The sequence below is a fragment of the Oryx dammah genome, unplaced genomic scaffold, assembly GCF_014754425.2.
Source record: "Oryx dammah isolate SB20612 unplaced genomic scaffold, SCBI_Odam_1.1 HiC_scaffold_5, whole genome shotgun sequence".
Classification (NCBI taxonomy): Eukaryota; Metazoa; Chordata; class Mammalia; order Artiodactyla; family Bovidae; genus Oryx; species Oryx dammah.
In genome coordinates, this window is record NW_024070189.1 from 79,069,405 (window position 1) to 79,213,583 (window position 144,179).

At 41.8% G+C, this 144,179-nt stretch overlaps 1 protein-coding gene across 1 annotated transcript; it reads left to right on the forward strand.

The window, feature by feature from the left end:
- The first annotated feature begins 3,105 nt into the window (after positions 1–3,105).
- PRDM6 (PR/SET domain 6) lies at positions 3,106–109,250 on the forward strand. Its single transcript, XM_040241716.1, has 8 exons — positions 3,106–3,317; positions 3,828–4,422; positions 13,449–13,756; positions 76,199–76,326; positions 79,848–79,972; positions 91,715–92,057; positions 101,041–101,217; positions 108,238–109,250. Exons 2-8 carry the CDS (start codon positions 3,843–3,845, stop codon positions 108,350–108,352), a joined length of 1,776 nt encoding a protein of 591 aa, XP_040097650.1. The 5' UTR covers positions 3,106–3,317; positions 3,828–3,842; the 3' UTR covers positions 108,353–109,250.
- Positions 109,251–144,179: the final 34,929 nt, after the last annotated feature.

A 144,179-nucleotide genomic window follows, 5' to 3' on the forward strand; every position in this document is an offset into this window, starting at 1 on the left:
GGTCCAATGGCTTCCCAAGGATAATTTTCTGGGGGAAAAAAGAATGCTCGAGAAAATGATGAATTTGGGTAGTTAATTTATCGATCCTGGCTTCTCTTCCCACTTGTTTTATTTTAGAGGTCATTAATCAATGAAGAAAAACACCACCGTGTCCCCCGTTTGCATTTAATACACTCACGCTCCTTATTTATTCCTCTGGAACAAATTCCCAGCAAATATTCACTCATCGATTTGGGAGCGATGGATTTTTATAAAGGTTTGATCGCTTCCTAAGTGATTTGTTTCATTGGTCTTCTAAATAATGAAGACCAGGGGCGCGGATTTGTGGAGGTGCAGGCCGGTGGGCTCACTTTTGGAAAACTTCCGAGACGTGACAAGGTGGCTTGTGACAAAGAAGTCCGGATCAGCTGGGTGAGCGGAAAACGGCCCGGGGCGTCTGCTGTCCCGAGCAGGCAGCGACGGTGCGCCCCGGGGTGGGACTGCGCTGACCCTCTGCCCCAGCTAAGCCCCTGCCGACCTCGCGCTGATCACGGTGGGAGCTAGGGCCCCGCCCCGCCTCACGGGCCTGCTGGGGAGGCTCGGATCCCTGCGACCCTCCCTGCGAGAGCTTTTCGTGCTCACCTGGACTTCCCGGCCTTCTGAGCGCCCCCCTTCAACGTTAACCCACTCCTTTAGCTAACCCTTGGTTCCCTAAGATCTCTGGGCCCTGGGTCCCGTTGCCTCAAGACCCGAGCACGCTGGGGCCGCTGGGAGGGGAGGGTGGTCCTCAAATCTGGCAGGTCAGGAATACCGCAGGGGAGCAGAGAAGGAGAAATGGGCTCGGCTAGTTTCTACTTCTCCCCGTGCCCCCCACGCCCCCGCAGCAAGAGGAGCCAAATCTTCCCTCGTGGTGCCCCGGTACACATCTGGCGTCAGTGCTTCCGGGCTAGCGTGGTCAGGAAGATGCACCTTGTGTCTCACTGACCCGGGTTTGAATCTGCCCCCATCACTCATTAATGTGACCTCAGACAATCTACCAAACCTTACTAAGCCTGTGTCCCCATCTGTAAGATGGGGTGAATGATAAAGCTTTCTCCGCGTGGTTGCAGGGCGGACTTGAAGCTTCTTCCCGCACCTGTCCTGTCGAAAGCTCTCGCAGACGGTCAGCTAGTCTCATTAGGAAGGGAACTCTCGGGCTTCCCAGAGTGTGGGCGGCAAGAGGCCTTGGCAGTAGTTGCCAGTTCCCAAATCCTGAGATTTTGAAGTGTGTTTGGAAGGCAGTTTTAGGAGGAGTTCTTCGGGACGGCCAGTGCTGGGGACCGAGCACTTGTTAAGTAGCGGGTTTGCACAGAGACAAGGAGGCGGCGGGACCGCTGCTGCAGTGTCCGGGCGCGGAGTCTCGGTGCTGTCTTTGTTCCAGAGAACAGAGGAAAAGAATATGAGAAAGACAGTATGACTTTCTCATATGACAGAAGTCCCGTGGCCCAAAGGAGGCTGCTCTTCGGCAGTCCGCGAGCAGATGAATTAAAGGGGTCTGCCCCTTCCCCCTCTCCTCCCGATGGAGTCGTTCAAAGTCGGTGGAGACTGAGTGACTCGCCTCGGGGGTCCACAGCACCGTGGGTTTTCCCTAGCGGTGTTTGCCTTAAACTTGGGTACTATCAATCTATTCAGGGATGACTGATGACCTTGTCACGGCGACGCCAGTCAAAATATTTTCGGTCCAACTCCGTACCAACCAGCACCGAGGCATCCTGCGTGAGACCGGACAGAGTCTAAACAGCGCGTTTCCCAGGCTCAGAAGAAATGAGTGGTGGGAAGACAAAAAGAAACAAGCGGAAATCAGGAAAGAATGGCTATTAATTGTTCAGAGTGGCAGGTGCTAAATAAATCGGTTTGTTTTTGCGGGATGGGGGAGATGAATGTTACTTCTCTGTGAGGTATGGACAGAACTCCGGTGATGGGAAAGCGCCCGAGCCGGTCCGGTGCCCTCTGCCTACCTGACTTCTGTGAATGCCTTGAAGAGCTGGGGGCGGCGGGTGTCTAATCCTTGGATGTGAAACCACGCCTGGAAGGGCTGCCACGGTCCGAGGCGCGGGGAGGAGGTAAGATGGGGGTGGGGTTGCGCTCCCACCCCGCACCTCGAACACCAGGTTTTGGGGGGCGAGAGACCCCTCCGGGGGCAGCCAAAGGCAAATAAGCCTAGCCTGTGTCCGGAGCACTTGTACCACCAGACGTAGCTCGGGATACTTGCCTTGCATGCCAAAAGGGAGAAGGAGCCAGCCTCCCAGGAAGAGCACTCGAAAGCGGGTGGGCTGAGGGCTGGGCGCTGTGAGACTCCGCTTCAGCCTCCTTTCAGCCCCGCGGCCTGAGTCCCGCCAGGACCGGTGCCCTTTAGAGACCCTCTCGGTCTCACGCCTTCCCCCTCTCAAAGACAGCCTTCTCGATTGCCGACTGAATTTCATTCCAGCTTGCAACCCACCCCACCCTGGACTCCCCCTTCACTCCCACCTCCACCAAGATTTATGTTAGAGATTGCGTGGCGGGCTAGTAGGCTCTGGCACCCAGCAGTATTCCTGAGAAAAACTGAGCCCGGCAAAAGCGCAAACCCACTGCCGGGGCTTGGTCCCACTCGCCCGGGCGCGCGCGCTCGCCCGGATGCCGACACCCGAGCGAGCGCCGAGATGCGTTCCGGTTTCCGCGTTTCCACTGCTTCCAGGACCAGGGCAGTGAGCCGGCACCTAGAAAAGATATATCATGGGCAGAAAGAGACAACAGGCGAACCGGAGACGTCACGCCAAAAAAAAAAAAAAGTGGGGAGTGGGAGGGCAGAGGGGGTATTTGTGCGAGAGAGGCGCAAGAGCTGAGTGTGGGTACACCCGAGTTAGGACTTCCTTCTTCCCTCTCCCCTCCCCTTGGCTCTTCTGGCCTGCCTCCCGCCTCCCCCCACCCCCATCTCTCCTCTCTCTCTTTCTCTCTCACACACACATGCACACACACTTGTATTTTGTGCTGTCGTAAAACCCACGTGTCCAGCCGGGAGGCTGCCAGAGCGTGGAGCGGAGGAGCCGGGACGCGGCAGCGGCCAAGAGCCCGCCGCCGCTGCTCGGTCCGGCGCCTTGGTCCGCCCCGCACTCCCGCGCTCGGAGTAACTGCTCTCACGCCTTCCGCAGGCCTCCACCACATCCCGGGCTGTGGCCCCGGAGGGTCCCGGGGAGCCGGATCTCTAGCGCTCTGTTCCCGCGCTGCACAGGGGCATGTAGCGTACCGGGGGCGCACACTCTCCTGCACGCTCGCCAAGACAGCACGCACAAACCCGCCGGGCAGCTCCGAGTTTTCCGGTAAGCGTGGCTCGTCTAGGGCTGAGGGTCTTGGGCCGCGGAAATAGGAGGCTGGAGGTCCCGCGCTGGGGGCTGGGGGCGGGGGGCGGGGGGGCGGCGAGACTGTCCCGCCTCCTGGCGCCGGAGGCCAGCGCGGCTCAGGCGCTGCGCCACTCGGGCTCGGGTCGGCTTCGAGGGCCGGCAGAGGGCGGGGGCTGAGTCCTGCCGCGGAGTTCCGCGGGGAAGCGCCCTCTCGCCGGGCTTCGACAGTGCAGGGTGGGCGCTGGGCGCCTCGGGCCGGGAGGCAAGGCAGGGTGCACACAGCTACCCTCGCGCGACGCCGCGGCTTCGGAGTAAACTTTGCGCCCCAACCGAGTTGGGAAGAGGGAGCCGCCAAACCCGGCTGCCGCCGGCGGAGGCAAGGACTCAAACTCTTAGCTCCTGGGTCTTGGCTGCGGTCCTCCCCGCCCCTCTCGCACCAGGCCCTGAGTCCGGCTCACGCGCACCCATCTCTTTGCCCTCTGTCCCCAGCTTGAATCGTTGGACATGCTGAAGCCCGGAGACCCCGGCGGCTCGGCCTTCCTCAAAGTGGACCCAGCTTATCTGCAACACTGGCAGCAACTCTTCCCGCACGGGGGCGGAGGCCCGCTCAAGGGCGGCGGTGCCGCGGGTCCCCTGGGCGCACCACAGCCTCTCCAGCCGCCGCCACCCCCGGAGCGCGCTGAGCCCCAGCCAGACAGCCTGCGCCCGCGGCCGGCCTCGCTCTCCTCCGCCTCGTCCACCCCGGCTTCCTCCTCCACCTCGGCCTCCTCTGCCTCCTCCTGCGCTGCTGCTGCCGCCGCCGCCGCCGCCGCCGCCGCGCTGGCCGGTCTCTCGGCCCTGCCGGTGGCGCAGCTGCCGGTGTTCGCGCCTCTGGCCACCGTCGCCGCGGAGCCTCTGCCCCCCAAGGACCTGTGCCTCGGCGCCACCTCGGGCCCGGGGCCCTCCAAGTGCGGAGGCAGTGGCGGGGACGGCCGGGGCGCCCCGCGCTTCCGCTGCAGCGCGCAGGAGCTGGACTATTACCTGTACGGCCAGCAGCGCATGGAGATCATCCCACTCAACCAGCACACCAGCGACCCCAACAACCGTACGTAGCAGCAGCCCGCACGCTCTCTTTCGGGGAGCTGGCTCGGTCGAGCGCGGGCGCCCGTCCAGGAGGCGCATCAGATGAAGGGGACCCCGGGTGGTTGACTGACCGGGCCGCGGGCCTGTACCTCCCTGACCACTGTGACCAAAGTTTTCTGGATTACAGAAGGAAGGAGAACGGCTAGGATGGCGCGGTGGCCCCCATGGGTTTCCTCTTCCCCCTTCTCTCATTCCCTGCTTCCCAGTCCCGAGTCTTTAAACCCAGTTTTCTTGCGGACCGAGCAGTACAGATCGCCGCCCTGCCGCGGCATATTGCGCCCGGCGCCGGGCGGGTTCTAGCAGCGCGCGATGGGAGTGTCCTGGGATGGTCTGGCCTTCGGAGGGACAAGACAGGAACTCTCAGCGGTTCTGGGGAGCGTGGATTCCAGGGCTGATTTCTCCTTCTCTCTATCTTACCCCTGGGGTTAACTGTGTCAGTTCATTTTCCGACCGTGGGGTTGTCGGGGGACCAGCAGGGAGCTGCTGGCTGGCCGGACCTCCAGTAGGAGTTTTGGATGGCACTGGGTCAGTCTCTCCCTGTAGGCAGGCATTATTCTTAAGTTTACTATTTATTTTAGGAAAGAAGGAAAAGAAAAAGAAATGCCAGTTACTTAGTGAGAAAACATTTCTGATTTCAGGCCAGGGTCGTTTCCTGTGGATCCCGCATTCTCCGTGCACCCTTGATCCTGCAAACGTTTACAGTCCGTAGCCACGCTTGTGGGCTCACACATTTTTTTTTTTTAATGAGGGTAATAGTAATTTAGTATAAGAAGCCTATTCTTCTTGTCCCCACGTAAACGGAAAATGCCTAAATTAGCATCAGTTTTCTTCTAGCGTCCCTTCCTGTATTCACAATTTCAAACCCTTATCACAAGTGTAGTTCCATTTTGAGGCTTTGAAGTAAAACTCTAAATGAACACCAAAAATGTATTATTTATGTTTTATATCCGATTCTTTTTGGTCATTTCAGAAGTTATGCTATGTTTACACTTTTTGTGTTGTGATAAGTTGCAAATACATTTCCAGAGACCCCAGGAGAGAACATTAAAGCAGGTTAAGAAAGTTAGGTTGAAAGCAGTTCAGGATTTGAAAGAGCAACACTCAGCTACTTTCATCATCTCATTCCTTCATCTAGCTTCTCTATCAGCAAAGTTGATTACAAATGTGTATGATCATTCTATTTTGATCATGTCCCTTTTTACAGAATGTCTACCATCCTGCAAGCTTCTTAATTCGTTGTAAAAACAAAATAACTACAGGTTTTAGTTAGTGAAAGGACTCCCAAATTTACTACTTTGATTTAAAACACTGGGAATGACCCTAGTGATTGAGATGCATTAACCTTTTCATAATAGTTGGAAATAATTGTTTCTATGGAGATAATTATTGTTAATAAGAAGAGCAGTTGTATTTACTTTTTTCCTTTCTAGAGTCTGAGGCTAAAGTATTGGGTTTACAATGAGGGTTTTCATTCAAATTTGTTCTGCAGTTAAGGAAATTCTTGTATTTCAGAGTTCCAGAAAATGCTACAAAGCTATGTTGTCTGAATGGACTTTTAAAAAAAAGTACTTATCGCCTACTGAATTCCTTGATGGTGTTGTTTTCAAAGCATTTCTATTAAAAAATATTAAAGGCTAATACTTTAGTAAAAAGGTATTTCTTTCAGTGAAGTATAGTCACTGTGGGCTGCAGTGACTTTCTTCTGAATTAAGTCAGTGCTGGAAAAGACACCAGCAGTGCAGCCCCAAATTCCTGTCTGTATGCTGAGCTCCCCATAGTGTTTACAATAATCTTGAGGTTTAATGCATTTTCATCAGAGAAAAACCTGGACTAATCAGAGAAAGAACTGGGACAGAGTCCTAATTAATAATATGACTGTTAAACCAGTTTATTGTTTAGGTACCATTTTTCCTGGTTGGAGGAAATGAATTGTGATTTATTTAAATTACTCCTATTGTGTTAATATTCTGATATCTCCTTTTGAGTTGACTGGACTGCTTCAGTGGGCAAAGTGCAGAGGCAAAGACAGGAAAGAAAGGAAGTCAGATTCCCCTATTAGAATTACACTTCATGTTGCTCTCTAATTAAAAGACAATTGAGAAAGAAAATAGAAAGGTGAGCTGGGTGGCTGTGTAATGCCAAGAGACCAGGTGTGCCATGCTTCCAGGAACCTCTCTGGGCAAGAGTAGGCACTCATTTGAAACCGGGAGATGTGTTTTACAAAGACAAAGTGAGAAGCAATTGAGTTCAACCTAACTAGAGGATCAAAACACATCAGAAAGGCATAGAGTGGGAAACTTTTTTTCCTTGGCAGGGGAAGTTGATATATCACTTGAAAGATGGTGAAAAACAGTTTCACCCCATTCCCAGGTTGTGGTGGGGTGAGAGATGGACAGAAGGGAATCACCTATTAATTTATCATGCACAGATCTTTTTAGTTTTCCTTTTAGTCTATTACCCTTTCCCTCTAAAAGAATTCTGTGAAGTGACCACTCAGCATTGGTTCGTTTTTATTACTTTGTATGTAAAAGGGTATTGAGTCGTTTTGTCTGTTCTTTTTACAAGGCAAAGGCACCTCCAAACTTGTCTTTTCCCTTTAGAAGAGTAACTGGCCTGGGATCACCAACGCAGTAACACCTGTGAATCAATCAGTAGCACTCCTTTCACTTGAAACTGTACTGGCGTCTATGGGAACTGCCATAGGGAAGGTATAGTGAAGGGTGTTGCAGCTCTGTTTCACACATAAAAAGACTGAAAAACAGCAGAAACTATACAGCCTAGCCCGGTGAGCTCTTCTAGTATATATCTAACTCTGTGTATGAAGTTATTCTATAATTGAAGTACACTTTCCACCGAACCTCTCAACGCTTAGTTGCCTCTGCTTGCATCTGTTTAAAGTCAGGTGGGACTTGTGTAAGGTAAATGGGAGATGGGGGACCTTCCGTCCTCTTCCTGTATTACTGCCCTCATTTGCTGACAATTTGCTTGACGCCATTGATTTCGTCAGGCTCTGTTGCAGCGGCAGCCTCTTCTTGGATTCTGGGAGCTCAGTGCGTTGTTTGAGACCCTGTCACTTTTCTTGGAAGGTATTGAGCAGCAGCCAAGCGGCGCGCTGAACGCTTATGTTTGTTCAGAAACGGCAGGCCTAGCCACTTTGCTCTTCATATCTTTTTAATTTTTGATTAAGATCATCCTCCCTTCTACCTGGGAGAGAGGAGGGGGCTAAGCCTGTCCCGGGTCTCTCTGCGGAGGATTGAGTCGGGGCATTCCGCAGCTTCCCCAGCAGGAGGTCTCTATTTCTTCAGATATTTCGGGGAGCCCTGCTGTGCAAGGAACGGCGCGGGGAACAGCACTGGCTGGCGCACAGGCGTAGGAGTTGGGGCCCCGGTTGAGCTGAGGCTCCTCTGTTGGTAGCGCCATCCTTTCCGAGGGTTTGGGGAGAGATACTGGAGAAAGAAAGCTGGGGTTTGTTTAGTTGAGAGGTCAGGGCGAAGAGATAAAAGGAGAGTGAGTGTTTTCTGACCTTCCCTAATCTCTTCCCACCCAGTTGGAAAACGCAGGTCCTGTTTGGGAAGCTCCCGAGCCCAGTAACCCAACCAGCGGGATCTTCTGACACCAAGACACACTCGCTGCGCTGCTCCTCACTGTCAATGGCCCTCGAGCGACTTAGATTTCAGACCCGGTCCTCGGTGGGAGGGGGGCGGCTCGGCGTCAGCGTGTGGGCTTTTGTGTCGTTCTCTTTTTCTTTTTCTGCTTTTTGTGTGCAGGCCCAAGCCCCATCCCGGAACACACATGATTTAGCTATTTTACATCATCCGTTATCTAGTGCTCTGAAACTGAACATAGAGCCATATATTAGATTGAGGTTAGGAGAGGTGGCGACTGTTTATTTAAGGTGATAAAATGGTCCATCAGCAGTAATCTCCATCGATATGTGCCACCAGGAGATGAAGGATGAGGGGACAAGCCACAATTAATTGCCCTATAGTTTTGTAGGAGAGAGTGGAGCCGGCCCAGACCCGCTTCGATCTCCTCTCGCGCCTCCTATTCATCATCTGCGCGTTGTATATGGCGGCCTCGCAGGGGCAGGGGCCGGTGAGGTTTATCTCTGCGCAATATTCTCTCGCCCTCACACACTGGCGCTCCCATTTAATTTATTAATACAGTCATCGGGAGACCAAAAAAAAAAAAATCACATTTCCTCTTTCTTTCCCTCCCCCTTTTGTCTCTCCCTCTTGGTCCCAGGGCCAAGCCGGCAGCCAGGCCGAGCAGCGGAAGCCTGACGCGGCTGTGATTCGCGGGCAAAGCTTTAAACCCGCCTAGAAAGAGTCCCGCAGAAGGCTCCCCGCGAGCTGGGCCACCCCGCGGAGGCCGAGACCACGCTTGGCGGCTCCCCTTCCTGGCCTGCCTCGCCTCTGGATCCGCTCGCTCCTAGTCCCAGTTCCGGGAAGCCTAGAAGACCCCTTCCCAGGGGAGGAAGGGGGCCGGGCCGGTGGTGGGAGCGCCGGAGTGCGGGTGGTGGCGATCACGTCTGGTCTTGTAAGAAAGCCGTTCCCTGGCAGCCAGGGGGGGCGAGGACTTCCACATTCCGGTTAAGTGCTGAGGGGCCCGGCGTCCACCCCGCGCAAGGTCCATCACCATCCGAGCCAGCCGGCGTGATGAGAGGAGAGTGCGCGCTGGAATCGGGCGTCGAACCCACGTGCGGGAGACTGCCGGCCATTGCACTCCACCGGCCCCAGGCCCGTGTCGGCTGACCCCCTCGGCGACCCTGAGGGTCCGCGCCACCCCCCGCCCCACCCCTGCTACGAAGCAGGCGGAGCTGCCAGCAGGCGGCACTCCCGGGGCCGCGTCGCCGTCGCCCGGCAGGGATCGATGGGCGCCAGCCCCACGGGGCTTGGCCTCAGGACAGAGGGCGGCGACCTCGGCAGTGGTCGCAGAGAATTTATAGCTCTGCAGTTACCACGGTCCGGGCGGGGAGGCAGGCTTTTCAGCTGCTCCCCAGTTCCCTGTCCCGAGCACGCGTGAGGGCAGGAGAAAGTGGCGGGGAGGCTCTCGGGAGCGAAGGCCCAGCGTGACGGCAGCGTCCCCAGGGGTCCCCGCTCCGCCTGCGCCCACACGCGCCTGTCGAAGGGCCCTGGAACGCTGTATATTTCACCTTTCCTAGAATGAGAAATGAGATACCAGAGGACTCTGGCCTCCTTTGCCCCTTTTGCCTTAAAAGAGATCCATTTTCAATTACAGGAGCCCCACGTGCTCTTGTAAAAACATCCAAACAGTACAGAAGGATAAGGAGCGAAGAGTGAAAGTCGGTTCTTCACTCCACTTGGTCTGGCCTTTTGAAGTCAGTGCCTGAACAAGTCTTTAACTTAGTGATACCTCCTCCTCATTCAGAGACCAATAAACAGGAGCTTTAAAAGATCTGTTCAAGATAGAGACCATGATCTCATATTCCCCAGTGCTATAATGGCATTTCCAAATATCTTGCTCGGAGAGTATAATATCTCTCACGATCCTAAGAGACAGTAGGAACATTTGTTTGCCTCTTCTTTATGAAATCAAATAGACATGTATTGTTTGGCCTAGAATGCTGTAACGTGTATTTTATATATATATATATATATATAATACCTATATATTTTTTTATGTGTAGTTTAGGTATCTAGCCCACTTCTCCCTCAAATCTTTTCATGTAGGTGTTGGTGGCTTGCTATCTAGAAGACACTAGAAGGTGTTGCTGGCTTGCTATCTAGAATGTTTGTCCACTTGGGCCACATTTGTCAACCCCAGGTAATCAGTTACTTGTTTTAGCCATTCTTAGGCTCCTTTGGGACTCTTGAGACATACGTCAGAAGTCACATATTTTCAGGGACAGAAGCTGTTTCTATTAAGAAACAGTAATGTTAGGATAACCTGTATTTTGACATAATTGGTCAGCTTTTGGGGTGGAATATTTTGAAATAGCATGAAGTCATTTATAAATGATGATAACTTCTATAGGATGGACTAACGACAGTGGATTGGCATTGCCTATCCTGCAAGTATTCTTCTACATATTGGGAGAGCCTCTGCTTGTCACTCTTCGGAGTGCTACTATTGTTTTAACACTTCACGGAGACAAATGAAAGTTCCTAAATTGAAGAAGTGCTTTAGAGGACATCTTTGAGAAAGGACTAGACATACTCTATCACGCATAACAAAAAACAGGAATATGCTTGTCTGTGTGGGTGGCGGCTGGAGTTGGCACCTTTGCTCCTTATTTTATTGCTGATGTAGTTGGTATGGTGTTACAGGTTGTGGTAATCTTGTAGGTTGACAGAATCTCTGGTATGGACTATTGGGGAGTGAATACCAAATGCTCTTTCTTCTCACACTTTGTTTCATTGAGCCAACTAGAAAGGAAAGGTCTGTTAATCAAATCCCTGGGGTGATTTATTTTTACTTTTACGGGCATATTGCCTTTGCTTATTGTCATTTGTTTTAAGCTATTTTTTCTAAGGTGCTGAAAGGCCACTTCTGAAGTTAGGCACTAAAATTCAAAATTATGGACATTATCATCTTATTTTTCAAATCATCTTCCTAAGTTAAACTCCCCAAACCCCAGAGTGTGGAAAAGAGAGAAATCTCTTTAATTCTATCATGCTACAACACTTTTGTAGCGCCCCCGCCCCCCCCCTCCGCCAAATAGTGACTTCAGTGAAATATTTCAATTCTATTGATTGAGTTATAAGTTTGGATATAAAATTCTCCTGACTTTCATTAATCTTAGCTCTCTAGATTTGGAGGCTTTTAGAGTCAGGTGGACCTGCTGGTGAATCTTTGCCCCTTTCTAAGTTTCTGGTCCTTGGTTAAGTTATATTGCTCATAAAGCCTCACTTGCCTCATCTGTAAAATGGGAATCGTGATATTACAATAATATAGTGGCTGTTTGGTTGAAGATGGGTGCCTGGCAGATAGTAGGTAATTGGTAATTGTGAGTTTTTATTGTCTTTCTTTCCATGCCCCCTTCCTCTTAAAGTTTTTCTTTTCACAATCAGGAACTTGAGAAGGTGTGAGAAATGAGTACATTCTGGAGGAGTTGAGAGTACCTCCCTCCATCTAGGCCCCAGGGTCAAAAGCATAGCCTGGCACAGTTTTGATGGTTAGTTTGTGTTGCTGAAAGAGAGGTCCTTTGTGTGATGGCAGTCCAAGGGGCATGGTCACTTCACGACCTGCATAAAGAGGTTGCTACTTTCCACTTGAGAGGCCTGGGGACACCCTCAAGAAGCTCCAGATAAAGGTCTCCTCATTCTCTGGGCTCTTTGGGGAGAAGTGTAGGAGGAGCCGGCTGAGGGGGAGTCACAGAGGGCTGGAGTCCTTCTTCACTGAGATAGGATGCTTACCTTCAGTTCACTGTGAAGCAATTGAGGAAAATAGGGGATCCCTCACCGAGCTGGGTTGCCATCAGATGTTCCTCGAAGGTTGCTCCATGACTCACTTGTCACGAATTCTTTGGGCATTTCAGTTGTTCTAGCACGGATAGAGTACACCCAGGGCCATCCACCAGGACCGGCTGTGACAAAGGCTGGGCACAAGTATCCAGAGGGTGATCCGTCGCCCAGTGCTGGCGCATCCGCTGGTGCCCAGATCTTGCCATCTCTGCCAGTCGGGGCTCGCCCTACATCAGGCCCAGTGCCACGAGGCTCTGCTGCGCAGGGGCGCCGCGGCTCCCCAGGGAGGCTGGGCCAGAGAGGCCGGTGTCGTCGGCGGGCGCCGAGACCGCGTCCCAGAGGCAGGTCCGCCGAGCCGGGGGCGCAGACACGGCGGCTCCGCCAGGCCCATTAATAACCCGGAGGGCGCTGCGATCCGACAGCATGGTCGCCGCAGGCCTGCTTCCCGCGGCTGCCGGGCCTGTTCCTGCCGGTTTGAGTCGAGGGATACCAGGCGTTCTCGGCAGGCCGCCCCAGAGGGTGTGGTGTGTGTGTGAGGCTGCGGGTGTTGGCGGTGGGGGGCGGTGGGCTGGGAGAGGGGTGATCCCCTCATGCGCTGGCTGCTCTGAAGGCTTCACTAAAGCTCTCACTTAGTTTGTAATGTAAAAAAAAAAAAAAATCGCATTTAGCCTCGGTATTAACCATCTGGGAGGGATTTGGGGCCCTCTCCAAGGAAACTTTATCTTCATCATTAAAGACCCATTATTTTGATCATTACATTTGCTGTTTGTTTTTTTCTCGAGGGTGGAGGGCTTCGGGGAAGAGCTTGCACGCAAGCACAGGGCACCCCAAACCCGCCAGAACATCCCCCTGTCTCCCACCGGCTCGGCCAGAGCCGGGACCACCGCAGCGCTCCAGAGACCCTAGCGCCAGGGCGCCCTCTGTGGCTGGGGTGTGGGACTGCCCTCCACCGGGCCACGGCCGGCTCCGCCCCCTCGCATGGACGGGCTCGCGGGAGCAGAGCGCGTATCCAGGACCCGGGGGTGGCGGGTAGGGTCGCCCGCCTGCTCTGGTGATTTTGAAAATCTCTTCGTAAAGGAAGGAAAGCCAAACGTAGCCAAGATTCCACCAAGGTAGAATCTCTCCGAGGTTCCAGATGGGTCGAGAGACACTTCCCTCCTGGTACAACGATAAAGACACCTCGAAACACCACGCAGAGCGAGAATAGGGGAGAGGGTGAGAAGGAGAATAGGGAGGGAAGCCGGGCAGAGGCCGGGAGAAGCCGCCAGCTGTCCCGTCGGTTCCTTGGAGACGACGACGCCATCCGCAGGCTGGAGGACGGCTCCGGGGGCTTGTGGAGGGCGCGCGGGGTCTCGACCCGGTACCAGACAGATTTGGGCACGGTGAATTCCAAGGGAGAGCGTCGAGTCCACCTCTCCGCCTGCTCCCAGTGGCCTCGGCGCCCTCGCGGCGTCACCTCCCTCGCAGGTGGCTCACCCGGGCGGGGAGGCTTGTTGTCTCGGGGTTTACCAGGGGTTAACCCTCTCCCTTTCCTCCCCTCCCTCTCGCGTGTCTCCGGCAGGTTGCGACATGTGCGCGGACAACCGCAACGGCGAGTGCCCCATGCACGGGCCGCTGCACTCGCTGCGCCGGCTCGTGGGCACCAGCAGCGCCGCGGCCGCCGCGCCCCCGCCGGAGCTGCCCGAGTGGCTGCGGGACCTGCCCAGGGAGGTGTGCCTGTGCACCAGCACCGTGCCCGGCCTGGCCTACGGCATCTGCGCGGCACAGAGGATCCAGCAGGGCACCTGGATCGGGCCCTTCCAGGGCGTGCTCCTGCCCCCGGAGAAGGTGCAGGCCGGCGCCGTGAGGAACACGCAGCACCTCTGGGAGGTAAGTCGCCTGGCCACCCAGGACCTGGCCACCCGGCAGAATCTAGGCCCATATAGAGCCTCCTTTGTTCCCCAGAGGGCAGTGGAGACAAGATTTCTCTGGTCATGCAAATATCTGGTATTTGCAGCACCTGCAGAAAAAGAGGTGCCCATAGCAGCCCAGCCAGGAAGCAGCCCAGGCTTACAGGTTTCTGAAGATGGAATCACCTTAACAAGCTTCCAGTCCAGCTGCGATAGATTTGACCCTTGGTCTCCCTTGATCTTGAGAAAAAGAGAAAACACCTGAGGAAATAAAACAGAGGCGACTGGGCATTGGGATGTGAGCTAGGTGAATTTTGTGTCCTATTTTTAAACTCTTCCAACATGTTTTTGTGTCTGTCCACTGGGCAAGAAGGAACATAAGCATAAACAGGAGGAAGGAGAGTCAGGCTTCTTTTCTCCAATACAGACAATTCGGTAAACGCAGAATGTAAGAGACTCTAACACATTCCACAGCTTTCAAAGTGCCCAAAGTAAATGAAGACTATATTGTGAATCAGAAATCACAAATTCTGCTTCTTCTCTGACAAAGTACAGTTGTTCAGATAGAAAATCATACTGTACGAAAACTCTGAAGTGGTTTGGTGTAACCCAATTGATAGTACTTCAACAGTACAATGTTACGTGATGCTGTTACTTAAAAATCAACAATGTATTTGAAAAATATTAACCTGAGAGTTGTCTCAGAGCTTCATGGTTGATTACCAAGGTCCATTCTGAAAGAGACAAGACTGTTAATATAGGTCCTCCCCCCACCAATTTTGGATACTCCTACCCTGGAGAGTTGTTTGTGAAGATAAGGTGCCATAAGTCTTACCCTTAAGCAATATGTAAATCTGACCGAGACCAGGGAATATAGTGGAATGGGATTAGCCAGAAAATAAACATTTTTAAACAACAGGGACCAAGTTGGCATGGACCTTAGGGCTCCATTAATGGGTCATTTCTGCAACAGCTTGCACCCCACACTTGGCTCAGTATCCTCCCAGATGACCATTTTCATTGCAAGCTGCCCTGTAATCACTAAATGAACTTCATGGGATTCAACAGTCTGCTCAGATTTTTGCTGAGCACCTTCTCTGGCCAGCACTATGACTTGGTCTCCAGAACACTTATATGACTGTTGGCAATGGGCTACTATGGCTTGTGTCTTCAAAGCCACCTTTGATGGAGGAGGAGCTAAATCTATAAGCTCATAGAGAAACAGCCCAAGATGACTTCATGGTGGCTGTTGGGCTATGTACCATACAGTTACCCACTGGTGCACTGTGCCCAGGCTCTCAGGTTCCAATTCACACCTAAACAGTTATTGGAAAACAGTTACATTTTCAGTCTTTCAGATTAGGCTTCTTGAATGAGGGGAACATAGAGATATATTTATGTTACCAAATAGTGCTTTTTTAAAAAACAATTTTATATAGGGAAATGGGGCAGGAGAAAATGGTTGCTACATTGAGGCAAGTTAGACATTAGCATTTTGGGTAGGAAAAACTGAGAAGTGGGAAATAAAGCATCTGGTTCCGAAGTGTTTCCTAGTTGGTTTTTGTTTCCAACTAATTAGTTGTAACCTCCAGTGTGGTTTAAAGTTTGTAAAACAGTTCCGGGCACTTTTCATGTTCTAGTGGTGTTATTAGGAACTCTGTACCATACAGCTGAAGGTCTGCCAGTACTTTTCTGAGGAAATTGAAAAGCAATTGTTTAGTGTACAGATTTATTCTATCTGAAAGTGTTAAAACTGAGCGCTATTACATTGCCCTCTGATGCCTTGAGGTCAGTGCCTATTTTTAGAGTGCCAGGGACAACGCCACAATCATGTAAAAAATCCCATAGTTTATTGTCGTTGTTAGTTTTCGTTTTCCTCAAAGGCTTTAAATGATTGGGATGTTGGCAGGAAACCACTGTATAGGCAGAATGTGATTATTTTTATCAATAATGAAAACTATGGAGTCTTTTTTCTGTACCTTTACTTGTACTTGATGAAGTTAAAATTCTGTTGCAGTAAAGAGACCAGGGAATTTCATTTGTTGTTGGTGGTGATGCTTTGGTAGATAGAGTGAGTTTTATCTGTTGCTTGAGGTATGTGAGTTGAGTGTGTTGGGGATTGGTGCATAGACTTGGTTCTGTGTTTAAAAATAATACTTGTTGGGTTTATGCTTGAATGGTCTACTTCTAAACAGGACATAATCTGTTTATCGTCTGTAAGAATAGTTATAATGACATGCCTTTAGAGGAGTGAAGAAATATTAAAACTGTGACCATGTAAAATGTATCAGACTTCTGGAAGATCACATAAAATGTGACTGAGGTCATGTAACTTAGTGCCAGTGTCCATTTGTAAGATGAAATACTTTAACAGGTTTCAGATTTTTACTAGTAATTACTTTTAAAAATATGAAGTATAAGTTTATTTTTAAGTTTTAAGCATTATGATTTATTACTTTTATGAAATGTGACTATTTGGATTAAGTTACATTTATAACAAAATTCTAAATGTTGAATTGTTCCTTCGACTTTAGTCTTTCCTTTCAAATCTAAATTTTATTGTGAAAAAAATTTTAATTACTATATTTTTTATATTAGAATCAGTAATTGGAATACACTGTTGGTCTATAGGAAACTCTTGGCAATAATTGTTTAATGACTCATGTAGTAATTATCCATTTTGAAAACATACTTTTAAAGATATCTTCTAGAATACAGATCGACATAAAGCAGATCTTGAAAAAATTAAAAGAATTGAATCATGACTATTGCATTGTAAATGTTAACTGGAATCGTTTCTCTTTCTCACATTTTTTCGTCACTTGCTGATGAAGAAATGTCTTTATATTTAGAGTTCAATACTCAGGACCTGATGGATTTTACTAAGGTTACTTATCTTTATTTCAGTACAATAAATGGATTGCTAATCTTTTCCCATCACTGTTTCCAAGTAGATGATGGATTTTCGTTTCAGTTTACAGTTCATTGTTTTTAGTGTGGTTGTACTTTATTATACACATGAAGCCTTATTACAGAAACAGATTCACCTTAGTTACTCCTTTTGTTTAATTTTTTAAAGCTCTATTTTTTGTAGAAAAATGACTTTTTTTTTAATATTTAAAGTATATCAGCTATGAAGAGCTTGATTGGTTTGTAAGTGTGATGTCATCTTTTAGTTAATATTTTCTTTGTGTATAATCCTGGTTCATAAAAATATAATGTTATGAAAGTGAAATATCATACCACTACCTTCATTATGTTTTGACTCTTTGGGGTACCATGGGAAATTCTAAGAATTTTTCTTTTTTAGCAATAATCCGAGGTAAAATTTTTTTGTGTGCCTTAAAGAGGTTAACAGGCTAAAAGTCAAATTTATCATTTTGGGGGGCCAGTTTCTTTTAGAATCAGAATTTTAATGTATTTTACAAAAATAGTAAATTTAGATCTCTTAAAATAGAAATATAACTGGATAGATTAAATAATCACTTGCCTTGCTTGTACACATTTATTCCAGCAAGACTTGGATGCATGATATATTTCTAGCTATTTGGCCATAATGGGAAAAATCTTTCTAAATGTTTTGCAAAGAAAACATAGTCTTTCTCAGCGACTAGGTCTTATTGATGAGAGTGAGATAATTTTGTCCTAATGTGTTTTCTAATAAAGAAGTGAAAAGGCACATTTGATTCCAACATTTATGAAAACATTATCTCCATTATTAATGTGCCCCTTTTCCCTTGAGATAAATTAATCTAGTCTGCACATGGTTTCCCCTTTCTGCTTAACATCAGAATTTAATATGACTGGACCTAAGGAATGTACACAGTGTATACTTCAGATTCTACTGGAAGAAAATACGGAAGTTTAAAATAAAGTTACAGTTTAAGATAGGTTAGAATTACTCAGGCCTTTCAACTCAAAGTCTGATCTGACAAGAAGTTTTAACAACATTGACAAAATAAATTGCACTTATTTTCACCCTAGAAAAGTTACTCTGTTAATTGAAATAATGTAGTAACTTGTTAGGATTACAGTCAAGGTATTAGAAATTACACTAACTTGGAGTACTTTGCAATACTTTGGAGTTAATTTTATAGAATTTCTCTTTGCCTAGGTTAATTTGAGTGTCTCGTTTTCATTTTTACTATGTAGAGACTTTCATTATTTTTCTTCAGAAAATCAAGGGGGATAATATACAGTGGTCCTTTTTGTGGTTTGATTTTGTGCCATAATAGTTTAGATTTAATAAGAGGTTTACTTTGAAGCAAATAGTCTATTTTTCATCATTACTATTTAGCTTAAGTCAAAAGACATTAATGAAAACCAATATTAAAAATATATTGCATGCTACTAAATGTTTATATTTCAAAGCCATCACAGGTAATTGGTACTAGAAAGAAATGAATTGATCTCATATTTTAAATGTATTATGTATGTTTTCATAAGTGACCCAGTTCCATATGTAGTACTGTACACATTTGTATATATTTAGATAGTAAAAAAGTCACTTGAAAAGAATAATTTTAAATTGAATAAAAGTAATTTAAAAATTCAATTAAAATTATTTAAAATTTTTCCAGTGATTGTACTGTAACTGTATATTCCATATTTTGCTCTATAGACCCGGGTTCATTTTGGCCTGATTCACCAAAGTACCAGGGGACAGGATTATATAGCTATCACAGCTGTATTGAAGTAAAAGTTATGTTTCTCAGCAATTTATCATTTAATATAGCAGACTGTCATTTCAGTTTTGAACGTATTGACTTCATGAAATCCAAATATTCTCCTTCAAAACAAATCATAGTAATGTTACTATTATGTTTTTAATTATGCAGAGGAACAGCTGGTGTATCTCGTTGACTTTGCCTCATTTGATTTGAAGATGTCTTTTATAGTGGTGCCCATTTGATCGAGTGTGAGCATTTTGTAGTTTTACATAAACTGTAAAACCATCTGCCGCCTCTTGGAATGGTTTCCAGCATTGTGTTAAAAATAAAAACTTAGTACTTAAAGCTGGCTTTGAGAAGGTCATTTAAAGTCCCGGCTCTTGGTTTATGTACCAAATGCCACCCTTGGTTTTCTAAGTCCAAAAATGACTCTGTTAAAAAACAATTATAACAGCCATTTGGAAATTCTCATGTCAGTGAAGTTTAATCCAAATATACATGTGACTCTATAGTGTTTTACTTTTTTAGTTGCAAATGCTTTATAAAGAATGATGTATTCTATATCTGAAGGACTGTCTTTCTGATCAGTCAGTTCAGTTTATCTATTGTTTATAGATTCCTTCTTTTGATAGCATTTTGTCCACATGAAGAAAATAATTCCTAAGTTTTTTGTGGTCCACTCCATATTTTCTTACATTGTATGGTTTTTTTTCCCCACACTGGGAAAAATAAGGAATGGAGATTAAAATAGAGAATGGAAATTAAAATCAGAATTGCGGAGGTTACTGGACAAATGAAACCTGCTCTCCCCAGTCACTCTGTGGCAGCAAGTGATTTGATGAAAATGTGGTTTAGGTAACACTGCATCAGAGAAATCTGCAGGGGAGCCTTTTAATTTTATGTGTCAATTAAGGCAGTTTTACTTATTCAAGGAAATCTATCGTGTTACCCAGAAACCATTTATAGTTGTTGTAATGTTGTGACTTTTAAAAAATTTTGGTTGAATATAAAAATCTTACCTTTTACTCAGCTGAGAGATCATGTCCACAGTATCAAAATTCTCTTTTCTCAGAGGGTAGATGTGATACTTTGGTGTTTGGCCATTCTAAAAAAAATGCAGTGCATGAAACCACTATGAGACCGCCTTGCTCCCCCTTCTTTCTTTCTTTCTTTTTTAGACTCATATATACTCCCAGATTTCGTGAGTTCAGACATTCCTTGTGTATTTACACAAGAAATACAGACTCTGGTATAACTACTTAGCATAAAAGCCAGAGCAGCCAGAGCAGCATATACTTTTCCTTGTAAGCGTTTGCCACCTCACTCAGATAAGTTACAGAATTCCATTATCCAAATTGTTACACATGTGTGACAGAGGTTGACCTTTCGTCATGTCGATCCTTTTTGTGTAGGCCCCAGGCTCCAGCCTAATGGCTCAAACCCTGATTTACTCACTGTAATAAGGGCAGGAGGTCGAGCAATTGTCAGGCTGCCTGTTCGTGCTCTTCTTGGAGCCTGGTTGAAGGCTGTTAACACAAAGCTTTTCAAAGTGAATTTACAGCCAGCGCCCCTGACAGAGGCCAATCAGTGCACCATAAATGTCAGGTTAGTGAGATTGAGCAGTAAGTAAAGTACTGACAGCACACTATTGGCTGGAATCAATTGACCAAGGTTTAACTGAGAAGAGCAATCTCCTTGTGGTGGTCTTAGGGAAACAGCTAAGTGTGCAGCCAGGGTTTCCAGGTAGGATCCGTAGGTTTACCTGTAAGGGTTGGAATGTCATCCATTTGCGGCAGAGCATCCAACATCCTGGTGTTGATATGCTTCACAGTCTGGGAGTTCAGAGTGGTGGAGCCTGCTGACTCTGAGTTGTGTGGTTAAAAAAAAAAAAAAAAAAAGCCCCAGCTTTAGAAAGGAGAGAGAGAAAAAAACTATTAAAATATGGGGCTGTCAGAATTGGGAGACACATCCAGTGCGTTACAATTCAGTGAAAGGTAATTTGTTCAAATTGCAAACTGTACTAGGGAATTTCCACCAAGGCACAGACATAAATAAGCCCACTCTTCCTGGGGCTCAGCAGGGTGAGACTTTCATGGAAGTCACTAATGAGTGATTATGGGTTGAGGGTCTGAATATCCATGAGATGTGGTTTCTCTGCCAGACGAATGTTTTTATCATTTTGTGTAATGACAGCCTGGACAACAATTCATTGAGCTCAGAAGGCATCAGCATTAAAATGGAGGAATCCATTAAAATGCTGTATGCAAGGATTTATAAATTAGGCAATTTCCTTGATTATTGCAATCATTTACAAAATTGATTGTTCCAGTGTGGTATAGACAGATTTCAGCACTGATCATTGACAACAAGCACATTCTCTGATATCTGTAGCTACTGGTCACTAAACCAGGTCACTATTCCTCATCCCTCTGCTGTTCTTGGTCTCAAGGTCAGGCAGACTGATTTCAAAGAAGTTATAATTATGAAGTTTCACTTGTCTTCAGAGGAGACTCACCTAAGATGTGAGAGTAGGTAGGTCCAGGTTGCTCTAAAGGTTGTTACATTGTTTTTATATTTTAATTCTAAGTTGGGGGGAATATATGGATAATCCTGATATGCTTCAGATCAGCAGGACAGATTTTGAGATGTTGCCAACTTAAATGGAAATAATTTTTGCAAATTGCAGCTGTAAATATTTGTTTGATTGAAGATCTAAAAGTCAATAGTGTGTTTTATGTGTTGGTCCTTAGAGTTCTAATTATCCAATAGATATATTGTAGAGTCACTGGATTTTAGGTCAGTTAATTCTGGAAGGCATAATAAAGACATTGTTACAAGTGTGAAACACTCAAAATGCTGCAGATTTCCCTATATATGAACACACACAAGTTCACTTAGTGCTTAATCACTAACCACAAACCACAGAGTTGTCTTTATTCCTGAAATATTAGAGATGGGCATGCCAAATGTGTCTGCAGAGCTCTGTTCAATGAAAGCTAGCCGTGCAGTTTATTCTTAGTACAAAATAACTTTAGCCATTTGTTTTCAATCATTTTGTTTTTAATCATAATTTTCCCCTTTTGGAACTCTAGCACAAACTGGGGTTTGTAAAAGAATAACACTTTATACAATTGTTTAACACTGTGGGGAAGGCAAAAAATTGTTCAGTTTGTCCTGATTTGAATATATTATAATTTGATCTTGAGGTAGTTCCTTGTTTTAAAGTGAAGATGTTACATTGTGGGAAGGCCTGTGGCTTGGGGACACTTTGCACTTACTTGGCTACTGTCACTTAATACTGTAAATAAGAAGTTCATTTTCACTTTTAATTAGTTGTAAAATTCACTGCTTAAAAATTCAGTACAAAAGGCAGTGTTTTCAGTACTGTGTCTTGATATGATCTCTTCATTTTTATTTAACTATTTCTCTACACAGTATTCTGGTTTCTGTTAAGAATTAGAGGCTGTGTCACTAGATCTGTCTTGGGAGATCTTAGAATGAGGCACTCAGTTTTATAGATGTTTTTGCTTGTCCCTTTGTACATTTATTTAATAAGCCAACACCTCACGCACATGTTTGTCAAATAATGATATGGGATTAAGTCCATTTTATTAAAATGAACAGTATTTTTCCCTCTCTGTGATCGTTTTAAATTAAAGCTGCCTCAGATAATGAAGTGTCGTCTATAGAAACATTCAGTGTAACCTAATTCACTAGAAAGTTCTTAAGTGCTTTTTAATTGGAATCAAATTAAATGTAATCAAGTCATGTTTTCAGTATCTTGTAAAGCACTGGGGCCTTAAGTGTTGTTAGCACACTTGGGAATATTAATGTTTAGTGCCAAAGCAGCAGTACTAAATTCTGAGATATCCTTGCAAATTCTAAAATGGTAGATAACCCATAAATAAATTATATGTTAGAGTGTAATGTTTTTAGAACCTGTTGTGTTTATCCCAAACTAATATTCAAATTCATTTTTGATGTGCGAAATGCACATGGGGCGGAGAATCCTGAAAAGTATTGGTCTATTGAGGAAAGCAGTTAATTTCAGTTTATTAAGATTAATTGCAATTTAGAATTTGGCCTGGTTAATCTACAAAGAAAATTTAATTATGAACTTTAAAATCGTAGAAATGAGCTTTTCTATTAAAAATAATTCTTATCAAGAAATTTAAACTATATAAAAGTATAAACCAAAGGTAGCCATTAATGATGATTTTTATAATAGCCTTTTGAGAGATAACTATGTAATATGATATAATATACATTTGTTTGTATATGCATTGTATAAACATTGAATCACAGTTTGAGTAAAGATACTTGTGTTATTTCCTTAATACCACAAAACACATTTTTAAAGCAGCAACTAATGGCACTATTTTCATGGAAGTTCCTGCAGATGTTTAAATTTGGCTCACCCATGAATAGATTTTGTGTCTAGTTCCATCCTCTGATCTCTGTATCTTTCCTGGTGGGAAATTTCAATCTGTAGACCCCACTGATACTGTAAACGCATTTCTACTGGTATATTCATATGTTTGATAGCCCATCTTAATAAGACCAGAGCTTTTCTGGGATCTAAAGGAAGATTTTAATGGGCCTCAGGGAAGAAGGAAAAAAATTTGTTTCTTTTACTAGATCAAGGTGTTAACAAAAAAGAATCAGATCTCTTTGAAATGCTTTTCTAAGTAAGAATACTCTATTTATGTAGCTGTATATGAGACTTCAGGGAACATACTTAATTTCTTTGTATCTCTTATTTCTCCATATGGAAAAAAGAGCCATATTTGACTACTATACAAATTAGAGGGGCAATATTTGTGATGTTTGTGTAATAAAAGAGATCTTTCTCTTTTCAGTTAGGGTTTTAACAATACTTTTTAAGACTAGTGGACTCTGCATAGAGTTATAAAGAATCTCGTTATTTGTTAAACCAAAAGATTGTACCTGGTAGACCATGATACATAGCTTGGATTTAATTACTATAAAATCAGGCTTAAAAAATATTTAAATACAAATTTACTTAGCACTGCTCTCAGGTAACAAAGGATTATGTATTAAAGGGATACCATACAGTGTGGAGGACTTCCCTGGTAATGCGGTGGTAAAGAATCCTCTTGCCAGTGCAGGAGACACAAGAGCCGTGGTTTTGATCCCTGGGTGGGGAAGATCCCCTGGAGAAGGAAATGGCGACCCACTCCAGTGGCAACCCACTCCCACTTCTTGCCTGGAGAATTGCATGGACAGAGGAGCCTGGCGGGCTGCAGTCCGCGTGGTTGCACAGAGTTGGATGCGACTGAGCGTGTGTGATACACTTCTCACAACTGAGAATTGACTCCCAATGTGGAAGGGGACGGACTCAGTAAAATCACAAAGGGCCCTAAACCTGAAGGTCTTTTGACTCTGATCAGGAGCAAGTCGTTAGGTAGGTGTGCCTCCACATACTGAATTCTGAATAGAAAAACCTCTCCATGCCCAGTGTATTGTGATTTGTCAATAAATATTAAATAGCAACAAGTCAGCATAATGGCACCTTTGCCACTGTCCATAAAAATGTGTGTGTAGCTGCATGTGTACTGTGAATACTGACGTAATAGTGCATTATACAACCCCTGAATATGCGTCAGCATTAACCATGAAATGTATGTAAAGCAAGAATTCCAAGTGACAGAGCACGTTTTAATGAAAAAAGTAAGTGTAAATACTGAAACATGTCATAGAGAACAAAAATTAATCTGAGATTTGTATTTTTTCTAATATATGTTTGCTGAATACTAACCAGGTCTCTTATGGTATATGGAGTTTTCCCTTTGGTAATCCAATGAAGGTGATAGTCAAACTATTTGACAAGCACCAGCTTAGACCTTGCCCATAAACCTGAATGCCTGTGGTTGTATCTATGCTCCATGGGCTGATATCAGCTCCAAAGCTAGACTAGCTAGCAGAGCTTTAGCAAAACCACTAAACAGATAATCCATCATGGGTGTAAAGTTTCAGTTTTGTAAGATGAAAAAGTTCTGGAAATTGATTGTATGACATTGTGGATATTCTTCACACTATTAAACTATGGTAACTTTTATAACATGTGCATTTTACCATAATAAGAAAGGAAAAATAACTCTATTTTCAGTGATTTTTCTTCTAGCTCACTGATTATTAAACTCTAACATCCATAACAATCTCCAGGTACAGGCAGCTCAGCAAAATTCAGTCTGGGGACCTGCTCCCCAAAGATTCTGATTCAGTCCTGTAGAAGGACTTAGGAACCTATTTTCTGAACCAGTGTCTCATGTGGTGCTGGGACTACACCTGAAGAAATGAAATGCCAGGCTCTACCTTGCTCTGCCTTACTCCTTTGTTGTCTACTTCCCTTTCCGCTTCCTTCTTTGTCTTGGCTGCTCTTGAGCAAATCCAGTATCTCTTCTGCTTCCCTTCTATACCTGGTCTCATCTGTTCCTATGTGAATTCTAGTCTTACAGTTGGTTTCATTTCTGCTACACCTTGGCTAATCTATGGGCATTTCCAGTCTTCTCCCTTACCACCCACCCTCAAAATAGATAGATAAGCAGATAGATTTTAAAAAAAGATATAAATATTACAGAGCTACTAACAGACAGCCCTGGTAGCTCAGCTGGTAAAGAATCTGCCTGCAGTGCAGGAGACCCTGTTTCGATCCCTGGTTTGGAAGATCCTCTGGAGAAGGGAACGTTACCCAGTCCAGTGTTCTGGCCTGGAGAATTATGGACTGTATAGTCGATGGGGTCGCAAAGAGTCAGACATGACTGAGCGACTTTCGCTTCACTTCAACTCGCTTCACTTCAACAGACAGGAAAATGGACTTCCCTGATTTTCATCTTTTTTGTTTTTCTGAAGTCCACCTGACCAGGTATAAGGAAGCACCCAAAAAGGAGAAGGCTCTCCACAGCATGTCGACTGCAGTGTGTAATTAGCACCTTAGCAGTCAGGGTGTGCTTCAGGAGGAGGTGGCCTCCTGAAAGGTGTTCAGTAGGTTCACAGGTCCTGAGTTCCAGCTCTCACCAGGTCTGAGCTCTGTGACTGCAAGCAGATACCTTCCCTCCCTTGGCTCTTACCAGTGCTACATCTGATGGCACTGTCCTTTCTGTTTCTCCTGCCAGCCCCTTCTGTGCATCCCAAGATCATAGAGAGAGGCCATATGCTTGCATGATATTTGCAGTTTGCAGCCAACTTTATCTGCACATGCACTGGTTGTTTTCAGTCGTCCTCCTCAGGTTCGCATTTCTGCCGGTTGAGGGAGCGTGCAGCCTGTATTCTGATCAGAGCTTACCTGATCCTGTTTCTATTGGTGCCACTTCCCACACTCATCTCTCTTGGATTGTCTATCCTCACTTGTCTGTGGGAAGTTTCCATTTAGATATCCAGACATTGTTTCAAATTGAGTTCACTAATCATCCTCACCTCTGCTGCTGCTGCTAAGTCGCTTCAGTCATGTCCGACTCTGTGCGACCCCATAGACGGCAGCCCACCAGGCTTCCCCGTCCCTGGGCTTCTCCAGGCAAGAACACTGGAGTGGGTTGCCATTTCCTTTTCCAATGCATGAAAGTAAAAAGTGAAAGTGAAGTCGCTCAGTCATGTCCGACTCTTAAGTGACCCCATGGACTACAGCCTACCAGGCTCCTCCGTTCATGGATTTTTCAGGCAAGAGTACTGGAGTCGGGTGCCATTGCCTTCTCCGCACCTCACATCTCCTCAAATAAGCATCTCCTTATTCCTAGCTTATGCTCTGGTTGTCCTTTTTGACCTATGAGCCCAACATTTTGGAGTTACTATAATGGCGCTTTTTTAAAGATTTTTTTTTGATGTGGACTATTTTTAAAATCTTTACTGACTTTTTTTTTTTTTTTTTTTTTTTACAATATTGCTTCTGTTTTTATGTTTTGGTTTCTTGGCTGTGAGGCATGTGAGATGTTATCTCCCCTACCAGGGATCGAACCTTCACCCTCTGCCTTTGAAGGGAAAGTCTTGACCACTGGACTGCCAGGGAAGTCCCTGTAATAGCTTTTTAAAATATTTTTATTCCTGGCAACTAACAGAGTATCTGGCACATAAAAGGCACTTAATAAACACTGTTGATCTTTTTCTATTTTTTAGAGCTGGAGGTTTTATAGGAACAAACTGGAGGATCACTCAAGTAAAAGTTAATGGTGCATACAAATTATTTTGTACCAAAAAAAATCAGTCTAAATATGAATCCTAAATTGTATCCTAGCTTCTGGCCAGAAATATCCATTACTGAAAGCCAAATATCCTCTGTTGCTAATAACAAATAAAAGAAGATTTCTTTTTATTCTTGAACTTTGTGACTCATTTGACAGTACTAAAATGTCTAAACAAATCTTATCTGCGACACTTTTATAAACAAGGTATTAAAAATTGCAGTGGGACATCTTAGACACAAGCTGTAGTTGGTGCTAAGATCTACTTTTAGAGTCTACTTCTGTAAAAAGGAAGGTGGTAATGATCTGACACTGGAAACACTGTGGATCTGACCAAGTAGTAAGAGCTAATACATTTAAGCTGAGACTTTGTGCGAGGCGTTCTGCTAGGAGCTTTATAGGAACTATCTTAATTAACCCTCAGAATCAGCCAATAAGGTAAAGACTATTACAGTATTTTTCAGATGAAGCTGCTCTTCAGATGCAGGAGAAGTAACTGGCCCAAGGTTTAGGTAGTCAAGGTAGGGTTTCCAGAGGGTGTGGACTGCAGAGTTTTTGTGGCACCCCACTCCAGGACTCTTGCCTGGAAAAGCCCATGGCTGGAGGAGCCTGGTGGGCTGCAGTCCATGGGGTCGCTAAGAGTCGGACACGACTGAGCGACTTCACTTTGACTTTTCACTTTTCACTTTCATGCGTTGGAGAAGGAAATGGCAACCCACTCCAGTGTTCTTGCCTGGAGAATCCCAGGGACGGGGGAGCCTGGTGGGCTGCCGTCTATGGGGTCGCACAGAGTCGGACATGACTGAAGCAACTTAGCAGCAGCAGTAGTCTGTAGCTGTGTCTCCTGCCCCCTCCCACTCTTAGACCTGAACTCCCATCCTATCACATAGGGCTCCAGTCTCTACCCCAGACTTTGCCTCTGGATCTGGCTGGGAACACTCCCTCCCTGGTGGTCACTGCTTTGGTTTGTCAAATGCAGCCCAGCTATCTTCCCGGAGACCCCATAGCTCAGACCCTTGGCATACTTAGTCCACCTTGTGTTCCAGGACCATGGATTTCACATTCATCATCCCCAGAAAATTTAACCTCCCCGGCATTCAGAGAAGTGCATTTATGGAGAAACTGCTGTGCCTGAGTTGTGCATGGCACAGATATCATGAGTAATTCCAGTTGAGAACAGTGTCCAAAAAGTGTTGTTTGAAAGGAGAAGTTCCTGCTGGGAAGACCAGGGAAAGGAGGAGGAATTTGACCCTGGGACATAGATAGTTAACACTCAAGAGTTAGAGGTTGGGAGAAAGGATGCTCCAAGGGGAGCATCAGCCAGCCCAGATAGTACTTGCAAGCCCAGCTTTCCTCCCTCTGTCTGCTTCTTCTTTTTAAGTGGACTGCTTTCTATTCTGTGTCCTTGTGTTGCTAATTTCCACTGCTGTGATTTTGCCTAAGCTGTTATTTCACCCAGAAGGCTTTTGCTTCTTATTCTGGTCAACCTGTACCTTTTACTTTTTTCCAGTTGTATCATCATTGGGTGTGAATCCCACGTCTGCACCACCCTTTCCACGTTCTTTTTCCTCAGTCCTCTCCTTGACAGTTAAAGCTTTGCTCTTTGCCTGATATTGCCTGCAACCTCAGTTTGGTAAGCTTACACTTGGGACATACTTGGACTAAACCATTGCTTGTTGTTCATCTGTGATTCAGCTTTGACTGGGTGTCCTGTATTTTTATTTGTGAAGGTTCAGTTCAGTTGTCACTCAGTCATGTCTGACTCTTTGCAACCCCGTAGACTGCAGCATGCCAGGCTTCCCTGTCCATCACCAACTCCTGGAGATTACTCAAACTCATGTCCATCGAGTCAGTGATGTCATCCAACCATCTCATCCTCTGTCATCCCCTTCTTCTCCTGCCTTCAATCTTTGCCAGCATCAGGGTCTTTTCCAATGAGTCAGTTCTTCACATCAGGTGGCCAAAATATTGGAGTTTCAGCTTCAGCATCAATCCTTCCAATGAATATTCAGGACTGATTTCCTTTAGGATGGACTGGTTGGATCTCCTTGCAGTCCAAGGGACTCTCAAGAGTCTTCTCCAACACCACAGTTCAAAAGCATCAATTCTTTGGCACTCAGCTTTCTTTGGCACCCAACTCTCACATCCATACCTGACTACTGGAAAAACCATAGCTTTGATTAGATGGACCTTGGTTGGCAAAGTAATGTTTCTGTTTTTTATTATGCTGTCGAGGTTGGTCACAGCTTTTCTTCCAAGGAACAACTGTCTTTTAATTTCATGTCTGCAGTCACCATCTGCAGTGATTTTGGAGCCCAAGAAAATAAAGTCTCTCACTGTTTCCACTGTTTCCCCATCTATTTCCCATGAAGTGATGGGACCGGATGCCATGATCTTAGTTTTCTGAATGTTGACTTTTAAGCCAACTTTTTCGCTCTCCTCTTTCACTTTCATCAAGAGGCTCTTTCATTCTTCATTTTCTGCCATAAGGGTGGTGTCATCTACATATCTGAGGTTATTGATATTTCTCCTGGCAATCTTGATTCCAGTTTGTGCTTCATCCAACCTGGCATTTCTCATGATGTACTCTGCATATAAGTTAAATAAGCAGGGTGACAATATACAGCCTTGGTATACTCCTTTCCCGATTTGGAACCAGTCTGTTGTTCCATGTCAAGTTCTAACTGTTGCTTCCTGACCTGCATACAGATTTCTCAGGAGGCAGGTCAAGTGGTCTAGTATTCCCATCTCTTTCAGAATTTTCCACAGTTTATTGTGATCCACATAGTCAAAGGCTTTGGCATAGTCAATAAAGCAGAAGTAGATGTTTTTCTGGAACTCTCTTTTTTTAAATTTGTGAAATGTGGGATCCTATTAAGATGACAATTGAGGAGACACCTGATGGAAAAAGGAATGAACTGCCAGGGGGACCGGTGTGCCAGTAGCACAGTGAGTTCAGAGGAGTGTGGTGGAGAGAAAGTCAGAGGTACCTGGGTTCAGGTAAATGAGACCATGGGAGAGACTTTGCGTTTAACCCTGAGTGAGGAGTAGCGCAGGTTGCTGTGTTTTAAAAGAATCACGCTGGGTACTGTGTGGAGAACAGTCTGTGTGGGATAAGGGTGTACGCTGGCAGGAGAAACTCAGAGGACAGGATTTTGCTGGAGAAATAAATTAGGAGTTTTGAGCATATGGCTGTTTAAATCCATAGGACCACTTGAGTTCAGCTGGGCAGTGTGGGAAGGCAGAGCTCTGCCTAGAGGAGAGCTATGACATCTCTAGCTCTAGAAACCTCTGTGGATTGGATCTGCAGGTTGGCTGTGGATGAGGAACGAAGTGGTTGGGCACAACTGTGGATGTGTCGTCTTGTGTCCTTCCTGTGTCATTAATGACTGTCCTTACTTTGCCTCTGTGACTGAGTGGCAGTGAGACAGTAACATAGTGACTTAGAATGATGCTGCTGCTCTTAAATGTATTGGAGTCTGTGAACCAGGAGACCACTATATAATACGTCCTAAGTGCAGTCTCTACCCGGATCCTTCCTCAAGGAGATGCTTAACCTGACTCACCTATGCATTCTGTGGAAAATGTCGTGTATGTCCTCCTCATTGGGAGGCATCCCCGTTCTCTCTTGTAATTTTAACCACATGGTTTAGTTGCTAGGTCATGTCCAACTCTTTTGAGATCCCATGGACTGTAGCTCTCCAGGCTCTTCTGTCCATGGGATTTCCCAAGCAAGAATTGTGGAGTGGGTTGCCATTTCCTTCTCCAAGGGATCTTCCCGACCCAGGGATATAACCTACATCTCCATTGCAGGTGGGTTCTTTACCAACTGAGCCACCAGGGAAGCCCAATTTTAACTATGCTTCTTGTGAAATCTTTATATTTTTTTTGTGATTATAAGGGCTAAACATTTATGAAAAGTAATTTGGAAAAGTGCAGAAAAATATTTTTAACAGGAAAGAAAAATGAGCTGAAATTAATTTGGTTTCATTTTTTCTTATTGCAGTTAGTTTTTTCTTTTATTATACAGAAGAAAGCATGCTGTTTGCCTTTTATCATCAAATCAATAAGCATTTTCCCCATATTGAAAATTCTTTGAGTATATAGCCAGTAATGTTGATTGGTTATATACTCTTTAATATGGTTGTATCCAGTTGTTGAACTTTCCCTTTCTCCTTCTCACTCTCCTTTTCTCCTTCCCTCCCTTCCTTCTACCTTCTCTTTTTACTTTGAAAATATTACTAATCATTTGATATCCCGAGTGTGTTGGATCATGTTTGCCAAAATACCTGCAGGAAAAACACACACACAGAGAAAAATTCCCTTTGTATACTCACAAAAATTTTATTAAGAACAATAGGAAACGCTTGTCCTGCACTTTCTAGTTTATAGGAGGTTTAGCCACCCCACCGGCTCACTGATTTTGTTGCTGCTGCCTCATGGAGGAGGCAGAGAGCTCTCTGTCCTGCCCGATGGGAGTGAGGTGGGGAAGCTGGGGCCTGCGGGCTGCCTGCTCTGCTCCTCAGAAGGCCGGGCTGGTGGGGCTGGCTCTTTTGACCCGAATGCTCCAGGGGAGCTTTCCATCTGTCCAAATGTTAGCTTGGAACTAGACGCCTCCACACAGTGATGAAATCCTTAACAAATGTAGTGAGAACACCAAACATAAGGGCTTCATTTTTTTTTTCAAATTGCTTGCATTTACAGTTAATTCAATTTGAATTATAAGTCACCTCCACGCGAATGACTCATGCACTCATAATTATGAGCTTTGTTTTCGAAAGTGTACAAAACAGAGAGAAGTTGGTTTGCATGGTCTGCCTTGCCAAGGTAGGATGGAACCAGTTTCCAACTGAGAAAAGGGTTCCGCATCTTTGTACATCTTGTATTCCAGGCCTAGAGTTCTACAGGAAAACAGAAATATCTTTTTAAAGCACACTTGGATCACTGTCCACACTGGCTCTTGGAAGGAATCAATATGCAAATCAAACTTAACTGTGTAGCAAAGTGAAAATTTTTTTTTCTATTTCAGGACGTTTCACTTCAGGCCAGTTGAAACCCTTTTTCCAAGTTCTGACCTCTGGGATCCACAGAGGCAAATAGGTTAGGCCTTGTAGGTTATGATGAAAGTGAGGAAATGATTTCAGAAGTGAATCACTTTCATTCTGTTTAAAGGACTGGAGAGAGACAGTAAGGATATATTCAGAAAACAACCATATAAATAGATAATTGCTAAAATATTTGGATAATTTTGAGAATAAATGCAGGCTAACATTTTTGGGCAGTTACATCAGCTTTTCATAATAACTCTGTCTCCCGGCCAGTAATTTCCTTGTTCTCCCTAATTTACTTCACTTTTCTGTAGCTGACAAATTCCTTGTTCCGTACCTCAAATAAACCGACTTTTCCAGCCACCAAGTTCTGTTTGGAGACTCTTGTGTAAGTTACCTCCTGTTTTTATGCACAAGCTGGTTCCCACCACTCTGCCAGGGTGCTCCTGAGCCCTGAACTGGCTTTGGGCTTTCTGACGACTTTCCCCGTGGGGCATCCAAGGATGCCTGATATCCCAACAGTTCGGTTAATTTTGGATCCAGGTCCAGAGTAATTCTAGAGTTATGCAACTTTTAACAGTCTTAAGGTTTCTAATAAGGGGTGTGGGTCCTGGGAGAGGGCAGTAAACACACCCAGCAGTCTTTGCTAGGGGGCTGATGGCTGAGTGGTCACAGCCAAGGTTGGACTACCCTAGAAGGCATGGGTCATTTGAGGTACCGTGGGTTTTTGACTTTTTTTTTCCTGGCCGAGGGAGAGGAACGTCAGTGACTTCTACTTCTGAAAACTATTTAGTAGCCTGGCATGATGGAACTGTTCACGCTCTTAACTGGATCACAGCAAGTTTGTGTCTGGAAAGTGTGAAATGGGTGTTTTACAAATACATTCTAAAGGACTAGATAACCAGCAGGAAATGAGGTGGTTTCTATTTGGTGTCTCATCATCTCTCCTGTTTGGCTAGAGTCACCAATGGATTTTGCTTAGATTTACCCTGCTGGCATAAGACATCTAATGGTGGAAGTTCTATTTAAATCTTGCCTGAGTTTCCAGAGCAGAGAGCTTCTCTCAAAGCAGCTGAAGAGAGTGTCATGTAGGAATGAGTGTAAAGTCCAAGCAACATTTGCTTTGCACGCATGATGATTAACCTACTGAGAACTGGAGTGGGAGTTGTGGAGGTGCGGAAAGTGTTAACAGAGGGAAACTTGGAAGAGTTCGAAGTGTGACAGAGGAGAGCCACTTAGTCAGTTAGTTTATGTATTTGAAAGGCACCTGCCGTGTACCAGGTACTCACTATTCAGTGTTGTTGGAGGGTAGTGTTGTCTTAGGAAGACATAAGTCTGTGCCTATGAAGTCATCAAATAACCTAGAAAGATACCTAAATGAAGCAATGCACAGTGAGAATAGCAGACTGTGAACTGAGTGTGAAAATCCAGAGTGCTGACTCAAGAGGTGAATGAAGGGCAGCTGGGAGGAGAGTCATCTAAAGCCTCTGAAGCTGAAGCTGCTGTCAAGGCTTTCAGGGACAGGTGTAAGTGGAATAGTAACCAAGAGGAGAGATGGCACTTCAGGTAGGGAGAAAAAGGGGTGCAAAAGGCTTGAGGAGGAATAAGCTACTTAAACAATTTTTTTTCAATTGCAGTATAGTTGATTAACAATGTTGTGTTAATTTCTGTTGTACAGCAAAGTGGTTCAGTTATACATATATATTATTTTTCCATTGTGGTTTATCACAGGGTATTAAATTTAGTCCCCTGTGCTATACAGTAGGATCTTGCTGTTTATCCATCCTATATATAATTGCCTGTGCTAATTCCAAATTCCCACGATTCCCTCCTCCACCAGTCCCCTGGCAACCAGATGTCTGTTCTCTGTGTCCGTGAGCCTGTGCAAGTTGCTTTTGTGAGAAAGGATCCCTTGGTCTGTTAGTGTCTCTCAGTGCTAGTAAGAAACAAAGCTGAACAAAGCTAGTAAGAAACAAAAAGGCCTATCAGTGGGATCCTTGAAAATGGGTTGGAGAGTTGAGATTGAGGTGCAAATAGGAAACTCTAGCATTATCTTTAGAAGGTTCACTTGAGGAGGGCCAGTTGCAGATGAAGTGGATATGAGTTGGACTCTGCAGATAGTATTTTTACTTCTGTGACTATAGGTGATGGAAGTTTCACCAGCATTTGAGATCTTGCCTTCAGTCAGACTGATAAAGATTTTAAGAAAGCTAGGCACATCTCTGAATCCCAGAGAATTTCAAAGACTAAAGCACAGTTCATCATACACACGAGCTGTGGGTCAAGGTGCATAGCTCTCTCAGGGCAGTTGAATGTTGTAGTATCTTAAATTTGGTATTTATTATGACCCAGCAATCCCACTGCTGGGCATACACACGGAGGAAACCAGAATTGAAAGAGACACATGTATGCCAATGTTCATCGCAGCACTGTTTATAATAGCCAGGACATGGAAACAACCTAGATGTCCATCAGCAGATGAATGGATAAGAAAGCTGTGGTACATATACACAATGGAGTATTACTCAGCCGTTAAAAAGAATACATTTGAATCAGTTCTGATGAGATGGATGAAACTGGAGCCGATTATACAGAGTGAAGTAAGCCAGAAAGAAAAACACCAATACAGTATACTAACACATATATATGGAATTTAGAAAGATGGCAATGATGACCCTGTATGCAGGACAGCAAAAAAGACACAGATGTGTATAACGGACTTTTGGAGTCAGTGGGAGAGGGAGAGGGTGAGATGATTTGGGAGAATGGCATTGAAACATGTATAATATCATGTAAGAATCGAATTGCCAGTCTATGTCCGATGCAGGATATGGCACGCTTGGGGCTGGTACGCGGGGATGACCCAGAGAGATGTTGTGGGGAGGGGGGTGGGAGGGGGGTTCATGTTTGGGAACACATGTACACCCGTGGTGGATTCATGTCAGTGTATGGCAAAACCAATACAGAATTGTAAAGTAAAATAAAAAATAAATTAAAAAAAATTTGGTATTTAACTCCAAGTAACATCAAATTAGATGGACAAAGGAGTAGTTCAGTTCAGTCACTCAGTCATGTCCCACTCTTGGCAACCCCATGGACTGTAGCACACCAGGCTTCCCTGTCCATCACCAACTCACGGAGCTTGCTCTAACTCATGTCCATAGAGTCAGTGATGCCATCCAACCATCTCATCCTCTGTCGTCCCCTTCTCCTCCTCCTCCAAGAGTGGGCAGTAAATAGAAGAATGCTTGAAAAGGGGATTAGAAGCTTCTCTAAAACAGCAATTTTCTGTGTTAGAACCTTTTCCCCCCCTTGCTGATAGTGTTCATGGTTGGGCCGCACACAGCTGGGGTGTGTTCTTCTGTTGAAACAAGGAGGTGTATCTTATGCTTTGTGACAAATGAATGCATCTTGTTAGACTCAGGATCTAATTGTTTCTACCTTTATGAAGTTCTTCAACAGACAGCACTGAGCTGTCCAAATAGAAACAACAACAACAATAACAACTAGAAACCCAGCTGTTTAGGAACACTGGGTTCAAAGAGGGAGGGGCTATTCACAGGACACTTGAAAAAAAAAATCTGTGTGATGTTTTAAGTGACTGATGTGTAGCAGGTAGCATTAACTGTTACTGCTTTCTACTTACCAAGAAACAAAAAGGAGAAAGAAACTAACCTAAACCATCCTCCAAACTAGTAAGAGTACTAAGGAATGCAGTTTTTAAAAATTAATTGATTTTAATTGGAGGATAATTACTTTACAATATTGTGATGCTTTTTGCCATACATCGACATGAATCAGCCAGGGGTACACATGTGTCCCCCCATCAAGATTAGGGTAGGGAAAAGCAAGATGAGAGATTTTTAAAAATGAAGGGATGAGAATGAAATTGGTGATAAAGAATGAGTCGGAAAAAAAAGGACCTGGGCAACAAGATGATAGTCTGTGAGAAATAAAGAAGGAATCGAGAGAGGGGGAAAGAAGCCCAGAAAACCCTGCCGTGCACTTTCCAGGCTGGGCCAGGCTTACAGGCTTGTCACCTTCAGGGCCACGACCAGCAGCTTCTGCTCTAATGCCGAGCCCTGCCCCCTCTTGGAATTAGAGGAATGCATCTGTTTGTGGCTGGAGATTAGAGTTCTGAGTGGGCGACTACCAAGGAAAGCTGTCTTTTTGGGTGGCCTCACAAGACATGCTTCAGACCCGAAGCTGATACTTCTAAACTTCCTTCCCTGATGATCTATAATTTTCTGTTTTTTAAGACCACGTTGTTGGCGATGTCAGGGAGACTCCTCTCAGATGATCCATCCATTTAAGACTAGCAGTAATATCTCTTATCTGAAAATTAAGCAACAGAAAGGAATTCAAGGGGGCAAGCTAAACAAAGACATTTTAAATTAAAATACGTCTCAGCTTCTACAACGAAGTTAAGTCAGGTCTGTTTTATTCCAGAGCTTTAAACAAGGTGGAAAGATTATGTTTTAATTCATATTTTAACATTTTTTTAAATCTGAAAATATTAAGTTAAAAATTATTTTTACAGGTTTTTCCCTCATCACGTCTTCTACAATGCCCGACACACCTTAGCTATCTTGTGAAGAGTTATTGCTCAGTTTTTAGCATCTTTCATTTTATTCAAGGCATTTTTTTTTGTTCTCAGTTTACCTTGTTCCAAAAAGATCTAAAATGACTCAGAGAGTCTACGTTTAGAGACAAATACATTAGGGAGATGAAGATGGAAAATAGCAACAAATGTGAGTAATTTAAAAATATTCAAGGTACTATTTTGGTGCTGGCATATCCAAATCGTGTTGTCATGACATGATTAGCTGGTTTACCATCCCTGCCTCAGGTACTCTGTTGTTTATTTGTTTGTAGGATGGATATGATGTTACCAGGATGTGATGTTTTACTCCATCATCTGGAGGCAATGTCTTACACAGGACAGAGAGACACTTGCAGAGCTGGGCAGCTGGAAATCTGTCTGTGGGGTGTGGTTGACTGTACCTGTGCAATACTGTTTCTTTATTAAACTGTTTTTGGGTTTTTTTTTCTTATAGAAGAAGTAATTGATGTTAATTATCAAAAAAATTTTAAAAAACAGGGAAAAAATTCAATTCTCATAGCCCATCACCTGATAACAAACTCTGAATTTTTTTTATAAACTCTAAATTTTAAATGTATTTTAAAGAAAATTATATATGTTTGTGTATTTTATGTAAAAAATGTTTTGCTTAAAATTATTACGTAAACATGTCTGAGTATAATTAATGTTCTTTATCACTTTATTCAATATATTGTCCAGCAAATGGAGTCAGGATTAGTTTAACTGTTTCCTCATTATTAGGCATTTAGCTGTGTTATTTACAGGTTTTCATTACTTTTGTAAACATATCAATATTTGTTACCATGGTTTGGACTTTGGTGTATTGGGAAATGACTTCTCTCCTATAGGGTTATTGATAATAATGAAAAAGGTAATATAGGACAAATAGGTTCTTATTAAATATGGACCACATTTCCTTTACTTTTGACCAAAATAGGGCTGTCTTAAGATCTGTGAGTTGATGTTTATAAGCATTAACTTACTGATGTTTTGAAAATGATAATTACAAAAATGTAATTTTCTTAACTTTGTATTCTACAAGAGAGAGAGTTCTGAAAAGTTCTGAAAATTAGGTTCAATTTTGCAGACTTAGTCATTTTTAAATCACAAGGCCAGTGGGTTTCCAACCCATGGGGAAACTTTTACCCTAACTTTTTATAGAAGTTTAAAATCTACCCAAAGGAAGAGAGAACTAGTGTAAGTCCTCTTGTACACAGCATCTGTTTTGAATAATTTTTCTTTCCATCCTTTTCCATTTGTTCTGTGCCGCTTTTTTGTTTGGCTTTGTTTTAATTTTGCTTTGTATTTTTTGTTATTGTTCAGATATTTTAATGCAAATCCCAGACACCATAGCATCTGACTTACAGATATTTTCTCTAAAAGATACAGATTTTAGAAACCCACATAACCATAGTACAGTCATCACACTCAGCAATATTAACAATAATTTCTTAATATTATCTAATTTCCATTTTCCCTCATTTCTTCCCAGTTTTTTGTTTTTTTTTTTTTTAAACTGTTTTTTTGAGTAACAGTGAAACCAAGATCTTCACATTGCACTTTGTTGAAATTTCTCTTAGGTCTCTCTTGATTGTAACTGTTGAATAGTTGTGGGTTTTTGTTTTTTAATGAGAATTCTTGAATCTTCCCCTCTAGAAGACCCTAGAGTCTTTCCCTCCTGAATCGTGATCATCAGGGAGGTGGTTTAATGGTCTGCATTTTGTAGAAGCTCTAGCAGTGGTTCTGATGGAGAAACAACTTTGAGACTCTTGTACAAAAGAGTATCCTTAAGATACCTTTGGAGTGAATTTTTAGTAAAGGAGCAAACTTTTTGAAATATTAAAATAATCAGCCCTGATTCTGTACTTTATTATATAAATGTTGACTCTTTATCTATTGGATTTTCCCCAAATGAAAATTACTTTTTGTATGGATGATGATTGCGGTGGTTTATGATTCTTTTCATAATAAATTCTTTTTCTCTTGATTATTCCTCCTGATGGGTGTTTTTACTGTTTCCTGATTTTAAATCAATACTAAAAATTTCTCAGTCAGTTTGCATTATATCTTGGTTATGTATCTTTGTGAAAAGTTTTTAAATGCAGATATATAGGGCAGTAAGAAGAAAATAAAAATTACCTATACTTTATTTGGAGGTAATCAGTGGTAGTGTTTTCACTGTATTTCATTCCAGTCTTTTCCTATGGCAGTAGACTTTTTAAAAAACAAAGTCTTAAGTTCTATTATGAACATTTTGGAAACTTTCTAACATATGTTGTAATTTTCTTTCAGTAACTAAACATTCTATACTATAAATTTAATGACTGGTATTTAAGCATATGAGTATGGTCTAATATATTTGTCATGTTAATTTTTTCACTGGTATAGGTAATATTCTGTTAGAATTGTTATAGTTTTTTTTTTTTTTTTTTTACTTATATATGATTGTTTTACTGGTTTAACTTTTTATTCTTCTAAGCTAAAATGTTTTTACCTTTTAAAGGCTTTTAATTTTGCCTAATTTGCCTTCAGGAGGGTTGTGTTAGTTTACATTCTTCTTTGTGGATGAGACAATATTTGTTTCCCTGACCCTTTATCTACATTGTCTTTATAAGACAATGCTATTTGTCTATTATATCAGTTATTTGTTCTTCCCTCATTGTATCAGTGGTTTTTAATACAGTACCTCATTTGCACTCAGTTATGCTTTCTGAAGCACATCATACCTAAGGATTCAATATTAGGTCCTTTTGACCCTTGGAGTGTTAGGAAAATATATTTTGGAGGTCAAGGATGCCACCTGTGGTCAGTTCAAAGCCCTCTGCTCTCATTACAGGAATGAAGGGTGATAGAACCATGTAGCTGGCTGTTGAAATTGGTTTTTTTGGTCTAGTTTGATCGTTTTAAATATTGCGTTGTGACAGAGATAATGGAGTACCCTGCTTCTAGAGGTGGGCTTCCCTGGTGGCTCTGCAGTTAAGAAAATGTAGGAGACTCAGGTTTGATCCCTGGGTTGGGAAGATCCCCTGGAGGAGGGCATGACAGCCCACTCCCATTATTCTTGCCTGGGAAATCCCATGAACAGAGGAGCCTGGCAGGCTGCAGTCCACGGGGTCTCAAAGAATCGGATACGATCTAACAACCAAACAACAGCTTCTAGAAGTAGCTGTGTTTTGTGGATAAGCAAAATGAATCCAAAATAAATGAACTTTGTCAGATATCTTTAGGATACTTAGAGTCCAAGTTTACAGGAATCAATTTTTACAATTGTTAGTATAGTTTTCATTTTTATTGCCTTTCATTCTCCTTCCACATTTGTACTGATGCTATGATAGACATATGCTCTCTCTCTCCTCCCATGCAAACTCTCATACCACACTGATGTAGTTTGAAATATCAGCCCTGGGTGACATGGACTCTTAATATACCTTATCTAGCTTTTTTGGCTGCCATCAGTTCAATCTCTTGTGTCAGATGGGAGCTCTGTGGGCTGTCATTACAGGGTGACTGAAAAAGGAATAACATGGAGAGACTGCTGAGGTTTAGATAGGGAAAGAGAGATCTGGGGTCTTTGAATATTTAAAAATACTGGAGAAATCTATGGTTTGGAGTAGATGACAGTCTTTAAATGAAGCTCGTCAGAGTGGAAAGAGCCAAGCCAGGGAAGACAGGCTCCCCTGCAAATTTCACCCTGGCTCAGGGCAGGCCAGTCTTGGAGACTGACCCGCCAGGCGGGGCTGCTGCTCCTTCTGTGTTGCAGGCGAGTTGGGTTGTGCAACTCTATAGTGTGAGGCAATTGTTCTGAGCAATTTTGAACTGTGGTGCTGGAGAAGACTCTTGAGACTCCCTTGGACTGCAAGGAGATCAAACCAGTCAATCCTAAAGGAAATCAACCCTGAATATTCATTGGAAGGACTGATGCTGAAGCTCCAATACTTTGGCCACCTGAAGCGAAGAACTGACTCATTGGAAAAGACCCTGATGCTGGGAAAGATTGAAGGCAGGAGAAGGAGATGACAGAGGATGAGATGGCTGGATGGCATTGCTGACTTAATAGACATGAGTTTGGGCAAGCTCTGGGAGTTGGTGATGGACAGAGAAACCTGACGTGCTACAGACCATAGGGTTGCAAAGAGTCAGACAGTACTGAGTGACTTAACTGATTCAACCGAATCACACCAGAATAGTTTTCATTTGTGACTGTTTATGCAGCACAACAGGAAGAATCAATCTGGTGATTTTCTAAATAATTATTTCCGTCTAGATGGCCAGCAGGATAACTCAGACTCCAGTGAAAATGATTTTATCTTAAATCGTCCAGTGTAGCCACTCACATTGGTACAATGAATGTTGCCAAATTTTAGTTTACTTTTGTGCTGTTTAGACACACTTCATATGGTGCTCTGTTTTAAAAGACCTCAAAGTATTTTTATGGAAGTATTTACAGGAAGTTTGGTTTTCAAGGGCTAAGGCAAAAATATTATCACTCCATTGGTAAATACATTAATCTAAATCTAATTTTTAAGACAATAGCCTAAAGTAGAGTTGGCATTAAATGGAATGATTCTGGTCTTTCACAGTTACAGTGTCTAATTCAGAAACTTTGCTGTTTTTGGCAATCACACTGCCTTGATTTAGGTGGGGCAGGGATCAGGGAATAAAATGATTCCACCTAGGAGCAAAGGATACAAGTTTGACAGCAGTGAAAACTAAGACATTGCCACATCTGGAACATTTATGGTTAAGACCAGGAAGTCTGGAAAGTTAGACAACTGTCATTTATTAGTTTATTACCTTTACAGCATACTTTACTTTAGAAGACTGACCTCTGAAGGGTGATGTCTTCAAGCTCTGTATTTCTTCTCTTCATATAAAATAAAGATACTTTACTTTGAGTTTTCTAAAAAAGGTAAAATAAAGGGGAAAACCATGCATGCTTTTGCATCCAGATCTGTTGAAAAAACTTTTTCCTCTAGTCCGATATGTGTATCCCAAAGATTTGATGCTAGAACCTCATCATTACAAATCTTTCCCTGCTGACTTGTGTGGACAACTTATAAAGCTTTTTTTTTTTTTTGGAAACCTTGCATTGCAAGTACTGCCAGTACTCTACTCAGTATATATAACCACACACACATGCACACACACATATACACTTATACCGAGGGACTCTTAGCTGTGGGTGGGTGCCTTTTGTGCTGCTAACTCAGCTAGCTTATAGTACATTTTGAGTCTGATGACTCACAGGCTATTTGTTTTGTTGCCTCATTTAAATTGTGGTATCATAAATCACTTCATTTTTTTAATCATTTGAGTAGCAAACACCCCAAAGCATTAAAATTAAACAATGTTAATGGGGATTTACTTTGGATGCTATTGTTTTAATATGACAAATGGCCATGCATCAAGCTGCGTAGCACAGTTTATTTATGCAGACATAATTGGGCCTTTGAAATGAAATATACAATGAGCCATTTGCCAAAAATTCAAAGTTGACTTGACATGGTCCCTCCTCCAATCTTACTCCTCCAGTGTGCCTATTGAGTTTATAGCAAAATGTAAGCCAGATGAATACTCCTGGGTGGGGGACATTATAATTAGGCAAGAAGCTACCTGATACTCAAAATGGAACACTTCCTCCTGCATTTATTTCTTTGGCATATATATATATATGTATATATATATATATATATATTTTGTGTGTGTGGGTGTGTGACTTCTGGTGGGAGAAACTTGAAAGTCAGGAAAAAATGCTTTTGGTTTCAGATGTCTGAAACAGATGCAGTTTCCCAAAGTGTTCTCATTGAAGAGTTCTGTGGTCTGAAGGACACTGAGCAGCCCTAACACACAGACTTTGGAGAGAAACTGTAGAATGACCTTTCTCAGAGTTTGTGGGGAACAGGGTACATGTGATCACTTCCAAGTCCTTGTCAAGGACTTCTCTGTGTCCTTCTCTCTCTATGTTCATTCTGCTGTGCTTAGCTGTATGTTGGGAGGGGTGGAGATTTAGTCCTTCATTTATGGCTGGACACATGTTACTTTAAGGTTTAATTACTTATGTTTTAACAGTTAGGAAATAAGACTAAGTAGGCACAGGAGACGAATTCTGGAAATGACGAAAGTGAAAGTTGCTCAGTCATGTCCGACTCTTTGTGACCCCATGGACTACAGTCCATGGAATTCTCCAGGCCAGAATACTAGAGTGGGTAGTCTTTCCCTTCTCCAGGAGATCTTCCCAACCCAGGGATTGAACCCAGGTCTACTGCATTGCAGGTGGATTCTTTACCAGCTGAGCCACCACAGAAGCCCAAGAAGACTGGAGAGGGTAGCCTATCCCTTTTCCAGCAGATCTTCCTGACCCAGAAGTCGAACCAGGGTCTCCCGCATCACAGGCAGATTCTTTACCAGCTGAGCTACCAGGAAAGCCCCAAAACAAGGAACCAGCCTGCAAAGAATTCTCCCCAGTTCATTTCAGCTTCACACTCTTGTTCATGTGTAACTAGGCCCAGTCTTCCTCATTAATCTGAGAGGGATAGGGTCATATCAATAAAGGCAAAGAGAAGGAGCAGGATTCTATGAGTTATGTCATGTTTGTGACAATCATTCTGTCTCTTGCTAGGAATGAAATGTCAAAGGACACCTCCTCTGTTCTTAGGTGACTGCTTAGTAGTCTGAAAGGAGGGATTGTTGGCTATAATTGATAGTGATTTTCCTAGTGAAGATTCAAATATAGCATTTCTGTAGTAACAGAGATCTGAGACCCTTGGCAGTGACCAGTGGGTTAGTTCTGTTTGGGAAGAACATTTTCTCTGGGCTTAGCTAATTAGTTGCAGAAATGGTCTCATGCCAGCCAACACTGTACCTGGGTTCTTGCACATTCTCAGAACTGGTTCAGTTCTTTTTAAGATATTACCAGTTTCTTGGATTCTGTTTTAACCAAGTTTTGTTTAGTTAAGCAAGATAAATTTCCTAGACACCAGGTGATATATATTCCTACATTTTCTTAGAATGTAGAGAATGAGATTAATTTTAAGGAGAATATTCCTAACCAATGACAGGAATATCCAAGTATTACAGCAAAGAAATATTGCAGATACTCAGCTGACTCTAGTCTCGAAAGATTTTAAAAATTATACTCATAGTTATTAATAAGATTTTTGTGTTTAATATTATAATGCAAAGTGCTTTCTTCTGTTGATGTAAGGAAAGTTACATGTTAAATGTTTGTTGTTTTTGTACCAATGACTTAGCAGTAAATTTAACTGAAAAGCCAGGCTCCCAAAACATAGATAAAGACCCCACCTGACTCCCAACACTTATGTTCCTGTTCATCAGAAGCACTGGGAAAATCTGACAGTTGAAGTGGAAAGAAAAACTAAAATCAAGAGGTTGAGAGAAAGTTCTCATTTCTAATACTTAGAACTATATGTTTGAGGGCAAACAATCTGGTCTCTCTATGTAGCACCATTCAAAGAAGTAACTGGAGAAGTGACTGTGCATTTGGGGTTGAAAGAATGAAAACATTGCTGGTAATGAGACTTAACCCTTTTCAAGGTTTGTTAACTTTTAAATCCATGCCAGAAAAGATCTATGGATGAAAATAAAGTGAAGAATCTTGATCCTAAAACAGAACTTTTAAAGAACTGATAGACTAAGGTATTTACCAAATCATATGTTAGTATTATGAAGCTTTTTAGGATCATATCAACTCCAGGATAGGGCTTCTCTGGTGGCTCAGATGGTGAAGAATCTGCCTGCAGTGCAGGAGACCTGGGTTTAATCCCCGCGATGGGGAGAAGGGGAGAAGGGAATGGCAACCCGCTCTAGTGTTCTTGCCTGGAGAATTCCACGGACAGAGGAGCTGGGTGGGCTACAGTCCATGGGGTCCTGAAGAGTTGGACATGAATGAGCGACTTTCACTTGGTATGTAAATAATCATTAAAAAAAACAAAGTCCTCAAATTCTAGGCACAGTAAAAATATCCTGGGTGTTCATGAAGTTTTACTGCGCTGCTAAGTGACTTCAGTTGTGTCCAACTCTGTGCGACCCTATAGACAGCAGCCCACTAGGCTCCTCTGTCCCTGGGATTCTCCAGGCAAGAATACTGGAGTGGATTGCCATTTCCCCTAAATCTACTGAAGTGTCTGGAAAAGACCTTGCATTGTAAACAAGCACAACAACATTTGAGAATATTAAATAAAGGTTGTTGTGTGATTTGCCTAGGCATTTTTCTTTCAGTGCTGTATGAAGCGTTAGCCTTTATGTGAAAGGAGCTATGTGGGGTGGCGGACATAATGAATAAGGCCTTGGTAATTATGCAGGTTGTTCAAATCCTGACTCCACTTCATGTGATTTTGGGCAAGTCATTTTTAATTTTTCTTAGCCTCAGGTTTCTCATTTGTCAAATGTGGAATACCAGTCTTATCTAACTTTGATAAGAATTAAATATAACTAATTTATATAAATGAAGCATGTTGCTTGTCACATAATAGGTTCTCAGTAAATGTTTCCTTCCCTTTACTGCACTTTCAAAAAAAATTTATGAAGTTCTGCTTCACTTAGCATCTAAGCCAGAGAGAATCAGCAAATCTGGTATTTCAGACCTAAGCAATTCCTGTTTGTAAAAATAGCATCTGAATGGGCTGGCATCCTTCCTTCCTTTCTGTCTTCTTCCCTCCCTCCTTCCTTCCCTCCTCCTTCTCTGCACCCCTCCTCCCTGCTTCCTTTCTTCTCTTCCCTTCTGCTCTCTTTCTCTCAATAGCAGTTAGCCCTGAAACACATCTTAAAAAAATCAGGAAATCTTCAAGCATGGCAAATAACTCATTTCTTAATACATGCAGCAATGGATGTACGTTTTTGGACCAGAATCAGACACAGAGGGTCTTTTCTGTAATGAGTTTATTTAAATATTTATTTAGAGATTTTTTTTTAAAATGATAAAGTCCATGTGTTCCAGTATTAAGAGTAAAAATTGCATTTGAGTCAAATAATAGTCAATAAGCAGTTACAAATTCTCTCAAGACATGGTCTGAGAAGTTGATACCACTGTAGTTCCACTTGTATTTCCTTGTTCTTGATGGCATGCAGTATTCCAGGCTACTACAGTCTGTTCATTACATTAAAAGTTGTCATTATTAGTGTTAGCAGCATTTACCATGTACCAGGCATTATTCTGTACACTTTGCACACGTTATGCATCTTAATCCTTGAATCATCCCTCTGAGGGTGGTTTAATTATGCCCATTTAAAGATTTTCTACTCAGTATATTTTTGATTGTGCTGGATCTTTGTTGCAATGTGGGCTTTTCTTAGTTGTGGCAAGTGAGGGTCAACTCTAATTTCATGTGCTTCTCATTGCGATGACTTCTCTTGCTGCAAAGCATGGGCTCTAGGGAAGGTCATGTGGGCTTCGGCAGTTGCAGCGCTTGGGATCAGTAGTTGCAGCTCACGGGTTCTGGAGCACAGGCTCAAGAGTTGTGGCACATGGATGTAGTTTCTCTGGGGCATGTAGGATCTTCCTGGATCAGGGATCCTACTCATGTCTCCTACATTGGCAGGTGAATTCTTAGCACTGAGCTACCAGGGAAGCCCTAAGGATGTGCATTTTATACATCAAAACAGGTATTGGGAAGCTATATCTATCATAATACAGTGGGGCATTGTAGTCATAAATTTTAATATCTGTATTTCTCAGTAGATTGAATAAAAGCAACTTGAAGTTACAGATCACGTCTGACTCAAATGTCCAGCTGACCCTTGAGCATCATGGGGGTTAGGGATGCTGACTGTGCTGATGTCTATCCAATTGAAAACCCACATATAACTTACATTCAGCCCTCTGTATCCATGGTTCTTCCCCATCTGCGATTTTGCATAGGGATTTCAACCAACCTTGGATATGTGGTACTATAAGATTTACTATCACAAAATTTGTGTATAAATGGACCTGCATAATTCAAACTAATGCTGTTCAAGGGTCAAGTGTATAACCTCAATTTTTGATAAATATTTGCTGGATGAACAATGGTGGTAAGACTTATTTATTATTTTGAGTGCTTACTATGTGCCTAGATGTTTTGCATCTAGAATAATCTAGCTTTGCATCTCAGCTTTGTCCTCCACTAGGTAGATTGCTTAGCCTTTTTGTGCCTCATGTGCATCAGAGGCAAACTGGGCATAAGAACAGCGTCTTTTCTGTAAGGCAGTTTGAGGATTATATGAGTTAACATATAAAGCTCTTAATGCCTGAAACAGAGCAGGCAGGCTATAAATATTAACTATATCATTATTATTTCCAACCCAGGTGTGTCTCATTCAAAAGTATGTGCTCTTTTCATAAAAGAACCTAAATTTCTTTTTAAAATTATATACCTATCTTTAAATAAAAATTGTGTACATTTAAGGTGTACAGCAGGGCTTCCCTGGTGGCTTAGCAGTGAAGAATCCACCTGCCAATGCAGGAGACCTGGGTTTCATCCCTGGGTGGGGAAGATCCCCTGGAGGAAGGCAGGGCAACCCACTCCAGTATTCTTGCCTGGAGAATCCCATGGACAGAGGAGCCTACAGTCCATGGGGTTGCAAAGAGTCAGACACCACTTAGCAACTAAACAACAACAAAGGTGTGCAGCATGATTTATATATATATATATATATATACATATATATATATAGAAATGATTATATAGTCAAGCTAATTAACATGTCATCTCACATAGTATTTTTTTGTGTGTATTATGTGCCCTTGAAATCTGTATTTTAAGACATTTGTAGTGCTCAGGATGGTATTACTGAGTATAGTTATCATGCCTGTACATTAACTTTCATGAGGTTGTACTTAAATGTTCACGTAGAGAGACCCAGACTTCCTTTGTCTGAGTAAGTAAGACCCTACTTACTCAAGCTAAATTCCTACCTTGTGGGCTTTTTAGCGCTGAGAAGCCCATTCATTAACACACGGGGTATGTAAATGTGGAGAAACACCTCAGGCCTTCCAAAATTAGAATTATTGCTGGCTCAACCTTCACATAGGCTTCCCTGGTAGCTCAGATGGTAAAGAATCCACCCACAATGCGAAAGACCTGGGTTCCATCCCTGGGTTGGGAAGATCCCCTGGAGAAGGGAACGGCTTCAGTATTCTGGCCTGGAGAATTCCTCAGACTGTATAGTCCATGAGGTTGCAAAGAGTCAGACACGCCTGAGTGACTTTCACTTCCCTTCAATCTTCACATAAGTGGGATAAACAAATTCCTCTGTCCAAGTAACAACAAGTGATGTGAGGTTTTTTGTTTGTTTCCTCTTCCTAACTTATCAAAGAGAAGTTTTCGAATCCTGGATGTTTTGTAAGTACTTTCTAATGGGTTTCCTTGTTTAGATTTTCACAAGAGCAGGTATCTCATTCGCATATCTCTGGTGGAGCACTCTTAAAGTGTGTTGACATTTCAGGAAGCTTTGAATGTTTTTAAATGCATTGGTGTTTGGGGCTGAGTGGTTGGCCTAGACCCAGAGAAATGTGCTTGCCTAAGATAGTTTCCAAGGATGATTGCTAACATGGTAAAATTGTGGTTGTACACATGTATGTGTTGTATATAGGAAGGTATCTTTTCCAGACCCCTGCCTTTCTCTCAACATCATTATTTTAGACGTTTTAATTATTTATTAAGCGTTTTCTCTCTCAGACATGTTAGATTTTGCTCATTTTTTTCTATTTGCCAACATGTATATACTAACACTTTGGGTTTCCCTGCTGGCTTAGATGGTAAACAATCTGCCTGCAGTGCAAGAGACCTGGGTTCAATCCCTGATCAGGAAGATTCCCTGGAGAAGGGAATAGCTACCCACTCCAGTATTCTTGCCTGGAAAATCCCATGGACAGCAGAGCCTGGCAGGCTGCGGTTCATGGGGTCGCAAAGAGTCAGACATGACTGAGCAACTAACACTTTCACTTTCAGATATTTTATCTTTACAGTTGTTGAGCTTCGATAAACTCTTACGTATTATCTTTGGAAAATATTAGCCTGAAGGCTATTTTCTGACAAATAGGACATACTGTCTATCCAATTCTGTAAGCCCTAGAAATGTACAATATCTCCCTAGTGAAGGGCCTTGTAAGGAGAGAGGACACGTTGATATTGATAACACACTTTCTGTTTTGGAAAGAAGATACAAAGTCAACGACACTATTATGAGATGGCTATACATGTGAAAGTAAAAAGAAAGTAAAGACTTGATAGCAGAAATCATGTTAATTACCTTTGCCATAATCCCCTTTTGCTTTTAAAATGAAGTATTTTTATAATCATAGGTTATACGTTTTGCCAAACTGAAGAAAAAGTAGGAATCTCATATATATTCTCCCTGTTCAAACATGTAAGTTTCTACAATAACTGAGAGAAATAACCACCTCTGATAGTACTGGTAGTTTTCTCCTTTTAAAATGGAATCAGAGTCAAAGCTTCCATCATAGAAAAGGAAAAAAAAAAAAAAGTTCTGATAGCATATTACACTTTTTAAAGAAAAAGGACAAAAGAACATTAGCATTGCAAATACAATCCCGAACTTAAGAGCTGTCACATAAGGTGAACCTTTTGATAAATTGGATCTTGATATTTACAAAATCTATTAAAACACAACCAATAATGTGTTTGTTTATATGTTGACAAGATGATATACACCCTGAAGGTCAAGGGTGATGTGAACTGTTATGGTGTTCCTGTCAAAGTGGCTAAGAAAGGAGGGCGATTTAAAGAGTTTTGATGGAATAATGGCTTCACCAGAAGGGTGACAGCACAGGCAAAGACCATCTTGAAAAAGTTCAATTGATTTGAAACAAAAATCTCTGATGTTTACCAATCAAAAAAATAAAAGGGAAAGTTTCTCTTCCTTCTGTAGCATGTTAAAAAAAATTGGCAGCTCAAATGGAAAACAAATAGTGAAATTAAACAGAAAAATATTGATTTAACTTCTTGGGTGGTTTATCAAATGCCACAACGAACTTTTCATTCTGTCTTGTCATTTATTAATTACCCTCTTTTAATCAAACCAGTTAAGGATCACTTTATAAACTTTTGGGTTAATTCTGTATAAATAGTTTCAGCAATTCAAAATCACTTTGTCTTTTCACAAAGATCTTTCTCTCATTGTCAGCCAAGTTGTAGTTGTTATCTTCTTGTAAAAAAACTCAGAATGTCTCTAAAAAATAAATGTGGGATTTACATAATATTTTTCATAGCATGATTTTATCACTGCATTTGGTAAAATCTTTTTACTTTTTCTTAGTAGTTGTAATGGCCTTAGTTATGGGAAATACTAGCTCTAAAATGTAACACCAAAAAGAATGTGGATGCATTCAAAATCAGTTAAGTTTTTTAAGAGGTCTTTATTTTGATACTTCAAAGTAGCATCTAGAAGAAACTTGGGAAAAAATCGTATGTGTTAATTTCAAAGTAATATGTTAAACTTACTGTAATGAAGAGGGTTGGTACAGTCTGTTAATAAAATATGAATTTGGTATAAAGAGATAGATATTTGCTCTCCTCCATCTCTTTAGAAAGCTTTTTAATTTTCATGTATTTTAAATTATAGTAGCATATAAAAAGTAATTTATGCACATGTTTTAATTTATGTTTTGAAAGGACCTGAACCTGTTTATGTGTTTGTCATAAAAGGATTCATTAAATGAAATTAAGCCAGAATAACTGTAAACAGACATAAACATCATTAACCTGACATCTCCACCAATGATTTTCAGTTAGGATTTCTGCAGAACAGTCTGTGTGGTTTAGCTCCCAGGAATTCATTATTTGAGTACATTTCAATAGGTTGGTTCATCTCCAGTTACTGTTCAGCATGTGGAGATGTGTAATAGAATGTTTGAGAAGATGTCAGTGTTTTAAGAAACTGATCACATTGCAGTGCTGGGACATTTAACCTGCAGTGGTTGACACATTCAGCCTCTGCAGGATTTGAGGACACCCAGATCATACCAAATAAATGCATGAAAAAAGCCAGAATATTCTTTCAGTAAAGCTCATCGATTCCTGTTCTCCTTAAGTAATTAGAAACTGTGGCTGAAAACAAGTCTCTATGGTTGTCTTAATTTAAAAGATCATGGTCATCTCAGAGGTAGCAATTATTGAATGGTTTATACAGGCTGGAAACCATAGTGAGGTAAAATGTATGAGAGTTTTTTGAAAACAATAAATTTCTACACAAATGCACAGTGACGTTGGATGGATGAGCTTGGACGAAACTGTAAGCATTGAAAACGTTTTACTCATCCTAACGGAAGACGGGATAGAAGTCAGCAGTTCAGATAAAATGTTCGTAGAAGGAAATGGCAACCCACTCCAGTGTTCTTGCCTGGAGAATCCTAGGGACGGGGGAGCCTGGTGGGCTGCCGTCTATGGGGTCGCACAGAGTCGGACACGACTGAAGCGACTTAGCAGCAGTAGCAGCAGCAGATCATCTTGAAGGCAGCGTGTGATTGTGAAACTCCATGCTGAAAAAGCTAAGGCCATTCGCCCAAACAAAACAAACCAAACCAGAAAGCCATCCCTGGCTACGAGAGTGAATGCAGGAGTTTCTCCACTGATGTGGCTCCGCTCTGTGTTCATACCTGACAGCTGTATGTCAGCTTCGCATTAAAGACCTGTGGATTTGGTTGCTATAGAGAGGATGTTGTTGGTAATGCAGCATTACCCCAAACCACCCTCATCTCCCTAGCTTAGAGCCCCAGGAACTATACCTAAGCCACTAAACTATTACTAAAATTGATTAATCACCTCTGACTGCTTTGAAATAAAACAAATGATTTAAGAATTAAAGTTTCTGTATCCTATTATCAAACTCATTAAGTCATCTCAAACTGCTGGGTTTTGGATGAATTTCTAAATTCCTTAGAATCTATTCATGCACCATCACCCCACAACACACACACACACACACACATTTATCCATGTTACACAAATATTGTAATAACCAGACCAATCCATTTGGGCAACAGAGTTCAACATAATTATTTTTGAGTTTTGTTATTTTGTTTTTTTAACTGTCACATTGCCCTGGGATTTTTTTCTTCTTCAATTTTTTAAAAATTACTTTTTCACTCTCACTAAGTGAAGTATCAAAATTAAAGTATTAAAATTAAATTGCAGATGGTTTAAGATCTTACAATAAAAATGAAACTTTCTTGTTGGGCCGAGTCTCACTGTTCTGCTTACATTCATTGTTTTTAGAGGTCTCTGTGATGTGATAGCAACCAGGTTTCTTGTGAGAAATTTTGGGGAAGAGTTAAATTATAAGGCTGTGTTTTCAGTCTCATCATACTATGAAGTCAGACCTTTAGCTCCTTTTGGAAATCATTCCTTTAAATTTTAAGGCAGTGATTGTATGACTACAACTCTGAATGTATTCCTTGGCATGTCGCATAGTGTAATGTGAACTAAGCAGGCCTTAAATGAACCGCTTCTATTTTATTTCTGCTCTAATTGTTTTAATGTGTTTATAGGGTTCATGTTGGCCAGGAATGACAGTGAGACATACAACGTTGTTCACCCAATACAGTAGACTGTTTCACAAAGTAGATACCCAAGAGGCCAAAGTGTTTCCGATTGTTATTATTTTCTGTTCTTTTGTAGAAAGAATGAACATGTAAAAAGAAAAAAAAATAACCTAATTGCAAACTATTTTAAATAGGCAGTAAATCAAAAAGGCTGCAAACACATTTTAGTGCATTTGACTCTACTTTGGAATATTTCAACCATAGTCTTTCTTCTTAATAAGAATCCTTTACGGGGCCGGGCAGACAGACTGGGTATGGATTATTTGGGTTTTTTCTTTTTTTCAATTGATTGTAGTACTGTTGAAAGATTTAATATTATTGATGTCATCTAAGCTAAATTTAGTGTAAATAATACATTTTGCAGCATATTTCTTTTCAGTTTCCTTTTCATTTTCCAACTGTTGTTTGCTTTTCATTCAGTTTAGTTCGGTGGCTCAGTCGTGTTTGACTCTTTGCAGCCCACCAGGCTTCCTTGTCCATCACCTACTCCCAGAGCTTGCTCAAACTCATGTCCATCCAGTTGGTGATGCCATCTAACCATCTCATTCTCTGTCATCCCCTTCTCCTCCTGCCTTCGATCTTTCCCAGCAGCAGGGTCTTTTCCAAGGAGTCAGTTCTTTGCATTAGGTGGCCAAAATATTGGAGTTTCAGCTTCAGCATCAGTTTTTCAATGAATATTCAAGACTGATTTCCTTTAGGGTTGACTGGTTTGATCTTGCAGTCCAAGGGACTCTCGAGAGTCTTCTCCAACACCACAGTTCAAAAACATCAATTCTTTGGCACTCAGCTTTCTTTATGGTCCCACTCTCACATCCATACATGACTACTGGAAAAACCATAGTTTTGATTAGATGGACCTTTGTTGGCAAAGTAACGTCTCTGCTTTTTAATATGCTGTCTAGGTTGGTCACAGCTTTTCTTCCAAGCAGCAAGTATCTTAATTTCATGGCTGCAGTCACCATCTTCAGTGATTTTGGAGCCCTCCCAAATAAAGTCTCTCACAGTTTCCATTGTTTCCCCATTTGCCATGAAATGATGGGACCAGATGCTATGATCTTAGTTTTTTGAATGTTGACTTTTAAGCCAACTTTTTCATTCTCCTCTTTCACTTTCATCAAGAGGCTCTTTATTTCTTTACTCTCTGACATAAGAGTGGTGTCATCTGTATGTCTGAGGTTATTGATATTTCTCCCAGCAATCTTGATTCCAGCTTGTGCTTCATCCAGCCTGGCATTTTGCATGATGTACTCTGCACAGGTTAAATAAGCAGGATGACAATATACAGCCTTGATGTACTCCTTTCCCAGTTTGGAACCAGTCTGTTTTTCCATGTCCAGTTCTAACTGTTGCTTCTTGACTTGCATACAGATTTCTCAGGAGGTAGGTAAGGTGGTCTGGTATTCCCATCTCTTCAAGAATTTTCCACAGTTTGTTGTGATCCACAGAGTCAAAGGCTTTGGCGTAGTCAATAAAACAGAAGTAGGTGTTTTCCTGAAACTCTCTTGGTTTTTCTATGATCCAGCGGATGTTGGCAATTTGATCTCTGATTCACCTGCCTTTTCTAAATCCAGCTGAACATCTGGAAGTTCACGGTTCATGTACTGTTGAAGTTCTGGAAAACTTTGAGTATTACTTTGCTAGCATGTGAGATGTGTGCAGTTGTGCGGTAGTTTAAACATTCTTTGCGACTGGAATGAAAACTGACCTTTTTCAGTTACTTTTAAATTTAATTGCTTTCCATATTACTTTTTAATTCCCTCTCTGCTTCTCCTATCTGCTCTCCTTACATCCTCTGATGTTATCCTCAGCAAAGTGTACATGGGAACCTAAAAGCCCACACTGCCGCCAGGCTCATGGGCTCCAATTCCCAGGTATCTCACCACCTTCCTCTCTTCATGCCTCAGTTTCCTCTCTGTGAAATGGGCTAAAGAATGGCTGTGAGGATCAAGTGAGATAATATATGGTGCATCCATGGCACCATCCTTGGCACAAGGTAGGCACTAGGTAGGTGTTTGTTGTCATTTCCCAATACACTCATTTCCAAGCCACTTGCAAATTTGTTTGCAAGGTAGGATGAGGATGAAGGCACACTCAATTGGGAGTCAAGAAACCTGAGGTCTGGATCTGGTTCTCCCCTAACTTTCTTGAGCTCAATGATGGTACAAATCATTCCAGGAGTCTCGTGATTATCACCTTTTAGAATTTAGAAGAGCCTTGAGGTTGCCCTAATATTTTACTTATGACTGAACAAAAGAGGGGATCCACAGAATTTGCAGTTGCTTGCCCCATGTCACATATAACTAGGGCAGAGCTGGCCTTGGAAACCAAAGCTGTGTTCTTATTTCTAAAGTTGATGTTTGCCGAAGTGTGCATGTTGTTGTAGATAAAAAGAATTCTAGGCAGTATATAGAAAAATGTTTTCAATACTACCATATTAGTAGTATTAAGGTAGTATTACACTTGTTACAGGATTAGTAGTATTGAAGTAGTAACAGCAGTAATATACAAACAAATCCACAGTTTTGTAAATAGCATTGTCTACACTGAGGCTAAATAACATGAATAAACAGAATTAAAGTCATTTTAAAATGGGACATCCGGTAGGTAAGGGTATAGATATTATAAAGATAAAGCAAAAACCATTAATGTGCAAGCTGAGGTCTGAGAATCCTGCTTTCCCATATCAGTTTCAGACACTGAACTCTGTGACAGCTCACATGGTTTTCTATGATCTAAGATCTTTTTTCTTTTTTTTAAAATTCATGAGTATATGCCCAAAGAGATTTTTTTTAGACCTAAGGAGTTTTTCCTATTCTAATAAGTTAAAAAGTGAATAAATGGATATTGGCTAATCATATGACATCCTGTTCTAGAATCCTAAGTGCAAAGGGAAGCAGTGGTCATTGGCAGTGCAGAGGGGAGTGTGAGATGCACTTTGGAGGAAAGGCAGATATGAAAACCCAAATGTCAGGAATGGTTCTGATAGTGGGTTATCTTATCACAGGCAGATGTGCATTTACCCATTCATGTTCCACACGATGGTGACGCACCCTTGTCATCTCTTCTCTGTAGCTGTGTGCACACACAGGTAAACCTTCTTTCACACAGTAACTGTAGTTTTGCAATGAATACTTTGAATTTGTTTCATTCAGGCTATCCTTTAGGGCTCTGCTGAAGTCAAGCATTCTAAGGAAAACTAGTAAAGTTTTTACTAGTCAAACAAAATCACCCCATAACTCTTATAAATTCAGTTATTTATATATCACATTTTTAAAAATAAAGCAGACATAAGTAGAATGTTCAAGATTTGGGCATATTAGGCAACAAATGCTTGGTTTTGTTTCAGTTGTTTGTGCTGTTTGTTGGTGGTTTTTGAAAGCATGGAGGGAAGCTGTTGGAAATGTCAGTCAAACTCATGGAGAGGAATGACAGGTCCCTTACCCACCCTTGTTTTGTTTTTGTTTTTTTTTTTTACTTTTTATTTTATATTGAAGTATGGTTGATTAACAATGTTTTCATAGTTTTGGCTGTACAGCAGAGTGATTCAGTTATACATGTATCTATTCTTTTTCAAATTCTTTTCCTTTTTAGGTTGTTTCAGTACTGCACAGAGTTCCTTGTGCCATATAGTAAGTCCTTGTTGGTTATCTATTTTAAATATAGCAGTGTGTACATACCCATCCCAAACACCCTAACCATCCCTCCCCACCAGCCTTTTCTCCCGGTAACCATAAATTTGTTTTCTAAGTCTGTGAATCTGTTTTGTAAATAAGTTCATTTGGGTGACTTTTTAAAAAAGATTTTGTATATAAGTGAGATCATGCAATATTTCTCTGTCTGGCTTACTCAGTATAACAATCTCTGGGTCCATCCATGTTGCTTCACCCACCCTTGTTAAGCACCATCTCTCTCTCTCCATGAAAGTATACTTGGTCATTTGTTAAATGAATGAAATTTTAATATTAAAAAGGGAGTTATGTGACCAAAAAATAGGGAAGTTTCTTATTATCTTTCCAACTAGGGAGCTAGTCTGGCTCAAATCAGCTTTAAAGCATAACTTGGAATCTTGGTAGATTCTGAAAGCCAGTTCTTTTTTAGGTGATCTGTGAGCTAATCTCCTCATGTGGATGATTCAGAAGCACAGCCAGTCATTTAGAGATTATATATCGTGAAAGTCAGGTTTTGCTGTGGTGTGAAAATTAGCATCCATTTTGGAGTAATTTCTTTTGTGCATAGTTTGGGATGGTGATCTTGAGAGAGAAGAGGATACAGGACAATGTGGGCCATGGGGTCCTTTCCATTCTTAAAAAGGTCTTCGGAGAGTCAGTTCCTTACTGGTATATGCTTAGCCCATTCTTGGGGACACAGGCTTCCCTCAGCATGGACTCTGGTGACTTATTTCTATAAAGTCACCGTGTCTACTGCTTTGATTCCTTTGACTGATCCAACCAATGTTTAAAATGTAGAAATTGAGGGACTTTGGGTTTATTCCAGGGTCAGAGTTAGATTGAAAGAGGGCAGAGATTCTGAAACCCCTTGCTCAGTGAGTTGAACTAAACAAGAGAGAGAAGAGCACGAGGGCTGGGCTGAGTAATGGGGGACGATGACCCGGAACGGGGAAGGATGGGTGGCAGAAAGGATGCTGCAGGAATGGCCTCCATTTGATGTAAATGTTTTTGTAATTTGTTTGTGAAAAGATGCTGATGGAATTGTAGCCTTTAGTTCAAACAGCAGTGATCCCTGCATTTGATTTTTGTTTTTTTAATAAAAGAGCTGTGTAATTGGTAGTCACAGTTTATATCAAGCTGTTCAAAACATATCCTAAGCACAGTTGTAAGCTCATAGATTTCCTAAACGATGTCAGAATTTCAGATCATAATTATAATTATAATTTTCATGCTTACAAAAAAAATGGATTAAGTTCTAAGTTATAAGGACACCTTTAATGTAAAATTATCCGTGCTTGGCCAAATCAGCTTGCCTGTGTTTTCTTTCACAAAACATTTGGTCTCAATTGTAGATTTCTTTCTTAAAAAATAGGTCAGAAAAAGTTCAAAATGACATGATGGAATATATATTTGTTTGGAAAAATGATCTGGTTATTGCCATGGCAGCTATATTAAATTTTTAGGGTTATGTGATATAGTTTTTATATTAATACCATCTTTGAAATTTATTGACATGATGTAACAGCTTCAATGGTCACATTACATCCTTGAAAGCAAAAATGTACGGACTAGTCAAGATTTATGCAGTTTCTAAGCAGGACAAAATTATTCAACTTAAAGGAAAAATATACATGTGTTGAATTTTAATTATACCATTTAGAATATGATGTGTGTTGAATTTATGACAGAAATATAAAGATGGTTTATAGAAAAGAGTCTTAAATATTGACACATATCTTGGTAAGATTATTTAATTTTGCTTTCTAAAGAAAGCAAAGGTCAGAAGCAGGAGGTATGAATGAGAGAATCTGTTTTCATTCTTCCCTCTGGTGTGTGAAATTGTTACATATATTTACTCTTGCTGGGAGTCTGGTTTATAAATGGCTTACTGATCAAGAGAAGGCAAGTTGTTAATTATTAAATAAATTATAGTTATAGGTATTATTGTTTCTAATGTTTTTATTGAACAATTATTTCATCAGTCACATTCCCTTCCCCCTTTAAATTGAACCTCAGATTCTAATGTTAAATTTTTTTTCAAATGAAGTCAATTATTTTTTAGGGTTAATATGGTAGTTGTTACAAGGGTAATTATGGAAACTAAATATTTCTATTGAGATAGAGAAAAAAATAATGTCTGTGACTCTTCTTGTGATTATACTTCCTTGGTTTTATAAGCCAGTTTTGAGTAATTATTTTATCAGGAGTTGCTTGGGGGCCATTCATGCTGCTCATAGGCTGCAAGAATTTAACCTCATTTATGAGACTGGCTGGTGGCTCAGCTGGTAAAGAATCCCGGCTGCAATGCAGGAGATCTGGGCTTGATCCCTGGGTTGGGAAGATCCCCTGGAGAAGAGAAAGGCTACCCACTTCAGTATTCTGGCCTGGAGAATTCCATGGACTGTTTAGTCCACGGGGTCGCAAAGAGTCGGACATGACTGAACGACTTTCACTTCACCTTTGAGTAATGATATCCCAAGCTCAGAATTGTTCTGTAAAATAAATATATCAAATTCTCATTCTTTTGAGGATATAGCAGTAGTAGTATTTTCCCCCTTTAAACTATTATTTTAACCTAAAAAGAAATGTGGTTCAATAAAATGAGATAAAACTGAAATGATGTGGAAATATATTTTCAAGTTGAAATGTGCCTCAGTTAATATTTTAAACATTGAGTACTTTGGCATTTATGTTTTTGATTAAAAATAGTTGTATAGAGGTTTTTCAGAATTTGTTCTTCTTTGGTGTTCTTTGTATTTAAGATTATGGGGACACTGAGCTATAGAAAAAGAAAGTTTAATTTTTCTAATAGTTATCTTTTGTAGCTGCATGCCCGCCACTATTCTCAGCCCTTGTTTTATGCCTTATTTTTCTCAACCCTAGCACAGCTTGTTATTCTCGTTTTACACATGAGAAAATGAACTTGGGAATATTAAGCAGTTTGCTCAGAGGCACCCACAGCTCAGAGTCACACAGCTGAGGTTTGATTCCTGCTCTGTCCAAATCCATTGAATACTGTAGCACCCTGGAGTTGAAAATTCTGTATCATTTTCTTCTGTAATTAGTTTTTCAGCAATACTGAAGTAGAGGAAAATTTGTTTGGAAAGGAAAACTTAAATCCATCAGTCAAAAAGCAACAATAATGGTGCTATTAACATTTAGGGTTTTCTTAGTGGCATAGTGGTAAAGAATCTGCCTGCCAATGAAAGAGAAACAAAAGAAGCCGGTTCGATCTCTGGTTTGGGAATATCCTCTCAAGGAGGGCATGGCAACCCGTTCCAGTATTCTTGCCTGGAACATTCCATGACAGAGGAGCCTGGTGGGCTAATAGTCAGTCCATGGGGTTGCAAAGAGTTGGACACTACTGAGCAAAGCATAGCAGCAGTGATGCTATTTTTTGAGCACTTACTATGTTTCATGCACTTATATGAATCATCTCATTTCATCCTCACAAAACCCTTTTGCAGTTGCATTAACATCTTCCTCATCTTACAAATGAGATATGTGTTTTGCTTAGGATGATGACACAGCTCCTAATCACTGAATCCAAGACTCAGACCCAGCCTGTCTGTGTTCCATGACTGTATCTCCTTTTCATTGAAATCTGAATGTAACCATTACATATCTACATAATTGAATTCACTTTCAATTACATGCTATTTAAAAATATATTAACTGTTGAATTTATGCTTGACTTAGTTCTGTTCTGCAGCTTGGTAGGTATGAATTATAATTAAATTTGTACAGCTCTAATGAAAAAGTATGTGACTTATAGTTATTCTAAGCATGCCCCCCCACCCCGTAATTAGACATCAGAATATTTTTATAGGTACCCAAAATTGTTGTTATGGCTTTTATCCTTCTGGGTTCCAGCAACCAAGTTTTTATATTTAAAACATATTTACATAGTCATCAATCATAGGGTCATAGAAGTTTATCTGGACGACCCCCAAAATTATCTAATTTAACATCCATACTTCACGTTGGAGGACTTACAAAGTCAGGTTAAGTGACTTATCTACATCACAGAGTTAGTACTGGCTAAGCAGAATTAGAATCCAGGATTCCTATTTTGTAGCTCATGTGTCAATGAATTAATTAGAAAATACAAAGGCATAAGCCCGAGGAAGGTAAACAATGCCTTAATTTATAAAAACGTTACCATTTACAAAGCAAGTGGTTCTACCGGGTGAGTTGATTTAGTGTGACAGTATACTTTCCTTTTAGTAGTAAAAAATGGTGGCATCAGGGTTTGATCAAAGCTGAAAAGAAACACTTTAGAGTATTAATAACCATTGACTCACTAAATCCAGAATGTTTAATGTCCACTGAGCTGAAACACTCAGCTGTCTAGTGTAATCTGGCCCACATGATCTCTAAGCTAAAAATATGTCTTATGAAATAAACCAACCAAAGGTTTACTATTCCAGTTTACTTTTCTAGTGGTCATGAAAATGTGGTCAGAAATTTAGCAAAACCAATACAACAAAACGCAGTTGCAATCAAATATAAAATCAAAGTCCAGTAAAGGGGTCACAGGAAACTCAGGGTCCTTGGTTTCAGAGAAGAGGAAATGAGAATGAGATCAGATAATTCAGAGACCCAGAGAAGCCTTTCGGTCTTTAAAGAGAGCCTCATCAGAAGTATATAAAACACCTCAAGGACTCTAGCTCATCATCTGCAGATGGGTCTCATCTTTTCTTCATTCAGTACTCTCCTATCTGAATGTGTAGAATTCTGGCAGTAGTTCGGTGTGTGTGGGTGTGGGTGTGTGTGTGTGTAAACACAACCCATTTGAGACTCCAGTAAATCTGCAGACTTTCTTCCCAGAAGATTACTCACATGCTCATCCATCATTTTCTTGAGATTCAAGGTGTTTGTAGCCTTGCCTGGAACTTCACTATGCACCCTGGTGTGAAAGATCTCTTTCCGTTCTTTCCTTTCAGCTCACAGATGCTTCCTGTGGAAAGAAAGGAATCCCGAATCTTGTCTAAAACGAAGCGTGCATGTTCTAACAATGTGATAATTAGGTGTTTGCTTTGCTTTGGGTGTTGACATACGTCACACCCCCACTAGCCAGAGGATTTGCAAACCTGGGGCCCTAGACGTCCAGGTTTACTCCATCTCTTGGTTGGATTTCCGGGGAATCCTGCCTTAAGGACTTGACTGCCTCACCAGGAACACAGGACTGTCTCTGGGGGGAAAGCAGTGCACCTCAGTGCCGGCTCCAAGCTTGCCAGCCCTTTGACCTAACTGTGTAAAAGGAGCTTTATTAACAAGCCCTAAAGAAGGCTTGACAGACATGGGCTACTTCCATTTTTCTGAGGTCCTTGATACATGGAAAAATGAAAAAAATGCTGAAACAGGGTTACAAAAACAGTGGTATACTTTAAAATGTTTACCTTTAGCAACTTAATGCTTTTAATACCAGCAACATATAATTGTGCTGTTCATAAGTTAATTACAAGATTTATAAAAATGTTAATTTATGACTCACTTCAGGCAGTGTGGTCTGGTCAAAGGACCTGAGTTCAGAGAGTGCAAAGGCCGCTTCCTTTTAATCCTGTGGGTCTGTCTCTGTGATTCTATGTGTAACTTCATTTGGAAATGACTTCAGAGGTCTCAATTTGAGGCTGTTTACATAAGTGAGGCAGAATGGCCCTGTTGGCACCCCCTGGAGGGGATCTGCAGGGAACTCTTCTGCTGGAGTAGCTGGGGTTGCCCAGAGTCCTGACCTTCTCCTCCGAGCCCCCACCCTTTGCAAGACGCCTGTGCCCTTGACTGGAGCTACAGCAGTACAGTCAGTGGCCTTACCCTGCCCTCTTCCGAGGATCAAAATGGACTATCTGTGCCATGCCAGGGTTCCAGGGATGGTCATCTCTTCTCCCCAGGATGACTTCAGCCCTTATTATGGTACTTCTAATTCCTTTCTGAGGCAGACCCCCTTCTAAGCCTCACTTGAAGATGAAGTTCTAGATGCAAATATTCCTTCTGGAGCAGCACCTTGACCTACATTCACTAGGTGTAAATCTCAGCTTCTGGGAACCTGATGAGGGCAACACTGGGCCCAGGAGAGAGGGCTGGAAGCATGATGGAAGGTAGAAAAAGTGCCACCTTAAGGAAAGACTCTGGGCTTCCCCAGCGGCTCAGATGGTAAAGGGTCTGCCTGCAATGCAGGAGAACTGTGTTCGATCCCTAGGTCAGAAAGATCTACTGGAGAAGGGAATGGCTATCCACACCAGTATTCTTGCCTAAATAGCTCCATGGACAGAGGAGCCTGGTGGGCTGCAGTCCATGGGGTTGCAAAGAGTCAAGGGATAGTAACAGTGACCCCCAGCTAGGGGTAGATTTGGGGAGTGGGATGGGAGTAGGGGCCAACAGCAGAAAGTTAGGTATCTGCCAGGTTCTGAGTAACTTCTGGCCTTGCTGTTGACTGAAGTCTCTATCCAGCTGCTTTTCACTGACCTTAGCTCTGCAGAGACATTTAGGCATTTTTAAAGGAACTTAAATGTTCTTACCAAAAAAAAAAAAAAGTAGATGAAGTGATGAATGTGTGTTAAGTAACTAGATGGGGAGGAAATCCTTTCACAGTATATATCAAGTTACCACCATGCACACTTTAAGGACCTGAGTTCAGAGAGTGCAAAGGCCGCTTCCTTTTAATCCTGTGGGTCTGTCTCTGTGATTCTTCACTATCTATCCCCTGGAGTTTTCTCAAACTCCTGTCCATTGAGTCAGTAATGCCATCCAACCATCTCATCCTCTGTTGTCCCCTTCTCCTCCTGCCTTCAGTCTCTCCCAGCATTAGAGTCTTTTCCAATGAGTCAGTTCTTCACATCAGATGGCCAGAGTTTTGGAGCTTCAGCTTCGGCATCAGCCCTTGCAATGAATATGCAGGGTTGATTTCCTTTAGGATTGACTGGTTTGATCTCCTTGCAGTCCAAGGGACTCCCAAGAGTCTTTTCCAACTTGGGAAAACAGCAAACTCCCCTCAGGACCACCTGGTCTAGGCCTGTGTTAGCCTCCACACTCTCACTTTCTTGAGCGCCCTGAATCTAGGGTTTATTTTGTTTCCTGGTTTCTCCTGTGATCCAGGGCATGATGGTGTAAATTGGGAATTGAGGGCATGTTTGGTACTGTCCCAACTTGACGTAAGGAATGTCACCTAAATTATTTAAGATCTGAAAATATGTTTTCTACCCTCTACAGATGGTCACTTTCCCCTTAATAAAGCACGTCTGACAATCACACTTTATTGGTGTGGCTAGGAAGAAAATGTCATAGACTTCAGAAAACATAATAATTTAGAGAGTGACACATTTTAGAGAAGAAATAAAGCTGTAGGCTACTTTGAAAAGAAGTAAAAAACCATAGGAAACCATGATTTCATTGGAACAAACACTCTGCGTTTTCAGAAAGTTTTTACTTAAAAAAAGAGGGTGACCTCTAGGGCATGGCACATGTGTGTCTATACATTCATGGAAGTAGCCTCTTTCTGATTTTTTTAGGGACATTCTCTTTGCAAACACTCCTTACTTAGTACCTTGTAAGTTTTTAATACAGCTGCTAATATAGCAGTTTGTACATAGGCTTTGGTCAGGCTACTTCTTGCAGATCATAGCTACCATGCTGAAGTATAAAATCACTAACCATTTTCATCAAGGTCTAAAGGTCTGCATAGTATCATACCACGTGGAATTTTTAAACCAGAAATTTCTACTGCAATAAGGGTTAAATAGCACCCTGCGAGATCCCATATGGAGAATTCAAGTGCTTGCCACAGTGCATTCACTACTGTGTTCTTTTATAGCTTTCAAGCATAGAACTATTCAGTACACTGTCAGAGATAATTTGCACATCCCAGAAGTTCACATTGGTAATAATCTAGGATTATTTTAACAAAATAATGGTCCCCTTTCCTGTTTGGTAGATAACTAAAGCTTTGTTTTTCCAAGTATGTTCATTCAAATTTCCCTGTGGTTTAATTTTCCAAAATTGATGCTTTCTCATATGGAATACATTATTATTATTATTTTTAAATCTACCTCTCATGGATTGGATAAAGGATGGTGAGTGCTGTGCGTGTTCACTAGTCAGAGTCTGAGATCAGTATCAAGGCAGGATTCTCTGAGGCTCAGTGCTGAGATCTGGTTCCACCGATTCTTTTTCTTCTCAGCAAAAGTGAAAATGAGAAAGGAAAGAAGGGCCAGAATGAGAGGGTGGCTGGAAACTGCAGTGTTTTACTTGTTCATCTCAGTAGATGGAGAAAAACATGGTAATGCTGTGAGCTGCCCTTTGTTTATAACATACACAATTCATGGCAGCAGTCTTTGTAGGCTTCCCTGGTGGCCCAGATGGTAAAGTGTCTGTCTATAATGTGGGAGACCTGGGTTCGATCCCTGGGTCGGGAAGATTCCCTGGAGAAGGAAACAGCAACCCACTCCAGTACTCTTGCCTAGAAAATCCCATGGACAGAGGAGCTTGGTGCAGGCTGCTGTCCATGGGGTCACAAAGAGTCAGGCACGACTGAGCGACTTCACTTCACGTCAATGGCATTTAGCAAATATGAGAAGATACAAGCTTTCTTGATTACTTAGATCTAAATGTTTATTCAAGCTTCCCTGAGAGCTTTTCTTCATTTATACAGAGTTCTCTCCACTGGACAAATGTCCATTTTTAAGTGTGGACTCAGTGTATAGGAAACAAGTTTTCATAGCATCCAAATTCATTTCATTTGGTCAGGACTTCTTGGTGAATTTAATTAAAACTGGATTTTTAAAAAACTGAGTTCAAGCAATATTTAAATGGGTGGCTTATATCAAAAAATTTTACAGTTTGTGAAAGACATTAGTGCTGATACAAAAAAAAAAGAAAAGGAATGCAAAATAAATTGCCACTTGAAAATATTTCCAAGGCTGTTCTTAGCAGTATAGGATTAGCACTATTTTCCTTTTCAGTGTCGATGTTGTATGGACACTGGAGACAGTTGTACACTGTGGATATGACTGCTGTGACGAAGGAGAAGGGAAAAGATATAGGTTTGCAGCCGAGCCTGAGGATGGCACCAAGCCAGTGCCCTGAAAAATGGCAAACATGTCACAGCTAACAGCTGGACGCAGAAATATTCCCCTTTAATTTGGATGGATAAAATTTTTTTCACAGCGGGGCACTCTCAGAAGAGGACAACATCAAAGAGGGTGGGTCTCTCCAGTCAGACATCAGCTGGCTCCAGAATGGAGCAAAATGAATGAACTGTCAGGACTTTTCCAGCATGCAGGCTTCTGCCAAGTGAAAAGTTGAAGGTTCAGTGGCTTGTTCGGATCACAGACAAAGTCCTGATAATGCAAGTCTGATTCCCCCAAGTCTCCCCTCCGATCAGCAGACAGGATGTCTGAAGAAGCTTCTGGGTTGATGGATGACAGACTTTGTATGGATGACCACTGCTGTCCTCGCAGATAAGGGAGATTCGCCAAAGGCTCAGCGGCTCTCCGGAGCTCTCAGTCTCTGTGCTGGAATCCCCAGTCACCCACTCTCCTCTGCCAGCCTGCAGCCCAGCAGCCACTGCCCCAGAGTGTGACAGAAACACCCAGTTCATCTCTTCCCATGCCCAGCTCTCTGAGGCAGACTTCACAAATACCACCGCTGGTGTTTTATGGTTTATTGACACTTTTCAACTGTTTTTCTGATTACCATATTTCAGTCTTGACTTATATGTTAGTATTATCTGCAAACTCAACATAAACCTCTAATGATTTTCTAATATTTCTGGAACTTGATGAATGTGAATTGACAAAGTACAGTATATAGCTTTATATCAGCATTACTGAAAATACGGCAACGGTGTATATAACCATTACTCATTTCTTTTATGGGGCATTTATTACTTGACCTTTGAAACCTCAACTCAAAACCTTGGCATTCCAATGTACTCCAAACCAGAAGGAGAGGGAAGAGTTTTCTTATGAAAAATAGCAATGAAACAACTTAATTCTAATGGAGAGAAAAAATATTGAAATAAAAAAACCTGTAGTATTACATATTTGAGAAAAAAGTGGGAAAACTGAACACAAATAAATCTGGTCACACTAGCCAGTATTTGCTTTAAGGAAGAAGCTTTCATTTTAAAATGTGTATCTTCCTCCACAGGTTTATACTCTAGCCATTTTTTGATGGTTCTTGTCATAGCACATGGTCAGCAGAAGGAGAGTGGTGTCTTTATCCACTGCATGCTTGCTTTGTGTAAATTTGACTAATGGGTTAAGTAATTCTTGCTAAATTGGCATTTTCTCTGAAGGACAGGAGTTTGTTTTATAAATGACATTGTTAATTATTGTGAATGTGTTTTATGGCCCTCATTCTTACATATTAAGAGTTTTAGGCACTTTTAATGAAAGAGTTCTATTAGCTCTCCTTGATAGGACGAATGGGATGTGATGAAAGCAATAGTCACATGGTGGCCTATGATTCAGGAAAATTTCCTCCTTGTCACACAGAGCTGCTGTGTGACTGTGGGCAACTCATTTCCCCTTTCTTAGCCCAAAGTTTCAGATCTGTAAAATGGAAAAACTGCTCCGGTCTACCTTCTAGGTCAGTTATAAGGATCAATGAAGGTTGGGAAAGTATTTTATAAACCAAAACAGCACCCGGATGCGTATGACCTGGTCATGAGCTGCTGTTCTTTCTTTGTGTTTAGGTGGTGGCAGATGCTTCACTCCTTTGAGAGTATTGTTTTGTGATCTCTATTCTCAAGCTGGATTTAGCTGGAGTTGAGAGTTTACGAGTAAAAAGGTTAGGAGACCACAGTGGTGTGGTGCTTGCTGTCCTCCTCTCTGGATTAGGAAGCAGGGCCCAGAAGCCATGGCTGACAGTGCTCCCTGTTGGTCTGATTCCCCAGGCTGCCACCCACAGATGTCCCCTGCCCCTTATCCAGGTACATTTGACTGCACAGACAGCTCATGTATCTGGACCTTGTTCAAGGTTCATGTACATATGAGATATTGTGAGTTGGGGCCTCTTCTGGCTAGAAATGTCAGTGTCTTCAGAAGTCAAGCAGTTCTACATGGTAGATATTGTTCAGTAAGAGGGCTGAAGCCACAGCCAATTAAAACACTTCCTCGCGGGCGATGGTCCCATGGGTTGCAAAGAGTCGGACACGACTGAGTGACTGAGCGCAGACAACCTGTTAGTTACAGAAATGCTCCAGGAGTACTCTTAAATGTGTGGTAGGTACCTGTGTTTGTGTTAACTTTAGCAAATGGAAAACGTAGGACTGGAAAAATGCTTCCTCACTGTTTTTTCTAGAGAGTATTCACACTTATCCAGCATTTTCAGTATTTTGTTTTATTTTTTGATAGATTCATCAGAGGAACAAAAACATAAATGACTGGCTTATTGCTACACCCCCTCTATGTTATTTCCAACTTTTTTTTTCTCTCTCTTTGAACAAAAGTTGATTTCCTGATGTGTACAAAGCTTTGTGTAAGATATGGATGGGTAAAAGCTTAAAATATTTAAAATACATTCCTGCCCTCAATGAGCTTGTAATCTTCTGGTCTTATAATCTTAGCAATAATGAGTTTCCAAATGCTGCACATATTATCCTGTGGTCACTGTCCATGAGCAGGTTAGTAGATGAAGCCTGGGCTGACATGTCCCATCTAATGTGATGGCCTCAGAATAGCTAATGCTTTTTGGACTCTTACTGTGTGCCCAGCACTGATTTAAGTCCTTCATATATACTAGCTCATTTGATTTTCATATGAGCCCTATGACTGGGAGTGTCAGTAGCATCATTTTTTCAAAGAAAGTCTCACCTTCCTGAAGGTCTCACCTTCCTGAAGAGTTAAGTAACTGCCCAGAGTCACTTGGCCAGCAGACATGAAGCTGTGATTGTAACTCACACACATTGGAGCTGACACCCACAGGCGTGCTCTTAACCTCTGCCCTCCACCCCCTCTCCACTTCCTATTGACTGGGGTGACTTCTAGTGCGTATTTTCATTAGTAATACTTTAGAAATTCCCCTCTAACAATTATAATATTAAAAGTAAAATCTTTTATTGAGCAATAAAGGTATTGGGTTTTTTAACTTTTCACAGTTCAGTCAGGAATTATTCTTGTGTAAACAGTTGCAAAACAGATTCTCACCTCTTATCTTCTGATACAAAGAAATCTCACAGTAAAACATTTTTATCTATCTTGGCAAACAGTATAGTTTTCAACTGAGTTTCTCAAATTACTAATACACTTGACTATTGAAGCCCTCATTTTCTGAATTTAACAGAAAGATGGGGCCATCTAAGGTAGTGTGTGGAGAATAGGTAGAGAAGATCTGAGAAACCATCTTTGTGTCTATTCTTCCCTGGATTCTCCAAGTGCTGTGAGAGGACTTAAAGCAGTGCTGGGTTCTCATGTCTAAACTGGGAAACTCCCTAAGACCTCTCCCCAACCCTTTTCTATGGGCTTCCCTGGTGGCTCAGATGGTAAAGAATCCAACTGCAGTGTGGGAGACCTGGCTTGATCCCTGGCTTGGAAAGATCCCCGGGAGGAGGGCATGGCTACACACTGTAGTATACTTGCCTGGAAAATCACTATGGACAGAAGAGCCTGGTGGGCTATAGTCCATGGAGTTTCAAAGAGTCGGACATGACTGAGTGACTAAGTACAGCATGTGGACATAGACTCAACTGTTTATTACATTTTAATCATCTTATGAAAACCACCTTTGCATTTCATAGATGTGAAAGAACTTAAGTTCAAAAAGATGTAATATTTTCTTTAAAAAGCCCTGGTTGTTAGTGCTTAGAATGGAGTTTTAATTGCATTTAGTGGTGGTTTCTTCTCAAGTTTTGAATAAAATCTGAGATCTTTAAGAAGCTATTTAATTATTGTGAGAATTCAGTTCACTTCAGTGTGTTTTGAGTTCCTCCAATGTATTAGGCCTTGTTTTAGATGTTTGGGTATAAAATATGCATCCTCACCTCAGCTTTTTGGGGGGGAAGCTGGAGGCTGCTGGTGTTTCAGTATATGACCAAATGCTGCTGTCTGGGTCCTTGGCACAGGGACCTGCCACTGTGTGGAGTCACAGGAGAGGGAGCCTGAGACATCTCCCTGCTCACTGAAAACTGGCTAATCCTTTCAAATACAACCTTTGGATGTTTTCTTTTCCCTCTGTTTCATGCCAAGATTCAGAGAACCAGGTTCTGGGAGAAGTGGATTAATGTTTAAGTTATAATTTAAGTTTCTTTTGTTTAAGGTTCTTGGCTCTCTTCATTTGTCGGATTGAATGAGGTGTGAGGAGGCCTCATTGTGCCTCTGACTAGAGTCTGTTTGTGGAAGTCCCTGATTTCTGGGCTTCCTTGGTATCTCAGATGGTAGAGAATCTGCCTGCAGTGCAGGAGACCTGGGTTCAGTCCCTGGGTTGGGAAGATCCCCTGGAGAAGGGAATGGCTACTCACATCAGTATTCTTGCCTGGAGAATCCTCATGGACAGACAAGCCTGTCAGGCTACAGTCCATGGGATCACAAAGAGTTGGATACGGCCGACCAACTAACAGCACTGTACAACTAACTTTTGGAGCCCCTTTTCCTTATGTGTGTAATTGCTGCGGGGTTTCCTCGTGGTGTCAGCTCCAGCACCCACCGCGGATGCCCTGCTCTTCATCGTTCAAGATCCCTTATGCAAGCCGGACTAATGCACTCGGCCCCGAGCCATCCTCCATGATCGGTTGAATCTGAGGGTGCAAGCTCTCGAGAGAAACTTGCGAGAACAAAACTGGCAAGAGAAACAACAGCTGACTGTGAGCCGGCGAGGTCAGAGCTGGTGCTCTCTTCCCTGTCTCATTTTCCTGACCTCTAAGTGTGGCTGAGGCACTCAGTGGTCTAAGAAGAAGGGGAAGCTCATCTGGCAGAGCAAGTGCTCTGTCGGCTGTTTTTCAAACAAGGTCCCCCCTTCCCTGCCAGCCCCTAGTGATGTCCCAGTGCCTGCATCAGAGAGCAAAGGTGAGGTTTGTTGAGGTAGTGGGGTGCTTCCTGATGAGCTCTCTTTGTATCTGTTTTTAAAGTAGACCCAGGCAACTTTTATCTGATTTTATAGTGTAATTATATTTATGACCTCTTTGAATTAAAATGGACCCCTTGCTTTAAAAGACTATTGAAAGCCCTTCTGGTAAAAACAAATGAACACTCTGCTCTGCTCTCCCACTCTCTGGAAAACTATAGCACAGAATGCCTGCATCCCAGTAATATGATGGCTTCTGGGCTGCGAAGGAGTGATGGGCATTTGTAGTGTTTCCAGGCCATCAGATCAGATGATTTTTCTTGAAAGTGCCCCCAGCTGTAGCAGATTGATTTTCAGGGGTAGCAAAAATTCCATTACAGCAGAGTTTACCAACTTAGGTGCTTCATGAGGCTGAGTAGCTAAGTAAATGAGTGAAGTAAGGAACAGCTAAGAAGAAGGGAGGGGAGGGAGGATAGGGAAGGAGAAAAGCCCATGGCTGATCTCAGGGGACCACTTTGAAGGCGACCTAAGTTTCTGTGGATTAGTCCCAGAGATTGAGGACCCATCTTCTGATTTTTTCCTCAAGAAAAATTAAAAATTAGAATTTCCAAAATTTTAAAACATTTGTGGAAAAACAAAATTGGTCAAGCATTCAACCCAAGAGCCACCAGTTTACAGATCTTGTTTTAGAGATACAGATTGCTCAGAGCCACCACTATACATAAATTTCTATCATTCAGAAGATGGTTTTCTCGCTATTAAGTTAAAATGGGCCCAGGTCAGTCACTGCTGCTGCTGCTGCTGCTACTAAGTCGCTTCAGTCCTGTCCGACTCTGTGCGACCCCATAGATGGCAGCCCACCAGGCTCCCCCGTCCCTGGGATTCTCCAGGCAAGAACACTGGAGTGGGTTGCCATTTCCTTCTCCAATGCATAAAAGTGAAAAGTGAAAGTGAATTTGCTCAGTCGTATCCGACTCTTAGCGACCCCATGGACTACAGCCCACCAGGCTCCTCTGTCCATGGGATTTTCCAGGCAAGAGTACTGGAGAGGGGTGCCATTGGCTTCTCCTAGCTTACACTATTTCTGTGATGATTATTGTTGTTAATGTAAGTTGGCAGCATTCATAAATGACAAAGCTGTGGATAAGCCGCTCATGACCAGTTTATTTAAGACACAACACTGGTGCGGTTTTCACTCAGGTTCTCATTTTTTAAAAATTTATTTATTTTTGGCTGTACTGGGTCTTTGTTGCTATGCAGGCTTTTCTCTAATTGTGCTAAGCAGGGGCTACTCTCTAGTTGCAGTGTTTGGGTTTCTCATTGCAGTGGCTGCTCTTGTTATGGAGCACAGGCTCTAGGCTCATGGGCTCAGTAGCTGTACTTCCCAAGCTCTAGAGCACAGGCTCAAGAGTTGTGGCGCACAGGCTGGCTTGCTCCTAGGCATGTGGGATCTTCCCTGATCAGGGATCAAATCCATGTCTCTCTTGCCTGGAAAATCCCATGGATGGAGGAGCCTAGTGGGCTGCAGTCCATGGGGTCGCTGAGGGTCGGACACGACTGAACGACTTCACTTTCTTTTCACTTTCATGAATTGGAGAAGGAAATAGCAACCCACTCCAGTGTTCTTGCCTGGAGAATCCCAGGGACGGGGGAGCCTGGTGGGCTGCTGTCTATGGGATCACACAGAATCGGACACGACTGAAGTGACTTAGCAGCAGCACTGGCAGACAGCTTCTTTACCACTGAGCCACCAGGGAAGCCCTGCTGTTCTCATTCAAAGTGGTTTAGTGTTCTAGGAAAGTAAGACTGTAGCAAAGAGTGCAGTTCCCTAATCTTCAGGACTGCAATGAAGTCTTTCACATAGTGGTTTTCAGTTAATGGCATGCGTGGTTTATAATGCGTGACAGTTTGTGTGATCATTATCTCAACCACATGTGTGGCATTTCAATAAATATTATTGGTTTGTAAACTATAAAAATATCCTTAAAAAGGTAAGAATGAGCTCTCCTCTTATCTTTCTCCCCCTGTTGATACAGGATAAAAGAAAAAGTACAGACCACAACCAGGGGTTTTAAAATAGCAACAAAGCAATCAGAAAGGTAATCAGTGGGTGCATATTACTGAGAGTTTCCCAGGAGGATCACACAGATAGTTTCTAACTTTGGGTAAGATAATCTCCTCTATTTTAACAACCCGTGCAAAACTTGATGTACACAGAAATAGATGACTAGACTTTTCACTTATTGTTTCACTTTGATTTAAAAAATCAGAATAAGTTCAAAGTATAATATATAAATGCCAAAAAAGAGAATGTTAACACTTTGTCATACTTGCTTCAGAAACTTTTTTTTTTTTAAGAAAAATAAAGCATTTCAGATATGTGTGTTCCCTTTGTTATCCTTCCATCCCCTTCTTTCCCAAGGCCAGGACTCTGATGAAGTTAATGGTGAATCCTCCCAGCATGTTTGTTGTAAACAGATAGATAGACATATTGCTATCTGTATATTACAGTATACACTATTTTAAAATATACAGTTGCGTTAGTTTGTATATTTTGAAATGTTAACAAATGATATCATATGCATTAATCTGCAACTGATTTTCTCAATCAACATTATGTTTTTGATGTTTTGATCTATATCAACTAGATCTTAATACAAACAGGTTTTGTTCATTCATTTTAAGTGTTTAGTACTTTTTTGTTGAATAAATAAACCACAGTTAGTTTATTCTTCTGATGATGGATATTTCTCTTATTTATAATCATTTGCTGTTAAAAGTTGTGCTCCAGTGAATGCCCTTGAACTTTTCTCCTTAGGCACATGGATCAGAATTTTATTGGAGTAGTTTCCTAGAAATGAAATTGCTGAGTCACAGGAAATATGCATTGTTAAGTTTATTTCAACATTGCCAAAATGTTCTCCAATATGACTGTGCCATTTTGTACTCCCTTTCAGCAATGCTAGGACTCGCTTTGTAAAACAAATATGCTTTCTACAGTTTCAAGGGGTTCTCGGTACAAAATTTAACCCTTTTCCTACCAAGTGTCCTGTGTGTTTCTTTACATGTGTTCCCCCTACCTCTAGCTTCCTTAGAAAAAACAGAGCAAGTATAAAACTTTGGTGGTTCATATTCATTGAGAATAAAGTTCATAGTTTTCAGCAAAACTATGCTTGACTCAAGGATTCTTTCAAGGAATTTATTTCCTAAATTTAACTTTTACTTTCATTCTTACCATTTGAACAAATTCAATTTCTGACCTCTTTGACATTTTCATTGGTCCTGAGGAGATTATCTAAACACTGTGTAAGATTTTTGATATTTTTCTTCTTCTTTTAAATCTTTTGAAAGGTAATGAAAACAAAATAACTCTTGGTCTTGGCATTAATAAATCTCCTCAAATTCCTTAACATTTTTAGACCTGTTAGGTATCTATCTTACAGTTACATTTTAGTGTCACACAAATGTAGATGTTGGTGCAGCCTCCAAGAACAGCTTCTCGACCTTGAAATTGTTGCAGCTGCTGTAGACTGAAATCTGCTGAAGCATTTCCCCACTTGTGGTTCCTTGTTTCCCAGAAGGACGAATGTCAGCCCGTCTGGGTACAGGGACAGTGTCCTTGTATAGTTCCGATGCATGTGGAATTTTATCACCCTCTTTTTAAAAAAATTCTTTTACTGAACTATGAAATGAAAACAAAGTTGAGCTAATGATGGAGATTAATAACAACACTCAAACTGGGACGCAGAACTTTTTCGAAAAGTTCCTCTTTAGCACTTACATGTGGATGTCGTGGTTTTTCCAATTTTATTCTACTTTTATTAGGAAAATGAACAGAAATAGGCAGCACTGACTTCTGGGCCCTTGTTTCTTTTTCAAGAAACACAGTTTAAATGTTTAACAACACAAGCTAGAAAGGGCCCCAAGATGGCCTTGAGCCAAACGCAAAGGTTCGTGTTTTTGGCCAGCCTCCCTAAACAACTTCGGCTTGAGGTGCTGCCCATATTAGCATGATGGATCCCATTGAGGAAATCTCACATGCTGAGAATGTATGTTGTTATGACTTGACATTTTATGGCATTTATGAAACTCTTATTTTGGCAGGGGGGATAAAAGCAAATAATTAGATTTGGATTTTGAAAGATCCCTCTGGCTGTACTGAGAGACTAGGTTGGAAGGGCCTGAAGAAGCAGCCGGGAAATCTATCAAGGGACTTTTGTAGTCCTTCAGGCGAGAGAGGAAGCTGGTTCAGGTAGGATGGTGATGGTGGAGAGGGAGAGATGGATGCGTGTGAAAAAGTTTTAGGAGGCAAATTCAGCTGGATTTGGTCATGGCTGGGCTCTGGGTGCTAAGGGAAAGAACAGTATCAAGCCTGAATGAGTTTCCTCATCTCTGATGGGGTGCACACTTATGGGATCTAACTTGGTAAGTGGGATTTTTGTCAAATTTCATGTGAAACAGTGTAATACCGGTATCAGGTTGAAGCAAGGGAGGCTCAGCTTCATGCTGTGTGCTCAGTGTGTGATACTTTGGGGAAGCCTGACAAATAACCATCTACTTTTCCTCAAAGCAAGTAGCATTTTCACCAGGCAGGCAAGAATTGTAGGATTCCTGTAATCACAATATACTTAGTTTAAGGAGGTTATTGCTGAAACAGTGTGGGAGAAAACACTTTTTTATACTCATTTTGGAGACTGACTGGCTAATGTCTGGTGTTCAGATGAGCTAACACTCGGCGACACCCATGATGTGTAAACGTTAGAGAGTTTAACTTGCTGTTGAGGACATTGGCTGGAAGCATGAAGGAGAACTGCACTTCTCCAAGTGCTTCATAAGTGTTTTCACCAGCAGCTGTCATGGAAGATGTGTTCATGGGAGAAGGACAGGGCAGAGGGCTGGGTCCCCAACATTTTGGGCTCCATAATAGATAGTGGTATTCAGAGAACTGATGGCTTTGTACAGTGTCACATGGGTTGTTGACAGCAGACTCAAGGTTGAGACTTGGAGCTTTTGAACCAGTTTCCTAAAACGAAAATAAGAGCAACAAAATAAGTACCATGTAATAATCTTACCTAAATATGAAATCTATCATCAGGTTGCTTACGGAGCAGATGTATCTACCACATGAAATGCTCCCATTTCCTGCTTTCATCCCCAAACTAGGAGTTTAAAGTCATTAATCTTAAATATAATCTAGGACTCTCTTCATTCTTCTCAGGCTACATTGATTATCAACTATAATCATTCTAGCCTGCTACCCAGTCATAGCTTCTCCAACCATTATATTGATTAGGTTGGCGTGTCTTCTTTTATTTGTGGGGGTTAGTGGAAAGATTGGAGGTGAAGACAAATGAGTTCAAGAGAAGCAAAAAAAAAAAAAAAAAAACACCCCAAAAACAAATCAGCTGTTTTAAAATGACTGATGATGATAAAAAGAACTGTCATTACTAAGTCCTTTGGCCCCCAGAATAGAAATGCTGAGCTAAATTAATATGAATGACCTTACTAATTTTAGGGCTGAAATGTAACCAGTGAGGCACTCTGGGAGACTTGTTCTCTGTGTCTGTTTGGAAGAGAAAAGTGGAAAGGCTGATTAGCAAGAATAAGAGACAGAATTTCTCAGAATGCTCTGCGGAACACAATCTTACTGCTGATTTTTCTTTAAAAGGCCCAGTTTTGCCATGGTCCTTGTGAGAACTGTGCCCCTTGCTTCCTGGCTGCCCCTAGGACTGAGGATGGCCTTCCAGAATTGCTGCCCATATATAACTCCCCAACCCATCCTTCCAGATACCCCAGCCTCCAAGGTGCCCAGGGCTGGCCTGGTTTCTGGGAGTGGAGGCCGATTGTCTCTGCTGTTAGCCCTGATTCCAACATCCTGGGCTGGCCAGTTGTTTAGCAGAAGGTTTTTGGTCCCATGCTCATTGCCTGGGATTCCATTACCTTGGATGTGATCCTGAAAGAAAATCTGCTTGAGGTGACCTAAGGCAATAGTGATTAGACTGACCTCAGTTAAGACAGTTAAATCCATAGGAAACTTTTATTATTTCTTTCTTTCCCTTTGTGAGGGTCCCTCTTTTTTGATGACTCCTCTCCTAATAGTTTCAGGTCCTGACAGCTGAAGTCCTACATCTTCTGCGAGGTGAGAGTCCATTTCTTTCAATCCAAATCAGAGTCTAATTGTATCAATCTGAAACAGCTCCATAATGCGCCAACCCCTGCTAGGTGTCACCCGGCTCGTTGAGCCGACAGTCCCTGCCTCCCAGATGCCTTCAACCAGTTACGTGTTTGAGACGAGGGCCTCTCATGCGGATGTTCCAGCCATGTCAGCGTGGCCTCGCCTCTCAGCTTGCTTTGTTTATCCAGCAGCTCATTACTAAAGGGTAGCCTGTCAAAAAGAGGTTAAATATTCTTTGGGAAACATGGTCACTCACATCCTTGAGATGCCACAAATATGTTTAAGAAAGGGAAGATTGGCTTGATAAGAAAAACGTGATTGACTTGCATCACCAGAAAATGTTTTTCTCCTGTTATTCTAGTTGAGTTTCCACAAGCATTCCTGAGCACTAGCAAACCTATGGGCAATAAATTGCTGCAGCCAACACATAAAGACACCAAGGGAAGCAGGGAAAATGATTGCTGATGATTCGTTCTAACTACTTGACCTTCTGACCTCTTCTCTAGATATATGACCAAGATGGGACACTACAGCACTTTATTGATGGTGGGGAACCTAGTAAGTCGAGCTGGATGAGGTATATCCGATGTGCAAGGCACTGCGGAGAACAGAATCTAACAGTAGTTCAGTACAGGTAAAGTATACCTTGATTTACCACTTACAAAGCCGAAGCCCTTTGCCTTGCATATATAAATTCAGGCTTGCTGCTAGTTTTGAAAAAATCCTACAGAGTCCTGACGAACTCTGCAAGGGCTGGCAGGAATTTTTTTTTTTCTGCTAGTTTTGTGATATCTCTCTAGTTCTTATAACAGTCATTTCTTGAGAATTCAGGAATAAGGATGCTAGGAGAAGGCCTTTTTCACTCACTGCACATGATAAAGTTACTTCCACATCATCACGTGAATGTTCACCATGGCCTGAGTGAGCCCAGCAAACTCACTGACTTGCAGTGATTTCCTCCCCAGCAGATGTGTCCACATGCAAACAGGAGTTCACAGATTCAGCCCAAGTCACTTGCTTTCAGTCATCTTCGGTCTGGCTGTCTCTCAGACGGAACAGTTTGAGTTGCACAAAGGCGTGGGAAATCAAGAAGTCTCAACCCTCCCCAGGCTGCTTTCCTAAAACCATTGTGCTGAGCAGCCTTGACTGAGTCGTAGTAACCTCTCCTGATCCCATGAAAGGGGCCAAAGCATTTCTGGTCCTGCAGCCATTCAGAGTATGTTTCGGGATGGGGTGGTTCCAGCACACAGAAAAGGCACCAGTCCCTTGAGATATTTTGGCAAATCCCAAAGGTGAATGGAGATGAGGTGGAGCCTCCCCTATTTCCCAGAGTCTCATAGGGAGGCCTAGAGTGGGGGAGGGGAAGAAAAGCCAGTGGGATCCCAGATCCAAGGCCACACCTGCCTGATGCACCTGTTGGTCAAGCATTTCCATCAAGTATTAAAGGCTAGAGTGGCAACCCAAAGGCAAACACAGATCCCATAGGAAAAAAGCCCTGCTACGAAGCCTTCTTTTCTCAAAATCCCTCGAAAACATGTGCCATGTAAATATATGACCTCAGTTATAAACAGCCACGTTCCCTTTAGAATCAGAAGCAACTGTTTAACTTTATCAGGCACCACAGACACATCAAAGCAGGAGCCTTGCTCGGCAACTTGGAGTCCTGCCGATGACAATTTCTTTTCTTTTTTTTTTTAATTTTTAAAAATGAAGCCTTAAAAAAAAGAAGCAAACTTTATTCCCCTTATAGGTTAAAGGCTGCACAAATCTGGCTTGCTCTCCGAAGGCCTCCAAATTCAAAGGGAACATATTTGGACAGCATGTGACTCACTGCCTTGGTTTCCTAGGCAGTTATCTTTCATTACATAAGGGTTTATATGAACTTGTACACGATGGTATCTGGTTACAGTCTGTATATGGGCTTCACCCACCTTCCCTGCAGCTGCATCTCTGTTGTGAAGTTTTTATAAAACTCGGAGCTAGTAAAGTAGTAAAGATTGTGTTTGTCTACTCGGCAAGAGATAGTTTGGCTGGTTCCGTCACGGGCACCCTGGGAGCTCTTGAGGAGAGTTCTGACTTTGGGAAAATAAGAAACCCCTGCAAGAAAGGTGGGCATGAGAAAGTCGTTACCTTTCTGTCAATATTAAGTGGGTTTTATTGCTCCCCTTCCTTATGGTGCTTCCACACTGAATTCTCTCTGCCGATCTGTTTTCGATTACCTCAGATCTTTATAAAATGAACTACAAAAACACAATTTAAAAACTGGCATCCATCACCAGTGACCACGTCCAAGAGTAAGAAAATAGAAAAGTTGGACCCTGAAGAGCCAGCCTAATTTTTATTGTACATGAATGTCCTCTTCACAAAAAGTCAGCTGGTTTAGATTCATTCTGTTATGATTTGTAATATCTAAATGGAATTTTCTTCAAAGCGCCCTTGATTGATTGACCCTTAGCTGAACGTTTTGTTTTTATTTTGAGGCTGACAATAATGTTTGTTGGCGTGTGTTCCGCTTCAGCTGCGTTGGGACGCCATGAAGCTATCTTTATGAGTCATCCAACCACAATACTAAATACATGTCAGCAAAGGAAATATTATCTGAAAAGGGAAAAATCCCTTTGATGTGCTTCAACATGCAGAGATTTCTGCGAGTTTTGGAAGCTCTGCCCGCTTGTAAGGAACGGTGTACGCTTACACTTTTCTTTTTCCCCTTTTGGCCTACTCTGTGCCTCAAAAGACCACCCATCGCTCGAAAACAGTTCTGCTCTTTCAGCGGCAAAGTGTGTCATTTGGTTTTAGCACATTCATTTGCCGGCGCTGTGTTTATATTAAGGGAAGCCAAACCGAGAGATGAAATGTTACAAGGGTGAAGTACAAAGTCGACTCAATTTTTCTCAAGTTAGGAGATGCCAGTGATTTATATCCCAGCTCCAATTTTGATTTTTTTATGTAGCAGTGGAAAGAATTAATAAAATGCACAGCTCTTAGAGATGCGGAGGGAGGAAGGGGAGTGAGGTCTGGACAACTGGCTGGAGTTTTTGTCAGATATTCATAGAATGTTGGGGAAAAACATTCTGCTTAGCTAGCAGTGCCCTCATGAGACAGAATGGCAGCAAGTAAGGAAAATAACAAGATAAATGAAATTTTTGCAGCTGCAAGTAAAATATTGAGAATCTGCACTTTTTTATTGATCTTTATGATCCTATTGCCAAGAGCCACTTTGTGGTGACAAAATATGTTGACAAGTGCATATCTCACTGCCATGAAAAATGTGGTGAAGGATTCGCCTTATGTCTACAGTGTTGTACAAGGAACAGATTGCCCTGCTATGGCCAGTTCCTTACAGAAAGGCTAAATTTAAGGTTCACCAACCCTGAACACTTTTATCTTGAACTTGAGGCTAATGTTTGTAGCAATTCTTCACTGAGAAAACCGATCACAGACTCCTCTTTTTTTTTTTTTTAACTCTGTAGATTTTTATTTACTGTGCCACGGCTGTTTAGTTCTTGGTACCTTCACTCTCTCATTTCATAGTGTAATCTTTCAGCCAGAGTAAAGTGCCCCTCTTGTATTTATTGAATTTCCATCCACTTCACATAAGAGGGTTATTTTTCCTTTTCTCCTGTATCAAATTTTAGAGGAAAAAAAGCTATGGGGAAGATTTTTATTTCTCTTAGCCCTTATATCACAAAGCTGCTTGATTTTATTACAAATTTGAGAACTCCCATGCCAAGTTGTAAGAATACACCTAATGCTTTTCCTTCAAATAAGAAATCAATGGTGTTAATTTGTATGTGGGGTCGACGTACCAGAGTCTGCAGTTTACCAAGAAAGAGAATTTTCTCATTAGTGTGAGATGAAATTTTTTCTTTAAATGAACTCTTCCTTTCTGCTCTCTCCGGGGCCAAATATCTGTCTCTTCAGCCAGGATGTTCCATGGAGGGACACTGTGGAAATAAACTGTGAGCTATTTATCGTACTGGGTTACAGGCTCTAATTGGTTGCTGGGAACGATAAGGTGGGTGCAGATTTTATTACAAACAGAAATTGTTTAGGTGGGAAACTGGGCAGAACTTTTTGGGGGGCAATAAAAATGTGGATGGAGCATGTGAGTCCTACCGATTACTAAGCTGGGTTTTCTTTTGTTTTGAATAGGTCGAATATATTCTACCGAGCCTGTATAGATATTCCCAGGGGTACCGAGCTTCTCGTGTGGTACAATGACAGCTATACGTCTTTCTTTGGGATCCCTTTACAATGCATTGCCCAGGATGAAAACTGTAAGAATTTATTTTAGCTCTGAATTCACATTTCCAAATACCTATTTCAAAGCTAACTTTTAAAATAAGAGTGTTGTTTGAAACTCCTGAAATGTGGTTCACTCTGCTGTGTAACACAAATGTGCACAAGTCTGTTCCATCATTTTATTTTTCCTTGTATATCCTGTGCTTTTTCCCAGGATGTCTTGACCTGTATAGTCCAATGTTTTTTCACCCATTTATGATTTCAAAACCTTTGTCCTAGTTTAAATCATTGCCAGCAGCAGTGTTAAGGCAGCTGGTATCTACTGAGTACCAACTATGTGTCTGGTTCCAAGAGCAGCATAAGTTATAACTTCTGCTCTGAAGGATTGCACAGTCTTGCTGGAGTCACACTGTTTGCAAAAACGAAATAAGGAGACAACACTTTCTTTAATCAGGAACAACACCCCTCCAGTCAATTGGCTTTGCTTCCTCTTAAGTAGTTGTTGGAATAATAAATGGTAGTAAAAACCATAGACATATGATTGAGGAATTTGTCTCTAAACATCTTAGTCTAAAATGGATCATGTAATTTTCTTCTATCTTTATTACTGTTACTATCATTATGTTTGAAAAAATAATGCAAACCTTTGCAGTAGTTTTCATATAAACTTTATATATTTGTTTTTATCAATTTTGGGGAAAATGTTATAAGGTGATTTCTAATATTTGGAATAGATTTAGTTGATTCTGATGTGCTTCAGTGAGAAACACTGGTTTGAATGATGCAATTTTTTTCTTGTCATCCAACTGACTGATCTGTGAACTGATAAATGTGGATTATACAGTAGAAAAAGAAGCAGAGAGAACAGATTTATATAAGAAACTTAATTTTGGGAAAAAAGTGTTATTTTAATTTTTACTTCTCTACTTACTTTCTCTCACACACATATGAACTGAAAAAAAATGTTCATAATATTACTGATCAAAATGCTGATGATCAGATATTTCTTTTCCATGTTATCTTTGTTTTCTTTGTTAAAAAAAAAAAAAAGAATCCTCAAAAAGCATATTATGCTCAACTTTCTTTTTCTACTTTACCCTAACCCCAAACCAATCTCAAATTTAAAAAATGGATCTTTGGACATATAAGTACATTCCTCTTACTTACCAAGTTTCCATTGGAAAGTTTTTTTTCTGCAGTAATGCTCCTATTTGAGGGAGTGTCTGTTTTCATAGGGGAAAATCTCCGTGTTGGACATGAGTGTGTGGTTGGTGTTAGAAGCAGAAATGGCCATGGTGGCCAATATGCTCTGTCTTCCCAGTATGGCTCCATGCCCAGCTCTCCCAAGACTGGATGTAGGTACACACATGGAAAGGCACTGTTATCAGCTCCCCTGATTAGAACCTCGGTGTAGCTTCACCTTCTAAAAGATGGAATCTGATCCAGAAAGATTCCATAAATCCTATAAGGCCTTCTATTTCCTTCTTTAGTACAGCCTACTACAGACTCTGAAGATATTCTGGTGTGCATGTCAAGGAATGTCTGGAAGTAAACACATCAAAGTCTAGAGTTCTGAAGTACATAACACATAGTCCAAAAATTCATTCATTCATTAGATAGTTGTTGAATACATACTAAGGACCGTGTCATTGCTGCATACTGTAAATACAGCAGTGAACAAGACATACAGGAATTCCTGCCCTCATGGAGCATATAGTCTAATGGAGGGAGACAGATTATCAACCAATAAATAAGTAAGTAAGTTTGTCGTGTGATGATAAGTGTCATAGAGATAACAAAGTAGAGAAGGGGCGAGGAGTGCTAGGAATTGGGAGTTGCGGGTTTAGAGATGAGCAGTGTGAGCCCTACGAGGAAGGTGGCCTTTGGGCAAAGACTTAAGGAAGTGAAAGAACAAGCCACATGTTCTTTGGGAGCAGAGTGTTGCAGGCAGTTGGACTCCAAGCATAAAGGCTCAAGATGGAGATGCTACTGGCCTGTAGAAAGGGCATCACAACAGTTAGCATAGGTGTGTCAGTTGGAGAGAGTGGGTTGGGGGGAGGTAACTTAGATCTGGGGACAAGAATCTTATAAGGTCCAGAAGGTCACTGCCAAGACTCTGGATTTTACTCTGTTTGCATTGGACAAATGGGGTATTGTAGAGTTTCAAGCAGAAGAGAGACATGATCTGACTGAAGTTGTTACAGGTTTACTCTGGCCACTGAGTGGAGATCTGACAGTGAGGGTGAGGATGGAGCAGGATCCAGTTTAGAGGCTCTTGCTGGAATCCGGGAGGAGGAGTGATAGTGGTTTGGACCAAGGTAAAAGTGGTGGAGGTGGTGAGAAGTGCTTGGATTCTGGATACATTTTGAAGGTAAAGTCAACAGCATTTGCTGACACTTTGGATGCCGAATAAGAGAAAGGAGTCAAGGATAACTCCAGGGCTTTGGTCTGAAGAGCTGGACGGATGGAATGGCCACTTAACTGGATTGCGAGTCAGACATGGGAAGCGTGAAGTGACTGCTCAGGGAATGCTCTTCTTCCCTCTGACGTGGATCTCTGGGGTGGAAGTCTCCCGTCTGCAGCATTGCTTCTACCTTGCAATGCGGTTACAAGGATGAGAGGGATTTCGGGGCTGGGCTGGGCGATTTGGCTTTTGTGTGCCATTCGCCGCCAGCTGACTGTGGTGTCTGGGAGTGTAGCAGCTGGTCTCCAGGTCGTGTGCTAGTGCCATCCAAAATGTGCCCGGTGGCAGCCCCAGGGGTGGTGCTTCTCAGACCTTCTTTCTCCCATAGTTCAGCCTCTGTGGAGCATTCTTGAAGTTGCTGATTATTGAATCAACTCTACCAGGGCACATCTTATGTATCATTTAGCACCTGAAATCCTTGGAAGGAAATTGGCAAAACTTCAGCACCTTGAAGTGTTATGGATTCAGTAGGCAAACTATGTAGCTCTTTTTGGTTGAGTTCAGAGCTCTAAGTAAGGGTGGAGGGAAGTTGAAAGAGAATTAAGTCATTGACTAAAATGCTCAACAGTGACAATCCTCCATCCCCCTAAGGGTATTATAGGAATTTTATTTCAGTTCCTGTCTCAAAGTCGTATATCTATCATGGGATTGGCCACCAAAGAAACCAGCAGAAAGCTTCATCAGATGGTGTGGGGGTAGATATACGACTTTGACTCTAACTGGAAGATGGATTCTCATTCCATATGATTCACAGAGGTACCTAGGGAGGCTTTATAATGAGGGCTCTTTTTTCTGTACCGAGAAAATACTCGGTGTGATTTAAAAGAGCAAATGTGTGAAAGGGCATGGACAGATAATTTAACAGATAGCCTTTTACAGCCCTGAGTAATTTAAATCATCTCACCAGGATTAGCAATTTGAAGACAATTTTTATTCTACCAAGCTAGCCACAAAATAAATTAGGTACCTTAAAAGGAAGCTTCTTGAGATCAAAGACTTATTTGACAAAATGCCTCCATAGAGCCTCCTTATAGTGCTATGCACACAATAAACAGTACATGCTCACTGGATACATATTGAGAATTTTCCTGCCATTATTAGAAGCGATGGATACAAAGTTCAGCCAGATTTTTTTTTTTTTTTGGTTAATGAAATTGTTACATGATCCAAGACATTCAAGGAAAATATGATTTTGCTTAGTGAATAATACTTATTAAGCACTTTCATTTATAAAAATACCACTTTCTTCCCATGGTTCTTTCAATGGTGAAAGTACACATTTCCTATTGAGCGTGTGGGGTGGGTTCAGGCTTCAGGCACTGGCCCCTCTGGCAGCAGCCATGAAGCAGTGGGACACGCTCCCTGCCCGGACAAGCCATTGAAAGCCGCCTTGCCTCAAAGAGAGGGCAGCGTTTCACACAGGCATTTGGGCTCTGGAAGCAATTCCTATGTTATTTTCTTTAAGAAAGAAAAAAGAAAAAACCCATAGTTCTAAATGTAATAGAGCTGCAAAAAGAGCACGGCTGCGTCCACTGTGGGCCTTTCAGAAGAGCCTGAAGGAACGCCTGTGTCGACAGATTGTATCCGCAAGGAGGAATGAGGTTCCCCAAAGCTTCCAGTGGGGGATTAGCTCCTGCAGAGTGTAAAGACCATAGTGTATTCATATTCATTTCAGAGGAAATTAAAAAAAAAATACTGGGAATAAATGTTAAACAAGTCTTCCTGCTGCTTTTTCTGTCTTGGCGTATGAAGCTGAGGTGGTGGAATGTGAAACTTGATGGCAACACAGAGGTTGTTACACCGGACTAAACTCTGTCTGAGAGAGGCCTGCCTTTTTGTTTTGATTTTAAAGAGCAGAAAATAAAAACGGGCACCTCTGCATGGTGCCCTGGCCCCACCATCCCACCAACAATGTGGAACTAGGCCCTGGGTAGAGAAGGCTCCATCAAGCCTTCTGTCTGTGAACATTGAGGAGATGATGGTATAGTTCAGTCCAACAAGAACATCTGTCTGCAAGACCCTACGGGGAGCATCATGATGGGGTACAAAACCTCAGACCCTGTCCTCGAAGAGCTCAGTGTAGGAGAAGGCACATAAGCAAAAACTACACTATAGAACCTAATACGAGTGCCCTGTGACATGGCCATAGCAGGGAGCTGGCCTCGGTCGTGTCAGTGATAGTCAATCAGTTCTGGCTGACTCTTTGTGACCCCATGGACTGTAGCCCGCCAGGCTCCTCTGTCCATGGAATTCTCCCAGGCAAGAATACTGGAGTGGGTAGCCATTCCATTCTCTAGGGGATCTTCCCGACCCAGGGATCAAACCTATGTCTCTTACATTGCAGGCAGATTCTCTACTGTCTGAGCCACCAGGCCAGTAGGCTCGGTGTTAATGCAGTTGGGAGGAGTCCAGTTCCAGGCCCTTGTGCACAATGGGCAGCTGGGATTGGACCCCTCCCATAAATCCAGGAACCAGAAGTCACTGTTTGTCCCTGAATGGGGAATAGAAAGTGCTACCCTCAGGCCAGTAATCTAAGAAACTCTGCATTTGAGGCCACTGATGAAAGCAGTATGTTGCATTCCAAAACCGGCCCCAGCTATGGGAGGGTATGGGGTTGGGTTTTGCCTTACCTGCCAGTTGTGGAAACCCAAAGCCAAGAGGCTGATATAAAACTTAGCCCAGAACTGGAGGAACATGGAGGGTCCTAGAACAAGCAGAGAAGAGTTCCACCCCAGAGGTATCTGCTGAGGACTCCCAACAGAAGGGAGTGGCCACTGAAAACACCTTCATTAAAGGAAGCGGCAAAAGACACAGAGGAGCACGCTGTCATGAGAAATTGACCTCTTGGATGCCTCAGTCCTTGGCACCTTGGGAGCCTTGCTTTAGGATTGAGGCCCGCATCCCTCCACTTTCTGAGGGTGTAGAGGGCTGACAGCTGAATTGTCTTCAGCCTACAGAGCCACTTTGAAGTGAAGTGAAGTCACTCAGTCATGTCTGACTCTTTGCGACCCCATGGACTGTAGCCTACCAGGCTCCTCAGTCCATGGGATTTTCCAGGCAAGAATACTGGAGTGGGTTGCCATTTCCTTCTCCAGGGGATCTTCCCGACCCAGGGATTGAGCCCAGGTCTCCCGCATTGTTGGCAGACGCTTTACCGTCTGAGCTACCAGGGGTCTTACCCTTGGTCATGTTCCCTCCCCATGTAGCCTGTGTCCAGGGACTGGTCAGTGTGGGTGGGTATTAAGGACTGCTCCCCTTATTCCATGGAGAAGGCAATGGCATCCCACTCCAGTACTTTTGCCTGGAGAATCCCATGGACGGAGGAGCCTGGTAGGCTACAGTCCATGAGGTCACTGAGAGTCGGACATAACTGAGCGACTTCACTTTCACTTTTCACTTTCATGCATTGGAGAAGGAAATGGCAACCCACTCCAGTGTTCTTGCCTGGAGAATCCCAGGGACGGGGGAGCCTGGTGGGCTGCCATCTATAGGGTCGCATAGAGTCGGACACGACTGACGCGACTTAGCATCAGCAGCAGCCCCTTATTCCAAAGCCAGATGACTCGAAAGGTTAATTAAGTGCTTAGTTAAGTGCTTTTAATTGCTCTTGACACCATCCTCTCTCGTTCTTCAGTAAACCTCTTGTACACAAAACAGCAGATCTCCATTTCAGACTATTTCCTAGGGGACGCAAATTCAGACAGGTGCTACCAGATTTATATTGCCAGCACAGACCTCTCACCAGAGACCCAGGCTCCTGTCCACCTGTTGAATTCCCAGCTGCACTTGCCTGTCTCACAGATGTCTCAAACTCAACACATTGAACTGAAACCATCCTACTCTGGTCCCCCAAGCTGTCTCTCTCCCAATTCAGTACATCTCACTCCCATTCACTCAGCTGTTCTTTCTAGAAACCTTGACACCTTGTTCTTTCTTAGCCCATCTGTCTAGTCATTCATAAATCCCTGTTGACTGTATATTCTTAAATGCTTTTCTTTCCATTTCTGCTGCCACCTCCCGATCAGCCTCACAGTCAGCTTTGGCCTGGACCTCTGCATTTTCCTTTTTAGTATCACAGCAGCCAAAGTGAGGTCTCGTTGATTTTATTGTTTCAGTTTAATCACTTATTTGGTTAAAAGTTAGTTTTTAACTAACTTTTGGTTCCGTTGATCAGAATTCAGAAAATAATATGGACACATAATTCTTCTTCCAAAGGGAGTGAATTGACACATTCAAAGGTGTCCTTCCAGATGTATTTTTTTGCCCATTCTCTCATTTGTGCACATTCTCCCTCTTTTTCTCTGCCTCTCTGTTCCTGGTAGCTCAGATAGAAAAGAATCTGCCTGCAATGCAGGAGACCTGGGTATAACCCCTGGGTTAGGAAGATCCCCTGGAGAAGGGAATGGCAACCCACTCCAGTATTCTTGCCTGGAGAATTCCATGGACAGAGGACCCTGGAGGGCTAGACACTATTGGGTAGCAAAGAGTCGGCCATGACTGAGAAACTAACACTACTACTATTAGATTTTTTGTACTGCATCTCACTTTTTCATTTAATGATATAGGGTGATGATGCATTTAAAGTATAAGTCCAATCACCTTACACCCTAGCTTCAACCCCTTTTTTGGATTGCCATTACTCTTATAATCAATCCCCAGCTCTTTAAAATGATAGCCCATGGACTACATATAGTCTTCAGAAATGTTTTGTATGGCTCACTTAGTGTTTTGTAAAATTCTAATTTAAGTATCATCAGACTGGCCATGCCCTATTTGATTTGCTACAGATCCCACTGTCCTCTGTTGCACTAACTTACTTCACATTCAAGGTCACTGTCTCAAGGAAACTATCTTTCCCACCCCAAGTTTAGCCAGCTCTGATAGATGTTTTCCTGACTCCTTTTCTTCTCTGTCACAGCAGTTATACTTGTAGAGACTGTATATTGTCAATTCTAAGATTTGCATATTTTTTTGCATTTTAATCTTTCTCAACCTGGTCTTGCAACACACAGTGACTTAATGGTGCAGCTTGCAATTCATGGAACTTTAAATTTGATGAAACCAAGTAAATAATTGCCTGTGAAGACGTTTGTGTATCTGTCTCTCTCATGAGAGTTTTAAATGGTCTGAGAGTCAGGCTATTACTGTCTTGCTCCTCTGTATCTGCGGCGCTTGCAGTGTCTGGCTTGTCACCAATGCTCTGTAAGCACTCGTGGGCTGAATAAATGACTGAGGGTGTAAAATAGGACTTTGTAAAACAGATCCTGTATCGCTCGCTCTCAGAATTTTAATTTTGCAGGATTTGGTGAGTTCACGTTCTTTCTTGAGTATATCCTTTAGAGCTTCCAGAGTTTGCCCTCTCCCCCTCAGTCTTTGTCTTTCAGACTGAAGACAAAGTCTTCTTTGCTCACCATGTCTTCCTGGAGAAACCCCTTTATCCTTTTGAGGAATTTCCTTACTTGTCTCTGGGCATTTTGCAGTTGTCTGGACTGTCTTGGCTTGGGATAGCATAGTCTTTTCTGATTCATTTCTTGTCCTCTTATAATTCCCTGTTTTTCATTAATACTTTTGTTTATTGGACCAATCAAAATGGTATTCAGAAAGAATAATCCTCTATGTCCTTTAAGTCCTGCTTAAAGTACTAGACCTTTAAGGGTATCTAGACCTCTAGGGTCTGTGGGCATGTGCAGGCACTCTGCAGAACAACTCTGAGACCTAATACAGTTGTTTTGGGAAAATTATCCAGTCCTAGCTTTACTTTTTTCTCTCTCTCAATTATATGCTCATTTCATTCAGTAAAATTGAATTTATTCACAAGTACAAGAAAAGGTGATGCCAAAAGCAGAATATAGAGTGTAAGCATTGCTAATATATCTTGAAAACATGTTTGTTTTGAGGATCCTGTAGGAGAAAATAAGACAGAGAATAAGCATCCCAACTCCTATTACCTTAATGCTCTTATTATCATTAATTTAGATCCCTGTTTATTCCAAATCATCATAAAAGCTAATATAAACTTTTCTTTATTACTATTTTGACTTTGGTTATTAAACTTAGAAAAGTCTATTGGCCCACACATTCTTTTCTCTAATAGAAAAAGGTGATGTGACCCTAACAATTTTTGAAAATGAGTTTATTGAGTTACTTTCCGAGAGCTTAAGTGAGAAGTCAGCCTTTATAATCTATACTCAGAGTATCATTTGTATGATTTTCCCCAGAGACATCGTATTCCTCTTTCCAGCAGTGAGCTTCTGGCTGGCTTTCCTGCTCTCTTGCATGTTGATGACATCTTCATTCCACAGTCTCCCCACCCTGCCTTCCTTCCTGCTAGTCTGGCCTTCCCAACCCACCAGAGCTCTGTGTTGCCTGAAGACCTGCGGGTTTCCCTTTGCTTTATCTCTTCCGGATTAGTTATAAATGGGCTAAGTAAGGGGAGTTTTACCTTAATCTCTTGACAGTACTGGTGTTTTGTTTTTTAAGAAAGAGCCAAAACATAAAACATTTCTCTTTATCATTCAGTATGTAGTTTAGAAGTCACAGCCTCTGTGCAATCAAAGGTTTTTTTGAAAGTCTAAAATGTGTGCACACATTTCATATTGGTGATACACTTTTGCCCCAGAAGTTGAAATTATATAGAAATTTTATACATGAAGTATAGACATAAATATGTATATGCATGTGTTTATAGGTGCATTTACAACTTTTATGTTTATGTATGGGTTTATATACACACACAAAAAAACTCTGTACTAGCTGTGAAATGTCCTTTTTATTTTTGCAACACAGCTATTGAGTAGACACAGAATTGGAGTGTGGTCAGGAAAAAAAAAAATCACCCTGGAAATCAGAGAGCTAAAGCTTCCAGCTTGCTGCTGCTAAGTCGCTTCAGTCATGTCCGACTCTGTGCGACCCCAGAGACGGCAGCCCACCAGGCTTCCCCATCCCTGGGATTCTCCAGGCAAGAACACTGGAGTAGGTTGCCATTTCTTTCTCCAATGCATGAAAGTGAAAAGTGAAAGTGAAGTCGCTCAGTCGTGTCCGACTCCTAGTGACCGCATAACTGCAGCCTACCAGGCTCCTCCGTCCATGGGATTTTCCAGGCAAGAGTACTGGAGTGGGATGCCATTGCCTTCTCCAGCTTACAGCTTAGCTGTGTCCTTAACCTAATGTATGACCATGGGCAGTTATTAGACCGTGAGCAAATTATTAGACCTTCAGCTTTTTTTTTTTTCCTTTTTTTGGTTATAAGAGAAGGTAGAACTGGATCAGTTGTTCTCATCTCTATATATTAGAAGTACTTGGGGGGGACTTTTAAAAAACGCAGATGCTCAGGCCCTACCAAGAGATTCTGGCATTTCAAAAAAAATCTCCCCTGTGAGTCTATTATGCACTCAGGGTAAAGAACTGTCAACTAGACAAACTCTCCCTTGGACTGTAAGTCTCTTTTTTAAGTTGGTATTTCTCCTTCCTAAGACAGGACGGGCCAGGCCAACTGCATGGGCCAGTCCAGAGCCCTGCAAGATAAGCTGTTGTTATTACAACACTCAGAGGTAAAGCGTCCTTGTTGTTGCTGTTCAGTCACTCAGTCATGTCCGACTCTTTGCGACCCGTGGACTGCAGCATGCTAGACTTCTGTGTCCTTCACCGTCTCCCGGAGTTTGCTCAAACTCCTGTCCATTGAGTCAGTGGTGCCATCCAACCATCTCATCCTCTATTGCCCCCTTTTCCTCCTACCCTCAATCTTTCTCAGCATCAGAGTCTTTTCCAGTGAGTCAGCCCTTCACATCAGGGGCCCAAAGTATTGGAGCTTCAGCTTCAGCATCAGCCCAATGAAGACTTCTTGCACTATCTCACTCAATCCTTCTGAGGACCATTTTACATTTTACCAAGGACTGAATTGTGGATTTAGATGTTCTATACTTGCCCACAGTCAAAAGAAATATAGTTAGCCCTCTGTATCCGTGGGTTCCGTCTGCAGATTCAACCAACCACAGATGAAACATATTGGAAGAAAAATTCTAGAAAGTGCCAAAAAGCAAAACTTGAATTTGCTATATGTTGGCAACTCTTTACATAGCACTTAAATGGTATTTAGGTATTATAACTAATCTAGAGATGACTTAAAGTATCCAGCAGGGTGTGAGTAAATTATACGCAAATACTGTGCCATTTTATATAAGGGACTTGAGCATCAGCAGATTTGGGAATCTGCAAGGGTTCTGGAACCAAACCCTTCTGGATACCCAGGGACAGCTGTAGATAGTGGAGTTTCAGTCTTGGCCATCTGAATCACTAAGCCATGCTGCTATTACTATTAAGATTATTATTTCCACTGTCCTCATTTTACAGATGAGGAAACAGAGACACAGAGAGATTGTATAACTTGCCTTAGGTGACCAAGCTAATAAAAGGCAGAGTTAGAATTTGCACATAGCCCTTTGTGATTCCAAAGCCCGAGTTTCAAGCTCCATGACTGCGTACTCTGTTGCCTCCCACTCTTACCTTATCCGCTGCAGCCTGTCTGTGCATTGTGCCTCTCTCAGGCCCTCCCTGAACACTAATTCGTTCTTTTTCCTTGCTGTTCCTATGCTCAAAAACAGTCAGTGTCTGTTTCTTAGGCCCAAGGTCTTTTGTTTATTTATTTATTTGGACGTTAAAGGCCCACTGAGGTCTGCCCCCTGCCGCCCTTTTATTCCCACAGTGCCGAAAACCCATGCTGTGCTCTGTCGGCCTGATTCCCCGCCATCCCACCAGCGTGCCAGACTTCTGTCTCCAGGCATCTTTCATAGGGTTGCCTTCATCCTTCAGCCAGTTTTCCTTGAAAACCTGTTTTGTGCTGACAGGACCAAGCGGAAGGCCTGAAATCCTGAGGGCCTGAATCTCCCTTCTCTGCTCAAAGCCCCGTTCTCGGGGAGCCCTCCTTCCTTTCCCTGTCTACTGCTGTGCCTCCCATCTCAATGCTCCCCACATCTGGGCTACAGTGTGGAACTTCATTATGGAGTCTTTTATCTCAGGTCATAAGTAACTATGTGAGGGCAAAGACCATCTATGAAAATCTTGAGCAGATAATCATTGCTTAATAAATAGACATTGAATGAGTTCATTTTGGATAATTGTGCTTTCCCTCTCAAATCAAACTGTCTGCTCTTAAATTTATTCTGAGACCAGAAAAGCCAATTTTTAAAATACAGACTTACAGGAATTTTTTTAGATGTTGTTTGTTATTATGACTTCTAGGAATTTTTTAGAAGCCTGTGCTTTGCTTATTTGAAGGGCAAATAAAACTGATCTCAAACTTTTGCTGTTCTCCCAGTAAATGTCCCCTCAACGGTCATGGAAGCCATGTGCAGACAGGACGCCCTGCAGCCCTTCAACAAGAGCAGCAAACTCTCCCAGGCTCCCCAGCAGCGCTCTGTCGTCTTCCCCCAGACTCCCTGCGGCAGGAACTTCTCCCTCCTGGATAAGTCAGGGCCCCTGGAATCTGGATTTAATCAAATCAGCGTGAAGAACCAGCGCGTCCTGGCGAGCCCCACCTCCACCAGCCAGCTCCACTCGGAGTTCAGTGACTGGCACCTCTGGAAATGCGGGCAGTGCTTTAAGACTTTTACGCAGCGGATCCTGCTACAGATGCACGTGTGCACACAGAACCCTGACAGGTAACCCCACCTCTCGTCGCTCACAGGGTGTGTGTGCTTGTGAGACTCACTGCTTGCCTTCCTGTCGCCTCCTCCAGCCACACCTGGGGAAAATCCTGCAATCAGAGTTGAGAGTCATGTGAGGCGCTTCTTTGGCTTTATTGTGTAGAAGGGCTGCATGAACAGGGGCTGCAGAAAGGAATCTTCTGTCACTTTCCAAAGAGCTCTGCCTAGGTCTAAAGGGAGGCAGAATAGAAGGTGCAAACTTATGAATATCATAGGTGGAAAAATGAGGTCAGGATAATTAGAATCCTCTCTGTCTTCCAAAGATAATATAGCTGCCCGCTCTGCCGCTGTCACAGTCGTTTCAGGGTTCACCTCCAGTGTGCCTTGGGTATGAACTTAATTAAGTACTAAGAGGTAATGAATTGGAATTTTTTGCTTAGTACTATTTTTCTTCAGAGCATGCAAACCCATAAATCCTGCAAAGCTGTCAAAAGGAAATACCTACTCTGCTAGTGATGTGGAGGAAAACAGATGCCACTTATTCAATAAACTAATATCCACACAGAAGAAAAATGTTGACTAGATACCTCGGAGTCAAAGTTGGTTTGAAAGTTTGTCAATAAAGAATTTTATGGCCATGAACTGAAGATGAAATTTAGCTGAACAAGTGAATTAAAATTTCAGGTACTTTGATGAGTGGCACAGTAGACATAATGGAACTATTATTTATGAATCAAAACGGGTTTATTCGACAGTCTTGATAGCTGGGAGCGCAAAAGACAAAAATCAAATTAATTCAGTAAGAAAGGACAGTGTTTTATCTCCCTTTCACATCCTATGAAAATTTGATTAAATGCAAACTATCAAAAATATTTTTAATATAAAGGCAGAAAGTAAATTTTGGAAGTAGGAGACTCCAAAGCAGGACTCCTGAATTAATTTTCTTAATTTAGCCACTGATGAACCTTAAACCACTCAGCACTCCTTGCCCTAAAATATATGTACCCAACTGTTCCCTCTTAGCTCTGCAGGATATAGCAGTGTGCTGGAACCCAAGCAGGCAGGGAGGATGTTGGAGAGGGGGCAGATTTTTTTTATTTTTAAAATTTATTTTATTTTCATTTATCTTTCTTATCTTTTTATTTCAGATAATGACCCATTTTTAGGGTACATGTGCAGTTTTATGTGTGTACATGTTTTCTTTTGTGCCATGCTAGAAACCACCTGCTTGGCTTCAAAGAATTGCCGTAACTGATTGGTGTTGAAACATTCATATTAAGGCCATTAAGGCAGCTGTGTCTATATCATCTTTTACCTTCAATAGGAGAGCCTCCTGGTGAAAATACCAACAGATTTCTGCATATCTTTGTAGTGTTGGCTTGAAGGGAACACAAAAGTTTTGGAAATGTTTTTCTTATTCCAGAAGGATTTTTTTTTTAATTTGCCTTCCTTGCAGGTATACAGATAGCCTCAAGATATATCTGTTCAAAGTTTGCAAAGCAATTTTTTTAAATATAAAAAGTCCATTACAATTTGTTATTATAAACTTGCTTTTTAAATTGAGGGAGTTTAGATGTGCATGAGTTTAGGTGTATCCTCAGAGATTCGTTGTGATCATCACAACTGAATATACAAGGTAAGATGAAATGATAGTTGAAAATTTCTGGATGGAGGAACTGAAAGCTTAGCTTTGAGTATGACGACTTCACGATGAATGTCATATGAAACAATGAAATATATCATGGTAAATAAAAAGATAGCAAAACAGACTGTTTTGTCTGACCTCAGTTTTGCTTCAAAAAACATGTGTGTATTCTGGTTTAAGTTCCTGTGAAGTCTGTTCTGTCAAATAATAGTGTTAGAATTTGTAAAGCATCTATGTAATCTGTCAGACAAGTGCCCGACAAATTAGAAAACTTACAAAGGGTACAAAAGTGTACAAAAATACACTTCCATGAGAGACTGTTAGGTTATTGCTGATTCCAAGCTAATCTAAAGTTACTGGCAAAAATCCAGGTGGCTTGAGACTCCTATCCTGTGTGAGACCCTGCTGGGCTTGTTTGATGCAGATGTCCAGGTGTGGTTTGGGCAGGCCCTCCCAGAGGGGGTGAAGTAATGTGCTTGATATGCAGGTAGATCGCCTCATCTCCTTCTCCTTTCCCTGTACTTTGTTGGTGAAGACTTGAGAGGCGGTCACCATCATTCATGAATAAGTTAAAAGTAAGAATTATGACTTCAATGAAGTAGTCCTTTTAGAGGCAGAGTAATAAAATACAGTGTTTCTTACTAATAACAGGGAGATGCTTGAATTATTCCATCACATTTGAGTTGGTTAGTGGAGATAAGGGAAATAGAGATGCTCAGTCTCCTTGACCCACTAGTTTCACTGAGTTACATAATGTGCTTTTAGGATATAGGCTTGGAAGAGCTGTATGGTTGCTGTTCCAGAATCTCACCAGCTTTCCTGTACCAGCACATTTGGGAGTAGAAAACGTTCTCTCCGTAATTCTTAACCACATGAGTGAATTTCTGAAGAGGAGAAATATACAGAACTAAAGTGGAGCATCAATTTGTGCATAGTTGGGAGATTTGGAGTCTTTTATTATCCACGTGGACACTTTGAACTGCTGAATAGACGTATTTTCTTTAGTGATTGACTCCATACATTAACTGACTTTTAGTCCTTGGCAGTTTGTGCCCATTCAGCCCTATACAGTGAAAAAACTTAGAACCTGCCAGTCAGAAACCATTTCCCTTCTATTTGAAAAATGCAAATGCTTTTATTTTGATAGGAAAATCTTGCTACAACTAGAGGCAAGAAAGGGAGACACAGAAGACAAAGTCAGAAAGTAAACAAGCTAGAATTTAGTTTCAAACATGTCCAAATTTTGAAACAGGTCCCCGAATCTTAGGTCCAAAAGATTTTTCACTCAACAGACTGAATATTTGGCCATGAAACCCGAGACATTTGAACTTTCATCAAAGAGACTGTGTGTGTCTTTATTTGTAAGTTTTTTCATGTGAGGGACCATCAGTAAGTCTATGCCTTGATATAAAGGAAAGAGATCCGAGGATACCCAGGATTGGCAGCCCTACTGATTTTCACTACCATGTTATTTACATTGAACACAGAAGGAAAATTCATTTGACCTGGCAAAGTAGCAATTAGCATTAAAGATAAAAATACACCCATAATAGGGTCCAGAAGCCACAGGATTGTTATTTCTTAATTTTATTGTGTTAATGTCATGTCCGACTCTTTGCGACCCCATGGACTGTAGCCCACCAGGCTCCTCCATCCATGGGATTCTCCAGGCAAGAGTACTGGAGTGGGTTGCCATTTCCTTCTCCAGGGGATCTTCCTGACCTAGAGATCGAATCCGGGTCTCCCGCATTGTAGGCAGACACTTTACCGTCTGAGCCACGGAGGAAGTCCTAATATTAAACATACCCACCCCCTAACTCTTGTCTTCCCCTTTCTCCAGCTACTGACCTTTTCTTTCATGACTAAATTCAAAGGGAGGAAGCTGTAGGAATCTAGATCAACCTAGATATTATTTAGGGATTTCAAAAAACATTTATGGTTTAGCATAAGTTCATTCCAGGTGGTGCAGTGGTAAAGAATCTGCCTAACAATGCAGGTGATGCAATCCCTGGGTCGGGAAGATCTGGAGAAGGGACTAGCAACCCACTCCAGTATTCTTGCTTGGGAAATTCCATGGACAGAGGAACCTGCAGAGTCAGACATTACAGAGCGACTAAGCATACACACAGGCACATAAGCTTATTACATAGGCCAGGGCAGCTTGACAAACTTGTGCTTGAACCAGGAATTAGAAATCCCTTTCCGTTCTGTTTTTTGCTGCAGAAACTCCAAGGTCCCACTGGGGGTAGTGGTGGTAGTAGTGGGGCTCCAGAAAGGTGTAAGCAAAGCCTTCAATCACAGTGGGTTATTTTCTGATGAATATGTTCTATTTTATTCTCTGCAGAATGTCGTTACAGTGCTTGTCTTTATTTTGCATCATTTTCCTTTCCTTCTTGATTGCACCACATGGGGAAAGCTTGCCTTTACCCTCCTGGAGATACTGTCAGCCCCTCACATTTGTGTTTTAAGCGTCCTTGTTTATATAATTGTATGCGAAAGTACCAGAGGGGAAGATAACTCTAGAAAGAGCTGTTTGATGGGAGGAACCTGAAGATAATCCATCACCATAATAGGTGCTTTGGAATGCACCAGTGTTTCTCTTCCATTGTTTCCCCTTCCCCTCCGTGTGAAGGTTATCTTCTCTCTAGCTTTCCATGTTCTCCGCGTGTCTTGGCTCTGTACTTCTGCCAGTCTCCTGAAATCTTTTTCTCCTTACATAGAGCTTAGTTCTTTTCTCACTCAGTACAGCCTGCAGTGACCTCAGTGGCACCCCGTTTGAAGTCTCTGGGGATGGGCTCTTGGACTTGACTGACGGGGAGCAAGGAGGGAACGTGGGCCCAGCTGAACAGCTTTTGTCCTGGAGGCTTTCATGCCATGAAAGAAAAATCAAGGAAGGATTAATAATATTTTAAACCAAACCACACTTAATTTTGTTAAACGTTTCATCCTTTTCCTATGTGTACACCAAACCAATTACAGACGCAGAGTAAATGAATTGCACATTTTACTCGTCATCTTTGGCAGAGGAGCCACCAGTTGCAGAGAATGCCAGGGGATGCACAAAACCATCCTGCTGCTTTCTTTCTACTTAGAAATTTACTGGCATTGATATATGCTAACTAAATCGACCCAGGCTTTGTCTGTTTTTTTAGATATTTCATTGTTGAGGACAGAGCACCTCCTAGTTTTTCTTGAAACTTGATATTTCTGTGTTGGAACAAGCCACACAAGGTTATTTAAATTAATCCAAGTTAAGTAAAATAGTATTTTGGTTTCTTAGTCTCCCTAGCCACACTTCCATTGTTCAGTGGCTGTGTGTGTCTAGTGGTTCCCCCGCTGGATAGTGTAGATACAGAACGTCTCCACCGTGGGACAGCACTGCTAGCTATCTCAAGTAGTGTTTAAAAAAAAACACAAACAGCCAAAAGCTTTTTCTGGTCACTAGATGTTATCACTTTGTGAGGAATGCTCGTAGCATTTGTTTGGAGCATAATAAAATGATATATGTGTATGATAACTTGGAGAGAATCAAAGTGCTTTAGCAAGGAGAGTCTCATTTAGTTGCCCAGTGACCTGCAATCCTACAAAGAGTGAAGCTGAACACGGCACGTGACGATGCCAGTCTTCCTGTGCTGCTTCTGCACCAAAGGGATGCGGAATTTGGGGATTGAAATTGATCGTATCCAAGAGTTTAATAAATTAAGACTTACTTTTTTGTTGCTGTTGATAGTTTCATTTTTTTCACTTTTAAAAAATTCTTTTATTATTTGTAGAACTTTTCAAACTCTGCCCTCTATTCTATGACTCTTTTTTTTTAAATGTACAATTTTTAAAGGTTACTTTCCATTTATAGTTACAACACAATATTGAGTGTATTCCCCTTGTGCAATACATCCTTAAGCCTATCTTACACCCAAGAGTTTGCATCTCCCACTCTTCCATCCCTATACTGCCCCTTTAACCAGACCTTGAAAAGTTAATGGGAATGTTGCTGCTGCTGCTGCTAAGTTGCTTCAGTCATGTCGGACTCTGTGCGACCCCATAGATGGCAGCCCACCAGGCTCCCCCGTCCCTGGGATTCTCCAGGCAAGAACACTGGAGTGGGTTGCCATTTCCTTCTCCAATGCATGAAAGTGAAAAGTGAAAGTGAAGTCGCTCAGTCGTTAGTCACCAGAATAAAAAGCTGAGAAATGGCAAATGATTCTGTGCCCTCAAAGCCGTTTAGATGTAAACGGAGAGGTGAGGAATCAGGGTGTGCTAATAAAAACATACATGGAGTCTTAAATCCTGAGGTCAATTGTTTCGAAACAAGTTGTGACATCTGAGATTCTGTAGTAGCCATGATGTTTTCTAAACCCTGCTCTTGGGCATGAAGATCTCATTCTGTCTTAAATGTATTCCTGTGTACTTAGGTCAATACTGGGATGCAGTCAATGTTAAATTTACTTTTTGATCATTTCCTTTTATTCATTCTTGAGAAATACTGAAAATCCAGAGAAAGAAGGATCTTGTCTGTATTTCCTAAGGGCTCACTTTCCATATAATTCTAGGCTGAGAGAGAGGATCTGTTATTATAATGGCAAATAGAGTACACATTTTGGTACTAAATTCTACATAAAATAAGTATCTGCAAAGGTGACTGTGACAATATGGTCTAAAATCTTACTCTTCAGGGTACCAGAATTAAAGGGATATCCCTTTGTTTTTTGAGATCAGCTAAAGTAAAGTTTGTTACTGTATTTCAGTTCTAGATTTTCTTGTTGCTTGGAAGTCTCAACAGTTTACCAAGTTAGTTTAAATAGTCCATATTTTAATTAGTGGGACTAGAGACAAAACTGTGGAAGACTGGCTATAGAGCACTGGCTGGTACAGACAGTGGAGGGTGGAGGTTGATGGTTGATGCTGTCTCCCGTGAGGCTGTGTCTTGGCCAGATCCTTAGGTGGCACATGTTTGTTGATTATCTAAAAGCAGGAGCAGAACAGGATGGGATGCGAGAGGGCAGCTAGTTCAGTCCATCCTGCTTACCACAGTGATGAGGAGACAGGGAAGTTGGGTGACTTGTCAAGTCCCACAGCTGATTAGGTTCAGAAGCTGAAGCAGGACTCATCTCCATTTCCCTCATTTGAGGCCATTCCATTCATTCAGCTGAATTGTGCAGAGTTTTAAAAGCTGTGCCATAGGTCACGGGATACCTAGCAAACCTCTGTCAGGCTAGTACTGGACAGGGTGATGTTTTAGAATCCAGTTTGCCTTTCATTGTTGTTACCTTGATATAAGAATTCAGCAAAAACCCCTCTGTGGTCGCTTCTCTTTGGTGTGTAAGTCTTTGCCACCTTGATTATTAGCATAAGAAGGCTGGAATGACTTCTGACTACAGGAGATAAATCACTCCAACTTTTGACAGCAGAATTAGAAAAAAAGAAGAAAAGATTAATTGGTTTTATTTAGTGGCTTATTTTTTATTGTGATAGCTATTAAAAATAGATAACCAGAGGCTAATAAATGTTAATGGTCCTTCACTATTAGAAAAATCAATTGTCAGTGGATATAGCATATATTAATACATTATTTTGTTTATGATCTTCAGTAACATTAAAAAAATTCACCCCAAGAGAATGATTTCTGGAGGACCCCTCTAAGGTTAATGGTTACTACAAAGATCAGATATGGCAAAAGGACATTCTCATCTACATATAATTTTAATGACTTCAAAGCTTTGTTTTATCATTGTAATAAAATGCATGTGTAATTTGTCAAGTTTGATAAACTCCTTACCAAGGACTCTTATATATTTCTTTGAAACTTGTTTGAAAGCAGATAGATTTCTAAATGTAAGTAATTAAAATTGTATAGTATTGAGTTATTGACCAATCCTGGACTATTAATCAAGCTAAAAAATTCTACAATCAGTGCTCAGTGTGCTGAAGCCTGGTAAAATAATAGTATTTGTGTTCAGTGAGGCAAGTAGCCACAATTAAGCACTTCACTTGACAAATGAGAGGGTACACTTTATTTTGCACTTAATTGAATCGTTGTACATGCTCGGTCGCCGTTGTCTCTTGGCCCTGCATTTTGGTTTCCAGTCATTGGAACGCATGCATTTGCTAAAGGTAGAGCAATTAAGTCTGTTTTAGTCACTGGCTTTCTAAACACAGCCAGAAATGTTTGAGCCACAAGCCAGGGCTTCCTGAGCTCTCTTGATATCACTCATGACAGATTATTAATTTTCTTAACAAAAATTTTGATAAACAAATTAGCACCCTGTCAAGGAATGATATGAAATAGCCTCGAATAGGGAAAACTCCCCAGGTTTTATATCACTCACCAGACTCTGCTTAAGTAAGCAGAAGAACTTCTGTAGAGAAGACAGAATTTTAATCTATTTTATGAAAACCAAAAATTGATTTCCTTCTCAGGAGCTGAAAAGAACGTGCTCCGATAATCTTGCTAATTATCAGGTATTTGTCACAACTTCCTTCCATTTGCTTTTGCATCCCAGTCTTCCTCCTGCAAACATAGTGATATCCTGTCATTTCTGGGCTGCTATAAATTATCGCTTGCTACCAGATTAAACTGGGGAGCTGAAGTTTCAGAAAAAGACCCAGTGGATAAATATAAGTCAGGGGTGGGGGTGGGGAGAGAGTAAATTGAAGTCAGGATGTCTTTTTCAAAGAAGCAAATCTGAGTGCATGACCATGTTGGTCTGTGCGCTACCAGATAGCCACAAGTTGGGGATGTGCTGTAGACAGAGCCCAGGACCACCTAGTATCTTTGAAAACACACGTGCAGCTTGCCAACTTGCCTGCCTATTTGCCTGGGACTTAGAATAAAGTCCAATCACTCTTGAGTGACCTTGGCATCAAGAGCTTATTTCCTTTGAGGACAGTTTATCCTCCATTCTCTGAACTGACAGAGATAATAATAACTGCTTTCCCTGAGGATTATTGTAAAGATTAAACCAGATAATTGATTTTAATGCACTTTGTAAAGTTAAAGTGCCACAGAGTTACGAGAGACAATTACATATTTTCTCTTACACCGTTCTCCTTCATCAAACCTGTACTCTCAAAGCTCCGAGATTTGCCTGGGGGTGGGGATCAAAATAGGAAATAGAAGTTGTGGAAATGGTGCAGTTCATATTGGAAAGGAATATTCGTGGGGTATTGAATGTGTCTCATCAGCTTTGTGAATTTTGTTTCTGTGGCAACAAGTATAGTAATGAGAACCCAGTGGCCCCAGCTCTGTGCTTTGTTACAAAACCTGAATGTTACCGAAACATCTTGGCCCTAGCCTCGGGACGCTAACTTCTACTGTAGAATATAATGACCAGGTAGTGTCTTCATCTGTTGCAGACCTTACCAATGCGGCCACTGCTCCCAGTCCTTTTCCCAGCCTTCAGAACTGAGGAACCACGTGGTCACTCACTCCAGTGACCGGCCTTTCAAATGCGGCTACTGTGGTCGTGCCTTTGCTGGGGCCACCACTCTCAACAACCACATCCGAACCCACACTGGAGAAAAGCCCTTCAAGTAAGTAGTGGCTCGTGCTGCCTCCTTCCTTTCTACTCACCTTTCCTGAGAGCCGGCAGACAAGGTGGGCAGCAGGGCTCAGCTCAGCCAGCTGCTGGAGAAGGCTGGGTACAAATTCAACGTCCAGCTTGCAGAATTACCTGCTTGTGTAATAGCTGATGCTGGGAAAATGAATCCAGAATATTTATACACTGAGCCTGGCTTGAGCTGTGCAGCCTTGAACATGAGACATTCTTTGTGATCTGTTTTCTCAGAAGTAAAATCAGGAAGTAGGAAAGAGTTTTTTAGAGATTCTTTCTAGTTTCTCAGGGTCTGTGCCTGTGGAATTTGAACTGGGAGCCTCTCAGAGTGCCATCTGTGGCCATCTGCAAGGTGGCCACCGTCGAGAACAGCTGAATAATTGTCTCTTGGGAAATTTGAACCCTTTAAAATTCTGATAAATGATTTCCTCCTCTTTTATATGTAAGGAGGTTCGAATCTATTGCAGCAGCCAACTGGTAGCTTTTCAATGTGCCCTTTTGGATTTCAGACTTACCGTGGAAATGAAAGAAAGAAAAACAAAACCAAACACAGGACATGTTTGAGTTCTTCAGGATTCAAGGAATGTGGAAAGAGGTAGACAAGGCCTTTGGCCAAGGCAAGGGCACCTGAGCAAGAAACGATGTTTCTAGATATAGCACAATCATGAAAACAGCAGACGTCTGAATCCTATAAGATGGCCTTTTCATTCTCTCACTCATTCATTCATGTATGTGTGTGTTCATTCATGCAGCAAATATTTATTGAGCACCTTCTTTTGTACTAGGCACATTGCTAGGCATAAGAGATAAAAAGGTGAATGAGACTCAGCCCCCTAATCTGTGAAGATTCATAGTTTTAGGGGAAGCCCAATTAATAAGCAAGTATTACCACATAGGGTGGAAGGTGCAAAATTGCAAAACCGCAATGCATGTGTATACAGTGTTTCAGGTAGCATGGAAGTAGAATAATCGATGCTCTCTGGAGGAGATGAGGTTTAAGATATGTTTTGAATGCTGAGTAGGAGTTTTCCAGACATACAAGGGAAGAAGGCTTTCTGGAAGCCTATGTGGGATATGGAAAGGCTTGGGAGTGTGAACCAGCTTGTGTGAACAATTGGTCATCTCAGAACAGGTTTTACTGTCTGTGTGATAGGCTCTTCTTTGTTCAGCCCTCTTATATCTCTCTTTGCTCATTTGCCACGATGACTTTACTTGATTAAGAAAGAGCATGAAAAGGGCATGGATGTACAGTCTGTTTACCTTCTGTTCAGTTCAGTTGAGTCACTCAGTTGTGTCTGACTCTTTGTGACCCCATGGACTGTAGAAAGCCAGGCTTCCCTGTCTTTCACTATCTCCCAGAGTTTCCTCAAACTCATGTTCATTGAATCAATGATGCCATCCAACCATCTCATCCTCTATCATCCTCTGTCATCCCCTTTTCCTGTTGCCTTCAGTCTTTCCCAGCATCAGGGTCTTTTCCAGTGAGTCAGCTCTTTGCATTAGATGGTAAAAGTATTGGGGCTTCAGCATCAGTCCTTCCAGTGAATATTCAGGGTTGATTTCCTTTAGGATTGAGTGGTTTGATCTCCTTGCTTCTATAGGATAAGATCAAGCAAGAAAGGAAATGATTCAGGCAGTAGGAGGTGAATCCCCTTGCTGGTCTCAGCCGAGGAGTCTCCGCAGAGTCTCAGTCACCATGCTTTTCCCTCCGGACCTGCCTGGTGGAGCATGCGGTTGCCATGGTGCTCAGCCGGAGGCGGGGCTTGGCTCACAGTGGCAGAGTCCTGCTGGTCTGCATCCTGCATGCCTCAGTGTCTGCAGCTGAGGGAAAGGTCATAAACACTCATCTTCACCCACTTCCTCACGAATTAGTAACCTTTATTCATTATTCTTAACTATTTTCCATTGTGGTTTAATTTACGATATTAATTAATAATTGCAAGTTTTCATTTTTGTCCGTGTTTGTGGGTGGAGCTTGTTTGTTGCATAAGACATCTGGTGAGGGGACTGGATGAGGTCTAAAAATCCAGCGTGCACCACACCAGCAGGCCGTGTCCTCTGGGGCTGCCATAGCCCCGAGCAACCCCTTTCTTTCTGGTCCACTGTGAGGACCAAGTGGGTTAGCACAGCCCTGGAATTCCCTAGGGCAGATGTCTGTGTCCTGCACAGTGGGCTTTGTCATTGCCCCAGGTCCTCAGGGGCTTCACAATCTCTGGCTTCACCACTGCTCTGGATGTGGGAGATGCCAGTGACATACTCCCTGTGCCTGTGAGCAAGAGAGCTCTTCAAAAGCAGAGATGCAAGAGGGCCAAGGCTCCTCGTGGCCCCTTATAACAGAGAAGGTAGCCAGACAGACGCAGTGCCAGGCATCAGATTGATTTTTATCTTGTTGCTGTGTAAATAGATTTTAGTAATTAATTGAAGAGGCTTTGGGGTCAGAATGGGAAATAGATTTCTGTTAATGTTAAGGTGTTACTTAAGTGTAACCTCGTTGACTCCACTCAATTTTTTTCCTCTAACATCCCGTTTTTGTCATGTTTCCGATAAAGGTGCCATTTTAACTTAATTTTAATTCATCAGATTAGTAGTTCCAGGACTTTAGTATTTGTATGTTTTTCCTTTCTCAAAGTATTCTTAGGGACCGTAACCTAATTTCATCTGGAAAAACAAAGAAACACCAGAGTTGGTTGGATTAGATTCTTTGTGCATGGTTTAGTTCCTCCTGCTTCTTCTTGTATTAAGATAGCCACATGCCATGGCGTTTTAAAAATTTATCAAATATATGTTGCCAGGGGAGACCTGAGTGAACACTTACTTTGTAAGTGCAAGATATAAACGTCTTCTAGGAAATGGAGAGCTAAATCCTTCAGTGTATACAACCGGATCATTCAGGATTGAACTATCCCAGGGGAATTTTGGGAATCTTCCAATCATAGCTCATGGATATCCATCCCGTGGACATTTGTAAATATTTTGAAGATATCCTTTTACAAGCCTATAAAACAAACATTCAAAAAAAAAATTTGTTGCAGATTAGTCAGTAAAATGGGTTTTGCCACAATAGTTAATTTTACTACTTCAACTAATGGGTATTGACTTAAACAATTTTGCAAAGAAGGAAAAGAATCTTGTAAAGAAGCACAACCCTAAACTGTACACTTTGGGCAGCTTCCAAATAGATGCCCCAAAGGATTCAGTCCCCAAACTGTCCCACCTGCCCCAGGGCCCAGGAGGCCTTTGCAGGATTCTCAGGGGGCCAGGCCCCAGCAGGGGAAAGCCCTTTATAGCTTCTAAAATCTTCCGCTGAAAAGTGGTTTTTCAAGACAGGTCAAGATTGGTGCCGTATAAGCAGTCTGGAGAAGATCTGGTATTGAGAAGAGAGTTTGATTCCCCTCTCCCCCTACCCCCGTGCTCTAGGTAGACCTTGAGCTTGTCAACAGCTAACCTGGGCTGTGGACTCCGAATGTGTAAGGTGAAGGAGATCATAGGAAAAGCACATTTCAAAGGATCATATACTTTCAGTTTGTACTGTGAGACTGGAAGTTGTGGAGAACAAGGGACAAACATAAGACTTCATTTCATCTCACAGCAATTGCCAAGCGCTTTATCAAAAAGAGGAGGGAAGGAAGGAAGTTGTCAGCCTCAAACTTACTCTTTACAATAAGATCTCCTTCTCTTTCTCTGTTATTAAACATAAACTCTCAAGATTTCAGGGAGGCTGCTCTGCCTGGAATCCATGTGAGCTGCTTGATGCCTGGCTTCTGAGCCTGGGAAGACCAGGAGTTTCCATAGAATTTCTTTTCCTCCTCATCATTAGAAGCAGGGGAAATGCTCATCACTATGTTTTTGCCTAAAGACAGTTTGACTTAGTATAGAAAATAATCAAAGGATATTCCAAAAAGCATCTTATATTTTAACAAGATCTAGGCAAAATCAAAGCAAATCAAAAAAGCACATCAGTAAATATGCATAATATGCAATAAATGTGCATCGCATCATAAGTATGAAGCAATCTGATTTAATTCAGAAAGTATTTGGTGACAGGCCATAGAGGACCAGAAAGAAAGCTTCCTGCATGTTTTCTGTGTGACAGAACTTGACATCATTTTACACTTCTGTCAGTTTCAGATGACAATTGCTAAGCTCCCTCTGAACCTATAAGCCAGTCAACTGTCATGTTAAGTAAAGAACGATCTCAAATCTAAAAGGAACTCAAGTGTAATTATATAAGATGCCCACATTGGTACAAAGCTGGGGACTTGCTCTCTGCTGAAATATTTGGACAACTTTCCCTTCATTGTTCCTGCGACGTTTCCTTCAAGGCTGTGACATCAGCACCGTGAGGAGGACCCTGTGCCCGAGCAGGTCTTTTGCTCCTGGATCATTACCCATGTCTTTCCTTCATTTTTTTTTTCCTGCTAAGTAGCATGAAATCCAAGCTTGGAGGTTCCCTTGCCCAGGCACTTGTCTGGGATTGTAATTCAGGATTAGTTCAATCCCAGTCCAGCTGAAGTCCAGCTCTGACCTGCCAGAATCTAAGTATTTACTTTGAGTTTGTCCTTCTGATGAGTTCTATTGTCTATGAAAATGATTTGTGAAGCGATTTGTTTCTAAAATTAAAGATGATGAACAGAAAACCAAGGCTCTTCCTTTATTAAAAAATGGTTTTCTATCAAGCTTTCTTTACTTCCTTAATTATATAAATGGTATTCTTATAATTACCAACACACATAAGTATTAATTCTGATAGCCTACTTTTCTCCAGAAGGGGAAATTCCTAGGTAAAGGATCTAAGTTAAGGTAACTGTCTACATATCTGCATATGTTTTCACTCACACTTGGTGAGCAGATGGCCCGAGTAGATTTTTCAGTGATGATCTCAGGAGCCCTATAGATTTAGTAAATCTCCTGACTGTGACAACAACAAATGTTTCCATGACTGTAAATATCTGGGAGGCATTTAGGCAAACACACGAGAAAAGTGTCAACCCACCTCGTACTGTCTGATGCTCATATGTAGACATGCACCCTTGCCGTATACGAAGCACTATACTTCCCACTTCTGAACTGTTTATATGCTGATACACAAGATCAGAGGTACAAAAGCACAACCTATGTGACTGGTCATTCCTTATAATAGTTCAAACTGTTCCGCTCTCTTTGAAATTGGTTCTAAAGCTTAAAAAATTTTTTTAAAAAGAAATATAATAATTTGAAAGTTTATCAGGCAGTGAAAGGTAGTATATTTTGACACACCAATCCAGTAACTAATCAGTTTTCTAATAAACAATCAGCAGCTCGCTGGCATGTCATCAGCACTTCAGGAGCTCTGGAGAGGGGATAAGCTGCCCATGGACGTTAATGAATACACCAAAAATCATTAGCTGATCAATACTTCTGAGTTATTTTCATTGAGCTGATAGGTCTGATACATTAAAGCTGACATTATACATTTGTCAAGATCACAGTGCAGTTTTTAACAGTGGAACAGGCTGCTAAGAATATTCCCTGAAAGACAATCAAAGAAACACAACTTCCTCATCCTGACACATCCAGCTGGCACAGGAGCCCTGAAAAATCCAAGTGTGATGGTCAAGCTCCAGCCTCCCGACGTTAAAAAAAAATAGGTGGGACTCCCTAATATGGATAGAGGTGCTTTATTTTTATAGGTAATTGTCTTCCTAGCAAAGCACTTTGTGTACTTTACTCAAAAGGAAAATGAGAGACCCTCCGACTGGATAATGGGGCTCACAGCATGTGAGACGCAGTGTGGACTTTCTGCTGAGGGCTTTCCCTCAGCCCCAGTGCAAGAACCTGAGACCAGAATTGCCTCATTTAAAAGAAGACACGTGTCTGCAGCTCTCCTCAGTATCTTTTCCTTCAAAGGTTTGAGGAGAGGACATTAGGGGGAGAGCCAAGGTGGCTGCCATGCCCTAGTGGGTGCTTGACCAATGCTCCAGGTAGCCTAGACAAGCAGCCTGAGTGACAGGAAAGCCCCTATCTGTGCAGAGCTTGCTTCTGCAGTGTGTGCATGTGCACGCACGTGTATACACACACAATCATCGATAACCAGCCAGGAACAACCACCACCATAGAAAAATCAGAGGACACCATTGGATGTGTGTGTGTGTGTGTGTGTGTGTGTGTGTGTGTGTGTGTGTTCTGAAGATTGTGTAGCCATCAAGCTAGTTGGTATGTGTTGCATGGAAGATGTGTTAGGCCCAAGGTCTCTAGATTAGCTATTTTATTTTTTAAGTTAAGGAGACAAGATATTCTTGAAACATGATGCCTATTTTGTCCTTAATGGACACACCAACTCTTAAGTATGGCCCGCATGTACATTCTTTCTGCTATGCCTGGTAGAGAGGTGAACCTGAAACACACAAACATTGATTGACTTTGAGTTTTTCCCATCCCTCTGCAAACATTTTTTAACCCTAACTTTGGTTGAGGTGCAATACTCTAGCTTTGGCTCAAAAGCGGCCACTCATACCCACCTCCCACACTCACCACAGACTAATGCATTGCTTCCTCCAGTTTCCAGATTCAGGGCTGATGGCTCTCTGGCTGCTGTGTTGAGGGGAGTAGAATTCCCGATTTCAAATTAGCAGCAGGTGAAATTCTATTTGTCATCCATTTCTCTTTGGGGTTACGGAGCAGAAAACTGCAGACAAGCTGCTGCTTTGATGGCTCACTCCTAAAAATCTCTTTTTGTTCTTTATCTATTTGAACTGACAGTGATCAGAGCTGCAGCAGGACAGGGCCCTCTGGAGAAATCACCTTCCCCCTGCCTATTGACAGATCCCTCTGTTCTGCATCAGCCGGGCTTTGTCCCATCACAGGCGTCCGGGCCTTGGAAGGAGCCACCAATTAAACCTCTTGAGCCGGTAAAATCTGAAGCCACTTTGGAGTGTCTGTTCTGATTAGGCAGGATAAGAGGAAGCCCATCACCCTGCAGGCCCCGGTCCCTGGTCTCAATTTTCTCTCTTGCCTCCTCCAGGTGTGAGAGGTGTGAGAGGAGCTTCACGCAGGCCACCCAGCTGAGCCGACACCAGCGGATGCCCAATGAGTGCAAGCCAATAACCGAGAGCCCAGAATCAATCGAAGTGGATTAACTGATTGACTGGTTGGAATTAAACTGCAAGGAAAGTCATGATTAAATGTCACGGACACTTAAGCAAAACCAAAGATTTCCTCGAAGCAACTTTCAATCAGTCCCAGAAAACCAAAAGCAGTAATAAAATAAGTAAGATGTTAAGAGATATTGATCCTGGCATGGAAGTCAGACCAGGAGAGAGATTATTTATTTATGACTAGGGATGAGACTCATTTCAGTGGACAACCAACCTGGGATGGTTTACATTTCCAGGCCCACCATGTATTTGCTTTGTTTCCAAAAAGCTTTTTTTTTTAAAAAAAAAGACAAAAAAACCTGTTATTTAATACCAAAGGGAAGAATCGGATGGGCTCTTCTGCCCACAGTTGTGACTGAGAATGCACAGGGACTTGTTTCTCATTGCACCTTTTTTAGTAGCATGAATTCAAGGGGACCCATTGCACAACCCTTCTTCCTGCTGTTGTAGTTTGGCCTGGCCTCTGCCTCGGGCCACCCAGCGGGGACTATGGATGCAGTTGCTGAAGCCTTTGCTGAGTCCGGGCCATCTTCAGCCCCACAGGCACTCCATGTCTGTGTTTTCCACGCTTACTTCTCATGCACTTTTCTCATGGCTCCTTCTATCCAGCAGCTGGTCTTGATGCAGAAGAGCCTGAAAGTGGAAGAAGATGGTTTAAAATTTAAAATTCAAGTGGAAAAGAAAAATGGGGACTTACCGTGTCCTGTCAGGATTTCAGAAACATTTAAAATGTATGGAGCTTCATAATTCAGTATATTATTGTTCCAAAGCAGCTAGTTGAGAAAATTTTGTTTTCATGTTTTCAGTAACATTTTAGCGTTAAAAAAAAAAACAAACCCACGAAAATAAAGTACTTCAGTGAGAGGCTGAATATAAGATATTAAGCTTCCAGTAATTTTTTTGTTGTGTCTATGAAAGCATTGAATATGTGGCAAAAGTCATGCCAAGCCCCACCTTCAAGATCGTTCTAGGCATCTTCATCTTTCTTCCTTGTACCTCCAAGGGGAAGCCTGGGATGCCCTCCTGTGTGTGGGGGAGCGTTTCTGCAAAAATAGGTGGAAATAGCCCAGACAAGGAAACCTTGAGAGGAGGAGCCATGCAGAGGGTTGTGGTTCAAACAGACTGCCCTGGAACAGCTAATTTTATCAAGAAGAGTTACCTTCTCATCCCCTCTGGCCCTTGATAATATTCTTCTTTCAGCATTGATCCACTGAGAGAGAAAGGAGTATGTGCACAGTTTCACTGACCTTTGATTGAGTGCTAGGAGAGTGAGTGTCACTTCAGCTAGCCTTTGGGCAGTTCAGCAACGGTGCTCAATGAGATTGGGTCCTATTCCGCGCAATGATCCAACATCAGGAAGAACTGACAGCTCTCGCTTATAGGCCTTTAGCTCCCAGCGACATTGGAGAGACTGAGTCTACCTTGATGACCAGTGTAAATCTGAACAGCTTAGAGCACACACCAGCAGCAGTCTTTGTAGGTTTCTTGGTCACGTGATATCAGGACACACCCTTTTAAGGAATTCCTTGTCTTTTTAGCCTTCCCATTGTCTTCCTGTAACAAAAATACGAGACACATAACTGAACTGGTCACTGATAGGCAAGGATACCTGTGGTTTGGTTTAATCGGTCATCATGTATTTTATTCTAAGAAATCTTCCTTCCCTTTTCATTTCACTTTCCCCATCCCTTAGCACCCATTCTGCCACATTTAAAATGGAGTGAAACAGGGCCTCACTAATTGTGTTTTAACTTATTTATATACGTCTCAAAATAATCTTTCATGGAGTCTGGCTAATTCTGACCTCCATTGTCCAATCTGAAGTCATTCACACTTCCCCCCATTTCTCGTTGGCCGCTTGTCATAAAAGTAGTAAGTAATCTGTGCAACTGTGTTGCTGTTTCTGATGGAAAATACTTTCTCTGGTGGATTGGAATGTGTTGAACTTTTATAGATTCTTATCCTAAGCGATGGAGACATTTGACAAAAACATGTGCCCTTGGGAAGGGTGGAAAGAATTATGTAGTGGTACTAACTGGAAATCTGCAAGACAATAACACACTGGCTACACTGATGAGCAGGCTGTTCGGTTTACTCAAGTTGGAACATTTGGTTATACTCTTTCAACATGATAAGGAACTCACCTGTTCGTTTCTAATATTGTTTTCCATGAGAAAAACCAGTTCTGTGTTTCGCCTCACTTCATGTTTTATACAGGGTACCCAGCCAGTGCCCGTGAGCGCCCATGCGAGTATGGGAAGCCTTCTCTCTGCCCTGCAGTCATGTAGTCAGAGTTTCCGTGACAGTGGTCTCTGCCAGTCTAGTGGCTTTGCCAACTGATCCCAGACTCCCACTTAATATGGTGATAACCTCAATGCTGAAAGATCCTTCTAACTTTCTGCCCATGTAAGCATCTTTTCCTCCTTTATAAGTAAGGGATATTTTTACCATGTCTTTTCCACCAAATTTAGCCAGAAACTATTTGCCCACTTGATAAACAGAAAATTGGGAACATTCAGAATTTTCACACTGCTGAGCCATTGCTGGCTTCTAGCAGACTGGCCTTGGCCTTTGGTCTACTGGTTAAGACAGGCCTACATCTGTGGATTGACTTGGAGCCCTGAAGCATATACTAGCATCGCTTGGGTCCTAAATGCTTTTAATCAAAGTGTGTTTTGGGCAGGAGGGTGGTGGAGGGAGTGTCTCCTTAAAACCTGCCAACAATTGCTTTAGCCTTTTCTGTTTAAAATTAACAGGTATTCTTTAGCAACACTGCAAATGGGTAGTAAGAGTCGCTAGTTTTCCTTATTTCCTTATTTTCGCTAGTTGAAAATAAGAGAAAAACTATATATAGAGAAGAAAAACTCAGAGTCATTGTGGAGAGGCGAGGATATCTAACATGAGAAAGGGAGCCTCTCTAAGAGTCTGTGTTTGGCTCTTGAAGCAACCTTCTTGCCCCTTTCTATCATTGGAGATGGAATTTTTTTTTTTTTTTTCCAGAATAAGACATGCCATCCCAGCATATGCCTGTTTGTGTGGCTCAGAGCCTAAGCTAACAAGTAATCCCAGGTGGGTATGCAGATAGCACATTTCTAGAAAAGTCTCAGTAACTTTAGATAAAGCCAAATATTTTCCCCAGGAAATGTGCATGATTTTTTTTTAAGATAAGCTTTGTGTTTTGGTTGTCTTTATCTTTAAAAATGACTTTTTTAAAAGAGGAGATATGCTTTTATAGAGTTCTTAGGATAATTAAGACTATAAAACTAAATCTTATATAATTTATATAATTTGATTCAATTAGTAAATATTTATTGAGTGTCCATTCAAGTATAACCTTGTGGGGGAAAACTAATAGGGGTAGACATGTGTCCTCACACGGCTTACGAGTTATTGGATTGTACTTTGGGAAAACTTTGTTCTAGTCAAGATAGACAAAGATTTACTAACATTTACCAACTCATCAAATTTTTTTCATCGGTTGGTTCATTGTTTCATTCATTTATTCATCAAGTATATACTGAACTCTAGTTTTGATTAAAGACCCCATTTTAGGTGTTTGCTGTAAGGAATTTTATTTGAATGACTATTGATGAGAAAATACTGTCTTCCTCCTAAGTGGCTGGCTAATAGCAGTGGCTCTTTTATTGTTTTAGACCATTGTCTCTGAAGTTACAGAGATTGCTACAACTGGGAGAATCAGAGAGATGTAAATTCAGCTGGTGACCAGAAGGTAGCAAGTTTCAAAACAGATTAAGATATACAACTTGGTTGTCTTTGTCTGATCAGACCAGCTGTTGTTTCGTAGCAACAATCTCAAGATACCAGGATTAGGGTCTGGCTCTTAGATTTTTATGAGCCTCTTCAGTGATAAGGCAACAAATGGAGACAGGGCTGGAGCTGCTCAGGACAGGAGCTCTGCAGATCCTGTGTGGGTCTGAGTGGCCTCATTAGTGTCAAGCCTTGGCAATGTGGTCCTTGTCCCCAGTGCATGGCTGTGGTGCTCTCAGAGGTGGGGACTCCTGACTTGCACTCAAGAGCTTCAGAGAGCCCTGTCAGGGTGAATATTCACTGCTGGTTAAAGATAGCAGTTGTTTCGATAACTTTGTTTTTGAACCTCACTATCAAGCTCTTCTTAAAGCACTAAAACTAGAGTATCTTCCTCTTTAGTGGCACCACCTCCAAGGCCCCAGGTATCTGGGACCTTATTGCAAAACCGTTTGCTGATAATTGGGTCTGAGTTGTGCATGTAAGAAACTAATGTTTCGTTGCTTTTTGTAGTTAGTAAAAGTATCATCATTACTGTTACTTGTTTTGTGCTGGTTCTGAAAATCAAATGTAGTGCCTGTTGAGCTGTTTAAAATGGGAAATGTGGCGGCATCTCATGAAGCAGGGTATTTCCAGAACAGGATGGGGTCATGGGTCCTCCGAGCAGGCGCAGGAGCCTGTGTTGAGGAGCAGATCAATCATTTTAGGGCTATATATGCCTCTAGAAACGAGGCTAAGAACAACAAAATAAATAAACACATTTTTGGAAAAGCGAGTTTCAGTTTTCCTTCCTTGATGTGAACTTAAATTTTATTTCCCATAGCCTTTGCCGATTCTTGACACCGAATCCTGAAAGATACTGAGAGAGGTGCTTCTTTAAGTGATAACAGTAGGTTCCAGATATGTCACTCATTTATCAAATTCCTTTCAAGATCAAGAGGTTTGGAGACATTGTATGAAGTGACTAGGTGGATGTTTAGGTCCTTATCCACCCAAGAACTGAGGCTTTCCCCATTGCTGGTGCTTACCTGAACTACCAGAAAATAACAACAGGATCCCAGGAAAAACCACATGTTTCAAGACCTTCTCAAGATTATATTCTACAAATCCAACAATTAGCTTTCCCAGACAACTGACCAAAGAGAGCCAAACTGAAAAGGATATTGCTTTATCTGGGGAAGCTGTGCCACAAATGTTTAGCCTGTAATCCATGTTCATGTTTAACATTTAAAATATTTATTTGGTTTGTTCTTTTAAGTAATGGATGTCAGATGTTTCATTGAATCAATATGAAAAATTATTTAGAAAAACAAAAATATGTCAGAAAACAGGAAGCCATTGGATGGTCTGCCCTATGCATTGAGATGCTAATCTGTTGAGTAAATTTTAATGGAAAAATAAAATCTGAGCTGCTTATTCCCTCCGATGTTGATTAGGATAATAATGATAGCAGTTTATTTTATGCAATCACTGTTAGGCACCATTCTAACTGCCTAACATGGATTATCTAATTTAATCCTTGTAACAAAGATAAAATTATTATCCTTTTCTCTTATGTTCTTAATCTTATCTTTGCAGTTCTACAATTTTCCCACTCCAAAACCATCTGAGAGTACTTTTTAAAAGGGAAAATATCTTTATTCCAACTCTCTTTAAGCATAAGAGCTTTTTAAACACAAATATAATTTGTCAAATGCGTTTGTGGAAAAAATGCTAAAATATTCTCAAAATATGTATTATTGCAGTTGCTGATTTTGTCATCTCTCAACCTGTGCCTCTGGACAGCAGAATTTCAAATATCCCACTGCTAGCAGGTATTGTTTTGTTTTTCTAAACTTGCAAGTAAAACTCCACATTAAAAGAAAAAAATCCTCTCAAGCATATGATACACATTAGGACAAATGGCAACAGTCAGGAAGGCAAGTTATGTTGGACATTGGCCAAGAAAAAGTAGGCTTGAATGCTATTGACAAGTGAAAACACATCCGGAATGGGGCTAAGTGAAATCTAGTTTTCTTTCTTTGTTTCGACTGAATGCTAAGTGAGTTACTTTGCAGGCATCAATGGAGTAATTATGCACTTTTGTCCATTAAGAATATGAGCTTCTGTGGCTAGGCTGTTGGTTTAAAGCACTGAGGTAGAGACACTGGACTCATAGGTTTGGTTTGTCAAAGACACAGATAATGTACTTCTATGCACGAGGTACTCAAGGAACCAGTTCAAGTTCTTAGATACAATCTAGATGAGACTATTTATGAGAGGTATTCAAGAAGGAAGTTTATAAAACTTCATGAACTGAATTATAAGCCAGTTCTTTACTGTGGTCCTCAGAGTACAGTCTATGTTGTTTTCCCACAGATTCTAACAGGCACAGTGATTGTCAAAACAATGAATGTGTTTTCCCCGTCAAACATACTGCCTTACAAAACATCCCTGTTGCTGCTTTTCTCCCCCAAACTTGGCACATCACTCCTTACTGAAAATTATTATCTTGATACAGACCTCAACAAATTGGGTATATTTTTCTACAACAGAACTTGTTTAGGTTTTTAAGAAGTCCTGTCCCACAGCAGGTGGTCACCACATTTGGGGAGAGCTGCCATTTTAGATCAGTTCTCCACCAGCTCATCATCCCTGTTGATCCCCATTCAAGCATCATCTTAATGCTAAAAATCAACCCTGTAGACTCACTTTTCCAAACAGTTTAGTTCATATACTCAAGCTTCTCCCATCTTGGTGAGAATGAAATAGTGAAAAATAGGCAAGATTTCTCTCCTTGGAAGAGAGAGACTTCCTCAGGTATGAATGCAAATGCCAGATTGGTGACTCAGATATTGAGGAAAACTTTGGCTCAGATCAGCAAAATTAATTTGGAAACCTGATGTTCCCTTAATTTATTTTGTTATCTCAATGGGGAGGACATCCAGCTTTGTAATATGCTAATAAAAGTGTGGTGTGATCACTCACCTAGAGTCAGACATCCTGGAACACGAAGTCAAGTGGGCCTTAGGAAGCATCATGATGAATAAAACTAGTGGAGGTGATAGAATTCCAGTTGAGCAATTTCAGATCCTAAAAGATGATGCTGTTAAAGTGCTGCACTCAATATGCCAACAAATTTGGAAAACTCAGCAGTGACCACAGGACTGGAAAAGGTCAATTTTCATTTCAATCCCAAAGAAAGGCAATGCCAAAGAATGTTCAAGCTACCATGCAATTGCACTCATCTCACACACTAGCAAAGTAATATTCAAAATTCTCCAAGCCAGGCTTCAACAGTATATGAACTGTGAACTTCCAGATGTTCAAGCTGGATTTAGAAAAGTCAGAGGAACCAGAGATGAAATTACCAACATCTGTTGGATCATAGAAAAAGCAAGAAAATTCCAGAAAAACATCTACTTCTGCTTTATTGACAATGCCAAAACCTTTGACTACGTGGATCACAACAAACTGTGGAAAATTCTGAAAGAGATGAGAATACCAGGCCACCTGACCTGCCTCCTGAGAAACCTGTATGCAGATCAAGAAACAACAGTTAGAACTGGACATGGAACAACAGACTGGTTCCAAATAGGAAAAGGAGTATGTCAAGGCTGTATATTGTCACCCTGCTTATTTAACTTACATGCAGAGTACATCATGAGAAACTCTGGGCTGGGGGAAGCACAAGCTGGAATCAAGATTGCCAGGAGAAATAACAATAACCTCAGATATGCAGATGACACCACCCTTATAGCAGAAAGTGAAGAGCTAAAGAGCCTCTTGATGAAAGTGAAAGAGGAGAGTGAGAAAGTTGACTTAAAACTCAACATTCAGAAAACTAAGGTCATGGCATCGGGTTCCATCACTTCATGGCAAGTAGATGGGGAAACAATGGAAACAGTGAGAGACTTTATTTTGGGGGACTCCAAAATCACTGCAGATGGTGACTGCAGCCATGAAATTAAGACACTTGCTGCTTGGAAGAAAAGCTGTGACCAACCTAGACAGCATATTAAAAAGCAGAGACATTACTTTGCCAACAAAGGTCTGTCTAGTCAAGGCTATGGTTTTTCCAGTAGTCATATATGGATGTGAGAGTTGGACTATAAAGAAAGCTAAGCGCCAAAAAATTGATGTTTTTGAACTGTGGTGTTGGATAAGACTCTTGAGAGTCCCTTGGACTAGAAGGCGATCCAACCAGTCCATCCTAAAGGAAATCAGTCCTGAATATTGATTGGAAGGACTGATGCTGAAGAGCTATAACTCCAATACTTTGGCCACCTGATGCAAAGAACTGAGTCATTTGAAAAGACCCTGATACTGGGAAAGATTGAAGGTGGGAGGAGAAGGGGACGACAGAGGAAGAGACGGTTGGATGGCATCACCGATTCGATGGACTTGAGTTTGAGTAAGCTCTGGGAGTTGGTGATGGACAGGGAAGCCTGGCATGCTACAGTCCATGGGGTCGCAAAGAGTCAGACACGACTGAGCAATGGAACTGAACTGAATAAAAGTGTGATATTTAGTTGCTATCAAGGCATTGTATAGATTTCCCTCATATGCTAATTAAAATTTACTGTAAATGTTCTCACTGAAATAAAAATATGTCTCTCTTCAGCTTCCCCCAAAGAAAATGCTAGAGTTAGGGCTCTATTTCAGTCTTGATTTTTGAGGTTTGAAAAGTTTTACAAGTCAGTCAAGAGAATGACGAGAAGCTTACTGTGAATGATGAGAATCCCTTGCTCTAGAGGCTGCTGATGTGACAAGAACAATTATCCTGGTATTAGAGTGGTAAACAATTTGCTTGTTTTTTTAAAAAAAACTTATTAAACTCACATCTTAAAAAACTACAAAGAACCAATGAACTCATGCATGCAACTGTACTCTTATGATAGAATCTACCAGGATTCGATTGTGTTTAAATGAAAAACACATTTAGAGATAATTGGCCAAGAAACATAAATATATTTGATAAATAAAACATTCCTATGATGACTTGATCTGCCCTTGGATTCTTTCTAGTCCCACATTGGTCCTTTTTCCAAGTGTGAATTGTTTACTTCTAGCATACAGCTTAGGGACTAGGCAGTCAACAAACTCTTGGAGGGGAAAACATTGGCTAGAAAATGGAGTGAGAAAGCTTGTAGAGCTAGCTAGCAGAAAGGCTGTTAAAATTCATGCTGTGATTTATCCGGTATACTTGAGATGGCTCTCATGCTCATTTGTTAATCCAAGTTGGGTCCCCTCTCAAGGAAACTCATGTACAGAGGTCCAGCCGCAATTCTGTGGCTGGATGGATGTGATATTTTATTTCTGGCCTCCATAAAACTTCAAGAAGGTTACTTGCTCTGAGAGGAACCTGGATCTGTGACTCTTCTTGATATCCATGGCCATGGGGCTCTTGATCAGAAAGCTCAAGTCAGCTCTTTCATTTATCTGTGATTCTGTTAGATAATAAAATTCCGCTTGTATCTGAGGAAAAAGAATAAATGAGCTTCAAGGATTAGCAAGTACACTGAGGCTGGAGCAGATGGAAAGAGGCAGAGATTGCAGAGGTGAGGTTGGAGAGGTAAATGAGGTGGACCATTTAGAGCCTGGGAGGCTATTGTGAGAACTTGACTGCTTCCTCTGAAGTGAGATGGGGAAAAAACTGGCTTTGAGCAGTTTGAAACTGCTCACAAAACTGGCTTGAGCTGACTGAAAAGGATAATTCTGGGTGATTTGTTGTGTATAGACTGTAGGAGGGTGTGGGCTGAAGATGGGAGATGATTAGGAGGGTATCTCAGTACAGATGGAGAGGGTGATGGTGTCTTCCACTTGGATGGGAGTGATCAGCATGGCAGGAAGTGGTGAACTTCTGGTCATAATTTGAAGACTGTCAGGATTTGCTGATGGGCTGGATGTAGGATGTTACATAAAGAGAGGAGTCAGGAATGACTCCAAGGTGTTTTGGTCTAAGCAACTGAAAGATACACGGTTTCTGTTTGGGAGTTTATTGTTGTTGTTTTGTTGCCAAGTCATATCCGACTACTGAGCCACCAGGGAAGCTCAAGTGGGCTTCCCACATGGCTTAGTGGTAAAAATAAAATAAAATCTGCCTGCCGATGCAGGAGATGCCGTTTCAATCCCTGGGTCGTGAAAATCCCCTGGAGAAGGAAACAGCAACCCACTCCAGTATTCTTGTCTGGGAAATCCCAGACAAGTGGAGCCTATGGGGTCACTGAGTCGGACACCACTTAGCAACTAAACAACAGCTTTTTTTCAAAAGCACCAGCATGATTCCAATATAATAAATGTGGAAACAATCCTGCCAACATGCTGCTGTCTGACAAGGTTGCTGGCTCTTCTGAGTGGCTAAGCCCAGCAGTGAGCCCCATCCTGGAAACAAGGAATTTCCAGGTTGCTTCTTCTGTTGCACCAAATGGAGATGCCATTGTCCAGGAACAACTTGCAAACATTTCTTGACTAAAAGATTACATCAGAAGTGAGGATCTACTTTCAAAGTAATAGTACTCAGCAGCCATGGGACACCAGAGTCTTATTCTGGAGATCCTTTAAGGAAGGGTGCTCTGGAAATACACATGAGACTGTTTTCCTGTGTTGTTAGTTTCTCTGGCAATGCTGTCAGCTCTGTGCTTGGTGGCGGGAGGGCAGAGCCAGCCAGAGAGTTGGTTGTGGTTTTCAGCCTCCGGTTGGGACAGTTCTAAGCAGGTGCAGTGAAACTCATGCTCTTAGACAACTCGTGTTTGTCACTCATTCATCCATTCCTTCATGTATCTACTTAAAAATTATTTTTAAAAATCTGTATGCTAAGATTCCATTTTGCTTAGTACAAATATCAGTAGGACATGGTGGGTAATAAAATTTGGAAGAGAGAGAAAAACACATAACTAAGTAAAATATACAGGTTTTAGGAGGCTGTATAAGAAACTGGAGACAGATTTGACAGAATAGTTTTCACTTTAGAAGGAGTTCAGGCAAGTCTACAAAGTTGCTTTCTGAGATGGGAGTCAAAATAAACAGAGACAAGTATTTGTATTCCCTATTTAACAATTACCACCAAGAGCTGCCCATCTGAGCTCTTTTGGAAAATTTGCCACCTATGTTGAAGGCAACCCAATATGTGCTACCTTAGGACATTTGTGCCATTTGAATCAAAGGGTTTTTGTTCTGTTTTCTTTTGTTTCACTGAAATTTTATCATTTCTGTCATCCCCTATGTTGATATGTTTGTACATGGAAATTAAAGAACTTGCCAAAGGTCAGCAACGAACTGATGGTTCATAGCATTGAGCCAATCTATGGATATTTTTTTCTTTTATTGGCATGTTGCCTTTAATTAATTAATTAATTTTAAATTAATTAATTTTAAAACAAAGATGAATATTTTTAATGATAAAAGTACAATTCACAAAGAAGATAGACATTACAAATCATTAGACACCTAACAACAAAGAAACAAAGATACATAAAGCAAAAACCAGAAGAAATATAAGGGAAAAAAATAGTATATAATCATAGTGAGACATATTAACATTTCTCTGATAATATTTTATCAAGTTCAGGAAAAATAAGAATAGGAGCATCTTGAAGGATATTCTTACCTTTTGGGGGTGATGGACTTCTTTGAGAATGTGACTGCTCCACAGAAAGCTTCACAAATACACTGAACTTTACCTTGAACTTCAGGGAGGGGTCCTGGATCTCAGCTTAAGACCCCTGACTCTTAAGATCTTGCATTTCGAATGGTGCCCTTCAGTTGTCAGAGCTTCAAAAGTCTGAGTGGAAATGAAAATAATAGTAGATAGAGCAGCTAATCAAGAGATGTGTATTTCTTCATGCTCTCCATGAAGTTTCTAAGTAATGTTGAAGAGCGAGCAGAGCGGATTGACTCCCTCTTCTAACAAGAGGCCTGGGTGCCTGCTTCTGAGACCAGGAGTACCTCTCCCTGTTTATGTTGCAGCATGAGGACCACAGCGACCCAGAAAGCCAGGCCAAATCAACAGATCGGTCATTTTCTTATCCATTAAAAGGGGAACTCTCAGCCAGGCAGAGATTTTTCCCACCTGTTATCCCAGATTATTCCTCTTTCCCATCCCCTTAAGCCAAAAGAAAATCTGAGTGTACAGAAATTATGCATGACATGCCTACAACTGTGAGAGAATACTAATTAGTTGGAATACCAGTCACAACCACAATCAGTTCTTTAGTACCTATCAGAGTAGGTAAAATTGAACCTTTAGTCCCAAAGTCACCGTGTGATAAAACAGAGCAAGTTCACAGAGCCTTTCTGTCAGTTTTTCCTGCTTTCAGGTGACTACCCCACATATGCATGCACACACACATTTTATAAGAGATTACAATCCATTTTATCTTTAGTATCCTTAACAAGACGTTCACACTTCCGTTTGTATTGAATTTTGCCATCCCCTTTTCCTATTTGTAGCAAGCTGAACGGTACCCACTCCCGCCCAAACCCACAAAAAAGATAGGTCTTCGCAGAACCTGTGAATGTGACCTTATTTTGTGAAAGGGTTATTGCACATATAATTAAGGATCTTGAGATGATCCTGTGTTATCCAGGTGGATTCTAAAGCCAGTGCTGTGTCTTTATAAGAGACAGAAGAAGAGAAGATCCACAGAGGAGAAGGCCGTATGAAGACTGATTCAGACATTGGAGTGCTGTGGCCACAAGCCAAGGAAACCTGGAGCCACCAGAAACGAAAAGAGGCAGGGAAAGATTTTCCCCTAGAGCCATTGGAAGGATCATGGGCCTGCTGACACTTTTATTTCAGACCCCTAGAGGCTCCAGATCTGCGACAGAATACATTTCTGTTATTTTTTGCCTCCAGGTGTGTAGTGATTTGTTATAGCAGCCGTAGGAAACTAATACACCATTGTGGTTCAAAACCCAACATCTTGCTGATAGTGAGTGGCAACCAAATTCACTTTCGGGAAACTCTCTCCATCAAAGTAATTTCATTTACTCTTTTACCCATTGATCCATAAGGCTTACCATTATCACTTTTACAAGCAGAATGACAACCCCCTCTAATGATAAGTGTTCTTGACTCTAACTCCAAGTGTCTGGATAGATACAAAATCCATTCTGCTGATTTTCAGGGTTGGCAGGCTCTTTTTCATGCACTTGCTGACCATTATTTTTTTTTTCAAACTTTTATCATCTGCAGAACATGCCATGGCAAAGAGCCTGTATGTAGTTGACCAATTTTAGGTATATTTAAAGCACTGTTACAAGTTTTTAAATAATAAAACACTGAAAATATATCTTTTTTTTTTTTTTAATGTGAACAGTAGAGCGATAGCATCTGTAATCTTTCCCCAAGTTATCTCCTGAAAGGCAGTCTGGTCATCTAGTTCGATGAGAGGTAGCTTGAGCCATAGGTCTGTCTCTGCAGCTTGGCAGTTTCTTTTCTCTTTGTTTCTTTTAATTTAGAAACACTTAATTCCCAATTACGCTATTGGAAATAGCAGCAGGTATTTGCTGGTTCATTCAGAGTCGTCGACATTCAGGTTAGCCACAAGCCCAGGAATTAAGGAGAATTTTATCACTGAAAATTGCTTTCAGATGTGTGTCAGAGACTATCCTGAAGAATATATATTGTTTCAAAGCTGGAAATTTGAAATTTCGACCTGAGAGTTGAAGGCAAATGGTTTCCTAATCCACTCTGGTTGCTTATGGCTGTGGAAAGTATTTCTTCCAGTTCTGTTATAGTATTTGTTTATGGTTTTAAAAAGTCTCCAGAATCACTGATTTTTTTTCCTAGCAAATAATAAAAATAATGTATCGGAAAGCCCTTAGCAGTTAGACATTTGCATTCCAGTTTGGGCTTATAAGAAAATCTAGTTTTAACTTAAAATCATGATATCTTAGTCCTGATTGTAGAACTGGTATGTTCTCAAACTGTAGAGTATATCATGAGCAGTTCAGAGATATAAAGCTCCCTGATTTTAGGTAAAATTTAAAAATACATCTGTTGGAAAATAAATTTTGAGAGGAGAACTTTTAAAATATATTTATTTTTAATTGAAGGATAATTGCTTTTCAATAGTGTGTTGGTTTCTGCCATACATCAACGTAAATCAGCCATAGGTATACATACGTGCCTGCTCTCTGGAACCTCCCTCCCACCTGCCACCCCATCCCACCCCTCTAGGTTGTCACAGAGCTCCCTGGACCATACAGCAAATTCCCACTGGTATTGTTTTACATATGGTAGTGTATATGTTTCCATGCTACTCTCTCCATTCACCCCTTTCTTCCCTTCCCCACCACCCCCTCCCCAGGTCCATAAGTCTGTTCTTTATGTCTGTGTCTCCATTGCTGACCTGCGAATAGGAAAGAAGAACATATTGAATCATTGAAATGGTCTTTCCATTTGCTTCTGAGGATTTGTTCCCTTTGCCAAGTTGAGCTTATAGTTTTGGTCACTAAAACTCTGCTTTTCCCCACACCTCAGATGGGGTGGCTTTTAGCTTGTTGGTCTGTAGCATGTGTAGAAGTGACTGTGGCCAACTCTGAGCATGGCCCTTGAGAGGTTTTGTGTGTTTCTGCTCATGCTTTTGTATTTCTTTGTTACCATGAGAACATGCCTGGGGTCATCTGCTGGAAGATGCCAGGCTCTAGGAACTGAGCCTCATTGCCCCACTAGCCCCTGCGGATAGCCAACAAACCCTTAGATTTGTGTGATCCCCACCAAATTCAACAGTACTGCCAAGACAGTTCCGCAATGATTCTGACTTCACGAGCAATGCATATACCAGCGCATGCCACAAAGAACTGGTGATTCTTAGTTACATGGGAAAACCGTAGCAATAGATAATCAGTACAATAACCATCACAGCTCAGCATAAAGAATCTGAGTGCCTGTGTTCCCCATTGCTTTTTCGTACAGTATATCAAAGAGACTTTAAGTTGCTGTGAGTCAATTATATTTAAAATTTTCATTATGTTCGCCAACATTTAATTAAGATTTGGAGGCAGACTTCTGGCCACCCGCTATTCTTTGTGAATAAAACTGGCTGTGAACTGGCACTTATTTAATAATTGACAATTAGTTTACTCTTTCATTCTTAGTACACACATACTAAGTGCCCCATCAATACTCCCCTTTTCCATTTATCTCATAGCTCACAAAATAATTCTCAAGCTAACCCCCAAAGTCTCTTTTTCTGTAGTATTAGCTTTCAGTGTTGATTAGAAGAAAAGTCATCACACGCTCTCCCTTGTGTACACACATGCTGAATGTGTGCGCTCTCCATCAGCGGTCTTGTCTGACTGCGGGTGGGGTATCTGTGAGCACATGTTGTATTTACTTCTTTAACAAACATTTATGTAGCAGGTACTCAGTGCCAGGCACTGTCCCAAGTGCTTTACGTTATTGATTTACTTCATCCTCTTAGAAGCTCTGAGGCTATTACTGACCCTGTTTTATACACCAGGTCACTCAGGCTCAGGGAGGGGAGGGAACTTGTCCAAGGTCACAGGCAGGAAGTGGCAGAGTGGGGATGTGGGCTGAAGCAGTCTGACTCTGGAGTCTGTGTTTTTAATCACTACACGGGGTAGAAATTGCTCCTCATTATTTCACTGTTATAATGTGGCACCCACAGTGCCATCTGAAAAAGAAACTTCTCCAATGGCTTGTTCTGCTTTCTTGCCAAACATGATATCAATCAATAAGTATTGAGCCGGCTTTTGAAGCTTATGGACAATAGTATGGCTTATGTTTCTGTAGAGAATGGGCCTCTGCACTTTTGGTCTCGCAAATGCCTTAGCAGCGTCATTTGTAAATTTCTTGCTGAAAAGTATTATTTTGAGCTTGTTCTAGAAAACCTGTTGGTTTATCAGGAAGGTTGTTGTGTTTAAAAACAAGGAGAAGGCTCAAGTTGCTTTGTGACCCTAGAGGACAAAGTTTTTTAACAGGCAGCATACTAGAGACCAGGGGTAAATGGAGAAGGGATCTTATAAATCTGTTTTTCAGATATTAAATACTAGGATTCACGCGTTCCAATCTGTGAGATTGCATTTACATTCTTGTGATCATGTACATTTATGACATTATCCTGAGATGTATATTTTTAGTGCTATTTTTATTACTTCTTTTGCATTTCAGTGTATCACTTTGGAATTCGTGTGTGTGTGTGTGTGTGTGTGTGTGTGTGTGTGTGAATGGAGAGTAGAATGATGTATAAATGAGAGACAGCAAAGGGTCAAAGTTGAAGAACTCAAGCTAGATTTCCTGGGGTCATGTTTCAGATCAAACAGTTAAAAATTATGTGACCGTGAGCTGGATAGATAAGGTCTCTGTAACTCCATTCTCTCCTCTATAGAATGGGGATAGTAATAAGAATACTGACCATGTGGGATCAATCTGAAGATTGAATGTGTTCACTTGAAACAGTATCTGGTATATAATAAGTGGTTTGTAAACATCTAGCAAATAAAAATGAATGGATAACAAGACTGAAAACTATAAATTTAACTATTATGAATAATAGCATGCAAATATAACGAAGAACTGTTGCCTGTTAATTGAAAGTTAGCTATGACAAACTGACTCCATGTAATCTTAATAGTGCAGGCATAACTTTTAAGAATATAATGGTTACTGAGGACAGAATGGGATTTTTGTAAAAACCCTACTCAGCCCTATATTGCAAATTTGTGACACGTGTGTAAACAAACTGGCCTCCTCGCCGTTCCCACTGAAACCACTGAAACTACCAAGGGACACATTCAGGCCACTATTGCTACATAACTTGTTACCCCCAAATTTAGCGACTTAAAACAACCTTTTTATTTTGCTCACAATTTTGTGGTTAAGGAGTTCAGGAAGGGCTCAGCTGGGCAATTCTTATTTGGAATCTCTCAAGCAGTTTCAACCAGCAGTTGAATGGGGCTGGGTCATCTGAAAAGCTCTACTGGGTTGCAATCCAAGATGGCTCTCTGATGTGGCTGTCAGATGGGAGCTCAGCTGGGGTGGTCGACAAGAATGCCTGGACAGGGCCTCCCTAGCATGGCAGTCCTAGGGGAGTTTGACATGTTCCATGGTGGCTGGCTTCCCCCCGAGTGGCATCCCAAGAGGACCAGCCTGGGAAGTCACAGAGCATCACTTTTGTCATGTTTAATTGGGTGAAGCTGTTACAAACCTGCCCAGATGCAAGGGAGGAGACATTGACCCCAAACTTCTCTACACAAGGAATCTTAAAACCACTGCAGACCACTGAACAGAATTCCAGGTGCTGTTGAAGACCTTTTGAACCATTCATCTGCAATGTACATAGGTAGATTATTCAATACCAGTTTACTTTTTTCTTAAAGCTCTAACGTGTAAATCTTTGAGCCGTTTGCAGAGATTTGCTCTGGGACTTTCATAACAGTAACAGCCCAAGGACAGGACAAAGAAAACTTGGAAATCAGCTAAAACTTTGAAAGAGTAAGGAGAATCCCATGAAATTCCTTGAAAGTCATTCATAGCAATGCTCTTCCTTCTCAGAGCTTGGAGATCTCACTATTCTGCAACCACGGGGCTTTTAAATAGCTCTCTTTATGGGCAAGTCACATTGACTCAGCAGTGTCTAAGAGTCACTTATCTTAAGGCTTGGGAAGTGAATCACTATTCCCTGGCCTTGCTGCTTCTCCAAGCAAATTTTGTACATGACTCTGGAAAAAAATCCCTTCTTCACACTCCATTCCATTTGTTCCCGTTCACACATTGCCCAACCCTCCATGGGTGCACTTCCCAGGTGAAGAGATTTCCTGGCTCTGAGTCTTAAAGTACCCCTTGACCAGGCCATCCTCTTTAGGAGCAGGAAGGGACCTGATTCCCTGAGTCCCAGATATGAGGACAACACTCACATAAAACAGACTTGAAAGTAACTGCTCTAAGAGAAATTACTCTTAGATGAATCCAGATGGAAATAGGCCAAATCCACAGCTGGATGAATTCTGTTTTCAGGTTTAGAAATAGTTTGCTTTCTAAAAGTTGATATTGTCTATGGGACAAATATATTTATTATCTCCCATTGCTACTCACTGGGGGCAACTTTGATACGTTTACTTTAGGCCAAATAACAAAAGACCAGTAGTCCCTCAGATGAGGCAAATATACTACATTCACTGTGGAGGTTCCTTGAGTCTCACAAAGTGAGGTTTGAGGAATCACTAATAAGTTTGGCTCATGTTTTTTGTTTTTTTTTTTTTCTTAAAGACCATTTCCCACAGTTAAGAGCTTTCCGCCAGCACCCTGATCTTCCTGCCCTTTTCTAGCTTGTTTTCCATTTAAGTTGGAGTTCCTGGACTGAATTATTTTCACATGCTCCCTGAGGCCTAGCCTGATGGGTTACTCTTCTGTGAAAGTGAAAGAGTCATGTGTGACTCTGCGACCCCATGGACTATACAGTCTGTGGAATTCTCCAGGCCAGCATACTGGAGTGGGTATCCTTTCCATTCTCCAGGGGATCTTCCCAACCCAGAGACTGAACCTATGTCTCCCAGGTGGGTTCTTTACCAACTGAACCACCAGGGAAGCCCAAGAATACTGGAGTGTGTAGCCTATCACTTCTCCAGTTGATCTTCCCAACCCAGGAATCAAACTGGGGTCTCCTGCATTACAGGCGGATTCTTTACATGCGGAGCTACCAGAGCTGTGCCTATGTGAGCCAGGCAACTAAGAGGCAAGACTTGGGTCCTGGCCTCCTGCCGTCCCCCTGCTTAAGGAGTTTGGGTCATCCCAGCTCATTTTTCAGGTACCCAGCCTTCTACAGCTTTCCTCACAGCATGTCCTTCCAGCCCTTTTCCTTTGGGTCAAGTTTTGAAAGTGCCCAAACTTCACAGGCCACAGCTTTGGATATGAATTTTGAGTCTTACTGGTTTTATGATCTTCTGGCCAATCACGGAGCCTCTTTCATTAAAAACAAAGGAGATAAGAAGAGGCTAAGGCTTTCTTGCACATCAGCAAGCTCTTCAAAGCAACATTTCAAGAAGTGCTAATGACTCAGACCAGATGGAGTCCATTTCCCTGAAAAAGACAAGTATGTCTAAAGAAGCAGGAAATGAAGAATGGGAAGATCTGTGTTTTTAGATTTTTCTAAATTCCACCCTCTTTTCAGATACCATCGGGTTTCATCCTGCCTTCTCTCCTAACCTGTCTACTCAAATTGACAACACCCTTCATCCTTTCATCATGGACTCGATGGACGTGAGTCTGAGTGAACTCCGGGAGATGGTGATGAGCAGGGAGGCCTGGCGTGCTGCGATTCATGGGGTCGCAGAGAGTCGGACACGACTGAGCGACTGAACTGAACTGAACTGAACTTCACCCTTTCAAAGAAAACTTAAGCCATATGGAAGACACCCTCAGACTTCAAACCTGGGATGGGATTCTCATACTCCTTTTATTACCAAAATGCTTTTAGTTCAAAGTCAATCTTTTATTTTTAAATTGTAAAAAAATACATAACATAGTATTTACCATTTTAACCATTTCTACCTGTCCAGTTCAGAGACATTAAGTACCTTTACATTGTTATACATCCATTGTTACCATCCATCTCCAGAACTTTTTCCATCTCCCCAGACTGACACCCTGTACCCATTAAACCTCCCCAAATTCCTCCTGTGGGACCCTGGAAAAGATTGTTCTACTTTCTATCTCTATGAATTTGACTATTCTAGGTACCCGCATGAATGGGATCATATAGTATTTGTTATTTTGTGACTGGCTTGTTTCACTTGGTTTAGAGTCAAGTTTCATTCATGTTGTATTGTGACAGAATTTCCTTCCTTTTTTAAGACCAATAATGTTCATTGAATGTACATACTATATTTTCTTTATACAGTCCTTCATCAAGGGACATTTTGGTTGCTTCTACCTTTTGGCTGTTGTGAATAATGCTGATATGAACATGTGTGTATAAATATATCTTCAAGATTATGTGTTTTATTCTTTTGGGTCTATCCCTAGAGTTGAAATTGCTGAATCATATAACAGTTCTCGTTTTAAGGTCTTGAGAAACTGTCATACTTTTTCCATAGTGGCTGTACCATTTTACACTCCTACCAACAATCCACAAGCATCCCAATTTTTCACATCCTCATCAACAGTTGTAATCTTCTGTTTTTTGTTTGTTTGTTCATTTAACAATAGTTCTCTTAGTGGTATGAAGTAGTCCCTCATGGTTCTTATTTGCATTTATTTCCCTAATGATTAGTGATGCTGAGTATCTTTTCATGTGCTTATTGGCCATTTGTTGCGTCTTCTTTGAAGAAATGTCTACTCAAGTCCTTTGCCCATTTTACTTTGTTAAATATTTATTTGGCTGCCTTGGATCTTAACTGAGGCGTGAGGGCTCCTTGTTGCTGTGTAGGCTTCTCTCTAGTTGTGGTATGTGGGGTCCTAGTTCCACAACCAGGGACCAAACCCACGTCCCCTGAACTGGAAGGCAGATTCTTAATCCCCAGACCACCAGAAGTCCCCCTTTGCCCATTTTAAGGTCGAGTTAGTTTTTTAAAATCCATGGATGGAGGAGCCTGGTAGGCTGCAGTCCATAGGGTCACTAAGAGTCGGACACGACTGAGCGACTTCACTTTCACTTTTCACTTTCATGCATTGGAGAAGGAAATGGCAACCCACTCCAGTGTTCTTGCCTGGAGAATCCCAGGGACGGGGAGCCTGGTGGGCTGCCATCTATGGGTCGCACAGAGCAGGACACGACTGAAACGATTTAGCAGCAGAAGTAGGAGTTTAATATATTGTGGATATAAACCCCTTATCCAGGGGTTATATGATTTACAGATTTTTTTTTCCATTCCTTGAGTCACTTTTTCACTCTGTTGATTGTGTCTTTTGATGTACAAAGTGTTTAACTTTTCATGAAGTCCAGTTTATCTATTTTTTTCCTTGTTGGCTGTGACTTTCGTGTCATAACCAAGAAATCATTGTTAAATCTAACGTCTTGAAGCTTTCCCCTATATTTTTTTCTAAGAGTTTTATAGTTTTAGTTCTTGCCTTTTGGTCTTTGATCCATTTTAAGTTAATTTTGATATAGGCTATATGGTGAGGGTCCAGTTTTACTCTTTCACACCTGGCTATTCAGTTTTCTCAATACGATCTGTTGAAAAGATTGTCCTTTCCCCACAAATGGTCTTGGCACCCTTGCTAAAAGATCATCTATAAGAGGATTTATTTCTGGATTCTCAAAGTGATTCTTGACTCATTGGATTGTGTTAATGAGCACAGCATTGCCTCCAGGCCCTTCAGAACAGAGTCTAGGCCCCCAGGATGTCCTAGACCGTTGATTCACCTGGTAATTAGTTCTTTCATTCATGAGCCATTTGGGGCAGGGGGGAGGAGGAGAAGATGAATCAGTTCTTTGTGTGTAAAAGATTTATACTGCGTTTTCCAAGTGAGTGAGTTTAACACAGGCCCTGAAAATGCTAGTAGACTGTAGTAGTAGGGAGTGTAATGAACAAGCCATTTATGTGATGAGTGTTAGAAAATGGGAAACATAGACTGCCTTCATACTGTGTAGCAACTTGGAGTTCAGGAAAGCTTCTTTGACCAAGTGCAGTTCAGTCTTAAAAATGAAGGACAATAGGAGTTACTTTGATGAAACATTGGAAAAAGATGTTTTAGGTAAGGGAACAGTATGTTATTGAGTCTCTTCTGATCTTCTGAATATGCTTTGAGAAATCAAGAACCACAGAGAATTAAAATGATGTGTCCTTACATGTCTCCTTCCCTAGACTTGATGTTCTTTGAGGCAGGACCGTGTAATGTTCACTGCTGTATCTTTAGAATCTAGCGTTGAAGCAGCTGCCCAGAGTGGGAGTTTAGTACATGCTTATTTTATCAGATCAGTGAATGCTGAGCGTGGATCTATGACTTCTGACAGTTTCTAAGCCAGACATCACCATCAAATGAAACATTCTCCTGTGTGGAGCCTCTGATTTTGTCCTCATAGCTACCTTGTGACATAAGCATTGTTATCTAGTTTAGAGAAGAAAACTGAGGCTCATATAAAGCAGTTTGTCCAAGATCACATAGCTAGTGAGTAAAGGAGTCAAGATTTGAATCCAGGTCTGACTGGTAATTACTTTGTGCTGCTTTATTTTGTATGTGCCCGGGTAATTCAGAATTTATAGGGAAACCAGCTTCCTTTGAGGGTCTAGAAACTGTATGAGGAGCTTGACATGTGTTCTGATAATAGCTAGCTTTTATTGAGCACTTACTACATACCAGGCTCTTCCAAACACTTTGACTTTTCTGATTGAGTTCTCACAGCAGCCCTATAAGGTAGAGACTAAAATTATCACCATTTTACAAATGAGAAAAATTGAGGCACAAGGAGCCAGAATCAGACCTGGGCAGACTGACTGGTAGATTGAGCATCACCTCTGATGTCTTAATGTCACTGGGGAGCAGTTACTATTTTCTTTATTATCAAGAGGAAGAAACTCAGAGGGGTTGATACTATCTTTGCTCTTGGTTTTAAATCATTTGTATTATTTAGATTAATTTCTTCTTTCTCCCTTGTCAGCCCCTCTTCTGCCTCCAGATAATCAGAAAACCCACTTATGAGGGGGTTGAATCGCTAAGAAATTCTTTCTCTCGGGCAGAGGCTGAGTCATTTAAACCACCAATCCTTCTCCACAGTCTTAGTTGTTTGATGTTCTTTCTGCCTTTGCTGGGTTGATTAAGAGCCTAGCAAAAAGAGAAGCTTCAGAGCGTCTAAGTTCTGAAAGGGTCCTGTGACCCCAGGCACCCCAGCGGCTGGGTCAGACTTGGTGACCATGATTTATAGACCAATAAACAAAGCCTTTCCAAACCATGTTTCTCCTCCTTTAAGGGAGCAAGCAGTGAACGCTTTGAGTGTAAAGCCTACTTTTCGTAAAATATTTTTCTTATTGGGGAAAGCCTTAGTATTGAGCGAGGGGTGGTGGGGGATTAGTGAGAGTGAGGGATAACGTGAAGAAATTAGACGGAAAGACTGAAAATCCTCTCAGGCACAAATACCACACATCCTGACTTAGGTGGTTGAAACCCAAATGCTTTTCATGTTCATTTTGTACCCCTACAAACCACATTTGTGGACAGTGACTGCTGGCTCATGTGTTTCCCAAAGGAGAAAATTACACATGTGGGAAACGAGTTTCTCCTCTCCTTTGCTTTCCTCCCTGCTCTGCCGCACCCCCCAACCCACACCACAGTTCAATACTATCTCCACCCTCCCCTCCCCTTGCACCAAAAAAAAAAAAAAAAAAGAACCCACCAAACTTTTTTGAGCTACATGATGCAATGTAATTTTTTTTTTTTTTCTGGACAGTGAAGCAGAAGTTGTTTCTCTCTCAACTAATTTTTGTTCCAAGACCTCACAAGGCGTGAGGAGAATAACTTCCTGAGTAAAGAAAGCATTGAGTGCCTGCATCTAAAGATACACAAATCCAAGAACTTAATGGGCGGAGGGAGGAGACTAGAGGGAATGAAAACAGAAGTAAGTCATTGCTGCTGCAGAGAAATTAGAAACCAAGACCTTTGTTTTGCTTTCTTTCTTCCTTCCTTTCTTTCTCTTTCTTTCTTTCACTGTCCCCTCTGTCTATAAATACCCATATGGATTTAAGTTCAGCTTTCTCCAGCTGGGAAAAAAAATTCTAAAACATGCTTTCCTTTTTTTTTTAAAGATCTAGGTCACTGATTGTGGAAGTTGGGATATGGAAGATTCTTAGGAAATGTTGCTCCAATAAATTCTAGTCTGACTTATTGGGTTGTTAATTTATAAATTCTATTAAGGCATATTTTCCTCTGCTTTTCAACTTCAGCAAGTTTTCCCAGTGTACCATGCTCAGATTACACACAAGTGAGCACTAAAGTGGAGACGGCGGGAGGAGGGTAGATAAGAATTAGGAGTCACATCCAGAAAATTCCTAGAGCCATGAACCTTAGGGGCGCACAATAGCAGGCTTCCCGGGAAGGTTATACATCATGTCCAGGACTTTACATTAAAATGACTTTTTACTTGAGTCATTTGTTAGTCCATTACCAGTTCTCATATCAGATTGCATTTCATCTTGTATTAAATCAAGGTAATCTGGCATGTAAAAATAGTCTCCTTCACTTCACTTTCAGCTCTGGGCAAGACTGGAGATTCCACAGCATTTTGCCTCACTCTCCTCCATGAGACATGCAGAAGCACAGCATTTTGCCGAAAGTGCTCATTGTTGATTGAATCCCAGATTCTCCCACAAGACATGCAATGCACAAATGAAGGCTGAACTGTGTGTACTAAAATGCTGCTTTTTCTCTTTAGGGTTCCACTCATTCTCCTTCTTCTACAGTCCTAAAAGGACCTGAAATTGGGTGACTCCTATTGCCAATCCTGCGATCATTACTGATCTCCCGAAACAGAGGAGAGACCCAGAACTAATTACAAAGGAGCAGAGGCAACCTACGTAAGAAAGCCCAGTCCTTACACTTTGAGGCCAACTAGATCTTCCTTATACGATGACTGGCTCCGTTTCCAAGCAGCCTGTCCTTTTATGGAGACGCAGGGGAGGGCTGGTTAATTACCAAGACTTCACTGGTAGGAAAACTGAGCCTCCACATAATTCACTCTATTTATTGCACGAAGGTACTGTTAGGTTTTTGTGCCACCCGGGACAGGAACGGCTCTAGTGTTGGAGTGAAATCCTGCCCTTCACAGGCCAGGACCACATCAATTACGTTCTAACGCTCTTCCCCGGTACCCCTGTGTTTCCAAACGCTTAATGCACCTATGAGTAAATGATTTCTTTCCACTACTTCTTAAAGTGCCAGAAGGCAAGAGAAATTTAAACAGACCTAAGATCAACACTGTGAGTTTACTTGGCTTCCCCATCTAGCAACACTGCCATAAATTTCTTCAGCTTCTTAGTTGGGAATTTAAAGGGCCTATAGTCTTGGCAAAGTTTATATAACAATGTTTCTTCTATATGGATTATAAACTTGCAAAATCCCAAGCAGTGGTGGGGTATCATATTTGGTCAGTGGGTCAACCTGAGAAGTCAACAGAAAAACTCAATACCATGTCCAGTCAAGCCCTCTTTTCTGGGTTTGGCCTGGTGAGTGGAAACAGCTTGGTTGGCTCCCTCTCTGACAGGGTCAGAAGCTGGGTCTTGTGGGCTTTTCTTTCTTCTTTTTTTCATTTGGGGCTATACTATTCTCAAGGTCTGTCTTCTGGGGCCCTTGCAAAGCCAGGGTCCCTAAGCAACACTCTAGCTGGCAGAGTCCTCAAAGAATGTTCCAGAGGGACACTATAAACTCCAGCTTGGTGAAGTTTTCTCGGACAGCCACTCCTTAGAGTGCAGAAATGCACAGAGGGCAGGAGTCAGTGCTGGTTTGTGCTGAGGGTGGCCCTGGGAGGCCTGGGGTTCATCAACCAGTCAAGTGTGCTTGATTCTATCAAAGGAGGCTTTGTGATAAGGAGACGCCCCGCCTTCTCTGCCCAACTATGTTTTCCCTCTTCAGAATGACCTGCTGTGGAGTTATATGTGCCTCTTTTCCCAGGTACATGGTGGTTGGCATGGAACATTCTCCCACAGGGCTATGGGGGGATCTCATGAGCAACTTGGCTCCAAGGGGCTGCCAGTGCCCCTCACTAAAACCAAAGAGTTTCCTTGATGAGAATTGGTCTCCTCCAAATGAAACTCTTCCCTCAAAACAAGTATCAAGTTTTTTGCCTCTTCTGGGGTCACTCAGTAGAACCAGAACTCTCAACATTGAACATGACTTCTCATATGCAAAAAGCAGTGTGTTAGGAGCTGAAGACCAAATGTGGTGTAAAAACTGCCCAGCAATTGATTAGCTCCAGTAAGCACGTGTCAGAGAGATGTATGCATGTATAGGAAACCTTTATCTTTCCCTGCTGCCCAGGAAAGTGCAAAACTGTGGGACTTTCCTCCAACTTTGGAAGGACATTTCGGTTTCACTCTTAGAAAAACTGTGAAAATTGTTCTTGTATCTCTAATTCATCATCCAAAGTGGGCCGAAAAAGAAGTTTGCAACCTGCAAGATTTGACCAGAAAGAAGAGGAGGGAAGGCTAAGAAATTCTTGGGTTGGAGAGCAGAAGGAGGCTAACTTTACATTTTACCAAGATTATTAGAAGGAAACTAAAATATAAAGATATGGAAATGATGCTGAAAACCATTTGGAAGTCACTGATGTACAGTATTTAGCCAGAATGAGGCAAATCAGGGGACAAATGACAGACATTGAGGTAATGCCTGGTCACACAAGTGTTTCTGGTTTGTTCTCTCATAATTCAAGGCCCAGGCAGTATTCTGTTAAACAAAGGCTTCTATTGAAAATTGATTCAAGGATATATTCTTTATGTCTATGCACCATCAACCTATAAAACTCATCACCCAGAGGTATCAATTTGGTCCAAGTGGAGTAGAAGAACTTACCAGTTGGTAGTGCAGTTTAGATCGGTAATTTTTAAACTTTTTTTTTAAAACAATGGACTTAAAAAATGAAACCTTAAAATCCCAATATATAGAACAGATAAAAGTGAAAATGTTTTATTTGGAGGAGGACCCACCAGTCTTCTTTTTGTCCCTTGAAACACCTGTGGCTTTCCTAGGAAAGAGTGTGAAATGTGCATTTTAGGTAACTGTTTTAAAAACATAATCAGTAGGCAAGCACTGAACCTTAACAAATGTATTCCCCAGGGGCCATGGCTGGTGAAGCTTATAGCCCCAGCATTTCTGAATATGAAGTTTCTCAGCTTAGTTTTGCCATGAATGATGGGTGTTAGGGATCAAATTAATGCTGCTTGCTGGCATCATTTTCCACTTGCCTCCTCTGTGTATGAAAACCATAGTGTATCCATCCTCTTGAGTCTCTGCTGAGCTGAGAATACTTACTACAGTCACTCTCTAATTCCAGAATTTGCTGGTGTTTAGAAGTAACCAGTCTGAAAGGCATCAGAAAAACAGATTTCATCACAATTTTGCCTATTGAAAGGTCAATAGTAATTCTCTATCATTGCACTTGCAGAAATATTCTCACCAAAAATTCATGTAGCTCTCCAGAGACTGTTAGCAAAAGAGGACATTGAAGATTATTTTCTGATTTCCTGCCTGCACTACCCCTTCCTAGGGATTGCATGTCTATCTTCCTAATTTGGAATGTGATTAAAATGGATTGATTTTCAAATCAGATACCTCTGCCCTATGTCAAGCCTTGGTTGTGTGTGTGATGCCTTACCCTACCTTCTGTTCCATTTGTGAAGCCAGGACTTCTGGAAGCCAAGTTCCTGAGGATTTTGAAAATACAGTGTTAGCCCTGGAATTGGGTTAACTGGGAGTGAAATAGACAGATTAGCAGAGGTGGTACAAATCTTATCTAAAGGTCTATAAATTTAGCATGGATATTCACTTCCAAATAAATTTGAAATTAATTTTCCTTCTCTAAAAGTAGGTAGATATGGTTGACTCTGCCTTAGAGAGTTGCACGATGCTTTCATGTTTACAGTTTTGTCAATGGAGCAAGAATTGACTATTAAGCTATGAATGAAGTTCCATTTTATATAGAGATCAAAATCAGTATTATTTAAGGCAAGAAATGTGTATAGTCCAATTATCCTTGAAAACTCCTTAAAATGCATGTAAAGTACAGTAATGTGTATGTATAAAAGTTTCATTGTATAGTAAAGCAACATATAATAAATATTCCATGTGCAAGAAATAATTTTATAATATCTTGAATCGCACAGAAAGACAGACCCGCCTGAGTATGTGTGGCCGCGCTGTTCTAAGTTAACTGAGTGTGTGTATGGCCCCTCGCAGGCATCGTGTGTGTGGGCCACACAGGCATTGGAGCACACGCTGAATAATTCCTCTGTATTCACCGACCACCACTCCCAGACTTTGTTTATCCATCACCCGGTCCTGTTTTTTATGGTTCCATTTCTTTTCAGTATCTCATAGCTTCTTGGCATCTGATTTACTTTCTTTGAGATGAAGCATGAGAGGATTGACGTTTCTTATTTAGATTAGTTGTTAACTTTATAATACAGTCTTCTGATATGAAGAACTCCTGTGATACAGAGAGTCAGAAATCTGCCTTATAAAAGAAAGAGGAACACATGTTTGGACCAAATCAATTTCCAGGGCTTTCTCCCCAGTATGTTGGGTTTTGGTCAGGGAGGGAGATGTCATGCTTTCCATACGTACTGGATTTAGATGTGATGAAAATCATAGTGTTGAAAAACCGTCAAACTACCAACCATTCTCCTAATATGCCAATTAAGAATTATTTAAAATCTCAAGTGAGCTTTTGCCTCTTGGATCCCGAGGGCAGACCATTTGAATGACCTACATATACACTGCCGAATGCTCTTGTTGCCTCTTGGAGCTAATCTCCCCGTGTTTCTGTTGCTCGGAAAGAAATAGTTGAAATATCTTTCATTTAAATTATTTTGTAGCCTAAGAGGTACATTCACTCACTTTCTTATTTGACCTTCACCTTGACTCTGTGCAATTCGTCATGAGATAGAACAGTGTCATTCATCCTCATTTTACACATGAGAAAATAGAGTCTGGGAAAGATGACTCACCCAATGCTAGTGAGTGGCAGGGCTGAGACTGGAACCCCAGCCTTAGGGTGACTTTCCACTCACCAGGGAAACCTTATACATATGATTTTACTAAAAGGTTTCTGGCCTCTCTTCCGTTCAGTATGTTGTTGCGGTTTATGTGGGCAATAGGGAGAATATTTGTTTCACACTACACTTGGCTCCATTCCTGACACTTAATTTCTGTCTCCATCTGACAGCCAAAGTGCAGTCAATTGTAATATTTGATCAGTGATTTTAAGGGCAGATTCAGTCACTTAAAAGTTTCCTTTTTCTTTCCTTCTCCTGCGAGGAATTAGGGATTCAGAAGGCCTTACTCTCAACACATCATCTCAGTTGACTTGAGAGAGTCTTCCTTGGCAATAGGGTGTCTAGGGTGAGTTTAGGGGGATGCATAAGACTGTGCAGGTGAAAGGTGCTTGGGCCTCTCTGTGTCTATGCCTTCTGCCTTCTGTTAAGAAGTGCTGTGTACTTTGATTCTTAGCTGGTCTGTTTAGTTGGCATCTGCTAACTTGAATGATGCCTCATTAGAGCCCTGGCTGGGAGCCCCAGGTGGCATCTCCTTCTACAGTGGCTGCTTACTGGCCTCAGGACCTCCTGAGCACGGCCTCTCTCTTCCCTCTCTTCCCACTGCTGTACGTCGTTAGCTTGCTTTCCAGAGGCATGGTGACAAAGGAATTCTAAGGGGCTTGGCCACCTGTCAGTTTCTATGGAAAACAGGCCCATTTCACTATCCCTCATTACCCACCCCCAACCTGGGTCAAGTATCCACCCCCATCTTATGGCCACCCAGAAATCTCAGCTCTGTTTTGCTCACCAGTCCTCAGGATCACTATTTTGGGTTAGGGTGAGGAGTAGAACCCCAGAGAGATGAGTTAGGTCTGATTCTCATCACTTCCTCTGTCAGACTCAAGGATAAGCAGCTTTGGAATTTAAAAACTCATGATCTGCCCCCTTGTTCACCCATTCCCTCTGAAATTGCCCTCCAGTGGAGACCATATGGCTAATAGCCCTAATGGGAGACACTCACAGGGTCACAGGGCTAAAATAAATGCAAAGGAAAAAACCTCGCATAGTTAATAGATCAAATTATTGCCCCACCACACTAAAGAGTATGTAGGGATTTGATACATGGCTATTAAATAGAAAACATACATGATCACATAACTTTAGTTCTCTTCTCCAAAAGGCAAAGACAAATGGTCAATCAGAAGGTCTATAAAGTTACAGCTGAAACAGTCTTGCAAATCATATGTGCCCAAGGAACCATTGAAATGTGAATCATTTTAAAGAGCAATGTAAAAGCGGAACTCTCAGAGGTGAATTTTACATTTGGTGAAACATCAGTATTATAAGTTGTAAAGTGGACAATTGCAATGTTCAAGCTTCCTGGTAATCATTTTTGCAATAGCAGTGTTTAACAATTGTTAGGAGCTCATCAACCATTACAGTGGGTTTTTAAAGTTCTCTTTCCCCACACTTAGAGGTAAAAATTTATAATTTATGTATCACTAAAAAAAAATGCAGAATGGCATCTTTGAGGCATGATGATTGATGCAAAATTGAATCAAATAAATGTAGTTTATGGCTATCTTCCAGCAAGTGCTTTCCATGCTAAAGAGTTCCATACAATAGATTTCCATTTTAAAAATCACATCAATTTTTGCTTAGAGCTTTTCTGAAAACAGGTACAGCCACTTCCAATCAGCTGCCAGGTGATAATTTAAGATTCTCTTTCCATTAAGTTGTAAAAGTTCAACCAGTGCGTAGCAGAGCCTCACTGCATTGGTGTCTTAATCTGGAAATCACTGTTTCCAGGACTGCCAAGGATTGTGCCATCAGCTGCTGTGGGATGGGAAAAAAAAAACACCCAGAACTTTTCCTGGAGTCGGGAGCCACATCATTTGGAGAAGATCGGTAGGTCTTGGGCCAAGCTCCCTTCCATGACTGCATGTTTGGAACAGGAAGCTTCCCTGTGCTGGAGAATTGATTGATTGCTTGATATTTATTGAAGACCCGTGGTGGGTTCAGTTCTCAGTATATATGAACACATCCATAGTTTTCTTTCTCGACCAGAAACACGATGCCTCAAGACACTGCATTAAGCACTTCCCAGCCCAGAACAACACTGCCTGGAGTCATTTCTATATCCTTTCAGGATGGATATAAACAAAATTAAGTAAACCTAGTTTTAGCAGAAGTTACGTGCCCTTCCTCTGCTGACCCCCAGTATTTCCCAGTACTGAGTCCAAACTCTGACTGGATTTAACGTGGCCTTCCATCTTCAGTAAAGTCTGTGGGGAGCCAGTCCCTCTTGATCCTCTTTGGTAACCAATGGTGTATCTAGAGCAAAGGTCACCTGGAATTGGGAGGATTCTTACCATTTCTATCACAGGCAGGGATAAAAGCCCCAGCCTTGGCAAACCGAGCGCATGGTCTGTGCTTCCAAAAAGACTGCCCAGGAGGATTGCTCTCCTCTGGGCTAGATGATTTCATTAATTGGTGTCTAACTCATAAGTCTGAGTTATTTATTGTAAAACCAAATAGGGACCATATGACTTTGAAGATCTGATCAGACCCAGGCTGTGTGGGCCAGACACTGAGCAGATCAAGCCGCCCAGCATTAATCTGTCACAGTCCATTTTTCACTTGCTAAATCAGCTTTATGCAAATATTCCCCTAGCAGGGCTCACCTCTTCAGAAACTCCTCTTCCTCATCTCTGACATCTGTGGATGCTTTAGGGATATGGGCATATGAAATTAAGTCTTTAGACATACACGAAGCTAAGAGTGGAAAGAGAGATTACCCAGCATCTTGCTTAAGCCCCAACTTAGCATATGGTGAAGTTGAGGTGAAATGACTTGTCCAAGATCACAGGGCCAAAATGACACCAAAAGGAGAAAATTGTTATTACATAGATTCTGCCTCAGCAGTGCTAGAAAGAACCCAATGTCTTATCTAGCCTTTGAAAGACATCCTTCTGTTCCCAGAAGCTTGTCACATCCCTCCCCCCAAACCCACATTATTTAATAGGTTATTAAAGCAAAATGGGCTTCCATAGTGCCTCAGATGGTAAAGAGTCTGCCTGCAGTGCAAGAGATCTGTGTTCGATTCCTGGGTCAAGAAGATCCTCTGGAGAAGGAAATGGCAACCCACTCCAGTATTCATGCCTGGAGAATTCCATGGACAGAGGAATCTGGGAGATACAGTTCATGGGGTCACAAAATATGATATAAACAAATGAACTAGCAAACAAAAAGTAATATATATTTTAGAAAATTCCATCTCTTCTGCTCAGAAATAACTATCGTTACTTTTTTTTGGACAGTTGAATTGTGTTATTTTTTCATGTATGGTTATTTGTTCATTTGTTTTGGCTGCTCTGGGTCTTTGCGGTGGTATGGGCTCTTCGTCAGTGCTGTGCATGGCCTTGTTTTAGTTGTGGCATGTGGGAGCTTCTCCAGTTGGAGAACAGGCGGTCTAGAGTGTGCAGGCTCAGTAGCTGTGACGTGCAGGCTTAGATGCGCTGCAGCCTGTGGGATCTTAGTTCCCCAACTAGGGATCGAACCTGTGTCCCCTGCATTGGAAGGTGGGTTCTTCACCACCGGACTACCGGGAAAGTCCCAACTATTAACGTTTATATGGATGCATATATTTCCACTCTCTTTTTAACCTGGGCATACAAGGCATATGACTTTTTATAAAATTTTAATCTTGTTAAAATTGGTGAAAGTAATAGAATTAGTCTTAAGACATCTTGTCTTCATCCAACAAGCAGATAAGACTTTGCTGGGATGACTCGCAGAACCGAGAAAAGTGCGTTAGTCATGATTACAGTTTCATATAGTGAAAGGGTACAAGTCAGAATCAGAAAGAAAAGTCACGCAGGATGAGGTCTGGGAGGTTCCCACACACAAAGCTTCTGTACTCTCAGTGAGCCTCACCCTCCTGGCACATTGATTTAGGACAATCAGGGACACTCACTCAGCTTCAGTGTCCAGACTTTTTATTGGGGTTCTGTTATGCAGGTATGAATGAGTGAATCATTGTCCACACAGGGCAGTTTCCAGTCCCCATCCTCACAGATGGTGCTGACATCACATGGCTCAAAATCCCAACCCTTGAATCCCATGGTTGGTCTCTCTGGCATCACCAGCCCCATCCTGAGGGACCCCATTGGCATAAATGGGGATGTGATGGGGGAGGGGAGTACTTCTCTCCCCTGCCTAAATCATTTACTTTTCTAAACTGGTCACTTGGAAGCTCTCACATTGAACATGTGGTAGGGAGAAAACTTTCCTGCAGTTTCATTCCTGACATGCTGCTGTTTTTGTTTTCTTCCTAGTTTCAGCGATTGGCTCTCTTACCTTCCAAACTACTAACAAGGAAAAACACATATATGTATGTTTTACAAAAGGGCAGTACAGGGTAGTTGCTGGAGTGGAGCGGTATGTTGGGAGCACCAAGAAACACAAACTCCTATCTCTAGAATCAGACTCACTGGCAGGTCCTGGAGTTTTCCATTCTTTTTGTCTAGCACTCCCTCTAGTGACACCAAAATTCTCTAAGGTTACAATTGGACACAGTAGAAAATGACAAGCATCTTTAAAGAGTCTTAAGGTGCTATACTTAATGGCAAATAGGTGGGGAAACAATGGAAACAGTGACAGACTTCATTTTGGGGGGCTCCAAAATCACGGCAGGTGGTGACTGCAGCCATGAAATTAAAAGATGCTTGCTCCTTGGAAGAAAAGTTATCACCAACCTAGACAGCATATTAAAAGGCAAAGACATTACTTTGCTAACAAAGGTCCATCTAGTCAAAGCTATGGTTTTACCAGTAGTCATGTATGGATGTGAGAATTGGACTATAAAGAAAGCCGAGTGCCGAAGAATTGGTACTTTTGAACTGTCGTGTTGGAAAAGACTCTTGAGAGTCCCTTGGACAGCGAGAAGATCCAACCAGTCCATCCTAAAGGAAATCAGTCCTGAATATTCATTGGAAGGACTGATGTTGAAGCTGAAACCCCAATACTTTGACGACCTGATGTGAAGAACTGACTCATTTGAAAAGACCTTGATGCTGGGGATGATTGAAGGCAGGAGGAGAAGGGGACGACAGAGGATGAGATGGTTGGATGGCATCACCAACTCAATGGACATGAGTTTGAGTAAGCTCCCAGAGTTGGTGATGGACAGGGAAGCCGGGTGTGCTGCAGTCTATGGGGTCGCAAAGAGCCGGACCTGACCGAGTGACTGAACTGAACTGAACTGAAGGTGCTACATGGTTAGAGAGAGGAGTATTGCTTCCATTTGGAACTAACGTTTTACCTGGGACTTGAGGATGATTACAGTTGGGAAGTGTTGAAAGTAGAAAGAGAAAGGATTGCATTAGCTAAGACCTAGAAGGAAAGAAAACTAGGCTAACAAAGAGTTAATCGATGTGACTAAAATTTTTGAGTTTCTAGAGCACTCAAAGTTCCTAGAGTTCCTTCCCTGGTGACTCAGCTGGTAAAGAATCTGCCTACAATGCAGGAGACCTGGGTTCGATCCCAGGGTTAGGAAGATCCTCTGGGGAAGGGAATGGCAGCCCACTCCAGTATTCTTGTCTGGAGAATCCCATGGACAGAGGAGCCTATCGGGCTACAGTCCATGCGGTCATAAACAGTCAGACACGACTGAGCGACTAACGGACACAGAGAAGAATTATGAAGGATAAGTCCAAAATTTTTCCAGATTGCAAGGCCCATGGAAGGCCAGGCCAAGGACAACGGGGAGTCAATAATCTGTGTTCTATTCTGAGATTTAGTGCTTTGTCTTTTCACTTCTGAGAATCACAGGCTAGACTGTTTATCCCCCATCCAGTGAGCAGGAACATATGTAACTGTCCTGGGCACATGGATGTTTATCCAGCGATCCCAGAGCTCTTTAGGAAAGAAAGTACGATTTGATCATGGACTGCCTTTGGATCTATGCTTTGGGTCTGCCTCTAGGCCTCCTTCACTTGTGTATGGGAAAAAGTTAAATAAAAAAAGGGCACTGATAACATTTGGCCATGCCCAAAGGCTGACTTGAACATGAAAAACAAGGTTTCACAGACTTAACTCAAAATACCTCTCGTGTCTGTGCAAAGAAAAAGTGGCCAACTTAATTCTGTTTTGATTTTCCCTGATGTGTGACTTGATCTGTGGGCTGGATTTCCAGAGCTCTGGTTGTGCCAAACTCGATTTGTGTTTAAGGCATACTCATGACCAAATATGGATCGCTCATGTTTTGTGTGGACCATGTGTCTGGGTCCAGCTATCCAATCCAGGACAGAGCCCTGGCCAGGGCTCGAACAGACACAACATAGACCAGCATTATGTGATGCATAAACAATTTTGCCTGAAATGACAGCATGTGAATAGCTCAGCTGGTAGATTTGTGAGCAGGAAGTATGATGTAGCCTGTGAATGGCTGCTGCTAAAAATCGCATTCTGAGTTTTCCCTGCCAGCTTTAATCTCAGACTCCAAGGCAAGGACAAGGAGGTTCTTAAATTGTCTTTGGAGCTTCTAAATTCCAGTGTCTTCTAGAGAGAGACTGATAAAGAATAGTGTGATAGAAAAGAGATTTTTAAAACGGAGATCTAGAAAAGAAATAAGGAAGGAGGGAGGGAAAAGAGGGAGGGAGAGAAGGAGGAAAGAAGAGAAGAGAAAAAAAACTCAGAAGGGAGGAAGTAGAATGGTGGGGTAAGGGGGCAGGAGGAGACTAGAGCAGAACAAGAAAGGACACAGGCAGGAGCAGGATGGCGGAAAATCCCGACAGACAGGAGCTGCCATTTAGTAGAGTCAGACAAGGCTCCCCACCTGGTGTATGTGGAATCCATCCCCTAGTGTCTGTTTCAGGGGAACTTTGGAGAACTCACACATTCCATGGCATTGAGAGAGGCTGGCTGGCTGGCTGGATTGTCTTCCTACCCACTCCCTAGTATGGTTATGCTTAAGTTATTCCAGTCTAGTGGGACATCTGCCAGTGTTGATTTAAGAGGATCAACACCCGACACCATGTTAAGTCTGGGTGTTTGTATTGGGTTTAAATGCAGGGCTTCTTGAACAAGAATCTGCACATCTACTTCGAGATGCTGCTGGCCTGGGTATAGCTCAACTCCACAACTCCCAAGGAAATTAGTCAGGGAGAGTCAATATCTGTTTATTGTCAGGATGAGAGAGAAGGAGAGAGGGAAGGGGTGAGAGAGTGGCTCTGTGTGTTATTTGGAATATTCCTTGTTTCCCTAAGCCATGCCTCCCCCCTCAAAAGTGTATCGTGTGTAGTAGCTGCCTGATAAATACTTGTTGTGTGAGTGAAACTTTGGTCTCAGGAAGAGCTTAGTGTGCCCACTAAGGTTCACACTGATGTATGCATTTTAGCAAACATTATTGGGCACT

Excerpts from the sequence above, each read along its gene's own strand:
- PRDM6 (XM_040241716.1), top strand. The coding sequence starts at position 3,843 with ATGCTGAAGCCCGGAGACCCCGGCGGCTCGGCCTTCCTCAAAGTGGAC. Across the intron at positions 79,973-91,714 it reads CATTGCCCAGGATGAAAACT|TAAATGTCCCCTCAACGGTC; the intron begins GTAAGAATTTAT and ends CTGTTCTCCCAG. Across the intron at positions 92,058-101,040 it reads TGCACACAGAACCCTGACAG|ACCTTACCAATGCGGCCACT; the intron begins GTAACCCCACCT and ends CATCTGTTGCAG.